Source organism: Canis lupus, chromosome 17 (genome assembly GCF_011100685.1).
Source record: "Canis lupus familiaris isolate Mischka breed German Shepherd chromosome 17, alternate assembly UU_Cfam_GSD_1.0, whole genome shotgun sequence".
Classification (NCBI taxonomy): domain Eukaryota; kingdom Metazoa; phylum Chordata; class Mammalia; order Carnivora; family Canidae; genus Canis; species Canis lupus.
This window is the reverse complement of record NC_049238.1, coordinates 38,280,407-38,400,833: the sequence shown is the minus strand read 5'-3', so window position 1 is coordinate 38,400,833 and position 120,427 is coordinate 38,280,407. Positions and strand designations below refer to the sequence as shown.

The 120,427-nt window shown below is 42.6% G+C and overlaps 2 protein-coding genes and 1 long non-coding RNA gene across 3 annotated transcripts; 2 read left to right on the top strand and 1 right to left on the bottom strand.

Moving 5' to 3' along the window:
* Positions 1-27,021: 27,021 nt before the first annotated feature.
* Positions 27,022-117,278, top strand: LOC111090623. Its single transcript, XR_005372453.1, has 4 exons — positions 27,022-27,197; positions 76,057-76,185; positions 79,999-80,122; positions 116,629-117,278. It is a non-coding gene; the product is annotated as an uncharacterized LOC111090623 (long non-coding RNA).
* FOXI3 (forkhead box I3) lies at positions 80,865-84,863 on the bottom strand. Its single transcript, NM_001135646.1, is given in 2 exon segments — positions 80,865-81,496; positions 84,182-84,863. Coding segments are annotated over 2 exon segments (1,314 nt in total).
* On the top strand, positions 101,851-103,685 carry LOC100856532 (non-POU domain-containing octamer-binding protein-like). The gene is given in 2 exon segments (XM_038561501.1): positions 101,851-103,137; positions 103,140-103,685. Coding segments are annotated over 2 exon segments (1,416 nt in total). The 5' UTR covers positions 101,851-102,047; the 3' UTR covers positions 103,466-103,685.
* Positions 117,279-120,427: the final 3,149 nt, after the last annotated feature.

Here is a 120,427-nt window from a genome sequence, read left to right as displayed (position 1 = left end):
ATGATGGGTTTTAAAAAGTTAAGGAAAGAGTTAGCTACCATGGTCTTCTAGGGGCAGTGCATCTGGCTTGGTTGCTGCTTCCTCCCTCCAGGCCATTCAATATTCATTGGGATATTTAGAATGTGTATCAGTTAGGACGGCAGGTCATAAGGTCCGTGTAACAACTACTCAACTCTGCCTTTCTTTCTTTTTTTTTTTTAATTATTTATTCATGAGAGACATAGAGAGAGAGAGAGGCAGAGACACAAACAGGCTCCATGCAGGGATCCTGACGCAGGACTCAATCCCGGGTCTCTAGGATCATGCCCTGGGCCAAAGGCAGGCGCTAAACCACTGAGCCACCCAGGGATCCCCTCAACTCTGCCTTTCTGGCATGAAAACAATCATTACATGAATCAGTGGCTGTGGCTGTGTTGCAATAAAACTTTATTTACAAACACCATCAGCTCTTAGGCATAGTTTACCAACCCGTGGTGTAAAACAACGAGGCTTTACCTCATGCTTGTGTTCTGTGTTCATTGTGGGCAGTTGAGGGCTCTGCTTCGTATGACCATCATTCTTACTCCACGGCCCAGCTCGATGGAGGAGCCGCCAAATGGAGCATGACTAATCATCCAAGCAGGGGTCAGGAAACTGGCAGCGTATATGGGTTCCAAAAGCTTCCACACCCATGCGAGGCATCTGTTCTGCTCACATTTTATTGCCCAAAGCAAGTCACGAGGTCCCACCTGAATTCAACCAGCAGAGAAGTATAATCTACTCTTACCACGTGCTAAAGGAAAAGAGAACCAAACGTGTGTGAATAGCCATAGTGTTTACCAGAGAACACATAGTTCTAGGTTAAGGAAAATCTCTATCTTGCCTAAGAAAATTCTTGGAACAATTTAGGCAACTTTTGGCTGAAGAAACTGAAAACCAAGGAGGTCTTGATATAGGAAGCAAATTTTGAAAAAAGGCTTGACACCCAAAAAGAATTTGGGTTGTTGGAGATTAGGGAAGGAAGCATTCTCAGTAAGGGAATGTGTAAATGGGATTACGGAGGTAGGAAAGGAGTGGTCCTTCATCTAAAGCAGCAAACAGTTGACTCCCAGTGGAGCAGGGGCCCAAAGCAGGGAATCCTGGAATCTTCCATGGAAAACACAGACTACTTCATATGCATATGCATATGCATAAAAACATCTTCCTAATTAGATGGTGACCTGTTCTAGTCTTTTCCTTCTTTAAGGAAGGAAATAACAACCTTCCGTGATCACTGTGAAATAACAGCCCATGCTGATCACTATCGTTTCTATAAGATGTGTATCACTGTTTCATATGCACGGGACTTTTCCTAGATACACTTCTCCACAGGAAGGAGAAAAGGAAGATACCACCTGGGAGAGGAGATTGGAGCAGGGCTGGAGCTGAGAACCTGGGCTGAGACAGGTTTGTGCACTCATTGGGATCTGGCTGATGTCAATAATCTCTGCTATGCAAATGAGCCAAAAAACGAAGTGTCTTGTCTAGACCAGAAACCAGACCTCAGTGGGAGGTCGCTAAAGGGTGTGGTGCGGCTGGAAACAGAAAAATTCGTTTCATCTGGCCTTGAACAGAACAGGATATTCATCAGACTAGCTCCAGGGAGGCAGGTAACAACACAGAGCCCAGAGGCCTCCTAGATGAGAGGCCAAAAAGTTACTAATAGAGAGTCCAAGACCAAGTGCTCGGAGCCCCTTGTTTCAGGCAAATGAGGGCTGGGAATTAGATCTTTAGCATCAGAAGAAACCTGCACTTGGTAAATCTACTTTTGGTTATGATTTCTACTTCCTTTATTTCCCTTTGAAAATACTTGATGCTTAAGTGGGTCTTGATTGCTACCTGGCAATCATAGCATGCTTCCCTAGTCCATTCATGTTCCCACTCTTCTGGAGGACTACGCTACATCATTCTCTGCGAATCTCCTAGCCTCTGCACCACCTTCCACCTCCCCGAGAGAACAAGGCAAGCAGAAGAGAAGGTCCTAGACTCCTGCCGCCATAGCCATCCAGCTACTGGCAACAGCCAGTGCTCTACCTTCCCACCAGTTGCTGTTCCCTGTCCCAGAAAGCTGATGCCAACTGTGTGGCTGTCCAGGCCCCTCCAGTTGGTCTCTGCCCTCTGCACTTCTCACTTTCTCCAGATTACTCCCCTATCAGTTTACAAGAACAGTTACTGCTCCTGTTTTAAACAACCACAAGGACTATAGACATCTCTTAACTATCATCCCATTTCTTTGTTCCTCTTTGCAGAAAACTGTTCAGAGAATTACCCCTCACATTCCTAAGTCCAATAGTGGAATCTCCATCTGCATCCGATTTGACCTATGAGCAACATATGACCCAGTCTCTGGCTGCCTCCTTCTTGGCTCCCAGGATACCCTGCTTTTTGTTTTCCTCTCATCCCACTGGGTGTTTCTCTGTTGCCTTATCTGCCTCATCTCCTTCCCCTTCTCCACTCCTCACTGTGGGAGGGATTGTTCGTTTTTTATTGCAGCTACAACAAATGATCACGAACATGGTGGCCTAAACAATATAAACTTATTATCTTCTGGTTAAAAAGAGGTCACCTGCCCAGTTCAACAGTCTTAGAGCTATCTTTGAGTCCTCTTTCCTTCCCGCACGACTCAGCCTGTATGTCAGTAAATCTTGTCTCTCCTTTAGAAGTACTGTAGTCCCCCTTAGTCACGGAGGATATGTTCTAACACCCCACACCCCTCTGGGGTGCTGAACCCTCTATATACTATGCTTTTCCATATATATATAATGAAAAAGTTTAATTTATAAAAGATTAGCCATATCTTGGGGCACCTGGGTGGCTCAGTGGTTGAGCATCTGCCTTTGGCTCAAGTCGTGATCCCACGATCCTGGGATCAAGTCCCACATCAGGCTCCCCGCAGGGACCCTGCTTCTTTCTCTGCCTGTGTGTCTGCCTCTCTCTGTGTGTCTCTTATGAATAAATAAGATCTCTAAAGAAAAGAAAAGATAAGCCATATATATCTCCTTTCCACAAGACAAACTCTCTCCCCTTTAAAAAGTACAGAGAATAATGTCCACCATATTTTATCAGGTAGATTTGTGAAAGTCAGACAATCTGTGCCTTATTTATGTCAAATTTTCTTTAAGAAATGAAGTGTCATAAATACAATTGAAACTCTGTGCATTCTTCTTCTTCATTCTTATTCCCTTCTCCTCCTCTTCAGAAGCATCCACTGTCTTAATTTTGTTCATCATTCACATGTGTAGTTCATAATTTTTATTCATATTTTAAAAGTTCCCCCTCCCCCTTGTCTTTCTAATGCTTTGAGATGAAACCTTCAAAGTCCCAAGAGGTCAAGACTTGCCCAAGGTCACACAGCAAGATGAGGCCAAGATAGAACAAGAGCCTGGGACTTCTGATTTAGTTCAGTGTCTTCCTCATGCATTATGGTGTATATTTTCAAAATATATACAAATGAAATATATACCATCTACTATGTTCATGAGAAAATATTAGATTCTTTTAAAAATACATTTATTCATCTAACTTCACAGATGAGGGGCATCTGCGTGGCTCAGTTGGTTAAGCATCTGCCTTAACCTCAGGTCATGATCCTAGGGTCCTAGGATAGGGCCCCGCCTTGGGCTCCCTGCTCATCGAGCAGCCTGCTTCTCCCTCTTTTCCTCTCCCTGCTTGTGTGCACTCCCTCTCTCAAATAAATAAATGCAATCTTAAAACACACACACACACACACACACACACACAAAACATTTAACCTCACAGATAAGAAAACTGAGGCTCAGAGAGAAGTTGCTTTTCCAATGGCACCCAGCCAGCAGGCAGCACAGGTAAAATTGGCACCCAGGACTGCAGGACTTCTAATGCTGCCCTCTAGTGGGGACAGTATGGGAAAGGCACAGGCTGTGAAAGCAGAAACCCCTACATTGCATTCTGATTCCACAACTTGCTAACCAAGTGAACCTAGAGAAGGCAAGTCGATTAAAACCACCATTTAGTGAACTTGTACTAAGCACCAGCAACCTTTAGTAATCATCTAATTTAAACACAATCAGAGAGAAAGATGATTTAATCTGTAGAGGGAAAAACTGAGACTCCAGGAGGTCATACCACTAACAAAAAGCAGAACCAGAAGCTAAATTCAGGATTACCGTCTCCAGAGACCATGCCCTCCCCACCTTTATTCCCTTCCCCTCTTGGTTTACATGATTTTAAAGTTTTATTTTTACTTTTTAATTATCATTTGGTTACAAGCACCTGGCTGTCTCATACAGTGGAATGCGTGACTCTTATCTCAGGGTTGTGAGGTCAAGCCCTATATTGGGTATAGAGATTACTTAAAAATAAAATATTTAAAGTATCATTTGGTAGGACATCACATATCTGATAAAGACTTTTATACAAAATATACAGAGAACCATTAAAACTAAACAATTTAAAAAATGAATACCCCAATTAAAAATGAGCAAGAGATCTGAACAGACACTTCATTAAAGAATATATGCAAGGACACCTAGGTGGCTCAGTTGGCTGAGCAGCTGATTCTTGATTTCAGCTCAGGTCTTGGGGATCTCAGTGTTGGTGAGTTCAGGCTCCATATTGGGCTCCATGCTGGGTGTGGAACCTACTTTAAACAAAGAGTAGGGGAAACACTTGGGCACCTGGTGGCTCAGTTGGTTAAGCATCTGCCTTTGGCTCAGGTCGTGATCCCAGAGTCCTGGGATTGAGCCCTGTATCAGGCTCTCTGCTCAGCAAGGATCCTGCTTCTCCCTCCCCCTCTCCCTGTGCCCTCTCCCCTCCAACTCATGCTCTCTCTCTCTCTTGCATCTCTGCCTCTCTCTCTCTCAAATAAATAAATAAAATCTTTTTTAAAAAATATGTACAGATGGAAAATAAGTATGAGAAAAGATAACATCATTGTCATTAGGGAAACGCAAATTAAAGCAAAAAGGATATGTTATTATATATCTATTAGAGTGTCTAACATCCATTGATCTGAAAACATCAATTTCAGTCAAAGATGCAGAGAAAGAGGAACTTTCATTCCTTTTTGGTAAAAATTCAAAGTGGTGGACTCACTTTGGAAAACATTTTGGCAGTTCCTAAAATGTCAAACATAAACTTACCTTATAAGCAGCAATTCCACTCCTAGATGTATATCCAAGGGAAATGAAAATTATGTTCACACAAAATTTGCACACAAAATGTTCACAGCAGCATCTTTCATAACAGACCAAATGTGGAAGCAACCTAAATGTTCATCAACTGATGAATGGATAAACAAAATATGGTACAGCCATACAGTGGAATATTATTCAGCCCTAAAAAGGAATGAAGTGGTCATTTATGCTATAACCTGGGTGAACTATGGAAGTATTATGCTAAGTGAAAGGAGCCATTTAGTAAAGGCCCCATATTGTATGATTCCATTTATGTGCAATGTTCAAAGAGGCAAATCCATAGAGACAGAAAACATATTAGTGGTTGTCAAGGTTTGGAATGAGGAGAAACTGTGAGTGACCTATTTAGAACTTCTAACCTCCAGAACTGTGAGATAATAAATCTGCGTTGTTTAAAGCACTAAGTTTGTGGCAATTTTTTACAGCAGCAATACGAAACTGACACATTCATATCCTCAGACGATATTTGCCTCCTTGAACTGCAAACTTATGTATTGTTATGCAATATGTACTATAGAAATAGTATGTTATGTAAATCAATAGCCTGAAATTAAGCATCACAACTCCTAAACTACATCTTTCAATTAAAACATGCATATTGGGCAGCCCAGGTGGCTCAACGGTTTGGCACTGCTTTCAGCCCAGGGTGTGATCCTGGAGACCAAAGATCGAGTCCCACGTTGGGCTCCCTGCATGGAACCTGCTTCTCCCTCTGCCTGTGTCTCTGACTCTCTGTGTGTGTGTCTAATGAATAAATAAATAAAAATAAAATAATCTTTTAAAAAACATGCATATTGAGTGCTCCCCAAATTTTGATACTAATCAGCACTCTTGCCAGAGGAAGATGTTGGAAGGACTGTAAGGATCCTGGGGATGCTGATCTATGGCTCCTACCAATCAGGACAGGCTGTGGTGCTACCCCCAAATGTCCAATAGCAAGTTGGAAATCACAAACTGTAGCACTTGGCCTGGATGCATTAGGCTAGCTGATTTTTGGAAGTCTCAATTCAAGAGGGGCCACAGATGTGGACTCCAGGGCGGAGTGTAACAGCTGCTCACTACCCAGGTAGATCAGTGTCGGTGAAGACTCAGCTTCATCCTATGAGTCTGCCCCAGAATGCAGATGGTCGGCAGCATCACCTAGATGCTGCGTGGATTCTCCCTGGAAAAGAGGAAGAGAAAGCCACGTCCCTGCTACCCCACACAAATCTGCCTGATGACTGGGCCCAGTGGGAAAGGGATTTGCCCAGCAGGCTGGGTGGAAGTTGCCCTGCCAAGATAACCCCAGCTCCAATTAAAGCCATTAATGAGAAATGAAGCCAAGGACCAGTTCCCTTGTGAGGCCCCTTTCACCAAAAGTCTGGGCTTTAAGACACAGTAGGTCAGCCTAGAAGCAAATACTCCACGAGACACTTTACTTCTAATCATTCCCCAGTCAAATTCTGGTTGGCCTCTAGAGTGACCTAGAGTGATATAGGTTTGCCTGGAATCAGGTTATTTCCCAGGACAGGAGAACACAGAATCAAAACTGGGAAAATCCGAGGCAAATTAGGATGAGTTGGTTACCTTCCCTTCCAACCTTGATGCTGCGGTTTTGTGCAGCACTCCAGCTGAGAAGACAAAGCACAGATCAGCTGGACTGTTTTCCTGAGCTATTATAACTCATTATGAATCAGCGATTTATCCTTCATTCTCCTAGATGCAAGGCTCTTCCCCTAAATAATTTACTTACTATAACAACAGCTACCATGTATTGAGTGCTTACACCAGGGAATGTGGAAAGCATTCTCTACTATTATTTCTGTTAATCCTTTCCTAATCCTAAGAGACAAGCAATTTTAGTTCTATTTTATAGATGATGAAACTCAGGCAATGAGAGCTTAAATAATTGCTCACGGTCACACTGAAAGTTGGTGGCAGAGCCAGAATAGTGTCAGGTGTCTCTGACTACAGAATGGGCACTTAGAACCATTGTGCCATTTGCTTTAAAGGGACTGGCCCATGGGACCGTCAGCACCTATCTTTGGGAGAGGGAGCTTTTGTCTTGCGGCCATCACAATACTATGTCTATAGGGCAGATGCTTTTCTAATGGTACATATGACCCTAAGCTGCTGTGGCTTCGTTTTTGGAAAAAGGGTCTTCCCTAGCCAGAAGCAAACTTTCTAAGGACTGGAAAAATCAGAGCTAGCGCACGATGCAGTGCCGCACAACAACCTCAGGACTTCCCTTCCGTGATCCCTCACTGTGTGGTTTGAGGTTTGAGGCGATCTGCATGAGGCAACTGCAGATTCACAGCTGCAGCAGCCCTCCTGCTCAAGATCCCCCGCCGGCAGCCCCCGTGGCAGCTCCGGGCACCTCTGCTTGCAGTAAACATGACCTTTGCCTTCTGCCACCAACATGACATTGGCATGTCGCTGCTGATCTGTAAACACAATTGTGTTTTCAATCTTCTGACTGAATTTTGTTCCTGGGATCCTAACAGGCAGCAGGTCTCTGTTTATCTGTAAACAGCAGCCCCATTCCCCAGCAGAGAGGTTAGGATGCTGTTTGTTTTTATTACTTTACAGTAAGAAGAAAAGGTGGTTTGTGACAGGCATCCACACTACCCCTCCCTCTCCTGAGTGTCTGAGAAGATAATCTCTTACAGCATCTTATGAAAGGACACTGAGAATCTGGTGGAAATAATTTAGATAATAACTGCACTGTGCTGTGTGGAACAGCCAACAGTTTCCTGTGTGGAGGAAGGAACTAACGTGAAGAGCTCCCCAGGAAACTCAACCTTAGAACCCACAATCACCAGGTTCTGTTTTTGGAGGTTTTTATCTACTCATTGTGGGCAGCCCTGGGTGCATGTGTGCCTTGAGGAACATGTATATTTCTACCTGTCTACACTGAAGTGTCTTTCGGCAAAACTCCGTTTTCTATTAAAATCGGTAGATTTCTGGACGCCTGGGTGGCTTAGTCAGTTAAGCATCTGCCTTTGGCTCAGGTCATGGTCTCAGGGTCTTGAGATCCAGCCCTTTATGAGCTCCCGGCTCAGTGGGGAGTCTGCTTCTCCCTCTCCCTCTGAGCTCTCTCTGCTTGTGTGAGTCTCTCTCTCCCTCTCTCCTTCTCTCTCTCTCTCTCTCTCTCCCTCTCTCCCTCTTTCTCTCTCTCTCTCTCAAATAAATAAATAAAATCTTTAAAAATAAATAAATAAAAAATAGAATGGGTAGATTCTTTTCTCTCAAAGTTTGTGTTCTCACTAAAAGAATGTGATCTTTTAACAAAATGTAAAAATAAGCTTGGTGAACTGAAGTTTTTAAAGAAAATTTCCGAAGTATTGATTAACCTATAAAAATGTATAGTTATTAAATATAAATTTCAACTTTCATTAACTCTAGCAATTGAATACAAGAGCCACATTGGTAGCTCTTCTACAAAGCTAAGTTATCAGGGACAGTATAATTTAAGAAAATTTGTAAGGTTTCACAGGTGTCTTAAGGTAGAAAAAGTAATGGAAAAGGAAATTAAAGTATTTATTCTGATCAGATGAGAAAATTAAAAAAGAATAGTTACAATTCAAATAGTAAAATACTGGAAGATGAAGAAGGACGTATCACTAATCAAATTACAACAGAACATTCAAAATCAAGTCTGTTAATAGGAATAATTACTCTAGTTAGTTAAAATGAAAACTTGGGTGCTTATTTTTTTCTTCCACTGTTCCAAAGGAAACTGCTTTTTAACTAGGGTTATTAAAATAATTTGATAGGGTTGTCAAAATAGTTCTTTAAATAGAGAGTTATATTTTGTTGAGGCAGAGAAATGGAATGAATAATTTCCTACAGGAGTCAATTACGTTGGAATCTACAAATCTAAACTTAGAAAGTAATAAATATCTAGTTCAATGTGATGGGTTGAGCATATGCATTTAAGCAAAATAACGGGTTGCATAATTTTCAAATAATAAATTTAAAACAGTTCTGGAAAATAAGGCATGATGCCATCAACAGCACAAATATTTTAAGAGATTGGTGAAATTAGAAGATAGATGTGATTAGGTTCATGGAGAAGACATATCTGAGGCAGATACAGTCAAGGATGCTCCTTTGAAAAGTCCCTAAGGAAACTCTAACTCTTCATCTCAAAGTGCAGGGACCAGGTGGGCTATTCAGGTGTGATCACTGGGGTAACTAGTTAAAAATCACCTGTGCAGCCCCCTCTCCTCCCCAGAGCAACCAATGGGAGCATCATCCTCAGGTAAACCCCTGAGAACAGCTCTCCAATGAACTGGAGGATCTGCTATGGGCAGCTCTGAGAGGTGCTATTAGAGCCGGAAGAAGCAGAGCAAAGCCTGGCAACTGCACATCCATGATGGATGAGCAGAAACTGAGAGATATTCAGTTCTTCCCCCCAAATGAAATATACCATAGTGTTCCTCCTGCCATGTAAAGCCTTCATCTTTAAAAATTGTGAGGGCTCCTAGTTGCCTGCCAGCCTGCTGTTCTCCGTGCACGTGCTCTCTAGGCACTGTCTTCAGCCTCCCATTCAAGGATGAGATCTGTTGGGGAAACAGACTTGAATAATGGCAGAGGAATTTGTCATAGCTACAAACACTTAGCAAGAGGCTTTCATTTAGAAATATGGACAACCAAGGATCACCAGAGACTTGTTAGCAGCCAACAGTATGAAAAAGAAAGATCAAGAGGGACAAATAGGACAAGCAATCTTGAAAGGAATGGATGTTGGGCACCTGGATGGCTCAGTTGGTTAAGCATCTGACTTTTAATTTTGGCTCAGGTCATGATCTCAAGGTCATGAGATCAAGCCCCAGATTGGGCTTCAAGCTCAATACAGAGTCTGCTTGTCTCTTTCTCTCTGCTCCTCCCCCTGCTCGTGCTCTCTCTCTCTCTCTCTCTCTCAAATAAATAATTTTTTTTAAAGAAAGGAATAGATGTAAGGAAAGCAATGAAAACAAAAGAAATGAGAAACATTCTTGGAAATTATACTGCAATCACAAACTTCAAAAATAGCAAAAGATCAGAATAATTTCCAGACCAATTATATGATGCTTATGATTCAGACCTTAGATTTAAAAACAAAAGCTAAAAGTAAAGGAAATTAAAAAGATACACCAGACAAATACTAACCTAAAGTTATGGTTACATTAACATCACAATATGATTTAATACAAAGAACATCATTAAGAGTAGACATCATAAAAAAAGAGTAGAGATCATAACTACATAATGATAAAAGGTTCAATTTGCCAAGAATATAAAACAATGTACTTATAAAACCCTTAATGCTCTAAAATACTTATAGTAAATACATACAGTATAAGGAGAAATTAACAAATCCAATATTATATTGGGTGGGAGTTTTCAACATACATCTCTCAGTAAATGGTAAGTCAGGCAGACAAACAAAAATCAGCAAAAATATAGAAGCTTTGAACAACACAATTAACAAGCTTGGATGAAATAACATAAGGAAATCTATACCCAACTATTAGAGAATATACATTCTTCCCAAGCACAAATGGAACATTTATAAAAATGTATCATGTAGTCATCAAGCAAGTCTCAGCAAACGTGAAAGAATAGGCATCATCTAGACCACACTGCTTTTCAAACTAATAGGTACACAAATCACCCAAATAGCTTGTTATAATGGAGTTTGTAATTCTGGTGATGACACCTGAGATTCTGCTTTTTCATTAAGTCCCCAAGTGATGTCTGACGCTGCTGGTCTGCAGAGTATACTTTATGTAGCAAGAATTATAGACAATGTTCTTCAACTACAACTTCTGTCTTATAGTTCCCTAGAAGTGGACCCTAAGATAAAGATAAAGATTCAAGGGCCAGGGGATCCCTGGGTGGCTCAGCAGTTTAGCTCCTGCCTTCAGCTCAGGGCATGATCCTGGAGTCCCAGGATCGAGTCCCACATCAGGCTCCTGGCATGGAGCCTGCTTCTCCCTCTGCCTGTGTCTCTGCCTCTCTCTCTCTCTCTCTGTGTGTGTGTGTGTGTCCTTCATGAATAAATAAATAAAATCTTAAAAAAAAAATTCAAGGGCCAATGGTTTGCTCTATTAGTGAAGGGAACACCAGTTGGGGAGTGAGGCAATGAAACAGGATCAGGAAGACAGTTTAATAAAGGAGTGTTAACAGGCTGACAATCTTTGAGGGCAACTAGAACTTAGGACCCTGTAAGAACTTTGAGAGCCAAAGTCAAACATGTCTCACAGTCATGCTCTGAAGAGGCAAGGGAAGTAAAATATCATACATCCACTTCCATCATTCATTTATTTGTACTGGCTGTTTCCTTATAGGGGCGTATGAAGTATTTTAAAGGAGCTATTATTACTATCCTCAATAAAGTAAGGCAAAATATGTTCATAGCCAATTTGGGAAGAAGTAAAAAAGATGTGTGTGTGTGTGTGTGTGTGTGTGTGTGTGTGTTTCTGTGTATGAACAATCACTATAGATGACTCATCATCGGAAACTATGAGGACCAGAAGAGAGTCTAAAGTACTTAAAGGAAAAAGTACCAAATCAGGATTTTAGATCCAGCAAAAATATCCTTCAAGAATGCAGATAAAATACAGACTTCTTCACCAGTAGACCCTCACTGGAAAAATAGTAAGGAATTTTTTCATGCTGATTGAAAATATTACCAGATTTAAACAAACATCTTTAGAAATGAATAGAGAGCACTGGAAAAGCTACATATCTAGGTAAATTATAGGACTGATTTTTTTTTTTTTTTTTGCTCTCTCTTAATTTCTTTATACACTTGACTGTCAAAAGCAAAAATAACATTTTTGGTGGGATTTATAACTGTTGTGTGTCAATATAGGACATACAATAGCTACAACATAAAAGAAGGAGGTTAAGAGACATATGGTTACAAGGCTTCTATATTTTTCAGGAAGTAAAAAAATCAATAACTATAAGTAGAGGGTTAAAAGATTAAAATGCATATTATAATCTCAGAACAACCACTAAAAGCAGTGCAGAGAAGTATAATTTAAAAGACAAGAAAAAGGGGCACCTGGGTAGCTCAGTAGGTTGTCTGCCTTCGGCTCAGGTCATGATCCTGGGGTCCTGGGATCGAGTCCCACATTGGGCTTCCTGCTCTGCAGGGAGCCTGTTTCTTCCTCTCCTTCTGCCTGCTGCACATCCTGCTTGTGTGCTGTCTGTCTCTGTCAAATAAATAAATAAAATCTTAAAAAAAAAAAGACTATAGAAAAAATAAAATCAGCAAATGCACGGACAGAACAAGCAACACTATCAACCACCTTGACCTAACTGATATCAATAGAATATTGCACCCAACAAGTCAGAACATACATTCTTTTCAAGTGCACATAGTAGGTTCACCAGAATAGACCACACATTGGGTCATATAGCACATCTCAATAAATTTAAAAAATTGAATCATATCAAGTATTTCCTCTGACTACTATGGAATTAAATTAGAAATCAGTAACAATAAAGTAACTAGGAAAAAACCCTACTTGGAGAAGTTAAACAACACACTTAAAAAAGAAAAAACCCACACTCTTGTATCAGGGCTTCTCAATCCTAGGCTGGAAAATTTATTTTTGTGCATGGCTATTCTGTTCTTAGTGGCATCCTTGGATCTACCTACTAGATGCCAGTTATACTCCTCCATTTATAACAACTAAAATGTCTCCAGACATTGCCAAATATTCCCTGGGGTGGGAATTAAATTTTAAAATAAATAAAAAATTCCTAAGGCATCTATGTATAGGCTACTTGCTACTAACTTAGCAAGATTGTACAGTACAATGTGAATATACAAAAATCTCTTGCATTTTTCTATTGTAGCAACTAACACTTAGAAAATGAACCTAACTCCAAATGACACCGTATAAACTGCAATAAAAAAAATACTCAAGAAATAAACTTAATGGAAATGTATTAGATCTTATACTGAAAACTATAGAACTTTGCAAAAGGAAATTAAAGAACACCTAAATCAATGGAGAGATGTATTATGTTTGTAGACTGGAAGATCAATGTTGTCCGGACTGATGTTACCTGAGACACAGGTTAATACACAAAGCCTCAACTTATTTTGGAGATTTTTTTTCAAGCACACATCTTTTCATACATCACCTTTACCCAATCCCTTCATCCATTCACCCTCTTCCACAAATAAACATAAATATATATACGCACACATGAACAGTTGTATGTGCTTGTATATATATCTGTTATATTATATATTAATATTTATTACCTTTAATTGACCGATTGTTTTTTTTTAATTTTTTTAATTGGAGTTCAATTTACCAACATATAGCATAACACCCAGTGCTCATCCCGCCAAGTGCCTCCCTCAGTGCCCATCACCCAGTCACCCCAACCCCCCACACACCTCCCCTTCCACTACCCCTTGTTCATTTCCCAGAGTTAGGTGCCTCTCATGTTTTGTAATTGACTGACTTGGATATAATTTTGCCCTTCCCCTTCACCACCACCTCACTCCTGCCTCTCTCCCTGTCTCCACACTGCTTATCTCTTCGCTGAATGATTACAGGTAATTTAATTGTGCACAGTCATGCATGCACACACACAGCATCCAGGCACTAACACTCCCTTCATAGTTTGCTTCATGATCTGGCCTACCAATTACTGTTTAATATTCAACATACTGATCTATTCTATTTACTTGTTGCTAAGTTAGTAGCAAGTAGCCTATACATAGATGCCTTAGGAATTTTTTATTTATTTTAAATAAATAGATCACATAAGCTACCAAAATTCTATTTCCTTGTTTCACAGATGAGGTCCTTAGGTTCCAAGAGACAGTAGGCTTTGTCCAAATTTACCATTCACTAGTAGGTGCCCTTCCCCAGGTTCCCATAGACTACATTCTGGATTTTCTATTTCTTTACCTGGCCAAGGCTTATCCTCCTCAACTATAGTCCAAAGATTTACTTATTTTCTTCATTAAAATCTATCTTTCCAGGGCATTTGGGTGACTCAGTTGGTTAAGTGGCTGATTTTGGCTCGGGTCATGATCTAGGGTTCTGGGATTGAACCCTGCCTCTGGCTCCTAGGCCAGTGGGGAGTCTGCTTGTCTCTCTGCTCCTCACCCTCACTCATGCTCTCTCTCAAATAAATAAATAAAGTCTTTAAAATATATATCTATCTTTCCTAGCTAATTTTTGTCAAATACCTTGGTGTTAAGAAACCAAAATAAAGGGACGCCTGGGTGGCTCAGCAGTTGAGCATCTGCCTTTGGCTCAGGGCATGATCCTGGAGTCCTGGGATTGAGTCCTACATCAGGCTTCCTGCATGGAACCTGTTTCTCCCTCTGCCTATGTCTCTGCCTCTCTCTCTGTGTCTCTCATGAATAAATAAATAAAATCATAAAAAAAAAAGAAAGAAACCAAAATAGAGTTAATAGCTTAATGAGTAACATGTATATTTCCACTGTGGCTATAATATAAAACCCCATAGTAAGATGGGAGACAGGTTACCAGCCTCACCACAGGTAGTAGATGTCTGGGGACTGTAGGGATGGATGGAAGAGATCCAGGCACTTGGGGACAAGCAGTCCTCCAGTATCAGAAGATCACAAGTTTAGGCCCTTGGAAGTAATTGATGTTGCAAAGTCCCAGGCACAGAAGGTCCCCCTCCTTCTCCTCTCCTCCAGGAAGCTCGTCTTGTAGCCAGACAGCTCTGTTACCCAACACCCAGTCCAGGAGCAGCCAGCCGCCCAGTTTATGCTGTCGGTGATCTCATTAGAATGAGATGAGTCAACATTCACACAAAGACCTTCTGGCCTGCAATCTGAGAACAGGTTTAGGAAGAACAAAGCAAAAGGGAGAAATGTAACCAAGAACTATCTCTTTATTGCTTTTGAGTTGTTTAAGGGGGTTTTAAGGGATTAGGGCTAAAGAACTGTTGACTGTAGGGAGAGGAGCAGGATATTGGTTGAACAGAATAGAGGCCTTTGTGCCGACTATGAGGGGACACACAGAAAAAGAAAATCTCATCAGCCAGGCTGCTTGCATGGGGATAGGACTGCAAGTCAAAGGCGAACAAGAATGCCATGTTTCTAGCCTGGGAGAGATGTCAAGGTAGAGAGGTGTCTTTGGGGTCCCCACTCGTTCTGTGTAGACAACCCAAGACTACCAGATGTCTCCTGGCCCTAGCTTTCAATCTCTAACCACATTCCCAACCCAAACACTGGGAGAAACCTCATCATAAGCACTGGACACCAAAAGGAGCAAAGCTCAGGAGATATAGAAGCAATGTGCCACATAGGTATCTAGAAAGCCCATGAGCCACAAAAAACATCAGAGAGGCATATAAAGTGGACTTGGGGTATAATAGATCTCATCCCATTCTTCTCTTCTTTCTCCTACTCCCCCCTCACGATAGGATTTGCCTGTTTCTATCATTGTGTCAGCCAATGTCCCTCTGGCTTCATCCTCTCCCCTGTCACATTCACATCTGTTTCTCCATTATCCTCCAGAGATGTTCCTCCCCATAGACACCACAGATACAATCCCCATCTCCCTCAAATGGCTTCATAACCAAGAGGGGATTTCCACCAAAGAGAAATTTCCTCACCACCCCTGGTTTTCATCCCACCTGCTACACACCCACAGTCAAAGGCATAAAGAACAGATAAGGGCTCTGGGCAAAGGCATGATTTATTCTCTTCTTTCAAGTGAGCAGCCTCCAAAAGCCCAATAATACTTTCTATTTTTATCCCTCACCAGATGTTACCCTCCCATTCTTCCAGCAACCCTGCCAAATAGAGTTTACCTTGCTTGGGAAAATCCATCTTAACTGCAGAGATGGGGGAGGGGGTGTGATGGTGCAGGGGGTCAGAGGTGGGAATACATATCACCCCTGTCCCTCACTGACCAGCCCCAGGCCTGTTTTTCCTTCAAAATATCTGTATTTGTTTCCTCTTGTTTTCCTTTCAGAACTTTCCTTATTGTTAGAAGTTTGATTTCTCTGATTAGGAAATTGTTGTGCCATGACAAATCCTGCTTTCCTTCTGCCCCATTCATTCAGAGACCTGAATTGAGGCCCTGGCTTTGACACTAGGAAACTGGATGAGCTGGGAATGATGAATCTGACCTCCCTGGGCCTCTTTTTCTCAACCTTCAAATGAAATGTGACAGGAGGTATAAGTCTCTGATTCTAGTTAGAGCTCCACGTGGCTGGCGTCTTGGAGGACAGGAACACTTAAGCCACTTCCAGGAAGCCTTGTGAAGCATGATCTTATCCGGGATGTGCAAAAGAATCATTAATGAAGGGATGCCTGGGTGGCTCAGTGGTTGAGCATCTGCCTTCAGCTCAGGGTGTGATCCTGAGTCCTGGGATCGAGTCCCACATCAGGCTCCCTGCTCAGTGGGGAGCCTGCTTCTCCTTCTGCCTATGTCTCTGCCTCTCTCTCTGTGTCTCTCATGAATAAATAAAATCTTTAAGAAAAAAGAAGAATCACTTATGAAGCTTTTAAATCTTAATTTCACATAAAAAAATCTCTTCAGTATAGGAAATTCTGATACCATAGCTTTAAAGCAGAGCTTGGAGACTATTATTTTCCTTTTTTAAACTTCCCTCATGATTCCTGATTGACTGACAGACCGACCGACATAGATCTCCTTGCTTGTATCTCCCATACAAAGTGTAACGGATGTATCTGGTTATTATCTCATTATTAAGTTCACCTGAACAACCACAATTACCAAGGAGGATAATTCTTGACGGAAAAAAGAAACCCACAGCCTGTCTTCTGCACCCCGATCCTTTGCTAAAAACTTGGGTAAGGTTTCAAATTGCAACAGCCAGAATCAAAACAACCTATAGTCAAACCCAGAGAGGTTAGTTTATCCACTCTGACAGAAGCTTTAATGTCAGAAGTCAGGGGAGCTGAAGCATGACAAAGGACAAAGACAAACAGCTTCTCTGTTTCCTCTGTGTTGCAACTCCCTGGGAATCGATAGAAAGAGACTTGTCAGGTATTGAGAGTCTATAATAAGGTGCTATGGGATGAAGAGAGGTGGGCTGGAGTGGGGGTTGATATCCAAGAGCTATAGCCATCTTAAAGATGACTGCAGGTCAAGGGGGAAATGGGTAGTTGATCGTCAGTTCACTGTGGCTGAGACCACCAGTAACCAGCCTGTGAGATGTTGAGCCTTCGAGTTTCATCTCTGTATCTCCCCCTATTTAGGCTCTACTCCCTATGATGTATCTCTAGGACTTTCACAAATGGCTCAGCCTCAAGAGAAAAGGCAAGGAAGGAGTGACAGGAGAGGGGTCAGAGTGATGGTCAGGGATTCGATTTGGTAAGGCTTTGTAGACTAGGATAAATCATGTTCATTTTATGATGTAGATGTCTGGGAAGATTTACAGGATTTTAAATCTGATTTATGTTTCTAGAAATCAGTCTGGCTACCATATAGAGGATGGTGTATAGGGGATTCACAAGGATGGGTAAGGAATGGAATACCTTCTAAAAGACTACTACAAATGTCCAGGTTAAAGAACATGGTGGCTTGGACCAGTGATAGCAAGGGACATGATGATATGGAAATATTCGACAGATCAAAGTATACTTTGGGGACATCTTTATTTGGACTTGCTGATGGATTAGATGTAGAGAGTTAGGGGAAGAAAGAAATCAAGATCTCTATATTTTTTTAATGTGAAGAATTGCCTGGATGATTGTGTAATTTACTGCAAAGGAGGAAACCCAGGGAGAAATAGGCATGAGTAGGTAATAATAGAGGAGATACCCAGAACGACGACTTCTGTCTTGGCCATGTTAAGATTGAAATACTTACTAAATTGTCAAGTGGAGATATCAAGTAGATAGTAAAATATATGTCTGAAATCCTAGTGAGAGGCCAGGGCAAGAGATATGAATTTGGGAGTCACTGGCATATACGATTGAAAGCCATTCATGACATTATCTAAAATGAGAGATTGGATATAGAAAAGATACAAACTTGGGATTCAGTCCTGGTTTACTTCAATATTTCAAACAAGCCACAAGGTCTACCTCAGTCAAGAAGGAGAGAGAAGAGGCAAATCATTAACATGTACACACACATGCAAGTGAAGAAACACATATGCCTATGGTCTTAATTCTGTAAATGGTCATGAAGATGTAGTTGACATTTATGAACTTTCTTCTCCTACAACCCTTTCTAAGTTTCCTTTTACTTGGCCAAGTGACACAAATGTTCATTCTCAGAAGGTCTGAATCTTCAATGTCCTTACCATTTTTTTTTTTTAAGAATGTATTTATTAATGAGAGACACACAGAGAGGCAGAGACACAGACCCAGGCAGAGGGAGAAGCAGGCTCCATGCAGGGAGCCTGACGTGGGACTCAATCCTTGGTCCCCAGGATCACACCCTGGGCTAAAGGCAGGCGCCCAACTGCTGAGCTACCCAGGTGTCCCAATGTCCTTACCATTTTTGTAGGTTATCGACATTTTCATTGACTTTTACCATTGCAAGTAGAAGTGAAGAGACCTCCCAGGGACTCTTTTAGGTTCCAGATATGTCCTGCATGCCCCTGTGGTGCAGCAGCAACTCCATTCCTTTTTGGTATTGAGATCAATCACCCTCTCTCCACAAAAAATAGTAACACTTTTCCTTTTCTGCTAAGTCTTTGTCATGAGAGGACCAAAATGGCCAGATGGCAGTTTCATTTACTAGTTCAATGGAATTGCTAATGTGTCCTTTGGTGGAAGTGTTTTCCCCACCTTGGGAATTAAGACCTTAAAATCAACAGAGCTCAAAATGGTGGAGATGTGAAGCAAAAATTCTGCAAGTGAGGTATTAGATATAATCGTGAATGCGCCCCCCCCCCCTTATTTCTACCTCCTGATATCCAGACCCAATTTCTATATTAGTCAGGAATCGTACAGATGACAGAAATGGTACCATTATTTAAATGGAGGAAATAGAGTATTTAAAAATGTTACCTAGGTATACATTTGTTAACTAGGGGAATGAAAGAGTAAATCCTGACCCTTAAGACATCATGAGGATAAGAATTACAGGAAGCTTCTATCATTCCCAGGCCTGAAGGAACAGAGGAAAGAGGTTAAAAATATTAATGCCTAGAAATCTAGAAGAAGAGGGGCACTAAGGAGCTGAAACTCAAAATCTTAAGAAGGCATTCTTAACCAGTACTGGTGTCTCTGAGCTCTGAGGAGGGTCTTTGTGAGCCGGAGAACTAGACCCTTCAGAGGGAGCACCAGCCAACTGATGCTGGGGTTTCTGAAGTGAGGCACCATAAAGCTAGTTCTGCAAGTATTAAATACTTTTCATTCTTATCACATATGCAAAGCATTTCTCATAATGCATGACATGTAGCAAATGCAAACTCTTATTACAAGTAGTAAGTATAATAGTTATAGGACGGCAGCAGGTACGTGATGGGTTCCCAATAAATGATTGTTTTTAGCGTTCATATCTGTATCCCTGAACAAGCATAAAACTTCAGACAAAAAGCTCACCAAGATTTATCAAATAGAATATCTGGATGTGCCCACCTGAGGAACCCCAGGCTTAACCACTTTTATCCTTCTTTTGGCCCTTAACTAACATTGTGGTAGGCAGAAGAGGGATCCAGAAAGATGTCTGCATTTTGATCTTTGGGACCTGTAAGTTTGTTACTTTATATGACAAAAAGGACTTTACAGATATGATTAAGTTAAGGATCTTGAGATGGAGAGATTACACTGGATTGTTCAGTTAAGATGCTAATGATCTGAATGTTTGTATCCCTCCAAAATTCATGTGTTGAAACCTAACTCCCCAGAGGAGGGTATTAGGAGTGGGGTCTTTGGGGTGATGAGGTCATAAGGCACAGCCCTTGTGAGTGAGATTAGTCACCTGACAAAAGAGACCTTTTCTGCCATCTGAGGACACAAGGAGAAGTCTTTGACCAGGAAGAGGGCCCTCACCAGAACACAGCCATACTGGTGCCCTGATCTGACCTCTAGCCCCCAGAACTGGGAGAAATAAATTTCTGTTCTTTAGAAGACCCTCAGTCTGTGGTAATTTATTGCAGCAGCCCTAACTAAGACATGGGCCCTTAGAAGTGAAGAATCTTTCCTAGCTGTGGTCAGAGGGAGATGTTATGACAGCAAAACCAGAGAGCTGGCAGGGTGAGAAAGACTCAACCTGCCATTGTTGGCTCTGAAGATGGGGGAGGGGGGCATGAGCCAAGGAATGTAGGCAGCCTCTAGAAGTTGGAAAAGTCAAGGAAATGAATCCTCCTATGGAGCCTCTAGAAGGGAGTTTAGCCTTGCAACATCTTAATCTTACCCAACCAGATCCACATCTGACTTCTGACCTCCAGAACTGTAAGATGATAAATTTGTATCATTATAAGGTACCAAGCTTGTTGTATTACAGCAATAGGAAATGAGTACCAGCACTGTGGTTGCCTTAATCTCTTCCTGGGCTGTCATTTCCTACTCCCAGCAGTGGCCACACAGTCCTCTGATGTCCCTGGGTCCTGAGAATCAATTTTGGAAGGAAGCAAGTTGGTCATTTCTTCCTCATGTCCCTGGCAGTGAGAGAGGGGGTCCTGGCAGGGCCAGCAAACAGACTAAGGCTTCATCACCAGGTCCTGTCCAGACCCTCACAGGAAAGGTGAGGATGTTTTCCACAAACCACAGTGTCTGTGCATCTATTGCCCTTATTCAGCACCACGGTGACAAAATTCTACCTTTATTAAAATCAAACTTCTTGATGTGGCCTATAAGGCCTGTAAAGTCTAGCCTCTCCCATCAACTTTCCTTCATACTGTGCCTCACACCATCACTATCATCTTAGCAAGTCCCTCTTTCTATTTCTCCAGTGGGCCTAGCTATGTCCCACCTCAGGGCCTTTGCACCTGCACTTCCCTCTGTCTGGAACACTTACCTGTTACTTTTTACATGATGGCTATTTCTCGGTCTTTATTTACATTCCAGCTCAAATCTCACCCCTCAGATCCTCCCACCCATCAAAACATTCTCTATCAGGTCAGCCATTAATTTCTTTCACACCATTTATCACAGTTAGAAGCTAATTTTTTGTTTCTGGGTTTCCTCATTTACTTTTCCGTTTACTACATTTATGAGAATGTAAATTCCATGCCATCAGGGACCTTGTCTGGCTTGTTTGCTACTCTATTCCCAATGCCTAGAATAGCACCTGGCAAGTCACTGACATTCAACAAATACTTTGAAAAAGAGGGAATAAGGAAAAGAAAAAATCCTGGTTATGTCCCCATTTCCTGATCTAGTATGAAATCTCGACCCTAATATCATTTAGGGTCTACCCCAAGCCTGTCCTAGTCTATGTCAGAATTGAGTGCCCTGCTCGGTTTCTAGAAGGTGCCTGCTGGAGGTCCTGGCCCTTGACCCAGGCCTGGTCCAATATTTGAGCTGTAGCAGCAGGTCAGGCAAATCCTGACTTAAAAGTTATCCTGCTCTAGTTCTGCCTGTCTCTTAGAATATGACCCTGACTTGAGAGTCTAGAACAAGGAACACTATTATTCATGAACAGAGTCTTGTTTCGACATTTAGGCAGTGGGGTGAGTGTGCTGCAGATTTTGGAGTCAGAGAATTGCAATATGAATCATGCCCGTGCTGCTTTCCTGTGTCTTAGTCAGCTGCCATAACAAAATACCACAGACTGAGTGGCTTAAACAACAGAAATGTATTTTCTCACGATTCTGGAGTGCAGAAGTCCAAAAGTCCAAGATCGAGGTGCCAGCAGGGTTCATTTCTGGTAAAACTTCTTTTCCTGGTTTTCTGATGACCACCTCGCCACCATGTCTTCACATGGCCTCTTCTCTGTGTGCACACAGGGGCAGTGAGACAAGAGTTCTTCTGGTGTCTCTTCCTCTTTTTAAGAGGACACCAGTCTTAACAGATTACGGCCCCATTCTTATGACCTCATTTACCCTTAATTATCTCCCCAAAGCCCCAACTCCAAATACCACCCACTGGGGGTTAGAGCTTCAACATATGAATTTTGGGAGGACACAAGTCAGTCCGTAACGTCTTGTGACTAATCTGTTCTGAGCCTTGGTTTTTTTCTTGCCTATAAATTAGAAATGATATTCTCCTGGTTACTGACAGCATTAAATGAGCTGAAGAAACAAGTGTGTTTCGGTTATCTGATACTGTACAACAAGCCACTTCAAAACGTGGTGACTTAAAATAACATTTTTTTTTAAATAAATTTTTTATTTATTTATGATAGTCACAGAGAGAGAGAGAGGCAGAGACATAGGCAGAGGGAGAAGCAGGCTCCATGCCCCAGGAGCCCGACGTGGGATTCGATCCCTGGTCTCCAGGATCACGCCCTGGGCCAAAGGCAGGCACCAAACCGCTGCGCCACCCAGGGATCCCTAAAATAACATTTTGCTTATGAGTCTGCAGTCTGGGCAGGGCTGGGCAGGGACAGCTCATCTCTGCTTCATTGGCAGTAGTTAGAGTGGCCGAGGGGTGGGAGCTGGAAGGTCCCTCACTTCCCTGGCTGGCACCTGGGCAGGGAAGAGTCAAACATCCAGGGACTGGAACATGTGAGGCTCCATGAGCATCTCTCTTGATATAGACATAGATGATACAGGTAGAGGTACAGGTACAGGTAGATACAGTCGAAATTTCCAGGGGGGGGTCTCTAGATCACTGACTTTCTTAAATATCAGCTCAGGGTTCCCAAGTCCCAAGAGAGGAAGTCAAGTGGAAGCTGTATCACCTCTAATGACTAAGCCTTGGAAATCAGGGATCATCCCTCCTGCCTATCAGATGAGATAGTCACAAGGCCTGCCCTTGTTCAGGGGGAGGAGAAATAGCATCTCCTGATTGGAGAGATACAAGATTCTAGAAGGCATGTGAGACTGAAAACTCAGTTGTGGTCAATTTTAGAAAACTCAGCCTGCCACCGTACTCGAGTATATGACTTGCTTTGGACCCAATTTCCAGATTACAAGCCCTGGCCTTCTGTGAAGCCTCTGCTCCTCGAGAGATCAGCAAAGCCTGGGAGCTGTCCCCTGACCAAGTACCCAACTGGGCCCAGAACACATAGGAAAAGGTTTCTGGTTCTGGAACCAAAGTGATCATTTTGCTGATTTCCTTGCATCCTTGGAGCTCTTGTGGTTTGTCATACTGCTATTCATTCAGAAGCCTTTCAGAGAGAAGAATAATCTAGGATCTCTCTTTCCAGCTGAAATCTCTCATCCATCATATCCCATCCCGGCTGTTTACTACACTTATCAGACTGTAAGTTCTGATAGGGGGGCTGGCGCTGCCACCTTGAGCACTAGGCCAGATGCCCTGGCTGTGCTGGCCTGAGGGCTGGAACTGAGGGCTGGAACAGAGCCTTCTACACACCTAGAGGGAGGTCTATGCCCTCCCCTCCACCCGGGCTGGGGATCCTCTCCTGGTACCCCTCATGATCAACTCCATCGTCACCAGCCAGCTCACCACACCGTGCACAGAGTTCTCTGGCTCAAAGAAATGCTCCTTAACGAGAAGTCTGGTGAGGGTCCATGGCCACTGTCTCCTCTGTCCCTCTTTCCGTCTATCTTCACTGATCCTCCTCATTTGCTCTCTCCTTCTGCACCAGCCCTTGTTCCTGAACATCGTTGTGGCTCCGTCTGTTCCAGCTGCAGAAAGCCCCCCACAGAGGTGAGACACATCCTCCCTGCTCTTGGACACATAGCCCAGGGCCAAAGGGGCCCTCAGACCTCCCTCGTTTTTCCCCTTCTTGGGTTTTTCTTGAACTGCGTGGGGCTCTGTCCCAAAACTCTCGCTCCCCAAGTGCCAGCCTCTCTCCTCTGCTTGCCCTGATCCAAAAGAAAAAACCCAGAAAACTCCCTTTGCCCTCACTCCACAGAGAGGTTCGGCTAAACTTTTCAGATGGATCTTCTCCGTAGGTCTACAGGAAAGCACCAAGCAGGCCTACAGCCTGGACACTGATGTCTCCCTCCAACTTTGGCTACCTCCTGGCTAAAGGCTGGCCTGTCCTGGGTTTGACAGGCCCGTGGCTAGCCCTCAGGCTCTCCCTCTCTGAAGCAGCAGCCGATCCAGGCAGGAGGTGGGGAAAATGTGCAGATGGCGCTGCCATCTTGAGCGCTAGGCCAGGTGCCCTCAGAGCACATCACCTACTTCCCTCTGATCACATTAGAGGACCTTTCACGCGAAGTTTCCAAAATAGGGATTCGTGAGCAGTACTTCTCTGATGAGGTCAAGCATGGCTCTGTTATAAAATAATCCAGACAGAACAAGTCATAAACAGTAAACAAGGCCTAGTGGAGCTCTGCCCCCGGTCAGCTGGAGAACCGGGAAGGGCAGTCAACTGCTCTGGGCTTTGGTTTCCTCATGCATCGGATGTGAGCAAGGCTCAGACTGACAGGATAAAGGGGCCCCCCTGTGCCCTCGGTGATCCATTCCGTGCACGAAAGCCCCTGCGGAAGTGTGTCACCCAACCCCGTAAAGCTTTGTTTCCCTGGGGTCTGGGGTGGGGGAGGGATGGGAGTGGCAGGAAGGGAGGAGAGAGTGGGGGGCGGGGGCGGGCCCAGCGGAAGGCGCTTTGGGGGAGCCCTAGAACGGGGCGGCGTGCCCCGGTCTCTCCCCTGGTGGCCGCTCCACTAGGAGGTCTGGGTGGGGCGCTCCTCCCCGGGGCACAGGCTGCCAAGCGCCCGCCCACCGCCGGCGGCCAAGCCCCCGGGAGACCGCGGAGCTGCAGGAATTCAAAGGAACCTTCCCAGGTACAGGTGTGCGCATTCCTGGCCTGACAGCCGCCTCCTCCGCCCCGGTTCTGGGGCCGTTTGTCCGAAGGCATTATGCAAACTAAAGCCGCCTTGTTTCCCGGGCCTGGCAAGCCCGGCTCCCGCGGGGCCTGGGGGGGCGGGGGGGATCCGAGGGCGCGGGCCGGCGGGGTCCCCAGGGCTGGGCCTTTCTGCAGGGAGGAGGCCCCCCGGTTCTGGCGGAGCGCGGCACTCGCGGCGGCAGGGGAGCCCCGGGCGCCCTCCCCGGCTCCAGCTCGCGGGGCCGCCAGCCTCGCGCCGAGCACCCACGTCTGCGCCCTGCAGCGCCCGGGAGGGTCTCCGCGGGGCCGAAGGAACTGGAATCCAAGCCCCGGGCGGGGTGCCAGGACGTCCGCCGTCGGGCCTCTAGGTGGCACGATTCTTCTCGAGGAGCCGCGACCCCCGCGCCCCCCCCCCCACCCCCGGAGTCCCGCTTCCCCCGCGCCGCCTCGTGGCTCCGGGCTCTGTTTCTCCGGGTCTTCGCGGCGCCCCTGACCCTCCGCATCACGCCGCAAAGGGCAGAAGCGGGGATGCTTGGGCGGATGAGGGCCTCGTTCCCTAGCACCCAGCAGAGCTTTCCCAGCCCGACTCAGCCTAGAGAAGACATGTGTGCCTGCTTGTTTTTTTGTTTTTGTTTTTGTTTGTTTGTTTTTTGAGTGTCCCGAGGGAAAGCAGTTTTATAAGCAGATAATTATAATGCCGTTTGCTATGATTATAATAAAGGCTTGTACAAGGTTTCATAGAAGTTCAGGGAGAGGGATTTTAACTTTTCCAGGGAAGTTGAAAGAAGTTTCGCAGAGAAATTAGGGGTTTTGTTTTTGTTTTTGTTTTTGAGAAATTAGGTCTTGATGAAGAGCAGGCTTTCCGGAAATAGGAATGATGGAAAGTCAGACAATTAAGAGCAAAATCAAAGACCTTGAGGCAGGAGTGTAGAGACCATATTCAGAGAAGAGTCTCACAATTTTCAGATGACGCGGGTGTCTACACCGAAAGCATCGTCTGAAAAACTATTGGGGCTTGTGAGGCTTCAGGAAAGTGGCTTGTCACAAAATATACGGGAGAAAAGTCAGGTCCCCCCCCCCCCTTTTAGTTCTAGTAGTAAGCAATTAGGAAATATAATGGGGGAAAGTCTCCTTTTGGCAACAAGAGCAATAACAAGCAAAAGACCAAGAGGTAAACAAAATAATAAACATGCAGGATGTAGATGAACAGAGCTCCAGCACTTTCTGGAGCACACTTCAAGAACTAGAGACACATGATATTTCTGGATGGAAAGACACGAAATAAGAGGAGGCACTCCCAACATATTACATATGTATCCTCAAAGCAGAGCAAACTGCGTGCTCATTAGAGGAACAATAAAATCACATCCCTATCCCACATCATACTCCAAATAAATTCCAAAAAGATTCTGATATTTCCCCTCCCCACCTTGTAACTTCATATCTTCTTGGCAGAGACCTGGTTGAGCCAGTCCTAGTGTCTAAGCAGGGTCCTCAGCAAAAGGCCGGAACCCCTATGGAGTTGGCCCCTGCATGAGACCATAATAAGGAAAACTTGGAGAATTTTTTTTGCCCTTTTGAAGAACTGAACTGTTACATGCTCAGACATGGAGGCCTAGAGCACGATGGAAGTTACAAACAGCAGTTGACATCTAGCCAGCTTGCAGAGGAGTGAACAGGCATTACAGATTTCTTTCTTTTTTTTTTTTTTCTTAGATTGTATTTATTCATGAGAGACACACACAGAGAGAGAGGCAGAGCCTTAGGCAGAGGGGGAAGCAAGCTCCATGCGGGGAGCCCAATGTGGGACTGGATCCCGGGACTGCGGGATCATGCCCAGGGCTGAAGGCAGGCTGAGCCATCCAGGCGTATAAGATTTCTTATTTATATTTTCTGACCATGTCATGAATTGAATTGTGTCCCCTAAATAAAGATAAGTTGAAGTCCTCACCCCTCCCCCATACTTTAGAGTGTGACTTTATTTGGAACTAGAGTAACTGCAGATGGAATTCCTTAAGCTAAAATGAGATCACAGTGAATTAGGGTGGGTCCCTACTCCAATGTGACTTACATCCTTATAAGAAGATGGCCAGATGGGGACAGAAACCCAAGGAGATGCCTTGTGAGATTGAAGTGATATATCTAATGGACCAAGGGACACCAAGAACAGCTGGCAACACCAGAAGATAGAGAGGTATGTGACAGGTTCTCATCAGAGCCCTTCAAAGGAATCGACCCTGCCAACCATCTAGATGTTGGACTTCCCACCTCCAGAACTCTTTGAGAAGACATTTCTGTTGTTTTAAGGTACTGAGTTTGTGGTATGTTGTTATGGCAGCCCTAGGAAACAAACTCTCTAAAAAGGGAGAAATATTATTCAGGCATCATCGAATAAGTTCTTTCAAAGTCTGCTAACCAACAAGTCTATCATTCTTAATGGAATCGTTCAACTTGTATTTTTAACTCTAAAGACACTGCTGGTGGTAGGGGTGTACAGGCTATTGGCAGACGCGTGAAGAGGGCTGAGCCCTACCTCTCCTCAGCCCCTCGCCCCAACCTGTACCCTGGCTTCCCCTCAGAAGACCAACAGGCAACTTGGCTGGCTTCCCAGGCAGCTGCCCCCCAAGGGGAAGCCACCCAAGCTCCCTTAGTTACTTTGGTGCTGGATTTACCTGACAAGGAAAATGCCTCCCAAACAACATAAGAAAAGGAAGGTGGGACATTTGAGCAAAGAAATCCTAGGGTGTTGACCACCCAGACCAGCCCACTTGCTCTACATAAAGTCACAGGACAACAATTCTTGGAGCATGAATTCGAGCTTGTCCGGAAGCTTATGGATAGTTTAGGTTTTCCAGCCACAATTTCCTGACTGGTACAGTGACACTTCTGCTGTGGAAAAGGAGGGGAAAGTCCTTTGTACATCCTGTAACCTTTATAAAGATAAGGGAGGCCTGGTGGTAAAATATCAGTGAAGAGTTCAGCTGTGGTGGAAATCTATTGCTCCAGCCTAGCCTCTCTGATGAGGCCCTTTGGAATAGGTCTTTCCCTCTGCTTTCCCTCTGCTTCATCCTGAGCCCTCCACCATCCCTCCAGTTTTTCATTCCTTCTGTGCCACAAAGACTTCATGCCAGCTCTTCGTCGATTGGCATACTCCTCCCTGATTCCAAACCCCTGCCTCCCCCACACACCTCCAGGCCTCTTCTTACTCCTCAGTCAGGACTCAGGTTTAACATTTCCGGGAGCAGCTCTCCATCAAACACCCCATTCCTTCTGCTCAGAACTGTAGCTAAGGGATAGTTCAAGTTAGTTATAAAACTTGATTTTTACGTATGAGTTCAGGGTTTCCAGAAGTAAAGTAAATATACTGAAATTCTCCTTTACAAAATAGTTACATATTTTAAAGTGCATGGGCAAGATTGCAAAAAGGAAAAACAAATGCAAAAGGAAAAATCCTAGGAAGAAGCAGTGCAGAGTAATCACCAGTGGAAGCTCTCAGCTGCCCCCAGGCATCTACTCACCCCAAGCATCTAGCTCGAAAACCACACGCAGGAAACTGGCCCAATACTCTCCAGAGCCCAGAGGGAGATCAGAGATCCCCTTTGAAAGCTGGGCCCCAACAAAGGGCCACATTTTAGGGAAAGGAGGAATTAGGGGGAAAAACCTCTGGCACCTGGAATAGGCAGTGTGGAAGAGTCTGTCTTGGCTCTTGGTGAGGGTAAAGGGAGTCTCCCTAGAAAACTGTCAAATGCCTGAGTGTCTATGGGTATGGATTTGTCTTTACATCATTTGCATGGTCAAAAAATTGATTTTTTTTTAAGAGAAGCATTTTAAAATGAGATAGCAAAAAGAAAAAAGAATCAAACCTGAATCCAATTAGGTTTTTAAAGCTCATGTCAAATACAACCAGAAGGTTGCATTCAGCAAATGCTAGACTGTGGGACACTCTACTGGACAAATAGTCCAGTTTTTTCAATGAATGGGTTACAAGAAGAAAAAAAAAAGATGAAAGGAAAACTCATAAGTCAAGAAGTTAATATGCATTATCAGCCAACTACAATGTGAAGACCGTATTTAGATCACATTTCAAATAAATATACAGACAAAAATATGACTTTCATAGTACAACTGGAAATTATACACTGCCTGAATATGGAATATTAAGGAATTACTGTTCAATTTTTTTTACATGTGATATTGGTACAGTGGTTTTGGTCTTTTAAAGTACTTATATAAGAATACCTCAGTGATATGGGGGTACCTGAGTGGCTCAGTGGGTTAAGCATCTGCCTTCAGCTCAGGTTATGATCTCAGGGTCCTGGGATTGAGCCCTGCTTCTGGGGGCTTCTGCTCAGCTCAGCGGGGTGTCTGCTTCTCCCTCTGCTTCCCCCTCTGTCCCTCCCCATTACTCGCACTTTCTCTCTTTCTTAAATAAGTAAAATCTTTTTTAAAAGATAAATACTTATGTATTAGAGATATGTAGTGAAATTTTTATGGATACAATTGTATGATATTGGAATTTACTCATAATGATATGTGAGGGGGATGTGGATGGAGGTTTATCAATGAAACTCGACTGGCCGTGAGTTGACAATTTTCAAAGCTGGGGGATAGAGATACATGGAGTGCTATACTATTCTTCTTACTTTTGTAACTGTTTGAAATTTTCTATTATGAGTTAAAAGATAAAATAAAATGGACCAAACCTGGCTGTGTTTCAAGTTGTCTCCAGAAAATAATGCAAATTCTTTCCGAAGGCATGTACCTCCTTTAGAAAGTCCAGAAGGTTCCTACTGGTAGCCTTCCAACAAATATGAGTTTACAATTGAAATACACGTGACAAAACAAGGTTTTAAGACCAAGAGTCAACAGATAAAGCTGTAGAGCCAACATAAATATATTTAAGATGTTTAAAGATATTAAAGAGATCACGGAAAACATGAAAAAGGATTAAGAAACCATAAAAAAAAAAAAAAAAAAAGAAAGCTGGATAATTCTATCAATAGCAGCTCCTGTTATTGCAGACCAGCCTTCCCACTGAAAAACTATTAGGAAATCTGTCTAAAGGCACCAGAGATCTACCAAGTCAATGGTAGATCAACTATAGACAAAAAAACAAAAAACAAAAAACAAAACCCTAAAATGATAATAGAATTAAAAAAACATAATTATAAACAGGGGCACCTGGGGGCCCAGTCAGTTAAGCGTTGGACTCTTGGTTTCAGCTCAGGTCACGGTCTCAGGGTCCTCTGATCGAGCCCCAATTTGGGCTCCATGCTCAGCCAGGTGTCTACTTTTCCCTCTCTCTCCCCTTCTGCTCCTTCCCTCATGCTCTCTCTCAAATAAATAAAATCTTAAAAAAAATAGCACACACAACCAACATAATTATAAATATAACCAGTTTGTTTCTCTTCTTCCTAACTTTTTTGGGGGAAATTACAAATGTACTTAGAATTAGAAAAAAATCAGGGACGCCTGGGTGGCTCAGCGGTTTAGCGCCTGCCTTCAGCCCAAGACGTGATCTGGAGTCCCAGGTTCAAGTCCCACTATCAGCCTCCCTGTGTGGAGCCTGCTTCTCCCTCTCCCTGTGTCTCTCATGAATAAATATATAAAATCTTAAAAAAAAAAAAAAGAAAAGAATTAGAAAAAAATCATATAGTGAAACCTCATGTATGATCATCCAGCCTCAACAAACTCCAACTTGTGGAATGTCTCTCTGTATCTTTACCTACTTCCTTATCCCCATTGTTTTGAAGCAAAACCCAGACATTATATCAGTCTATTTGCAAATATTCCATTATAAAATGCAATCATATTCAACCATCAAATGAATTACTAAACCAATCACTCTCAAATGTCCATTTCTTTGTCTGTATATCACACCCAGGTAAGACATTCCAAACTTGTCTGTAAAAGTAAAACTTTGTACATATATTTGGAACTATCTCCACAGGTACCAGAAAAAGTTATAAAATGCACCATTACCAATTTATCAGAATAATTTTTAACCTGGTCTCATTAACAAGTTGCCATCAAAACTTACAGATACAAGAGATAGATATAGGTAGATAGATAGCTAGATGGATAGATAGATAACAGGGAGATGCATAGACACAGAAACAGATTTAAAGAATCGACTCGCACAATTGGGATGATTGATGAGCCCCATATCTGTAGGACAGGCTGCTGGGCTTAAGTCCAAATTCTGCACAGCAACAGGGAGGAAGCTCAGGTAGGATTTTCATATTTAAGTCTTGAGAGTTCCATCTTTGAGAAAACTGTCTTTGCTGTTATGGCCAATTGATTGGAGGAAGCCTACCTATCCACACTGTAGAGGGTAATCTGCTTTACACCAAATCTCCTGATTCAAATGCTAATCACATCTAAAAAGATCTTCACAGCAATATTCAGCCTGGTGTTTGACTAAGCAAGTGGGCACCAGAGACTAGCTAAGTTGACACATAAAATTAACTTTCACATCTATAGAAAAATGAACTACCTGGCAGAGAAAAGAATACGTATTTTTAATAAATGTTTGTTATATTTAATAAATATCAAATTTTGGATTCTTTAATGATGTTCTGATCAATTTGGTCTTAATAAGCATTGAAAATGACCACATATTTTACTGTACAGCTTTATTGTTATAGAACATTAGAAAAGTAACACAAATATGTTTGTTGCACAGGTGTATGAAAGTGAACAGTCAGTAAGAGTTTCAAGCAAAACTTAAATTAAGGGGCACCTGAGTAGCTCAGTTAGTTAAGCGGCTGCCTTTGGCTCAGGTCATGATCCTGGGGTCCTGGGATTGAGCCCCATGTCTGGCTTCCTGCTCAGCAGAGAGTCTGCTTCTCCCTCTCCCTCCATCTCTCCCTATGCTTGTGCACTCTCTCTCAAATAAATAAATAAAATCTTAAAAAAAAAAAAAAACACCTCAAGTTTCGGGGAAGAAAAGTGGGATGTAAACTCTACATAAAGAGTTTATGCATTTTTTTAAACAACTAATCAATATGAAAGTCACCGTGAAATGTAGATTACATGGGATAAATTTAAAATAAAGTTAAATGACACAATTGTATTTTTAAGTCGCATGTATGTGTATATATGTATATATATATTCAGAAATCACATTTTCTCAGCTAAACAAATATGTTTAATGTCAACGTAAAAAGTATATAACAGTACACAATTTTTCAAAATTCTTTTATCTAGGGTACATAAGCAAAGAAGTCTGAAAGCCACTCCCTCTAGATACTCTGATTTCAGGACAGCATAGAATCTTGGGAACTCCCTTTTCAAGACATCTGCCTTGAAACAGCTATTCATGTTTTAAAGTTTTTTTCCCCAGGATTTCTTATCACAATGAAGCACAGGATCTACTCAATAGACTCCAGGTTCTCTTCCCTTTCCTGATTCACTGGAATTCCCCTCCTCCTCCCCATGTTCCCTTCAAACCATCCTAAAGCCTAAGGCCCTCTGCCTGGTTAAAGCATGAAACCTCAAAGAATTAGTGGCCCCGTGACTTCAACTCAGAAGAAAATTTTACTGCCATCATCTGAGTCATTTAGTAGAAAAGTATTGGGACCTTGGACCAACCATGTTACTTCCGGAACACTCCAAGTAGTCCCTTATATCTTTGTGTGTGTGTCTGTGTGTGTGTGTCTTTGTGTCTATGAATGACCTAAACCTGAAGATTGGCTTTGACTTCAAGGTGAGTGCCTGAGGCACTGTGTAATCAGAGATCTCCATCAATAGAGCCACTCTGGTTTAATACTCCTCAATGGCTCTCAATAGCATTTACAATAAATGTAATCCCCCAATGGCCCTCTTTCATTCCATCAAGCTTATCTCACTAACCTCAGCTGAGGCCACTCTCCTTCTTCACTAAACCCCATCACCCCATCTTCCTTCCTGAAACATGTCTATCTCTCTTCTGCCCCAGGGCCTTTGCCTTCAAGGGCTCTTAGCCTGGTATGTTCTCCACACTCCTTCAAGAAGTATAGTAGTTGCCTTTTTTCAAGTTTGCTACAATTTAAAAATACCTCAAATTGTAAGAGATCTGCTCATGGACCCATGAAAGATAATTCTAGAAATCTTCCTGAAGGAATGTTTCTATGGTACCTAACAATATATATAAAAGGATATTTATGGTATCAATGTTAAGAGTAAAAGGTTAAGAATTTCAGGATGCTTGGGTGGCTCAGTGGTTGGGTGCCTGCCTTCAGCCCAGGGCGTGATCCTGGAGTCCTGGGATTGAGTCCCACATCGGGCTCCCTGCATGGAGCCTGCTTCTTCCTCTGCCTGTGTCTCTGCCTCTATCTGTGTTTCTCTTGAATAAATAAGTAAAATCTTAAAAAAAATAAAATAAAATAAAAGGTTAAGAATTTCAATGTCCTTTGAGAGAAGAATGGTTAAATTGTGGTACTATGCAGCCGTAGAAAAGAATATAATCTGTAGGTCCTGGCTTGGACAGGGGTCCACTGTATATTGTATGTGAAAAAAGAAAGTCATGCACACTATGGCGCACGTAGGCCCTTTTATACAAGTAAAACAAAGCCACAACACCCATGTGAATATAGAAAAGCAGGCCTCACACCAACTAGGAATGGGAGGATGGAGGAAGGAGGACAAAACTCTTCACGACTCATGCTTATTTTGTGTGCAATTTTTACAGCAACTGTTGCTTATGTAATAACAGTGTGCTAAATCTCTTAAATGTTTAAATAAATTTGAGGAGGAGGGACTATCTACAAATTGGTGTCATGCTAGGGAAACAGTCTTTCAAAGATACCAAAAACTTGAGGCAACTTCCCACACCTCTGAGCAGAGCTGTGAAAAGCCAGGTTACTGCCCTGATGCTGGAACTGGCAGTCAGATGCTTATCATCCAGGCCAGGACCCCATCTTTTGACAGGGGGCTGTTTGACGGTCCAGCTGGCTCACCATCATGGATGTCATGATGGTTAGAAATGCTTCATTTCTTCTTGTGAGGGAGTCCCAGCCAGGGGAAGCTTGCTCCGCCAGTTCTTTGGCAGAAGGGCTGGAAAGGGAGATGGGAGGAAAGAGAAAGCAAGAAAGATAAGAAAACAGAGGTTGAAGAGTAAATGAGCAAGGGGAGTAAAGAAGAGAGGAGAATTAAGGAGGCAGGAGGTGAAGAGAGAAGGGCAGGGGATGGGAGAAAGAAGGGAAGGGGGAGGCGGGGAGGGCTGGGTTGCAGGGAGCAGAGCTGAATGAAAGGAGGAGAGGATGATAGCGAACACTTACTGGATGTTTAGTATGTGCCAGCCATTCAAAGTGCAGTGTGGTTTTGATGTTGTCCTTTTCAATGAGGGTGGTTATATCACCATCTCTGTTTTATCACTCAGGAGATGGAGCCCAAGGCATAGAGATGTAAAGAAACTTTTCCAAGTTCACTTGGCTTGTAAGTTCTTTTATTTTTTTTTAAATTTTTATTCTTAAAGATTTTATTCATTTATTCATGAGAGACACAGAGAGAGAGAGAGAGAGAGAGGCAGAGACACAGGCAGAGGGAGAAACAGGCTCCATGCAGGGTTCCCGGGTGTCCAGGATCAGGCCTGGGGCTGAAGGTAGCACTAAACTGCTGAGCCACCTGGGCTGCCCGGCTTATAAGTTCTGAAGCAAGAATTCAAACCCAGTTTGAGGCCAGAGCATCTGTTCTTATCTCTGGAAACTTAAAGAGAAGAAGAGCGCTTGTGACAAAGGGAGGAAAGAAGGAAAAGGAGAGAGGAAGGAAGACGGAGCAAAAATAAAAACATGGTCTGATGGTGCCTGCTGTTCTAATCTCTACACCTTGTGGAAGGGGAGATCAAGTATACACAATAAGCCATTTCTGTATAGATGACATGTGGGTGTGCTTTGTTTGCCTGCCTCAGCCAGTCTAGATAAACCAAGGTGTCCACAATAGCACAACAAATCATCCCCAAACTCAGTAGCTTCAAACAATTAACATTTGTCATTTAACAGTTTCTGAGAGTTAGGAATCCAGGGGCAGCTAAGATGGGTGGTTGTAGTTCAGAGTCTTTGGTGAGGTTGCAGTCAGGATGACCGCCAGGGCTGTATCATCTGAAGGCTAGACTGGGGCTGGGGGACGTGTTTCTAATTAGCACTGGCTAGAGATCTCAGCTGTTGACTCCCTAGGTCTCTCCATAGGGTCGCTTGAGTGTCCTTCAACATGGCAGCTAGCTTCTAACAGAGGGAGTGACCCAAGAAAGCCAGGTAGAAACCACAATGTCTTTTATGACCTAGCCATCACTTCCACAATATTCTATTGGCTACACAGACCATCCCTGACACAATGTGAGAGGGGACAACAGAAAAGCATGAATATCAGAAAATAAGGATAATTCAGGGCCATCTTAAAGGCTGGTTGCCACATAAAGCAGCAGATTGGTTTCTGATAAGCAGTGTCTTCTCTGGCCATCTACAATAACTTAAAAACTAGTCAAATCTCTCTGGGAGGCTTGTCACCCAGCAACTTCTCTACTAGCTACATAATATGGAGTTACATGTATTTATGAACAAGACTGTCCCTAGAAACATTATTTGTAATAGTCAAAAAATGGTCAATAGCCCAAGTGCAATTCAACAACTGAATACACATATTGTGCGACATTTATATGACACAAGACTCCATAGCAACTGTGGAGTCACATGAAATACCTAAATGATTTTTCCAATGTAGAGCAAAAGAAGCCAGGCTAATATCTAACGTATGAATTCCCATTTACATCCAGCTCAAAAAAAGGGAAAAACTAAACTAGTGCTTAGGAATGCCTATTTAGATAGTGAAACTATAAAAAAAAAAAGCAAGGAAATTATTAGCATAAAAACCAGGGGTGTGGTTACCTTTAGGGGTCAAGGAAAGGATTGTGATCAGGTCAGAGCAGGATGGGGCTTCTGGCAAAGTTCTGTTTCTTTACCTGAGTGCTGATTACAGATGTTTTTTAAATAATACCTCCAGCTGTACATTTATGTTTGATGCACTTTTCTGTATATTTGCCATATTTCACAGTAAAATAACTTTAACCAATGTCTTCGGAATGGTTTTAGTGATAGATTCTGGGTTTAATGCTCTAAGGTCCTGTCTCAGAAAACAAATAATCAGCAATGATTATGGCAATTATTAGTCTAAATATGCACAAAGGGCCCTGTTCCTTTATCAGTGTGGGTTTTACAGTGGGGATTTACAGTAAGCTGAAGAGGTATGGGGGAGCTTATTTCCTTAGATCAGTGACATGTAGTAAACCCTGCCCTACAGTACCCATTGCTACAGGTCTCCCATTTGGACACTGGGAACTCAACCCCTATCATGGTAACTTCTGAACTTCTCCTTCTAAAAACTTGGTCCTGGAGGAATTTCAGTCTGGTTCTACCATCATGGGTTCTTCCCCACCCCCATCCATCTTTGCCTGCTCCCTCCAACCCCTTCCTAGTCTAGCTTTCCTGAATTTCTTTTGTTAAGCTGACAGAAGCCATAATTGAACCCACTGACAAGAGCTGGACTGTGCTTCTCTCTCTCTCTCTCTCTCTCTCTCTTTTTTTTTTTTTTACAATCTACAATGAACCTTCCAAGTTCATTACCGCAAATGGTCTTGGTCAGGACCCAGGGGCTGGTGGCAGAAGCTTATTATCCAGCCCCAGGGACAGTGAGAGCTGGCTGGCGGCCGCAGTCATTCTGAAGCAGTCATGTCCAATTAGAAGGAACATTAGGCACTTTCCTTCTGGAGCCCCATTAACAAATTAGTCCTACCACAAACTGAGAGGGACTGGATGGGACTGAATACCTTTTGACCACGGGATAATTTGATAATTTGGAGAAGAAACAGTGCAGAACACTGCTGTGTGTGTGAGTGTGTGAGTAAGTGCTGGAGGTAGAGGGTAGGCAGGTGGCTAGGGAGGAGGACAGGTCCTGCATTCTTGTCCCACTCAAGAATGAAACTTTTCTAATGCCTGTTATGAGGTTACAATAGTCGGGGAACTGGGAAGAATGGCCACCTTTTCCGAGGTTAATACTTTGCCCCGGGCTGATGCAATGGGCTGGAAGAGCGGTTGCACCTGCCCTCAGCCAGGGCATTGCCTCCTTAAGTATTTTTGCAAGTCTGAGTTCCAGGAAGTTCATGGGAGAGAGAGCTAGGGGAACCTCTGTCTCTTGTACCTGCTGTGGTAAAAAAAAAAAAAGAAAAAAAGAAAAAAATAATCACAACCTTAATTCACTATTTAAGGTTATATTATGTTTTCAAAATATTGGTTATAAATGGCTTGCCCAGTGAAAAGTACTAATTAGACTTCTGAGATCTTTAAAAGTCTGAATCACAAATAAATTTTCTTTTCTTTTCTTTTTTTACAAATAAATTTTCTTTTTTTTTTTTTTTAAATTTTTTTTTTTTAATTTTTATTTATTTATGATAGTCATCAGAGAGAGAGAGAGAGGCAGAGACACAGGCAGAGGGAGAAGCAGGCTCCATGCACCGGGAGCCCGACGTGGGATTCGATCCTGGGTCTCCAGGATCGTGCCCCGGGCCAAAGGCAAACGCCAAACCGCTGCGCCACCCAGGGATCCCTACAAATAAATTTTCATTGCTAAGGAAACAACCACATTCAAATTACCATTACAAATTCCAATTGCCACTTCAGGTTCACTTGTAATAGAGCAAAAGACTGGAGCAAGACCTTCAAAAAAGGAGAGTGGGAAAAGAAACAAAGAGGAAAGGATGTTACAGTAGGTGAGAAAAGTATTCCTGTTTCCCATTCACAGTTGAAGAGCTAAGAATCCAGAAGCAGAGGACCACAGAGAAGACTCATCCTGTCTCTTTCTACGACAGTTTGTTAACCCTGGGATTTTCCACTGGAAAAATTCTTAAAGATTTTCTGCCAACTCCCATTCAATGTAGGACTGACTGCTCTTTTTTATTCACAATAGATCCTATGGATATAAACAAATACTCTGAGGATCTTATGAATACTTCATTCAAAATAATTTTAAAAACCTAAGAGGGAGGCCTGGGTGGCTCAGTGGTTGAGGGTCTACCTTTGGCTCAGGATCATGATCCCGGGGTTCTGGGATAAAACAAGCAACTATTGACAAATCCCCACAGGGAGTCTGCTTCTCCCTCTGCCTGTGTCTCTGCCTCTCTCTCTGTACCTATCATGAATAAATAAAAATATAAAACAAAAACAAAAACCTAGATAAAATGGATAAATTCTACACCTAAAGGCTAAATGCCTTCAATAACATAACTTACCAAAATAGACAAAGGAGAAATTAAAAAAAAATTTAAATAGCTCCGTATCTATTAAATAGACTGAACTTATAATTAAAACCCACAGAGAAATCTCCAGCTCCAGATGACTTCACTGGTGAATTCCATCAAACATTAAAGAGAGAAATAATACCGTTGTACACAAACTCTTTCTGAAAAATAAAGAGGGAAGAAACACTTCTCGACTTGTTTTATGAGTCCAATATAAGCCTGATACTAAAACTTCAGTAGATGTGAAAAAGAATTTGACAAAATTGAACACCTTTCACAATCAAAGCTGTCAGCAAGCTAAGAGAAGGGTGCTTCCTCAACTTGATTAAAGGAACGATAAAACTTATAGTTAATTTCATAGTTCATGACGAAACATTTAACCATCTCTCATTAAGTCTGAGAACAGGGCAAAGATGTCTGCTCTTGCCAATTTTATTCAAAATTGAGTCCCCATTCCAAAGAAATAAAAAGCATAAGGGCTGGAAAGAAAAAAATCCTGAATCTGTCAATATTTACAGACAACTTGATTGTGTACATAAAAAAACTTATGGGAATCTGTGGAACAACTACTAGATCTCATAAGCAAATTTAACAAGATTGCAAAATACAATGTTAATATGCAAAAATTAATTGTATTTCTAGATATTAACAAGTAAAAACTAAAAATTTTAAATATACTATTTACCATAACATCAAAAAACATCAATTATCCGGGATGAAATTTAACAAAAGATGTGTAAGACTTCTACACTGAAAGATCTACAAAATGGAAAGGTATGCTATGTTCATGGATTAGAAGCCTCCCATGTTGCTAATATTTTCGTTCTCCCAGAAAAACTGAACAGAGTCCAGAAACAAACCGGCCTATATTATAACCAATTAATTTTCACCCAAAATGTCCTCAATTCAATGGAGAAAAGAAAGTCTTTTTAACAGTGTTGAAACAACTGAACATATTTGAGGGGAAAATAAATTAATCTCAACCCCAATCTTACTCCATACGTAAAATTAACTTGAAATAAATCATGACCAAACAGAAAAGTCCAAACTTTAAAGCTTCCAGGAGAAAAAAAGAAAAAAGAATCTTGGGATGAGCTAAGATTTCTTGGACAGAACACAAAAAATAATAACTACTAAAGAATAAAGAAGTAAATATGACTTCATTAATATTTTTATTCTTCAAAGACAGTAGAAAAGCAAGCCACAAAGCGGGAGAAAATATTCTCAATGCATATATGTGACAGACATCTTGAATACCAATTTAAAAGAATCCAGGGGTGCCTGAGTGGCTCAGTCAGTTAAATGTCTGACTTTGGCTCAGATCATGATCTCATGGTCCTGGAATCAAGACCTGAGTTGGGCTCCAAACTCAGTGGGAAGTCTGCTTGTCCCTCTAGTTCTCTTCCCACCCCACTCCCTGGTTGTGCTCTCTCTCTCTCTCTCTCTCAAGTAAATAAATAAATAAGATCTTAAAAAAAAATCCATACAACTCAACAACAAGAAAAACAATCCATTTTTTTTAAGTGGTCAAAATCTTGGCCAGAAATTTCACCAAAGAATATATACAAATGGCTAATAAGCACATGAAATTATATCCAATATTATGAGTTACCAAGGAACTGCATATAAAAAAGGCACTCATAATGAAATTTTAGAAGGCTGTTAATTACGAGGTTGAGGAGGATGTGAAACAAAACAACCAAAAGCTCACTCCAAGATAATAGAACAAAATGGTATAAACCTCTTTGAAAACCAGATTGTGACTTTTATAATTTTACCCCTCCTGAATCTAGCAAATTCTATTTCTAGGTAGAAACATATCCACAAAATGACTTTCATATAAATGTTCCTAGTAGCTTTATCCATAATAGCCCAAACCTGAAAACAGTCAAATGTCCATCAATAGGTGAATAGATTAACCAACTGAGGTGTTCCTACACAAGGAAATACTAGTTAGCAACATAAGACAACCAACTATTGGTGCATGCAATAACATGGACAAATCTCACAATTATGCTAAGTGAAAGAAGCCAGACAAAAGGAGTACATACTATGTATTTTTTTTCTTTCTTTCTTTTCTCTTTCTTTCTTTTTTTCTTTCTTTCTCTTTCTTTCTTTCTTTCTTTCTTTCTTTCTTTCTTTCTCTTTCTTCTTTCTTTTCTTTTCTTTTCTTTTCTTTCCTTTTCCTTTTTTCTTTCTTTTCTTTTCCTTTTTTTTAGAGAAGGAGAGAGAGGGGCAGAGTGGGGAAGCACAGAGGGAGAGGGAGAGAGAGAATTTCAAGCATGCTCCACACCCAGCACAAAGACCCACATGGCGCTCAATCTCACAACCCTGAGGTCATGAGCCTGAGCCAAAATCAAGAGTCACTTAACCATCCAGGGGAACCCCTGTGTATTCCTTTTATAGGAAGTTCTAAAATAAGTTCAAAGGGGGCTCAGTCTGTTAAGTGTCTGCCTTCAGCTCAGCTCACGTTGGGCTCCCCACTCAGCAAGGAGCCTGCTTCTCCCTTCCCCCCTGTTCATGCTCTCTTCTTCTCTCTCTCTCTCTCTCTCAAATAAATAAAATCTTTAAAAAAAAAAAGGGGGGGGAGTTCTAAAATAGGCAAAAGTGATGCGTAGTGATAGAAATCAGATCATGGTTAGCTTGAGTGGGCTCGGGCTTCCAATGGGGGATTCTGGGCTCCAGATGGAATGACCTGAAGAGGAGCCTTCAGGAGATGTGACAGGCCAAGGGCAAAATCTTTCATGGGAGGCAACTGGAAAACCAGGTGTGTTTAGCACCCTCCCTGTGGATCATCTCCACATTTAAGAATTCAAGTTTCCTTTCCTCCCTCCTTCCCTTCTTTTCTTCCTTCCCCCTTCTCCCCTTTTCCACTTTCATCCAATTGAAACCTGTGGGAAATGCTGGTATCCCCCTGAGCCGAAACCTTTTAAAAATTTTTTAATCTGATTTCAGAGAGGCATCTGCTGATCCCTCCATTGTCTGTGATGGAGCAGAATCTCAGACCCGTAATTATCTCTTCTCCTGGCAGGCCTTAAGATGAAACAGACAGGAAGACCTGAACGGATTCTTCTCAGATGCCACCTCTTAGCACTGGGCTTTGTGAGCCTGTTATTTGGGGCACTGCAGAAGGCAGGGCCCTATCCCGCCGAGGATCAATGGGAAAATAAGCGGTTGCTCGTGCATAGACTGCGGTCTCCTGCAGTTGTCAGGCCTCCTTGGTAATGGCTATTTATCCCCACTTAATTGCTACCTGGGCTCCCCCTCATTCTGTGCTGGCTGGCACTTCCCACCACTGCCATCCTCGGCAAACTTAGGGCAGCCTGCAGAGGAGCGGCATCCCTGCCCGGCACCCCTTCACAGAGACTCGTGTTGCCCACGGTGACCTCGGCCAGATTGCTTAGGGGTGCCACCTGCACTGATTCTCTCCTGGGTGGTGTCACCTGATTTCCAGTGCCTGGGGACAGCTGTACTAGCGCAGCCCTGGGGTCTGCTCACTTGCCATGCTAAGCGTCCAGGCATTTTCTGGGAAGGCCAGAGGGACAGGGTGGGAAATTCTGACAACAGTCTGAAAAAATATTAGTCCATATTCTCAGAGAGTGCAAGAGCCAGAGAACCTCAGAAAAAGAGAACATCAAGCCCATCTACATCTGGACTTCTTGCTGTGTGAAAGGCTAAATGGATACCTGTCCTTAAAGAGAAGAAGAAACACATTAGCACATAAGCAAAAATCCTACCCAAAATATTATAATCCAAGCCAGATATTACATAATAAGCACATTATATCAAGAACAAATTTGCCCAATGCAAAGTAGTGTGAACTTGGAAAATGAAATACTGTAATTCATAATTTAACTCCATTAAAATAAAAAGCTTGAGATGCCTGGGTGGCTCAGTGGTTGAGCATCTGCCTTCAGCTCAGGGTATGATCCTGGAGTTTCAGGATCAAGTCCCACATCGGGCTCCCTGCATGGAGCCTGCTTCTCCCTCTGCCTATGTCTCTGCCTATCTCTCGGTGTATCTCTCATGAGTAAATAAATAATTTTTTTTATTGGAGTTCAATTTGTCAACATATAGCATAACACCCAGTGCTCATCCCATCAAGTGCCCCCCTCAGTGGCCGTCACCCAATAAAATCTTTTTTAAAAATAAAATTTAGGGGATCCCTGGATGGCTCAGTGCTTTAGCGCCTGCCTTCAGCCCAAGGCATGATCCTGGAGACCCAGGACTGAGTCTGGCATCAGGCTTCCTGCATGGAGCCTGCTTCTCCCTCTGCCCGTGTCTCTGCCTCTCTCTCTCTCTCTCTCTGTCTCATAAATAAATAAATAAAATCTTTAAAAATAAATAAATAAATAAAAATAAAAGATGATATTTTAAAAAGCTGATGATTAAAAAAAAAGGCTTTGTTCACTTGTTAGGGGCTCTCTCAGAGAGCTACATCATCACATAACTTACCATATTACCTTTGGGATTCACTTTGATTCTGCAGGGTTAGGCAAGCAAGCTTCATTTTTGTTCCCATCTACACTGAGTGCCTGGTGTGCCTGGAGCCCAGTGTTGGGGAAGAGGGAGAGATCCTCTGTGGGCTGGCAGGAAAGAGGGTCAGCATTGATCGGTAAGCTCTGCTGGGGCACTGAGGTGGCAGGTAATGGTGCCCACACCTTGTGTCACCCTGGTAAGCTTGCCTGCATTGGAAAGTATAGAACACTTTCCCAAAGTCGTCTTGTGAAAAATCACCTTGTTAGTCTAATCCTTCACACCAGAAAGTAGAGACCAAAACAACAAACTGTAAATCTTCATTGGTTAAGTTGTTTGCTTGTATTCCTGAGTTGATTTAGTCCAATCCAGGAGTAAATGGGGACTCTGTTGCACAGCCATGTACCCAAGCTCCTAAAAAAAGTTTTTCCTCTGTGGATAAGTTGTCTGTTAAAGTTTTACCTCTTACATAAAAATAAAAAATAAAAAAGAAAGAAAGAAAAGAAAAAAAAAAAAAGAAGCCTCAACTGCTCAGAATCCCACTTTAATTCAACAAACATATTTGCCTGCTTACCAAGTAGAGGAGGAACTATGTTAGGTCCTATAAAGAATAAAATTTCAAAAGTCTATGGCATTGTACCAAGACCCTTTGATGGGGAAAGAATATTTTTTTCAACTACGGATGCTAGAACAACTGGATATCCACATGCAAATAAATGAATTTGGACCTTTATCCACACCAGTTACAAAAATTGACTCAAAATAGATCAAGGGCCAAAATATGGGTTAAAACCATAGAACTCTTAGGAGAAAGCATAGATATAAATGCTCATGACCTTGAATTAGACAATGATTTTTTTGCTATGACACCAAAAGCACAAGCAAGAAAAGAAAAAAATAGATAAATTGGACTTTATCAAATTAAAATTTTCTTGTTCTTCAAAGGACACCATCAAGACAACAGAACAGGAGGAAATATTTGCACATTATGTATCTAATAATGGTCTAGTATCCAGAATATATAAAGAACAATGACAGCTCAATAATAAAAGGACAAATTATCTGATTTTTTAAATTTTAAATAAACATTTCTCCAAAGGCAGTATACAAATGGCCTATAAACACATGAAAAGATGCTCAGGGATCCCTGGGTGGCGCAGCGGTTTGGCGCCTGCCTTTGGCCCAGGGCGCGATCCTGGAGACCCGGGATCGAATCCCACGTCGGGCTCCCGGTGCATGGAGCCTGCTTCTCCCTCTGCCTATGTCTCTGCCTCTCTCTCTCTCTCTCTCTGTGACTATCATAAAAAAAAAAAAAAAAAAAAATTTAAAAGATGCTCAATATCATTAGTCATTAGGGAAACACAAACTAAAGCCACAGTGAGATACCACGTCACATCTGCTAGAATGGCTACGATTAAACAGATGGACAATAATAACTGTTGATAGGATGTGGAGAAACTGGAATCCTCATACATTGCTGTTGGGAATGTAAAATAGTTCAGTCACTTTGAAAATGTCTGGCAGTTTCTCAAAAAGTCGAACAGAGTTACTATATAACCCAAGAACTCCCCTCCTTGATACATATCCGAAAGAATTGAAAATGTGTATCTGCACAAAAAGTTGGACATGAATATTCATAGTCAACCCAGGTGTCCATTAGTTGATGAATGGATAAATAATAAGTAGCATATTCAAACAACAGAATAGTATGTAGCTATAAAAAGGAATTTGGTACTGATACATGCTATAACATGAATGAACTTTTAAAAAAAGCTAAGTAAAAGAAGCCAGACAAATAAGACCACATATTGTATGATACCGTTTACACAAAGTGCCCAAAATAGGCAAATCCATCATAACAAAAAATAATAGGTTAGTGGTTGCTGGGCTGGAATGAGCAGAGAAGGATGAAACCTTCATTTCTTAGAAAGGGATAAGGCCTTCTTTCTGGGGTGGTGAAAATGTTCTGGAACTCCATAGTGGTGATGGCTGCCCAGCTTTGTGAATACACTAAAAGCCACTGAATGCACACTTTAAAGGAGTGAATTTTTTTTTAAAGATTTTATTTATTTATTCACGAGAGACATAGAAAGAGAGGCAAAGACACAGGCAGAGGGAGAAGCAGGCTCCCTGCAGGGAGCCCAATGCAGGATTTGATCCCAGGACCCCAGATCACAACCTGAGCCAAAGGCAGATGCTCAACCACTGAGCCACCCAGGTGCCCCTTAAGAGGTGAATTTTATGGTATATGAATTATATATTAACTTTATATAACATATGTTTTAAGTCTAAGACATAGTCTTGAACTCTCAAGTAGCTGACAATCCTTAGTGCTTAAATGTGCCTACTTAACACCATCTAATTATCAATACTGTATGCTTTTATTTTTTGAGGTGGCCACAAATCACATTATTTTTGATACATTAATCAACTCACAACCTAAAAAATAAAAATCAGTCTATGGATACATTGTATTAATTTTTAATTATTAAGAATGGAGCATTTTACAATACATTTTTTTCTAAGCGACAAGGAAGACATTAATCATATCAGTGGGCCTGAAGATATCTCCATTTGATGGTCTTGGAAGTGACTCAGACTTAAATATAACAAAAAATCTCTCAAATGAGGTATCTGGGTGGCTCAGTTCATAAAGCATCTGGTTCTTGATCTCAGGATCCTGAGCTCAGACTCTGTGTTGGACTCCTAGTTGGGCATGGAACTTACTAAAGAAAGAAAAAAGAAAGAAAGAAAGAAGAAAGAAAGAAAGAAAGAAAGAAAGAAAGAAAGAAAGAAAGAAAGAAGAAGAAAGAAAGAAGAAAGAAAGAAAGAAAGAAAGAAAGAAAGAAAGAAAGAAAGAAAGAAAGAAAGAAAAGAAAGAAAGAAAGAAAGAAAAAGAAAGAAAAGGCTCTTCTGTTTTTATTTGTTCATTCATTCCCAAAACTTTATTGATTATTATCATCTGCTGGGCCTTGGGGAGAGATTGAGTTCCCTTAAGGAGTTTCCCCAAGGAGCTCACTGTGTAAGGTAAGAGGAAAGCCTGAGTACAAACCCCTGTGAGCCTGCCCTAGGAAAGCCATCACAAATCTATGGGTAGGCCCAGCTGTGGGCCATCCCATGGGACAATCTTTTGCACACAAAATTTAAGGGACACATAAAATATATTTAGGGGACCCAGAAGCAGCGTGACATTGGATTATGTTTCCTGTTCCACCAGCAGCATTTTCTCCAAGTATGTGTTATTACCCCAAATCAGCAACTGGCAGCACCACCTTGATCTCTGCCATCTGTATTACAAATTTTAAATGAATTGTTAACATATAAAAGTCAGGGGGTTTCAAATGAAAATCACAACGTCTAGCTTCTTTTAAAAACCTGGCGGTAAAAATAAATAAATAAATAAATAAATAAAATAAAAAAATAAATAAAAAAAAAAACCTGGCGGTGCTGGCATACTCTGGAATAGAATTCTCAGGTGGGGTGGCGTAGTGCCCACTCCCACTCACAGGTGCAAAATGGGCAAGGATCTCTCTAACTGGCTGCGATCAATGAGCTGGCTGATGGGCTCAAAGGCCTTATTATACTATTCTCTCTGTTGCTGTTTTTTTTTTTTTAATGTTTAAATGTCTATAATAAAAAGTTAAACAAAAATTGGTGGGTATGCATTCTACAACTGGCTACAGTCCCCACCCTACTCTATTGTCATCAGCAGGACTGTCATCACCACTCACCAGGCTTACGCTACTCTTTTCCTTAGAAGTATTAAAAGGAAGCCGAACTCTCTCACACCTCACTTGTCTGCCTCATCTTCCTCATCTGTGCAAGGACCCTGCTGGCATCTGAGGACTGTCTCTGAAAAAAGCCTTAAGCATAGGGCACAGCCTGGTGGCCAATGGCCAGACTTGGCCCAGAAATGTGTTTTTGTTTCGCCCAGAGAATGGTCCCCAGTAAGAGCTCAGTGTCGTGGATGAGCATCACTGGAGCCAATTCACTCCAGTCCTCACCACCTACATTAGTATCTGGCCCAGTAAATGTTTTTGTTCCACACTTTGCCTCTAAAGATATTTGATTTTTAAAATCTAAGACAGGAGGGACAGCGGTTTCCTTCAGGATTTATGCTGGCATGGAGATTGGCACTGCGAATCTTCAAATCTTGACACCCTGTCTGTCCATTAATCCTTCCTGTTGTGAAGATGACCACCCTTTCCATGTAGTGGCTTTTGTGAAAGTCTTCCTGTCTGGGGGAGTTGAAAACAGCTCTTTAGCTTTCCTAATTTTTTAATTAAATGATTAATTCTGTATTATTAACATAATCTCCATCTCCAACTATGCCTAATTGTCCTTAAATGTTCAACATAAGTGGGTAACTCATATTTTTTTTAAGATTTATTTATTTGAGAGAGAGAGAGAGAGAGAGAGAAAGAAAAACAGTGTGCACAGCAGTGGAAGGGCAGAGGGAGAAGGAGGGAGAGAATCTTAAGGAAGCTTCGCCTTTGGCACAGAGCCTGACATGGGGCTCGATCTCACAAGCCTGAGATCATGACCTGAGCTGAAATCAAGAGTCAGACACTTAACTGACTGAGCCACCCAGGGGGCCCAGAAGCAGGTAATTCATTCTGTGACCAAATATAGTTTACACCCAAAAAAAGCAGGAAGTACATGATTACCTTTTTTTTTTTTTTTTAAGATTTTACTTATTTACCTGAAAGAGAGCACAGAAGGAGAAGAGAAGCAGACTCCCCACCTAGCAGAGACCTCTATGTGGGGCTCCATCCCAGGACCCTCAGACCACAACCTGAACCAAAGGCAGACGCTTAACTGACTGAGCCACCCAGGCACCAGAGTACATGATTACTTTGAAAAATTCACAAGCCTTCTGACAGAGAAAGAAATGCAATCCCAAACAGGTTTAAGACTTTATCTCTATTAAGTAGATTACAAACATTTCAAAGGGTCACATTCTGTGACTATAAGAAAACAGGCACACTTACATATTACTCCTGTAGCTACAAATTGGTTGGATGAGTAACCTGCAAATGTTACAAGAGCTGTGGTCACGTCATTTTATTGGGGAAATAAATTTCCAAGGAAATAACCAAAACCGAAAGGTACAAAACTATTCCCACTAGTGTCATTCTCAAGGTAGAGACACATGTCAACAAACCCTGGCCACAAAAACAAACAATATCCCGAAAACTCTAGCTTCTTAACAAGATAGCAAACTATAAATTCTTCAAATGACAATGATGCCCACTGTGGTCAATAAATAATGAGCCTGTGAGAGAGAAGGGTAAGTGACAAAAACTAAATGAAACGGAGACTAGGTTCACAAGGATTTCATATGAATAAAAAACAAAACATAATCATTGAAAAAGGTCAGAAGTGGGACACCAGGCTGGCTCATCAGTTCAGCATCTGCCTTTGGCTCAGGGCATGATTCTGGGGTCCTGGGATTGAGTCCCACATCAGGGTCCCCACAGGGAGCCTGCTTCTCCCTCTGCCTGTATCTTTGCCTCTCTCTATGTCTCTAATGAATAAATAAACAAAATCTTAAAAAAAAAGAAAAAGAAAAAAGTCAGAAGAGAATAGCAGAGGCTCCAAGGATTTTAAATGGCTTGACGTTCATATGTAGTCCAAAAGAACGATTTCAAAGAGAAAGTTAGAATCTGGTTAGAATTGTAGATGAAAAGGATGTAACACAGTGATAGCGTTGTCATCATGTAGACAAGGGGACGGAAAACAGAATACATGTGGGGAAGAGCAACCCAAAGCATGGAGGTGTGCAGAAGAGTTTGAAGAACACAGCTAGTACCCAAACACCCAGAAGCTAATGGTCACTGTTATTTCTGCAAATGAGGCATCTTAGCTTGTGGATTGAATTTCTCAGGGTGTAAGGTAATGGTTAACTGTTTTCCTCTTTTGCTTTTCATAAATTTGCTAACAGTCTCCAGGAAAGGTGCTGAAGACAAATTTATGAAAGGAAACAGCAAACTTAGCCACTGGTGGGAGAATGCCACAGAGATCTCTCAGAAAACCACAGAGAAGAGGTGACATCTGAAGTGGGCCCTGAAGGATAAGCTGTAATGTGTCAGCAATGGGAAAGGGTGAGTGCAGGAGAGCAAACAGCCTGGGCAAAGGCATGGGAATCTAGTGTTTGACTGGGAAGTGGTCACAGACAGAGAGTGAGTAGGTTTGGAACAACAAGGTTTTATCATAGAAAAATTTGCTAAACACCTACCAACTACTCCCTAAAGTCTCTGACTACTTGCACCCCATAAAGCCAACCAAGGATAAAAACAATATAAACAAATACACCAAAGCTTGAACCATAGCACCCCCTGGCATGTGAAACAACTGCAAATTCTCTTTGATTGTTCTTTGTTTCCATGAGTATGTCTTGTTGGCCCAACCCAGCTATAAACACATTTCTTGGAAAGAGTGAACACTGCCCCAGTAGTTTGTGCAGTGCATAATATACCAACTGTTCCTGCCCATACTGATTATGGTTAGTGTTAAATGTGGAGGTTAAAAAGTTTTCCTGGCTCTGAGATGCTCTTGCTGTAGAGTGTTTGACTGAGTTCTCTGATCAGTCTGCTCCTAAGAAATACAAGGAAACATCCCACTTCTCAGAATGACTTGAAGCTATCCCACCACCTTTTAATAGACTGCTATTGATTATTTAATTTATTAAATAATTTTTTTAACAAGCATTACTTGAGTAATAACCATGGGCCAGGCTCTGTGCCCAAGCAATAGAAAGAATCAAACCAACAACAATGAGAAAGGAAGATGTGATCTTTTCCTTGTGGGGCCTAGAAAATTAAAGTGATAAGAGTCAAATATCTCTCTCCTTTATTTTCTATTTGAAATAATACACAAACCCCCCATAGTCTTTTTAGACTTTTCACTTCAGGCAGTATCTATTCACCACTCTTTCTTATCTACAAAAGGCAGGTAGAGATGTGAATAATCTGTTTCATTAGCAACAGACTACTTACTCAAAAAACAACAAAGCAGGAGATGGAGGCAGTTCATGATCAAATAAACTTGAAAAATGAGTCGAGTCATACTCCATCTTAGAGATTTACCTTCGTGTTCACTAATTAAAGGGTATGTAAAAGAACTTTTCACCTTTAGCTAATTCAGGATTTCCAAAACTTCTCTGGCCATAGAGCCATTTTTTTTTAAGGATTTTATTTATTTATTTGAGAGAGAGAGAGAGAGAGAGAGAAAGCATAAGCAGGGGGAGCGGTAAAGGGAGAGGGAGAGGGAAAAACAGACTCCCCACTGAGCAAGGAGCCCAATGAAGGGGGCTTGATCTCAGGACCCTGGGATCATGACCTGAGCCAAAGGCAGACACTCAGCTGAGTGATCCATCCAGGTGCCCCAGAACCATTTTCTTTATAGATTTTCTAACATTAAATTTAGGGAATAGTTCTCAGAGTTGTGAGGAAGTCAGAGCCATTCTACATTGGAATCACCTAAAGGTACATTATCAAAATTCTGCAGAGAGGCTTTCAAGGGTTTTAGGTAACACTTTAGATCATTAACACTGTATAGGCAATAGTGAGTTAATGGCCAGCAGAACTGGTAACTGGTCACAGACCTGAGCAGTGCTGAGGATGGGCAGTGTCCCTAGGAGATTTTGGGCTGGGTACAATAGGACAGAATTAGGACTCAAGCACCTAAGTACTGTCCTGGTGTCCCTTTGGATTCAGTGTGATCTGAAGGAAGCCACTTCCTTCCAAGAACCATCTGTGAAGCTTGGGGTTTGGAATTAGACTAGGTTTAATTGTGGAAATGTATGAGGACATTTTATTGGTCAGTGGTCAGGGCTCACTACTGACATGGAGTATGTAAGAAGCTGTGAATGCTAGAGGTCTGTGGTGTGCAGAGTATTTTCTTTCTCACCTTGAATTATCCTGCCTACTGCATGATTTTCTGATGTTTTGGACATTCATATAAGAGGTGAAAACCCTACTACCAATTACCTGAGCCAAGAAGTGCACATAAATGGTTTAACATGCACTGAAGTTTCCAGGAATGCAACTACAATGTGAATCAAGAGAAGATTATACTGTATACAGTCAGAAATTTACCAAGAATGTTACCACCATTTTGGAAAATCACACCACCGATGGTAACAGTACTCATAGGTTTTAATTAAATTGCTAATGTTATATGCCTTGCAGCTGTCACATTCATGTTGACTCTATGGTGCAAGCACCCAGTGACCTCATTATATCATCTAGACCAATGCTACTTGACATGCCCTTGTACTTCTTGATAAGGAACATGCATCAGAGCATATTATCAATATCTCACTTCCTTCATCAAGAAAGTCTTGCCATGAAAAAAAATGTCAGCTAAACTAAATAGTGTGCTTAGTGATATAGTTGATTTTCATTTCTGGTATAAGCTTGATGTCAATGAAGATCAGTAACAGTTTATTTCATGGATGGGATATGATCTTTCCATAGTCATATATATGAGTAAACTTTATTATCAATGCATTTTATTTCAGAAAAGGAAAGGGAACGCAACAAATATTGGTTATAAAAAAAGAAAATTCAGTCCAACATATCTGATGATCACTGGGGTCAAATGATTGCCAAGGGCAGCACTGGGCCCTTGCCCAGCACTGGGCTTTTATTTGCCCATAGCACCATCAACTGCCTCACTCAGTTCTCTGAGAACACAACTGAAGGTTTCTCAGTCTTGCATAAAGTGAGTGCTGGTCAACTGCCACTTTGTGACACCCCTTTCAACCAGAGCACAAGCCCTACCTATGTAGAAAGTCTGGAGCACCTGCTAAGGATCTCTGTGGTCTTTTCAGACTTTTAAAAAACTTATTTTTGTGTCTTTCAAGTTTTGCAACTCTGCCTTTGGCCCATCTGAATGGTTGCCCAAGTCACAGAAAGAATTGGCACTGTTCTATTAGGGGAAAAAGTCAATGCGTTCTCTCCTGCAAAACAAGGACAATTACCTCCTTCACTGCTCTATCCCCTAAATGTGTACTAGATGGTTGATGAGAGCAAAATTTCTTTGCTCCAGTCAATGCAGTTCAGTCCCACAGGGGTTAAAGCTGGCTTCTTGTCTCTGCTGGGGAACCAAGCAGGATGGGGCTCCTCCTGTAATGGGCGCAGATGCCGCCATGCTTTGTTGATTACAGTCTCCCACACCAAGGAAGCTTTGACTAGGTTTGACATAATCAGCTCACAGCCTCTGCCTGCACTCTTTCACAAACAGGCCATTTTCACATCTTTTTCATGGAATCCGACAAGCGGAAAAATAATTAATGTTACCTCAGCCCAACAATGACCCTGGCTCTGATTCAAAAAGAAGGCATGTTGCATAAACTGCCCTTTAATTGAGGGTTGGGGGCAGACCCCACATACTCCTGTATCGGTTCTGCCTCCCTGGCCAAGACTGATTAAGCCTTTCCTAAGATTGAGGATCCATGGTCACTGAGTACTACTCAGTTTCAGGTTCAAAGAGTTTCTGTGAAAGCATTCTGTTCATGGTATTTAGCAAGCACAGACTTGTTATGCCTGTCAGAGAATTCCAGAAGGTACTGCTGGTTGTTCCCATTTTATTGATAAAGACAAAGTGACTTGCTCTTTGCGGAAGGTCCAAAATTAGAAACCGCAACTATTTTTCAGTATGTTTCTTTCCTTTGTTTTGAAAAAGAAAATACAAATGTACTTTAGTTATAGAAGTCTACATGGTCATTTACACAGTTGTGAATGGTACAGCCATTCGAGTGGCAAAATGGTGCGGCCCCTTTGGTACCTAATCTGACAGCTCCTCAAATGCTTAGCAATTCCACACCTAGGAATTCTCCTAAGAGAACTGAAAACATATGTCCATAAAAAATCTCATACATGAACGTTCATAGCAGCCTTATCCATAGCAGCTGGAAAGCGGAAACAATCCAAATGTCTCTCAACTGATAAATGGAAAAACAAAAGTGGTATATATAACCATACAATAGAATATTATTTGGTATTAAAAAGGAATGAAATAGATAATGTAATATGAATGAATCTTGAAAACATTATGCGAAGAAGTCAGTCACAGACAACACTTACTACATGACTCCATTGATATGAAATGCCCAGAATGGGCAAATATAGAGAGATAGAAAATAAATAAGTGATTGCTTAGGGCTGGGGAGAATGCGGGGCTTGGGACTAGATAACTAAGGGGTGCAGAGTTTCTTTCTGAGGTGATGAAAATACATTCTAAAATTGTGATGTTGCTTGTGAAACTCTATAAATACACTAAAACGCATTGAATTGCACACTTTTTTCAAAAAGTGTGTACTTTGCTAATCTGATTCCAGAAAAATGATTGTCAAATTGTGGGCCAAGGAACCTGGTGATTCTCAAGATCTTTTCGGGATGTCTATTATATATATTGTGTTTTATTTTCCATGCAATGATTTTTGAAAATAAAGAAGAACCCCCTTTTGCATATACAAATTTTCTTCATAGTAGTGTTAAACTAACAGGCTTCAAGTCCTAAAATAACCAAAAATAATTTTATAGGCAATCTTATTTTCTCTCATGTCAGAATGGCCAGTTTGTGAAAGGTTTCTGGATGGATCTTGCATGTAAATACCATCTAGTTTCTTCTACTCTTATGAACCTAATTGCTTTTTCTACTGACATTGAAGTTGCTCACTGTTTTTTCCCTTCCATATTTTCTTACTTTACAGTAAGGGTGGGTTGGTTGTTTTTGTTTTGTTTTGTTTTTTGTTTTTGTTTTTGTTTTTTTAGCATATTCTGATAAAATCTTTATTAAAGAACTTGAACCATATTCTCCTAGGACAGGATCAAAGGATATTTGAGGTACATTCTATAGTGTCATTCTCCAAAGATCCTCCCTGTCAACACTAAACATTTCCTCCAGGAAAATGTCCAGAATGGATCTTTCTCTTTCTTTCTTTCTTTCTTTCTTTCTTTCTTTCTTTCTTTCTTTCTTTCTTTCTTTCTTTCTTTCTTTCTTTCTTTTTTGATTTTTCTTTATATATTCAGCAACATAGTACCAGTGCAACAGATTGAATGCGGAAGCAGATGTGAGAATCGAGCTATTTTTTATCAAGCCATGAAAAAGATTTTCAAACACATAGAAAGAAAAAAAAACTATACGGTCACTGTAGAAAATTTGGAAAAATCCGGAAAAGGAGAAGACAGACAATAAATATCTTTAGTGATCTGACCAACTGCAGATTACTGCTGTTAGCATTTTGGCACATTTCCATTTGGTCTTTTCTCTGACACTTCGAGTTCAGAAGTCTTTTTTCTGATACTTTGAGTTCTAAGTCTTGTGAAGTGGTGAAGCTCTAGAAAACAGAGTGAGCCTCTTTCCCTCCATTGTCCTTGGTTCTCTCCAAAGTAAAGTGGCTAATACCCACCTTGCCAGGGGTTGGGTGACAGGAAATCCTGAGTATACTCCGTCAAAGCCATTTTACTTACTGATTACAAAAGTAGTATGTGGTCAATATAAAAAAAATACCATGTGTGTTTGTTTGCGTGTGTGTGTGTGTGTGTGTATGCTTGCACACATGCACATGTCTGTGTATCATGAATATATAAAGCAGAAAACAATGAGCTGGGATACTGGGTCAAGGTGGCAGATGAGAACACAAGTCTTAAAGTCTCTAACACAAGTCCCTTAAAACAACAGAAAAATTACTTAAATAGAGAATAAACTTATCATAGCAAATGAGAAGAGATGTCACTAGCAGACTGGCAATCATGACAAATTCCAAGAAGACAGAATAAAGAAAGGAAACAGATGAATAAGAACAAATAAATGAGAGACTCCAAACATACTCACACAAAACTGCAAGTGAGGAAAAACAAATTCACAGATATACCAAACTCCAGGTCAAATAGTGAAGATTCACAATCTCATTTTTGCGATGCCTAGATCCAAAAGCTCTCAAAACAGAAAGTGTTTTTTTTTTTTTCTCCTAAGTTTGGTACAAACTCGTTTGTAGCAAAACCTGACCAGAAATGAAATGAAGCTATTATTAGACTTTATCCATCTCGTTTTGTGTGAATATTCATTTATTTCTTTGCAAAAAAAATATTAATGTACCTGATTATAGGGTACTGTACCAGATACTGCTAGGAGTGTTATGAAATATTCAGTAAGTACAATGAACTACGTTTTTGAAATCCAAAAAATTCAGAATTCCAAAACATGACTGGGATCCTAGGGATCTGAATAAACAGTGTGAATTTGTTTCTGTATCAGAAGAGGTCCTAGGGAGAAAGTAAGAATTGGTTTCCTATCAACAGGAGAATAAGTAAGTTGGAGTATATTCCAGTACAAGTAAAGACATACAGATTGGAAAGGAAGAAATAAACTGTCTTTATTTTCAGAGAACATGACTGTCTAGAAAATTCCAAAGAATCTAAAAAAAAAAAAAAAACCCACAAAACATTAAAATAAAAACCACCAAAATTGTGTAGAATTCGTGAGTTTAGCAAATCCTCAGGATTTAAAGGCAACACTTGAAAAGCAATCATGCTAACAGTGCTATCAGTGAACAATGGGAAACAAATTAAAGCACAATAATGTAGCCAATTTATATGCTAAAAACCACAAAATGCTGAAAAAGTAAAAAAACAAAACAAACAAAAAAACCCTGAATTGATGGAGACACACACTGTGCTCATTAATTGAAAGACCCAACGTAGTAAAAATGGCAATTAATCTATTGAAGTCCCAGCAAGATTCTTTGTAGATATAAGCAAACTAATACTGAAATTTATATGGAAAGACAAAGAAACTAGAATACCCAAAATAATTTTGAAAAAGATTAAAGTGGACGAATCACACTACCTGCTTTTGAGACTTATTTATACAGCTACAGTAATTAAGACAATACAGTGTTGGCAGAAGAATAGACGCTTAGGTCATAGAACAGAGTATAGTCTAGAAATAGACAATATTTTGTGAACTGATTTTTGACAAAGGTGCAAAAGCAAGTAAATGGAGGAAGGATAATCTCTGTAGCAAATGGTGTTGAAAATACTGGATATTCATAGAACCTTGACCTAAATCTCAAAACTTAGACAAAAATTAGCTCAAAATAGATCGTAGACCTAAATGCCAAACTTAAAACCATACGACTTTTAGAAGAAAACAGGAGAACATCTTCATTCTCTGGGGTCAGGTGAAGAGTTTCAAGACATGTCTCTATGACTCTGTTTATACAATATTCTTGAAGTGATAGAATGGCAGTGATGGAAAAGACTATGGTTGCTAGAGTTGTAGCAATATCCTGGTCATGCTGATGGCTACTATAATCTAAATCCACACAGAATAAAATTTCATATAACTGTTTATGCACACACAAGAGAATGCATATAAAATTGGTGAGATCTAAATAAGGTCTGTATCTGGGTTTATTTTATTTTATTTTATTTTTTTAATTTTTATTTATTTGTGATAGTCACAGAGAGAGAGAGAGAGAGAATGAGGCAGAGACACAGGCAGAGGGAGAAGCAGGCTCCATGCACCGGGAGCCCGATGTGGGATTCGATCCCGGGTCTCCAGGATCGCGCCCTGGGCCAAAGGCAGGCGCCAAACCGCTGCGCCACCCAGGGATCCCTGGGTTTATTTTATAATACTAAATTTAACTTGCAGGCTTTGATGATAAACATCACTTATGTAAAATATTATCCCTGGGGGAAGCTAAGTCAATGGTACACTGGAGCTCTCTCCACCTTCATCGAAATCTGAAGAAGCCTTTTAAATTTTAAATTTTAATATAAAGTTATTAAAAGAAAAGGAATGAAATGATCATTGAAAAACTTCAGAAAGTTATTAACTAAGGAGAGATGCAAGAAAATGGAATAGATAAGAAATATAAAAATAAAATTAATAAATAAAGAAATATAAAATAGATGTAGGTTACTAGTTATTTTGTAGTTCTGGGTTCACAGGTGTATTTGTGGCTATTTGTTGTCTTGCAATGCTTTCTACAGATGTAGGTATGGGTATGGGTATAAGTATTGATAGACATTGATAGAGATACTGATAGATGTAGATGTAGATGTGAAAACAGGGGGACACCTGGATGGCTAAGCGGTTGAATGTCTGTCTTTGGCTCAGGGCGTGATCCCGGGGTTCTGGGATCGAGTCCCACATCAGGCTCCCTGTGAGGGGCCTGCTTCTCCCTCTGCCTATGTCTCTGCCTCTCTGTCTCTCATGAATAAATAAATAAAATCTTTATTTAAAAAAAAAGAGATATGAAAACAAGGAGAGGCAGAGATCTTACACATAAACTTCCCTGTCCATCAAGACAATATTTTAAGAGTTGATGAAGAAAAAGAATTTAAATAGAAAGTTCTAAAAGTTTATACAATAGGAACCCAGTCAGATTTAAAGAAAAAAAAAGAGCTCTGTTTATATATTCACATGTATGTGTTTAAATGCACAAGAAAAAGCAGAGAATATAGATCCAAAGATTACCAAAGACTCTGGTGACAGAAATGGTATGGTACATAGGGTAAGGGGAAGTACAGGAGCAGAGAAAATGGAGATTTTCCCCTTTTCCTCTTTATATTTTGTATTTATATTTTGTCCCCAAGAAAAGTGGGTTTCATCATACCACTACCATCATCATGTGTTCTTTCTGAAGTAGACACTGTTTCCACATATGCATGTGCCTTCCTGCCCACAATGCTTCTGCTAAAACCATTGCCTATGGAGTTATAGAGCGCCTTGTTCACCTGTATTCACACATTACTACTTCTGACCAAGGGATTTTTTATTTTATAGCAAATGAGGACAGCAATGGGCTTATGAACATAGAATTCACTTATCATGTTCCCAATTGTTCAAAGAAAGCTTCATAGAATAATTGATGGCCTTTTGAGGACTCAGTTGTGTCATCAACTGGGAGAGCTAGGGCAACGTGTGCTCTAAATCAGTGATTCCCCATGCTGCTGTTCTCCCACTCTCAGGATTCACAGGCTGAGGGCACCTGGGTGGCTCAATGGTTGAGCATCTGCCTTCAGCTCAGGTCATGATCCCAGGGTCATGGGATAGAGTCCAGCATCAGGCTCCCCTCAGGGAGCCTACTTCTCCCTTTGCCTATGTCTCTGCCTCTCTCTCTGTGTCTCTCATGAACAAATAATTAAAATTAAAAAAAAAAAAAAAAAAGGATTCACAGGCTCAGGGTATCCAGGAGTGGAAATGGCAGGGGCTCCTCTCACTATGATCCCTCATGAGCCATAGGCAGCATTCTCCTCCCCACCTCCATGACTTTGAGCTCCGCTGGTCCAGAGGTCTTAGTCCTCAAGGAGGAGTTCCACAGGAGACACAAAAGTGGAAGTTGGGACTGCCACCTGGCCATGGCAGCTCTTCACTCCAGTGATCAACAAGCGAAGAGGTCACTGTACTGTTTGGGGTGACTGATCCTGACTCTCAGGAGAAAATCAGGCTGCATCTACACAGTGGAGGTCAGGAGGAGTATGTGTGGAATGTGGGGGCTTCCCTGGGGCTGTGATAAAATTCAATGGAAAATGACAGCAGCCCAGATCAGGCAGGACTGCTATTGGACGAGGCCCTTCAGAGAGAATGGATCAGGTCACCCAAGCAGGCAAGGAACCTGGACCAGCCAAGATGCCCAGCAAGGGCAGAAGGAATATGTCATGAGCAGTGGATAAACTGGCCCACAACCTGGCAAAAGACTAAAAGCAGCTGAACTAGCTGCTGGCCCCAATGCTACCAAGTTTTTCTGGCCACGGAGAAAAATAAAATCCACTAGCACAGTGGTTCTCAAATTCTGGTGTGGATCTGAATCACTGGGCGAAGCTTTTTAGAAATGCTCGGTCTAGAGTCCTCCACTAGGTTTCCTGCTCAAAACCCTCGAGATGTGGTCAGGACATCTCATATTTAGTTCTCAAGACAATTCTAATACACAATCACGGCCAAGACCATTGTATTGGGAGGCAGGTACTTGGGGAACATTCATGCATGGCCACTTTGTTCCTCAGTTGTCCAATATAATTATTCATTTTATATTCCAAATGAGTGACACCCTTGGACCATAGCTCCAGAGATGATAGGATGTACGACGCTCCAAAGTCCTTCTTTAGTGTAAAAATCCTTACAATAAAGGCTGTCTCCTTAAAAACAAAAAACAAAAAACAAAAAACAAAGTCTTGAAACTCAGAATCTTCCCAAGTCAGTTCTTGGGTATTTTGCTTCAATTCATTAAATGGAAAAATTTTAAAATTAAATAGAAATACTACCCCTAGTAAAGGTACTTTTTTATCTTGATTATGATAGTCAAGCCTTAAATAGACATTAAATTGTCTTCTGATCTGGAGACTCCATGAGACAATAAGAAATCTCTGCTGTGGATGTGCAGATTGAGATGTGATTAAGAAGGATGCAATCAGCCCTCGTGGCCCAGCGGTTTAGGGCCGCCTTCAGCCCAGGGTGTGATCCTGGAGACCCGGGATCAAGTCCCACATAGGGCACCCTGCATGGAGCCTGCTTTTCCCTCTGCCTGTGTCTGCCTCTCTCTGTGTGTCTGTCATGAACAAATAAATAAAATTAAATTTAAAAAAAGAAGGATGCATGAGGAGATCTATTCTTTGTGCTCAATTGCTAGCTCCAAGAATCCTGATGCCACGACTTTGTATCCTATCAAGGCCCGGAAGGACGAGACCTCATTCCCCGAAGCAAGAGGCTGAGTTTCTCTCATGAAAGGTGGAATCATTTCTAGCACCCGTAGCTGCTGAAAAGGTCCTGTCCCTTTGTTCAAATATACCATTACTCCTAAAGTCAGTGGGCTGTTTTATTCACGTCATTCTTCAAATAGTGGTAATAAATTTGTGATATTCATGATCAACTCCTTGCTGACCACTGATGGCCTTTTAAAGATGCAAGTTTTGTTAGGGCTGCTTTCCAGGGGGTTCAGTCTTCACTTGCCTAAGACTCTCCACTGTGTCTTCCCATCTCTGGAAATATTCCACCATTTAATCAAAAGAACTTATACTATTCCCTAGGGCCTGACTCCACCATCCAAGGTGACTGGCCACTTGGCTGATAAGTCAACCCTATATATGTGGTTGTAAGTGGTAAATCAATAGCAACGATATAATATACAAAGCACAAAGCTTCCTATGACATTAGCACCCCGTGATGTGGGTGGAATTGTCTCTATTTTAAAGATGAGGAAATTGAAACCAAACACCCACAAAATTCAAAAGCAGAAAAGACAGGGTTAGAACCAAGGACTTCCTGCTCCTTCGTTCACTCATCCGAGTGTCCCCGGTAAGATGCTCATCTCTAGCTCAAACTCCCCCAGGACCACCACCACCACATGCCTCATATCAGATGTCTCTGGAAAATACAGTCTTTTCTGTTTTGTTTTATTAACTAAAGTCCATACTTTATTCAGATTTTTTATTTTTTTCAGTTTTTACCTAATACTGTTTTAAGGAAAATACAATCTTAAGTCATTGTTTGCCTAATTTGGCTAATGATAAGAATTTATCTGTAGACCCTATTAAAAATACAGCCTCTGGGGCACCTGGGTGGCTCAGTCAGTTAAGCATCTGACTTCAGCTCAAGTTATGATCCCAGGGATTTGAGCCCTGAGTCAGGCTCCCTGCTCAGTGGGGAGTCTACTTCTACCTCTCCCTTTGTCCCTCCCCCTGCTTGTGATTTCTTTCTCTCTCTCTCTCAAAAAAATATCACCTTAAAAAAAAAAAAAAAATACAGCCTCTGAAATCCCAGCCCAGACCACTGAATTTGACTCTTTAGCACAGAGGTCAGGAAAGCTGCATTTTTAATCGGGCATCCCCATTTGTGAATGATCATCATACTCAGAGAGATTTCTACCAGCTTGAGAGTTAGGTGAAGTAAAATTATTGGGGGTGGTGGTGAGGGTCTTTAGTTAAAAAACCCCATCCCATACAATTCTCCAGGGAACACTCTGGAAGTCAACAGGGGAAATAAGAGCATGGGGTGCATGTCTCCCACCCTGAAGCTTGATCTTGGCTAAAGTTCCATAAATAACTAAATAACTATCTTTTCTTTGAATAAGAATTGTAGAGTCATGCCACTTGACTCTTTGTCACTTTGCATCCTGACTCCTCAACTTCTAAACTTTGTGAGCTTGGACAGGTTACCTAACCTCTCTGGGCCCCAGCTTTCTCATCTATAAAACAGGGGTATTATTCGTAACTACCACCTAAAGATGTTGTCAGAAGGAAATAATGTGAGACTTAAAATAGTGTTCAAAAAAAAAAAAAATAGTGTTCAGTACATAGTAAGTCTTCCACAATTATTATATGTTATTATGTTGTTAGAAAATAATATCAAGCGGTAATAATACTACTACTAAAACTCAAGTTTACATAATGCTTATAGCACAAAAGGACTTTCACCTATTCATTTTTTTAACCTACCATATATTAACTTCTTTTTTTTTTAATTTTTTTTTTTTTTTATTTATGATAGTCACAGAGAGAGAGAGAGTGAGAGGCAGAGACACAGGCAGAGGGAGAAGCAGGCTCCATGCACTGGGAGCCCGACGTGGGACTCAATCCCGGGTCTCCAGGATCGCGCCCTGGGCCAAAGGCAGGCGCTAAACAGCTGCGCCACCCAGGGATCCCCATATATTAACTTCTAAAATATGTCTGACATTATGTCAAATGCTTTACATATAATTTAAAAATTTTTATTTTGAGGTAATTTAGATCCACAGAAAGCTGTAAAAACAGCATAGAGGGGCCCATGTAGGCTTACCACAGCTTCCCCCAATAAAATCATACGTACACGGACATAATACAATATTTTTTTCAAGATGAAATTTCCCAGGTGTAGAAACTGAAGCTAGGTCATGCAACTTGCCTAAGGACAGACAAACTCAAGGTCTCCAATGAAAGAATACTACCCCTAATTTTTGCAGGGTGGGAGTGAAGGACAGAGAACAGACCTTCAGAAGATAGGGATTTCTCCTTTTGAAGAGGATTGAGCACTCTCACTGACAAAATATTTCACCTCTTTGGACATGGCTACATATTTTATCCCATTTAATTCCTGAAAACAGCCCTATGAGGTAGCAGGGCAGACAATGTATCATTCCAACTTCACATATGAGAAAAGTGGCTTTTAAAAATTTTGTCAAAAAAATTTTTTTTTTGTCTAGGGGCACCTGGGTGGCTCCGTGGTTGAGGGCCTGCCTTCAGTTCAGGTCATGATCCTGGGTCCTGGGATTGGGTCCCAAATCAGGGTCCCTGCGGGGAGCCTGCTTCTCCCTCTGCCTGTGTCTCTGCCTCTTCCGCTGTGGTCTCTCATGAATAAGTGAATAAAATCTTTAAACAAAAGCTAAACAATTTGTCTATAGTCACGGGGCTGCCTCAGATACAGTTGCCCTAAAAAGTGTCCAGAAAAATGGTTACATAAACAGGTACTGAGTCTACAGTTTCATTCTGTATCCTCCATTCTACTGGGAAAGAAACAAGCTAGGAGTTGTCATGTACCAACCGGCAGTTTGGGAGGAGAGCAGAGGGCTGATGTGCTGGATATGCGGAGACCCTTCTCCATTTCCTCCTAAACTCCTCTCAAATGCTAGCAAGCAACCTTGTAATGAGACACAGACACGTGAACTCATGCTTTCAGCCTAGAAGGCATAGCACAGGGATAGCAGGAAAGAGAAATTGCACCGGCCTTTTAGCTGCCCAAACACCTCCAAAGAAGCCTTTATGCTGGAAAGCATAAAAGTGAATTTGGCTCCCTCTTAAAAACCCATGGACCAAATTGGATTTACTCTTTGAGTGCAGGAAACTTTACCAAGATTATGGAAACAGAAAAGAATTCGAGATTAACACATACTGTACATTTCAGTACAGGTGGCAGGACAATTAGAAATCTAGTTAAGCTATAGAAAATCTCCATAAATCTGGGAGGGATTTAGGTCTTGGTGTGCTTTGGTGTAACCCATCATCAGATGCATGTTGTACTCGGTCTTCGTGCATCCAGACTCCCCAGGTGCGGGGAAGATGATGTAAAGGGGAAGAATAAAGAAGTGATTTTTCTCTGATCCACCTTTTGTGTGGGGCAAACAATTAGGTGGCACTGGTGCTTATGAGGGGGACTGAGTGAGTCCCTGAATGCTGCCTGGTATCTCTGTTTTACAAGTTTTGCATGTTCCTTTTAAAAATAATCAGAGCAGTCTCACAGAATTACAAAACAGCTAAGGGAAAAGGAGAAAAAAGCTCAAAAACAAAGACTACCCTTATCCTACCTGCTTTGGCCACCTTATTAGCATATTCTGCAAAATAAAATAATAATAATAATAATAATAATAATAATAATATATTTTTAACCAACCAAAAATTAAGCAAAGTCTCCCTACCTGTAAAAACTATTCTGTTTCAATGATGCCAAATCAAGGGCTCTATTTTGTCTGTGATCTCAACCAATAGCACATTTTTCCTGGAAAGTGCCAGGGAGTAAACATTTCAGGCGGGAAGGGTGACATGGTCTGTGGCCACGGGTCAGCTCTGCGGGGAGAGCCTCCACAGCTGCTGTGGATAATGTGCAAATGAATGAGAGAGGCAGTATTCCAATAACACTTTCCTTACGCTGAAATTTGGATTTCATATAATTTGCATGTGTCACAAATGAGTGGTCTTCTGATTTTTTCTGACATTTAAAAGTGTAAAAACCATTCACGTTCTCAGGCTGCACAAAAACCATTATCACGTGGGATTTGGTCAAATGGACGTAGTCTGCTAACACTTGATCTAGACCTACTCCACCTGTCAAATCTCTACTGAAGAGATCTGTATGAGGCTGAGGAAGATAGAGGTAATCCAGGTCTGGGTACAGCTTTGATTCCCAGTTTGCTGGGGCCCCAATCTTTTCTTCCAGATCTTCTGACCTCCTGTGCCATCCATTGAGCTTGAACTCTCCTGATAGGATTCCTCTTCCACTCAATGATTACTGCCCCAACCATGAGTAAAACATAACCAAACACACACTTAAGGGTATCTTATAAAGCAACTTTAACCGCCAGACCTTGAAATGGCTTCTCAACAAGGGGTCTCTCTAGAAGCATAGTTCTTCTACACTGGGCATTGCATTTTACACAGGGTGGGGATATTTGCTCAGAAAACAGGCTTAGAGAGGCTAGGTCAGGCTGAAAGAGGTCCTTTCTCTAACCAAGAGAATCGAGGGAAAGAAAGCCCCCTGCCTTCTTTATCAGGGATTTCTGTTGGGTGGAATGAAAGACAGCCTTAGGGTACTTTGGGAATTAGATTTTTATCTGCTTGAGCAGTTTCCCAAATGAGAGGCCAGAAAACATACCTTGAATGTCAGAGAATGGAGTTTCCTGCGGGGAGAGTTTTGCAAATCTTTTGAAATTCCAACCAAGCCCTGGAGATTCAGCCCTGTGCCTTACACCAGGAACAGTCCCAGCCTTGGGGAGTCTGGGCTAGTAGCAGACTTCCCTGTACCCTCAAGGTCAAACCTGGGACAGGAAGAGAGAGTCCCTCTTGGTTTGCCTGGGTGTGGAGCCAACCAGTGAGAGGGAGGCTCTGGATAGGGAGCCAATGAAAAAAACAAAAACAAAAACTTCCAAGAGACTGCCAGTCCAAAGAGGGGCAAATACAAAGGCAGGGCCCAGAAAGCACTGACAATAGGGCCTCCCATTGACCAATGAAACTACAAATAAACCAGGAGTTGCTTCCAGAGTAACAAGTCCAAATTCCTATGTGTTAGGGTGGAACTCCTGGCCACATTTCTTCCCCATCTGCTGGCTAGGACTCTAGTGCCTCTGGTCTAGAGAGAAAGAGGATGGAGCAGGGAGAAGGAAGGTCAATTAGGGTGAACTGAAGTGGAGGTGGGGGGTGGGAGGGTGTAGGAATCAAGGAGCCTTCCAACAAAGCTGTTCTATCCAGGCTCTGGTATTGGCCTGACCAGCCCCCGAGCCTTTCTCTGCATGATTTTGCCAGAAGTTAGGGGGTTGTGTTTGGTAGGGTGATTGGGTGCTGTCTCATTGCTCCATTAGTAGAAAATGTTTAAAGCCTCAAAAGCAAGCCACACTGTGCAATCCTTTCTCTACGCAAAGGTCTGGCAGGCAATCAGGAGTAGGAGTTCATTGTTCTGACAGGAACCAATTACCCACAGTTAGCAGAGGGCAGGCGGATGCCCAGAGGGAGAAGGGTCCTCTCTCCCTTGAAGACGAAAGAATCTGAACTCAAGAGCAGATTTTAGCAGGGTTCCTAAAGTTGTCAGGAAGCAAAGATGAGGCCCCGCGAGACAGTAAATAAATATGATTTACATTTTGCAAAACATGAAACTCAGACCCCGAGTCAAAGCAGCGGGATTGAAGTAGAATCAATTAACAGAGGGAGAGAAAGAAAAGCAGTCATGGCCCTTTCGGTACAACGTAAACGTGAATCAGAACAAAATCGCAAAGAAGAAAAAAAATTAAAGAAGGTGGCAGGAATTCAATTGAACCTGTGTGAAAATGAATGCAGGTGTGAAAAGCTCATCCATGAAAGCGCAAGGTTTTCAGAAGGCCTCTGATACAAAACTCCACTGTATGCTGTGGGAAAGAATCATAACTTCAGGAAAAGCTAACTTCCAAAGGTTATAGTGTAGAAGGCAGGTCAACAGACACCATGAAATGCTACTGAGAAAAGACAAGGTTCTATGTGAGTATCAGATGACATTTGTGTACATCTTAGAGTGCCTTTCAAAATAATTTCCTAGAAGTGGAATTTCTGGGTCAAATATAAGTGTCATTTAAGTTGTGATATGGACATCGCCATTGGAATTTCCCACTAGTAGAACTAATTTATGTTGGCACTGACGATGGATGTGAATACACATCACCAATGTTGAAAATTATTGATCTTTTTCCATTTGTTAATTTGAATAAAAAACACACCAGTATTTGTTTTCATCTACATGTCCCTGATGCTAACGAGGCTGAGTATTTTTATGTTTATGGTGACATCTTCTATTTCTTCTGTGAATTGCTTGCTCTGTAGTTGTTTTGTATGGATTCATTGCTAAAATATAATATATGAAAGGTACTTATCTTTCCTAGGCAGATATTTCTTTTTTTTTTTTTTTCTAGGCAGATATTTCTAAGATTAGAAAATATCCTCCTATATCTTTTTGTAATAATTTTAGACTTTTGTATTTGTTTTTATGATTTTTTTTTCTGTTTAACTCCTCTGGACTTTATTTATGGTATACATAAGAGTTTAAATTTATGTTTTCTTTATGGAATCCAATTGTTCTGTTTTGAATGTTTTTCCTTTTCCTACTGGCTTGAAATGTCACTTTGATGATTTTAAATTCTAATGTGTGGATGGGTCCCTTGGTGGAATCTCCAAACTGTCTTCTTGATCCATTTGTAGGTTCCTGCACTGATACCTGCTGTTTTAAGTGGAGTTTGTAAATGTTATGTCTTAATAGTTGGTAAGGGGCCAGAGGAAATACATGTATCTTCTTTTTCCAAAATTGTCTCATATATTTTTTTTGAAAATTTTTTGTGTTTATTAACCATTTATATTTCTTCCGTGATGGTCTATTTTTGTTTATCCTTCATTTTTCTTTAAGATTTTATTTATTTATTCATGAGAGACACAGAGAGAGAGGCAGAGACATAGGCAGAGAGAGAAGAAGGCTCCATGCAGGAAGCCCAATGTGGGACTCGATCCCAGGACTCCAGGATCATGCCCTGGGCGGAAGGCAGGTGCTCAACCCCTGAGCCACTCAGGCGTCCCTAATATTGCCTCATATATTTCCTACTCCAGATAAGTATTGGAATTCATTGCTTGAATTACAAAATTCTTTTGGGTTTTCAATTGGCATAAAATTAAATTTATTAATTGTCGGGGGGGGCGGCAGTGATATCTTTATATAGTGAGTTTTCCTATTTAAGAATGTAGTATTTTTTGTATGTGACATTCAGTAAGATTTTATGGATTTTAATAAAAATATTTATGTATAATGTGGAGCCTACCTTTTCCTTGTCAAATTATTCCTAGGAATCTTATAGATTTTATTGTTACTGAGAATTGGACTCTTCATTTTTTTTTTTTTTTTTAAGATTTTAGTTATTTATTCATGACAGACACAGAGAGACTGAGGCTCAGTCTCGGGACGCCCAGGATCACTTTCTGAGCCTGCTAGTAACCTATTTAAGACCTTATTGAGAACTATAGGGGTGCCTGAGTGGCTCAGTTTGTTAAGCAATCTGCCTTTGGCTCAGGTCATGATCCCAGGGTCCTGGGACTGAGCCCCAAGTCAGGGCTCCCTGCTCAGTGGGGAGCCTGTTTCTCCCTCTCCTCTGCCTGCTGCTCTGTCTGCTTGTGCTCTCTCTCTCTCTGTCAAATAAATTAAAAATAAATAAATAAAAGGAGACTACTGTGAGATCTTTTTTTGCTTGTAAGCTCACAAGTTAGCTTGCCATAAGATCAAACAAGCTGACAGAATACATGAGACTCCTGGGTCAAAGACAAAGGGCTTTTCTTTTTTTTTTAATTTATTTATTCATGAGAGACACAGAAAAAGAGGCAGAGACACAGGCAGAGGGAGAAGCAGACTCCTCGAGCGGAGCCCGATGCAGGACTCGATCCCAGGACCCCAGGATCATGACCTGAGCTGAAGGCAGATGCTCAATCACTGAGCCACCAGGCGTCCCAAACACATATCCCACAGAGACAACACAGATGGATGCTATACACACAATCAGTTTGCTTCACAGCCAATAAACTCTGGCCTTTAGGAACCGGAATCTTTTATAAAGAGAAGTAAGCATAACTACTGCAGGGAGACATTATTTTCATCATACTTGACAGTGAGCTCTGTATTCCAGATGAAGATTCTATCATTATTTTCCAAGGCTGTTCACTATACAAACATTTTTGAAAATATAGTCTGGAACAAAAGAGTAGTTAGTACTTCCATTTGCAAGACATATAGAAACACAAGAGTCCCAGAGTCTTTCTCCCAGAGAGATTTTATCTGCATTGGCATATATTTGTAGGTGAAATTTGCATACAGTTTTCTTTTGGAGCTATCCAGTTTAAGAGGTATGGGGATCTTGCTGGCCTCATAGGATGAATTAATAAGTTTTCACATTTGTACATGTTTAAAAGTAACATGGGGATGATACAGTTTTTGAAACAGTGCTAGCGCTTACACATAAATCTGTCTTGGCCTGGTGCCTTTCCCTAATGCAGATTTTTGGCTACATTAAAATTTCTTCTATGGTTATTGTCTGTTCAGGGCTTCTACCTCTTTTGTGTCAGTTTTATTAATTGATCTATTCCTAGAAATTTTTCCATTTCATTTTAATTTAAGTATTTACTGCAATACAGCATTCACTATGCAGGAATCTACTCTTTTACATTGATCTTTGGGAAAAATTTTAAAAATTTTAAAAATTTAAAAATTTAAAAAATAAATTTTTATATATTTTCTGGGCAGAACATAATTTTAAATCTGGCTTAATTTACTGATAAAGATACAGTTATCAGAGAATTTTCATTCAGTGTGTTAGCTTGCACAGATGACTGAGGCTGTGATAACTTACTAGGTAGACTTGTGTAAACCTGGATCAATTCTAACCCACACTAATATTGAAATATCAGAAATATTTGGCACAAGAAAGATGCAAGGCTGATTATACTTTTCATGTTCACATTTGTTTTCCAGTTAGGCAAGTATAAAAAGTAAAGGGCTTGGATAATAGGAATATATTATTATAAATTTAATCTGATAATTAATAACAATATTCTAGGTATCTCTACTAGAGAAAATCAAAATAGCCCTTGATATCTGATATGGATATGGATATGGAAGTATTTATTGGACAATATTTTTCTTCATTCACTAAATAGAAAGTTAGAAATGATTTGCTTTCATCTGGCAGAGATAGCTACAGACCTCAACAATCTGCCTAGAGTTATATGCTCATTCTCTAAATGCATGCCACAGGTTTTATGAGCTACTAACTTTACCACTTTACTGTCTCACAGGACATCATGCTAGTATTCTCCATTAATGAGATAACAATAATGAAAAGCAAGAAGTAGCTATTCATACCTGCTTTTATAGGATATGGGAGAAAGCAAAATAATAAATCTTCAAAAATATATGGGGCTGCTACCTAGTGAAGTTTCTGTAGGATGTAATCTGCAGCGTGACAAAATATCCACACCAAAGTGACAAATTTGAGTAATCTGCACCTTCTATCACTAAAAAAGAAGCCCAGTGCTTGATGGATCAACATACGGCTTAACCCTGCTCCAAGGGTGAATCTACAACCTGATATCTTGAGTGGAGTTCAGAGGAAGAGAAAGCTTTCTAGTTTACCCAAAGTGGATCATGAATAGCTCTACTTCCCTGTAACAATATATATGCATGTTGCTTGTGGTGTCCAAAGCAGATTAGAGTGTGTTATGGGGGGCAGCCTGGGTGGCTCAGTGGTTGAGTGACTGCCTTCAGCCCAGGGCCTGATCCTGGAGACCCGGGATTGAGTCCCATGTCGGGCTCCCTGCATGGAGCCTGCTTCTCCCTCTGCCTGTGTCTCTGCCTCTCTCTCTCTCTCTCTCTCTCTCTCTCTCTCTCTCTCTCTGTGTCTCTCATGAATAAATAAATAAAATCTTAAAAAAAAAAAAAAGAATGTGTTATGGGGTCTATGGCAAGCTGTTGCAGGAGGATCATTGAAGTCACTAAAATTTTACAACAAAAGTGTATTCCACTTGGTATATATCTTTACTTGTAAGATGTAGCTCCTATCCTATGGCTGAAAGTTGGTAGACTCTTAATACCCAACCATGGAGTATCAGTTGATGATGGGACCTGAGCTACCCATCATGGATTGAGTACTATCAGTTCTAACTAATGAAGTATTAGACTTGCCCAGAAACAACTCTTCATGTTGCAAAGAAAGACACACAGCGAGGGTGCAACAGGGCCTAGTGAAGTGGGCTTCTTGTAGAGGCATAAGAAGCCACTTGGGTGGAAGTACATACCCTATGTGAGCAACATGGCCCCAAGGGAAGTTGATTGAGGATTAAAAAAAAAAAAAAAAAAAAAAAAAACCTTAGGCCTGATTTACAGATGGCTATGCACAATACTACAGCATCAACCAGAAGTGTCTGATTTCATCCTTACACCTCCACACAGAAGTGGCCCTGAAAGATGGTAGAGAAAGGAAATTATCCCAGAGGATAAAACTTCAAGAAATAGATTTCATGGTCAGCTTTGCCTGAAGATGAGAAGGTCTGAGAGGAGAACCTTATTCTTTTCTTTTTAATTTTTTAAAAGACTATTTATTTATTTATTTATTTATTTATTTATTTATTTATTTATTTATTTGAGAGAAGGAGAGAGAGAGCCTGAGGGTGAGGGTGAGGAGTGAAATGGTGGGAGGGAGGGGGAGAGAGAGAATCTCAAGCAGATACCCACTAAACACAGAGTGAGGAGCCCAACAGAGGGTTTGATCTCAAGACCCTTAGATCAAGACCTGAGCTCAAATGAAGAGTCAGGCACTCAAATGACTGATCCATCCAGGGGCTCTGACCTTATTGATTCTTGATAACTGACTATATGAACAGAGGGCATAGTAGGATCAGTCCTAATGGCTTCCAAGCAGATTTTGGTAGCAATGCAGTAAGTGTTGGGGCTGAAGAGGGCACAAATTAGAATCATTGTCCTTAAAGAGCACTTTTACTATGTTCTAAGGACCACAATTGTTTAGATTTACCTAAATGTTAATCACTTTCTTTGCTCACCATCATTTCTTACATTTCTTCACAGAAGTTTTCTTTTCTGCTGAAGTATATCATAGAGATGTTCTTTCAGTGAAGGTCTTTTGGCCATACACTCCCTCAGTCTTTGTTTCTATAAAATGCTTCCTTTTGCCCTTGTCCTTGAATGATAGTAGGTTTTCAGGACAAAGATATCTAAGTTGACATTTGTTTGTCTCAACCCTTTAAGGATGGTATTCCGTATCTTTTGACTTCTGTATCAGATGTCTGAGTAAGTGTCCCTCCTCTAGGGAGCATCTCTGCTTAAACCATCTTCCCAGGGAGGCCTTCTCTGACAACTCCATATAAAGTGGAAACATTCTCACATGCACTAACTCCTTCTTCTGTTTTACCTGTCTCCATGGCCAGTATCAAGAGTATAGACAAGTTCAGTCTCCAGATTCACACAGAAACCAACCAGGGCTTTTCCTAGAGCACAACTGCAGTGCTCTAGGCTGTGCCCTGTGGGGACCTATCCATGGTACCTACAACCATCTGTACTTACAGGACACATTTATTCACAGACCCGCAAGTCCTTCTTAAAATTTTGGAGGCCAAATGTGTTTTGTAAACCTTCATTTTTCAAATTTTATAAAGGAATAGGGTGCATATACTGTATATCAAAAAACACCATAGTGGTTCTGGGACAGCATCGGCAATCCTATCTGTTAATATTTCTGCTCTCAAATATGTGGCTATTCTTACCATTGTGTTTCCAGCCCAGAGCATGGGGTCTGACACAAAGTAGCTGTTAAGTGTTTATTAAATGATTAAATTAAATCTTTCACCCACATTCTGACTCCTCCCGGATTTACATAGCCAACTTGGCCCTGCCCCCTAAACTCAATGTAAGAGTTCCAGTTTCTGCTAGAAAGTTCCTCTTGGGTGACACACACTCAGTCCCTCCTCTTCTGGAATGTCCTAATCTGGTAAACCCCTCACCCCAACAGTCATCTTGGAGTCTTCCTTCTCCCTCAACCACCACTCTCAGGAAATCACAAAGCCTCCCCTTCTATTTCCTAAATGTCTCTGAGACCTCCCACTGTTTTCTTCCCTGTACTCCCTGCCCTACTTCACATTCCCATCACCTCTTGCTTGTTTTTCTACAGTAGCATCTAGAAGGGTCTCTCTTAGGAGATCTTGTCCTTCCGGGTGATTCTCCAAAAGATCTCTACTTGAAAAACAAACATCATTCTTTTTTTTTTTTTTAACTCTCTCTTTCTCTGACTCTCTCTCAAATAAATAGATGAAATCTTATTTTTCTTTATCTAGAGACAGAGCATGAGCAGGGGGGAAGAGGCAGAGGGAGAAGGAGAAGCAGACTCCCTGTTGAGCAAGGGGGTCCAACGTGGGGCTGTATCCCAGGATCTTGAGATCATGAGCGGGAGGCAGACACTCAACTGACTGAGCCACCCAGGTGCCCCTACAAACATCATTCTTAAAATGAAATTTGATTCATTCCTATCTGTTCTGCCCAATTTTATTCTACGGATGGGCTTTATCAGACGATAGATTCATCTTGTACCTCCTCCACTGCCCTTCCTGTCTGAAGCTGCTGAGTAACTCCTTGCCTCCAAGTGCAGCTTCTCTCAGTTCCCTATGGGAGTCATGGCCTCTCACTGCCAGGTCCCCACTCTGCTTCTACTCCTGACACCTGTTTCCTCCCTCTCTGTTCTCTTCATCTCAGCAACTCCTATTCAGGTCAGGGTCAGGGCCTCTCCCAGAGATTCTCAGGGCACCTCACACTTCTCTGATCAAGGCACTTGTCACCCCATGGTTCTCCCTTCTTTGGTTCTTCTCCTCCACTAGAATGTAGGTGCCACCCTTACAGGGACCTTGACTTCAGCCATGTCTCCCAGGAGGTACAGGAAGAGGTTAGTAAAAATCGCTGAGCAGAGGAAGGGGCACTAAATACAGAAGCATCAGAATGAACTATGATGCTGACCTCTGGAGGAAACTCAGCACATAAGATGCTGGAAAGGAGGTTTATATGCCACACAAGTGCCGACCACGCTATGACTTCATCAATGGCAATAATCCTATAAGGGTAGTAACATATGTTCTCAATAATTTCTGACCCAAGAAATAGATACAGCAGGACATGGGCACATATCCTGAGCAAGGGAAGTTACTGGGGTTCTGTGGTAGACATTACTGTTGTGTGTGGCAGTCATTGCAGTTAATCCCATTGAAGGAAGTTTCTATAAAGTCTTTGCTGAAGTAGCAATTCTTTGGCTTTTACCACTAGTCTACAAGGAGGTATGCAAGGTGACAGTGGCTACGGGTGTTTTCCCCTTTCCCAAACCTACTAAAGGGGGAGAACTTGAAAGTCTGCTGGCTGAAAGGAGAGCTGGGGCCAGCTGATGCCTTCTGATCAAAGACTGCAGGTGTTTGGTTGAGACTCCTTTCCAGGAGAAGGCAAGGGAGGTAGGAACACAGGGAGGGGTGAGTGATTTGTGGGGAAATGGAGATGGCTGGGCTCTAAATCCAGGCTGAACATAGCAAAAATTCTTGGGGTTCTGCCCATGTAAACCTGAAGGAGAAAGACAACTTTTTCCTTTTTATGTGCTGTGTGATGCCACGGTCAGCAAGTGAGGTATATCTTAAGTCTTAGGAGAGTAGATGCTCTATGCCTTGGTTTCCCCAAATGGGAAGGAGGAACGATTACTTTTCTTTTCTTTTCTTTTTTTTTTTAAGATTTTATTTATTTATTCATGAGAAACATACAGAGAGAGGCAGAGACACAGGCAGAGAGAGAAGCAGGCTCCCTGCAGGGAGCTTGATGTGGGACTCAACCCTGGGACAGTCCTGGCACTCTAGGATACCACTGAGCCATCCAGGCATCCCATGATGTGCTTTTCTCACAAGATCAATAAGACAATCATTTCAGGGTCACCTGGGTTGCTCAGTGGTTGAGCATCTGCCTTTGGCTCAGGTTGTAATCCTAGGGTCCTGGGATTGCAGGTAAACTGGTGTGAGGTCATAGCCTAGAAAGCATTTTTTTAACTTTTTTTTTTTTTAGATTTTTAAAATTTATTTATTCTTGAGAAACACACACAGAGAGAGAGAGAGGCAGAGGGAGAAGCAGGCTCCATGCAGGGAGCCCAACGTGGGACTTGATCCTGGGTTCCCAGGATCAGGCCCTGGACTAAAGGCAGTGCTAAACCACTGAGCCACCTGGGCTGCCCACATTCTTTTTTTTTTTTTTTTTAAGATGTTTTTTATTTATCTATTTAACAGAGAGAGAGAGAAAGAGAGAGAAAACACAAGCGGGGGGAGTGGCAGGCAGAGGGAGAGGGAGAAGCAGGCTCCCTGCTGGATCCCAGGACCCCAGGATCATAACCTGAGCCCAAGGCAGACCCTTAACCTACTGAGCCACCCAGGTGCCCCAGAAACAATTGTGAGAGCCAGCACTTCTTGTTCCCGGTTTGGATGTGGGCTGTGAGGCACACCGAGGAAGCAGGAGAATTGGTTGGCATTCAGTACATTTATGCACTGACTGACCCACAAACTGGAGTCCATGAGACGTGCTTTTCCCTTCCCTGCGAGATGTCCTCAGCTCCCGGCGGCCGGCTGCTTGCCAGGCTTCGTACTGTTTTTACCTTTCTGGAACATGAAGCTAACTAATACTATTCACCCTCCAAGGCTGCTGGGCAAACAAGTGGATGATACTGCCATCAGACTTTCTGAGGAGAGACAAGGGGAGGCTCTGGGAGTGGATGCTAAGGCCCCTCTCGAGGCGCGCGTGGGGCAAGCACACAGGTGCAATACCAGGTAGATAGGTTAGCTCTCTCAGCAGCCCCGGGAAGCTTTTGTCCGTTTTGCCGAGGAGAAGATAGAGGCGCTGGGCGTTTGTGTGTCTGGCCACAGTCACAGCGCTGTGAGCTGGCCCAGGTGCGGAGAGCCGGCGGCGGCCAGTTAGGGAATGGGGAATGGGGCCCCTTGGCATCATCCTCGGAGATGAGAAGGGAAGGCGATCCTCTTGCCTGGAAACGCCCCCCTTCCTGGTCCCAGCGTGGAGCGGGAGGATCCCTGAGGCTGTGCTTTGCTTAATGCATTCCAGGAAGGTAAACTGGGGAGATAAAAAACCCACCACACTGGTAGTCTAAGGCCTCCTTTGAAGTGCAGGCTGAGAAGCCCTCTCCTGCTCGCTCCGCCTCCCTGGGGGTTGGGGCTGACAGCTGGTGACTTGCGACTCACTGGGAGAGAGCTGCCTCCAGCCAGGCCCCCAGGCCTGCGGCCCTACGTAAAGAGGGGGCCTTTAGGCCTAGTTCCTTCTGAAGCACCTCCGTTTTGAAGAACAGCCTGGTCCTCATCTTCTAGCTTAAGCCTCAGAACGGGGAAGGAGTGCACGAGCGCTACAGACTCTCAGGCGGGACTGGGGGAACTGGCTGCTGCTCTTCCAGAAGGCTAACCCACGCCATCTCCCTCACCGGAGGCTGGCAGCCAGGTGGGAGCACGCAGGCCGACCCTGTGCACACCGGTGCTAGCCCTCCATCTGACATGCTTGCTAACGGTCTGCGTGGGCGTGAGTCCTCTTAGTATCAGCAGTGCCCAGCACAGGGCCTGGTACCCAAAGGGATTTGCCGAGTCCAAGGTTCCAAACCAGCGTCTCCAACATCTGGCTTTCCGCCGCAGCTTCAGGGCTCCAGATCCAGGCGTCTGACCTGGCTGCTGGCGGATCCTGCAAAGGAAGACGGGTCAAGGAAAAGCAGCTTTCCTTCCCACTGCTTACCATCCTGTGTCTGGGAAAAGGGAACCCCAGTTGCGAAAATCAACCTCAGGGAGCATACTAAGGAAACCCCTCAAGGGAACATCACTGAGGAGGGCAGGAGCCTGGCTTCTAAGCCCCCCAATCTGCAAGCCACAAGTGTGGCCTTGGGCCAGTCACTTCACCTCTCTGTGCCTGTCCTTTCTCACCTTCAAAATGGAGAGACAGGAGTAGTATAAGGGCAGGTAGGTTCTGACTCCAGATGACTGGATTTTGAATCTCAGTTCCACCACTTATCTGCAGCAGTCACTTAGACTTTTGACCATGGCCCAGTTATACAAACTCTGCGTGCCTCAATACTCCCATTGGTGAAATGGAAAATGACAGCATCCACTTGGGGCACCTGGCTGACTCAGTCGGGAGAGCATGTGATTTTTGATCTCGGGGTCGTGAGTTCAAGCCCCACATGCGGGATAGAGTTAACTAAAAAATAAACCAACAAAACAACAGTGCCTATTTCATAGAGTTGTGTATATGTTGTATATTGGTATTTTATATTTAATATATATCTGCATATATTTTAGGACAATGACCGGCACCTAGTAAGTGAGTTATTATTATTGTAATGTTTGCCTTTTTTAAAAATAATAAAGGCCCGCTCTCTAGGCCTCCCGGAGTTTTGGTGGGATCCCCTGACATCTTGAATAAAAAAGCCTGGAGGAATTTGGTAGGTAGCTGGTCTTTTTGACCTTTTTTTTGTTTTCAAATCTGACAGGAAATTCCTTCCTTCAGCGGTGTCCTCCACCCAGCTCTGCACCCCAGCTGACTGCTTTCCATGACAAAAGGCAAGGCCTCCGTGGTGACCGGTTCTTGGCCCCCAGAAACCAGCAAATCCCTGCCTCAGGTAAACCACTGGCAGTTTCTTCTTCATTAAAAACCTTGAGGTTGAGGGGCACCTGGGTGGCTAGGTGGTTGAGCACCTGCCTTTGGCTCAGGCCGTGATCCCAGAGTCTTGGGATCAACTCCCACATCGGGCTCTCCACAGGGAGCCTGCTTCTCCATCTGCCTATGTCTCTGCCTCTCTCTGTGTGTCTCTCATGAATAAAAAAATTTAAAAAGGGATCCCTGGGTGGCGCAGCGGTTTGGCGCCTGCCTTTGGCCCAGGGCGCGATCCTGGAGACCCGGGATCGAATCCCACGTCGGGCTCCCGGTGCATGGAGCCTGCTTCTCCCTCTGCCTATGTCTCTGCCTCTCTCTCTCTCTCTCTGTGTGTGTGACTATCATAAAAAAAATAAATAAATAAAAATCTTGAGGTTTTGCTACTACAGCAGCTAAAGAAACAAAAACCAGTTAGATGCTGCACACTTAGCCTCTTTCCAAGTTCTGGGCAGTCTCAGGGAGGAAGAGAAGCAGGGTTTCAGTGACATTTCTCAGGGCCAGAGCTTGACTCAGTTTGCCCTGGGACTGGACGGCACCCTGAGGAGCTGGAGCTGTTGGGGTGCAAAGGCACACAGTTCTTGAAGTCCAGGTGCCCCCTTTCCTAGTAAATTGAAGAATGGGATAAAAGCGGGGGGGGGCACCTGGGTAGTTCAGTTGGTTAAGCGTCCAGCTCTTGATCTCAGCTCAGGTCTTGATCTCAGGGTCCTGAGTTCAATGCCGCCTTGGGCTCCACGCAGAGTGTGGAGCCTAATTTAAAAAAAAAAAAAGGAAAATGGGATAAAGATTCTCAAAGTACCAAAAAAGGAAACCTGGATCTGGTTTATTAGTTTTAAAAACTCTTCTTGGGATCCCTGGGTGGCGCAGCGGTTTAGCGCCTGCCTTTGGCCCAGGGCACAATCCTGGAGACCCGGGATTGAATCCCATATCGGGCTCCCGGTGCATGGAGCCTGCTTCTCCCTCTGCCTATGTCTCTGCCTCTCTCTCTCTCTCTCTCTGTGACTATCATAAATAAAAATAAAAAAAATTAAAAATAAATAAATAAATAAAATAAAAACTCTTCTTTGCCCCTATCTTATTCTGGAAGGTACAATAGATTCCCAAAGGCTTGGAAGGCAGTCACTTTGTTATACATGTTATAAATGTTATAACATGTTATAAATGTTATGTTATACATGTTATAAATGGCCTCGGCCTAGGCTGCAACTCCTCATGAGCCCCTGGCCCCCAGCCCCTCTAGAGAATGAAGAGCACTCATCTACATGCCACGGGAGCACATCTTTCCCTCTGCCCTGTCCCGAACAACGGAAAGTGAAATCTAGCTCAGATCCAGAATTTCTGACCTGGTTCCCAGGCAGAAAGTGTCACAGATGCAGGAAATTGGTGCCAGTTGGAGGGCTGGTTGCAGACTTTGACCTGGAAACATCACAGACACAGGCAAGCTTCGTTGCCCCTCTGTCTCCGTCCCATGCTCAGCAGGAGGCAGTTCCCTGATGGGAGACTTCCTCATGGCATTGCTTCTTCAGACCTGGGAGTAGAGACTGAGCCAACCTGCTGCCCCTTGCAGTTGTTCAGCAGGAGATTGAAGATTCTCCTCTTCACCTTTCTCTCATAAATGTCCTTGTTCTGGCATCTCGTACCAACCACTCAGAGCTAGATACTTCCAAACACGTCACTCATGTTCTTTTTACAGGTCTTTCTTTCCAGGAAATCCTCATGTCTGCCTACACTCCCCCACCCCTTTGCACCACCATGCCAACCCCCCCCCCCAAAAAAAAAAACCCAGGTAGTGTATTATTGGTCAAAGTTATTCCAGCCTCAATCTCAATAGAAACAGATGCCAAGAAAAAAGGTACCATAAGAATATATAATTAGCAACTAAAATATTGAAGGAATCTACCTCCAATGTGATAGGGCAAACTAGTGGATCTTGGTTCTGAGAAATGCCTCATTGGCCAGGCTACTCCTGCTCATGATGGATTTTCTTGAGAAAAGGCCTCTCATAGGACAAACTGTCCCATATCGGAAACCCAGGGACCAAGTCCATCAGGGCTCAACAGCTGCCCTAGCACTTGGGACTTAGTGTGGGGGAATGAGGGAACAGGTTTCATTGGCAAATTATCAGTCTAGATCAGTGGTTCTCAATCGGGGGGGGGGGGGGGGGGGGGGGGGGCGGGAATTTTGCCCCACCCCATCCTATTCAAGGACATTTGCCAATGTCTGAAGATAACCTTTGGTTGTCCGATGTGGCCAGGGCCAGGAGAGGGAGTGCTTCTAGGATCTAACAGGTAGAGACCAGGGATGCTAAATATTACCCAGCCTCAAATATCACATGCTGAGGCTGGGAAACCCTAGCCTAGAAACCTCAATTTTCAGGTTTTTTTCTAGAAGCTCAGTTAAAGTTTATTTCCTTGGTAGTAATGGGCTGCTTGTGGCCCCTGTGAGGGCTACTGCACCTGAGAAATACTGCCAGCTGGTGAGACCTTCCAGCACCATTCTGTTCTGGAACAGAAACTGTCTGGTGCACTTAGTTTGATCTAAGAACTGTAACTGCTAAAAATCATTAAAATGCTCGTAGGCCTATAGACCGTCCCCAAAGAGTAACTGTTTGGTTCCAGCCTTTCAGATGTGGGCAGGTGTGACAAATCCAGGAAAAACCATTTGCTTTCACTCTCATCAAAGTCCCCCCATGGTAGCTTCAGTGTCAGGCCCCTTACATCTCTATTCCTTTAGGAAAGAAGCTAAAAACAGAAATGCCTAAAAGTGGCCAGAAATCATCCCACTTAAGAGTTTATTTCATGTAATTCTCAGCATGCAGTGTACTTTCTTGGCAAAAAAAATTTTTTTGTCCCAGTTTACATTATAAATTAATTTACAAATATAGAATTGCATTAGAAACAATATTCAAAGTCCATAGGATTTTTCACATAGAAAAATATCCATAGAAACTGGCTTCTGTACATACAATCTAGGGGTAGGTAGTCTCTTTGGCTGTCTTTCTCTGTAATATTTTAAAAAGTAATGGTGATGTTATGTATACCTCAATAAACTGTTTAAAAATAATTTTCTGTATTGTATACTTCAAAATAAAAATTTAAGAGTAATGCTGTGAGTCTCAAAAAATAATACACAGGGAGAGGTTAAAATTTTCTTACAATGTACTTGTGTTCCTTTTTCTAAAAAAATTAAATCCCCAAACCAGCAATGTTCCTGTCAAAGACCCAACAACATGGTAGAGGCAATTCAGGACATTATCTTCATCTTAATGGCAGCTGTTCCAATAAAATCCACACTTATCTGTTTCAATTAGCACCTCTTAGATAAGTTCAAACAGTGGCTGAGTATCTGCCATGGACCAGAGACACTAGGCTGGGCATTGGGAGGGTGACCACAAACACTATTCAAATGAAGATACCTCTTGAGAAGTAAAAGGGAGTGCTAAAAATAAATTATATTAAAAATTTTAACTGGTTTATTAGGAAGCCATAAAAATTCCACTTAAAAACTATTTTTAATAAATTCTAGTATCTTGCTTAAAAATGGAAAAATTAGGACACATGCTAAAAGGCCTGGGATATTAAGTTAACTAGGACCATGGTCACCCCCCCTCCCCCCCCAACCTCAAGCATATAGCATCAGAAGGCAGGGGTGATGTCTGTCTTTGCTGCTCAGGGCAACATCTCAAGTGATACTAATTTCAACCAGAATCTTTGGTTAAATGAGATACGAGTTCACTCTTATCCCCAATATGCTAACGGATAATGGCACCTTTGTTTTTCAGAACTAGAACAAACCTTCCAGCACCCGCCCTGGAGCCAGAGTGCCTGGACCAGATCCTGGCTCTGCAACTATCTGCGTGACCACCTTGGGGGAGTTACCATCTTGGAGTCACACAGCCCTCACAAGTGAGTAGTAATCATACCTATCTCCCAAGGTTGTTGTGAGGGTTAAATGATCTAATATGCTTCTGAGCGCCGGGAACAGTGCTCGGCAGCAAGGGCTCGCTTGGGCAGTTTTGTCGCTATTAGGATCTACCACGGTCCAGACGCAGAGCCTAGGTAGAGGCGATGCGTGAGCTGGATATAGCTCAGAGGATTTGTGGGATGTCCTAGTGCAGGATTTTAAAACTTTAATTAGTGGCAAATAATGCAAATGGAGGTTTCCTAGAAGAATCCAGATTATGTGACTCCTAGAAAAATCAGGATGCTGCCAGACAGGAAATAACTGCCCACACAGCAGCCTTTAGCTGGTCAGTCTCGACTCACTCCCTACCTGCTTCAGTTGCCAACTGCTACCTTTTCCTACCGTTTTGTGTTCTTCATCCTTTTGTGTTCTAGCTGGCCCCTGGACACATCTGTGCTCATAACCCTGCTATACAGTGATGAACAAAACAGACATGGTCCCTGCCCTCGCGGGGCTCACAGGTACTGTCCTAAACAGAGTTGAGGCGGTTTTCTCTCCACGAAGGCCCTCATCCAGAGAATCCTGGAAAAGCTTGCCGGGCTGGAGGAAGAGTCAGCAGCTACCATTCCCCGGGGACTGCCGAGGAATGCAGTATCCCACACTTCCTACCCCAACCTACAGCCTCGGCAATCCGCATTTCACAAGAGCTCAGGTGTGCATATTCAAGTCGGAGGGCCGGTTGTCCTAGACCTCAGAGCCCTCCCGGGGGTAGATGAGGCTGTTGACCATGCTGAAGTTGTAGAAGGGGCTGCCGAAGGGGCTGCTCTGACCCCCACTGGTGCTGGCAGGGAAGGGGCTGTAGTAGGAGGACCTCTGGCCGCTGCCGCTGCTGGCACCGTTACTGAGCTGCAAGGTGTCCGGCGGGGCTTCGGAGGAGATGCAGCTGGCCGGGAAGGCGCCGCTGGAGGACAACGGGGTGCCCTGGATCCCTAGGTGGCGGCTGCCCGGGCCGGCCCGCTGGGCGCCTCCACTGCTGCTGACACTCAGGGTGCTCAGGCTGCTGAAGAAGGTGTTGAGGCAAGGGGCGGAGGAGAGCAGGGATCCTCCTGGGGAGGAGGCAGTACTTTTGGTGCCCTCGGGAGGCTCTGGGGACTGGGGCGGCCTTAGCAAAGCCGAGGGGCTGTCTCCTTCGGGCTTCCCGCCCACTCCAGACCCCAGTCCTGAGGAGAGCCCCTCTTCTGACTTGGTGGTCCCTGCAGCCACCGTGGAGGTGGAGGCGCTGCTGGCCTCTGAGCGGCGCTTTCGCTTCCGACGGAAGTTCCCATTGTCAAACATTTTCTCACAGTTTGGATCCAGGGTCCAGTAATTCCCCTTCCCTACCGAGAGGAGAAAAGAAACACAAGTTAGAGAGTGACCTAGTGCATGCCCATGTACTCGGCTTCAGTTCTGGAAGGAGGAGCACAGACTCTCCCATTTAAATGCGGACAAAGATGGTCCACCCACTCTACTGTTTAAATTTATCCTTGTGGGGAGATTTTCTTCTTCACCTTCAAGGAGAAATCTGGAACAACTGGCAGTGTCTGCTACCTGAATCTTAAGACCTGATTCTAGGCCCAAAACACCCCTTCCCCCTCCGGACCTGTATTGCATGCCCTTGCAAAATCCTGGTGCTGCTTAAATGTGAGCCTACATTTCTTTATCAAAGTAGGCTCAAGAATAATACCCATTTCATAGACTGATTGCGAGGGTTAAATGAGGTCTCCCAACAGTAGCTGGCACACAGTAAACAGTGAAAAATCACTATCTGTTATTATTTGTTGAAAGGGCACAATATTTGCCCCTAAAAAATGAAAACAAAACCAGCACTCCACTGGAAAAGGCAACCTCAAATACCCAATCACTTGTCTTGCCACACAAAAATTACAAAAGTTACCGGTGAGCCAACTGTTTTAGCAATACCTTGGATAAAACATTGTTCAGGGGGCAGGAAGATCCTGGAGTCTCCATCCCTTCCTCACCTTGAGCAGGAGAGGCCTTGCATCTCTTGCCTGCTTTTCCTCTACCAGCAGATTTCAAATCAGAGCCTTATTTAATGTCTGCGGCCAGTCTTCCGCTTAAAAAATTTCCCTCACTATTTAGCACAATTAAAGTAAAAAAGATCTATCATCTTGGAGGATTTTTCTCTCAATAGCTTTTCTCACTTCCAGTAAATAGAATCTTTGGCGTGTGGAAGCACTGGTAAACCCTTATACCATGTAGAGCGCTTTATACGGACGATGACTTCAGTTGCTCCTACAGCTCCGTGGAGACAGGCAGTTATTAGTGCCTTCATTTTTCAGGCAGGAAAACTGAGGGCAGATTGGCTAGTAACCTGCAGTACTCCCAGTTAGCAATGGTCAAACCAGGATTTAAGTAGGCTGGCTCTAGATTCAGAATTCGAACCTAACCACTGTGTTAGGTTGCCTACACAAACTAGCACACATTCCTCCAAACCCATTATCTTCATTAACACATCTTTTGCAGATAGTTGCAGAAAAAAACCTTATTCTTACAACTACCATCTAAATGATAGTACTTAGGGACACCTGGGTGGCTCAGGTCTGCCTTCGGGCTCAGGGCGTGATCCTGGGATCCAGGAGCGAGTCCCGCATCGGGCTGCCTGCGAGGAGTCTGCTTCTCCCTCTGCCTGTGTCTCTGTCCCTCTCTGTCTCTCGTGAATAAATAAATAAATCTTTAAAAAAATAAAAATAAACGATAGTACTTGCACCTATAAGAACAATTATATTGTGCCCCTTAGTACCACATGCTTTGACATGACACTAACTAAAGATATCAACTTTTTAGAAAGTCCAAAAGAATACATATGACAATTAACTTGATAATCTCAGGTGATTTCGCGGTCAAATGGGGAAGCTGCATCTTCTAGAACTGTATGCCCTGTCCAACACAGTAACCACTTGCCACACATGGCTGCTGGGCACTTAAAAAGTGGGTAGCCCAAAATGTGGACTCAAACACACGTAGGATTCCGAAGACTTAATACCCTCCCCCCCCCAAAAAAAAGAGTAAAGTATCTCAGTAATGATTTTTATATTTGCTATGTATTGAAACAATATTTGGGGTTACTTAAAAAAATATCAAAAGCAATTTCATCTGTTTCTTTTTACCTTTTTAAAATGTGGCTACTAGAAAACTTAGTCTCCCACGTGATTTACATTGTAATTCTTTTGGAAAGCACCACCCTAGGCCAGGGGCAGAACATTCGGAGCATTTACACAAAATCCTGGATATCTCTGTAGTGTGCAACTGAAACCTTTCATTTCTCTTTCCCCCATCACACCGCTGTCCCTACCACCCCGGTCGCTAGCTCCTTTTGAAAACCTCTCGTAGAATCTTGTCTCTCTCCTTTTTGAGCGCCCCCCTCCGCCTCCCCCGCCCCCTCGCGCTTCTCAGCGGAGGAAAACCACTCACAATACTGCGCTGTAACCCAGCCTCCTCACCTGCGGGCTTGGAGCAGAACTCCGCAAGCTGGCGGTTCATTTTTACATTCTAACACAGTAAAGGCACCAAAACACCACGATTTGCGGGACCCAGCTAAAGCTCTCGGGTTCCCCTGGAGGGGTCTCACGAGGCCGGTGTCACTCCCTGCTCTCAAAGCTCTCTCAAGGTGGGCACTTGTTGCACGGAGGGCCCGGGCGGGCTTTGGGAGGCGGCTGCGGGCAGAAGTGCACCGGGGCCAGCGCCTGCACGGCCTGCAGCTGCTCGGCCTCTCTCCGCCTCTGGCGTGAAATGCGATGCGATGCGATTCTCAGCTCACCGGAATCCCTTCCGAGTCGCCCCTTATCTGGGAGCCACGCGCGTCCTTACTCCTGACCCACCTCCCTAGCATCAGCGCGGGGCGCTCACCGCCCGGGGGGTGGGTGGGGGGTCTGTGGGTGTCAGGGGCGAGCTCCACCCTCTGCACTGCCCGGCTCCGAGGATCCCTTTGTCCTCGGGCTCCTGTGGCCGCCCCCGCCCCCGCCCCCGCCCCCGGCCGGGAAGCACCTGCCCGGCGCCCTCACCTGGGTCGTCCTCGTCGCGGGGCACCTTCTTGAAGCAGTCGTTGAGCGACAGGTTGTGGCGGATGGAGTTCTGCCAGCCGGCCTTGCTGCGCTGGTAGAAGGGGAAGCTGTCGGCCACGAACTGGTAGATGTGGCTGAGCGTGAGCTTGCGCTCGGGCGCGCTCTGGATGGCCATGGCGATGAGCGCCGAGTACGAGTAGGGCGGCCGCACCATCTTCATCAGGTCCTCGCGGCTGGCCATCGACAGCCAGCCCAGCTCCCCGGGCGCGGCGGGCCCCGCGGGCGAGGCGGGCGCGGCGGGCGCGGGCTGCGCGAAGGCCCGTTGCGCGCAGCCGAAGGTGCCTGCGGCGGGCGGCGGCTGCAGGAAGGGCCCGGCCGCGCCCCCGGGGGGCGGCGGCGGCGGCGGCGGGGCGCCCAGGTACGCGGCGGCGGCGGCGGCGGCGGCGGCGGGCGGGCCGCCCACTCCCACGCCCACGCCCACGCCCACGCCCGGCCCGTTGAGCCACAGGTAGGGGTTGGCGGCGGCGGCGGGCGGCGCGGCGTAGTCGGCCAGCGCGTAGGGCGCCCTGGAGGCCGGGGGGGCGCCGGGGGCGGCGGCGGCGGCGGCGGCGGCGGCGGCGGCGGGCGGGGGCAGGCCGGGCTGCGAGTACACGCCGAAGTTGTCGCCGCAGTACAGGGCCATGTCGGCGGCCGGCGGCGGGCGCGGCGGGTGCGGCGGGTGCGGCGCGGCGGCGGCGAGCGGCGAGCGGGGCTGGTGTCGCCGCTCGGGCGAGAGCATCCCTTTGGGGGCCCACCCGCGGCCCCGCCTCGGCGACCGGTGCTCGGCGGGGGGGTCGGCGGAGGCGCGCGGGACGCCTGCGAGGCGGCTTCTTATAACCGTCGGCGGCGCGGCTCCTCCCGGGCCGGCCCGGGGCTGGGCGGCGGCCCCGCGGGCCCCGGCTCTCCACGCCCCCGCCCCGCCCCGCCCCACCCCACCTGCCCGCGCATCCCCGCCCCGCCCCGCCCCGCCCCGCCCCGGAGCCCCTCCTCGGCGGGCGCGGGAGCCGGGGAGCCCGGGGCTCGGGGGCTCGGGGGTGCGGAGCGGGGAGCCCGGCGCAGGCCGGCGGCGCCTCCCGGGTGAAGGCGACGAGCGCCTCATTCCCAGCCGAAGCGTTCAAAGCCCAAGAACGAAATAAAACAACGAATATTGCGACCGAGACAAGAGAACCCGAACCGTACAACTGTTTTCTAAGAAGCCCCCGAGATGAGCCTGGGCGGCCGCTCAGACCACCTGCCCCCCCCGCCCCCCCCCCCCCGGGGGTTTCTACCTCCTGCACCTTAGGTGGTTGCAGCTCACTGGATTCACGGCCGGTCTCACCTGTTCGGCTTCGGGCCGAAAGCACTAGACGAGACGAACATCTCTTGGGGGTATACGGTAGATCTTACTAAGGGGCGTCCTTGGAGGGTCCCCTTCTGCTGGGGCTTCTGTGATGGGAGGGACCGAAGTCGTTTCTTTTCTTTTCCTTTTTTTTTTTTTTTTTTAATTTTCAAACCGAGTCTCTCAACGCGTAACTGTGTGTTCGTTCACAATCGGGACGTATTTGTTCAACGTTAAGTCCGGTTTGCGCAGTCCTTCGGTGTGATTTGTTTTCTTCAAAAACAGAAGGGTGTGTGTTTTCAGAGACATTTAAATAAGTGGGTTCGGAATTAGCATTTTAAAGCCAACTGTAATTTAAACTGTGCCAGAAGCGCTCATTTACAAAAATGGTCTCAACGAATTACGGCGTAGGGCTTGCTTTCGACTTCTGTGAATTTTGAAATGCGGTTCCTGCCCGGAAAACAAAAAAAAAACAAAAACAAAAAAAAGCGAAACAAGTAAAATACTGTGGCGACCCCACGTGCCCCACTATCATTATTTGTTCGCTCCCAACAAAAAGAAAATTTGTTTCTTTTACAATGAAAATTATTCCTAAATACTGTTCTTAATAGGTGACAAGTCTGAGATTGTCACTTACGGGAGAGGGGAGCGAGGAAAGCGCTTTTCTGTTTGCCAATTGTAGACGGACAGTTCAGAATATTTAATAATTCAGCAATCCACTCCCCTGCACTCCGCATTGAAATTCATGATATAAAGTTAGTTTTGTGCTTTGCAGAAAGCTGTCATCTTCTGTTATCTCATAACTTAAAAAGTGACATCCAAAGATATTTAACTAGTAAATCGTGGTACCTAAAATGCAAACCGCAGTTAAAAATGCAACTATTTTTCTCATGTTTTCTGGAACCGGAAAAGAATTATTCTCACCTCAAAATTTAGCGCACTGTTTCTTTCAATCCCTTGGCAAATGCCGTAGGGTGGATTAGTGTTTGCTTAACCGTATTTTGATTTAAGGATGTAAATTTTTCTTAATGTAAATAAGCGCAGTGTTGTGAGTTTTGGGCTTTTTTTTTTTTTTTTTTTTTCTATCGTTCCCAGTCTCAAACAAAGTTATTGTTACTTCTCTTGGGATGTTAATAAAGTTGACAACTATAACCCAGGACATTTGAAAGCAATTTTTAAATAAGTTATAGTGCCTCCAATTTCATGTTTGTTCTTAAGTTTAAAGACCTAAACAAAAAAGAGAAAGTCCAAAAGAAAAGCTAGGAAGGAGATGGCAATACATTAGAGAATATTTGAAGCCATCTCCCCTTTCGTAACTGGATGTCCTTATGCCTGTCGTACCTTCCCTTATTTTTCAACAAATTGTTTATGTTTACATACTTTGCGGTTTTGCAGGGTTGTTGTTGTTTGTCTAGTTCTTAACCCAATAGGTCCAAATTATTCTGAGTAAGAGGCCATGATTGCAGATTATCCTTTCTTGCTTTGATGAAACCTTCTGCCTACTAGTGATATTTTGTTCCTTAACTATGCGTTATCTTTGCGGACTTAAGTTCTACTTAAAAATGACAGAGCCATCTAGTGGCTCCTTGCTCTGTTACAGCATACATCTGGCAGGGATCTGTAAGGTGGACACCCCCTCTAGGGGTTTGAAAGTTTTTTCAATCACATCTTAATTAGATAAGCTTAAAACTATTATTGGTCATGGCCTGGGTTTTTTTTTTTTTTTCATGTCAAAGTTAAAATAATTTTTTAATCCCTATTTAAAAAAAAATCTTAAGCAGATGCCCACTGGATCAGGAACCTGGTGTGAGCTCCATCCCACTCACTACCCATGAGATCATGACCTGAGCCCAAGGCAGATAGTTAACCGACTGAGCCACCTAAGCGCCCCAAACCTAAAGATTCTGAAGATACCACAGAAGTTCTATGTACTTAATGGAGAAAAATAAGAGAGAAAGGTTAAGTAATTTAACTGTGGCCTTCCAACTTGTAAATGTGCATCCAGGATTCAAACCCAGGCAGTCTGGCTGGAGAGCCTCTGCTAATCGCCCTCAGCTGTAACTACCTCCTGTATTATATTTTCCCCAGTGCCTGACATTAGGACATGCTCAATTATGGTTTGTTGCTTGAATAAATTAAAAAGTTAAAAAGCGTTAGATGGTATAACCTCTATCCCATTAAATGATGCGACCTCTTACCCTCACTCTTTACATGGTCTCTCTCACCAAAAGTGACCACCAGTTTCTTACGCTGTCCTCCAGAAAATGTTTTGAGGTATTTACCAGTACAACTCTATATGCATTTAAAAATGTACAATAATGGGGGATCCCTGGATGGCTCAGCGGTTTACTGCCTGCCTTTGGCCCAGGGCGTGGTTCTGGAGTCCCGGGATCCAGTCCTGGGATCGAGTCCCACATTGGGCTTCCTGCATGGAGCCTGCTTCTTCCTCTGCCTCTCTCTCTCTCTCTCTCTCACTCTCTCTCTCTCTCTGTCTCTCATGAATGAATAAATAAAATTTTTTAAAAAAAATGCACAAGAATGGAATCCATGTTATTCCCATGGCTCTGTACCTTATATTTACATTAATATATTTTGAAGAACTTTCCAGAACAACCCATACGTCCCTATGTCTATGACATTTTGTTCATCTGGGGCTCCCTTTCATTGGATATTCGGTGGGGACCCCCCAGTATGGCTCTGTGGGTGGTTTATAGCCAGTGACTAATATATTGGTGCCCCTCCATACCTGTTAGGTAATGTTTTTTTTTTTAATTTTTATTTATTTATGATAGTCACAGAGAGAGAGAGAGAGAGAGAGAGAGAGAGAGGGGCAGAGACACAGGCAGAGGGAGAAGCAGGCTCCAAGCACCGGGAGCCCGATGTGGGATTCGATCCCGGGTCTCCAGGATCGCGCCCTGGGCCAAAGGCAGGCGCCAAACCGCTGCGCCACCCAGGGATCCCTGTTAGGTAATGTTTTGAATTTAACCTATTTTTGATGGATCTCTGGATTATTTCCTTTTATTTTATTTTTTTTTAAGTAAGCTCCACATCCAATGTGGGGCTTGAACTCATGACCCCAAAATCAAGAGTCATATGCTCTACTGGGACTGAGCCAGCCAGGCACCTCAGGATTATTACCCTTCAAAAAATATATATGGCCTAATTTACTCGTGATAGTAAATTCCTCCCTGGGATTTGCTGGGTCAGAGAATATGTACCTTTAAATGTTCGATTCTGACAAATTGCTCTGCCAGAAGGTACTCCAGTTTATACCACTGGCAGGTTCACCTATTTCCTTTCACCTTTGCTAACGCTGGATTTGTTCAGCTCTTGTTATTTTTGCTAATCTTAACAGCACAGAGGCATATCTTGAAAGTGTTTGGGTTTGTTTTCCCTTACGAATGAATTTAAGTACCTGGTCACTTTAATATCTTTTTTATTTCTTTTTTATTTAATTTTTTTATTTTTTATTTTATTTATTTTATTTCTTTTTTCTGTTGTGATCTCTCTCCCATGTTTCTATTTGTGTGTCTTTAAAAAAAAAAAAAAAAAGGATGTGTCTGAGCTCCTTGCAATTAAGAACATTAACCTTTTAACTCCAAGGTGTTGCAAATCATGATTTTTTTTTTTTTTTGTTAAAACTGTCTCTTCTCTTGGTGTCTGCCATAACACACCATCCTGGTTTTCTTTCTTTCTCTTCTGCTTCTACCAAAAAAGACATCTGTTTCTCATCTCATTCTTTTAATCTTGTTTTTTGTTCCCTCAAGTTCCTAACCTTGGCCCTCTTCTTTTCCTCTATATATTCTTCATGGGTTGTCACATCTAATCCATGGCTTTAATCACTAGGGTGGACATGACTTGTGATAGTTGTTATTGCCTGTTTAGCAACTCTATAAAGAAACACCCCTCCATTACTCCCAGGTCTTGAGGTTTGCATGGCATGGGTCAACAGGCTGGAGACTTAGATGTGGCCCTTGCCACAAGACGTTACTTGCCCCTACACAAGTGATTTGTTTGAGATGGGTGAATAATTTGAGATAGGTCATTTAAGACTTTTCTCAGAACTTCTACTGGGATTATTGAAAGAAGCTCCTTTTCTCACATGGATTGCTTCCTGTATAGAGGTTGTAATCCTGAAATGGCCATCTTTGGTACCATAAGGGAGAGCCTGCCTGAGAATACACGTGACACCAAGTAAAGCTGAGTGACACAAATGAAGACACATCCTGGGTCCAAGGTTTGAATCCCTCTATCTGGGATCCTCCTTTATCCCCTTGGTTTCATTAGCCAACACGTTTCCGTTTTTGATTCAGTAGGTTAGGGTGGTGTTAGAGGCTGAATTGTGTTCCCCCCAAATTAATATGCTGATGTCCTAACCTCTGGTACCTCAGATTGTGACGATTCGGAGGTAAGTCTTTTTTTAAAGATTTAATTAATTAATTAATTAATTCATTCATTCATTCATTAGAGACACAGAGAGTGAGAGAGAGAGGCAAACATAGGCAGAGGGAGAAGGAGGCTCCATGCAGGAAGCCTAATGTGGGACTCGATCCTGGGACTCGGGGATCACGCCCTGATCCAAAGGCAGATGCTCAACTGCTGATTCACCCTGGTGTCCCTGGAGATAGGCCTTTAAAGACGTAATTAAGGTGGGCCTTCATCTGATATGTTTGATGTCTTATAGAAGATGAGAGTTTAGGACCGAGACGTATACACAGAAGGAAGACCATGTGAAGACACACTGGAAGAAAATGGCCATCTGTAAGTCAAGAAGAGAGGCCCTCAGAAGAAACTCAATCCTGCTGATACCTTCATCTTAGGCTTCTAACCTCCAGAACTATGAGGAAATAAATTTCTGGTATTTAAGCCATTCAGTCTGCAGTACTTTGTTTTGGCAGCCCTAGCACTAAAACAGGTGAATTTTTATCCCTTTCAAAAGTAAGTGCTGGTAACTTGCTAATTTCTCACATGAGCTCCTGGCCCAGTGATCAATTCCTACTGGATCCTTGCTCTTCGTTTTTTTTATAAGTCACTTCAAATCCAACATGTCTAAGCAGGTCATCCCAATCCTCCTAAAACCTACTTCTTTCTTCTGTATTCCATTTCTCTGTGAAGTCCTATCCCTCAATTGACCTGTTACCAAAGCCAGAAACCAGAGGTTCTTCTGCCTCATTGACCAAGTCATGCCATGGTTGCTCTTTACTCTCTCTGACCTACTGGCAATACTGAGGGTTAAACCCCATTATCCCTCTCCTAGAGTATTGCAGTTGGCTCCTAACTAACCTCCTTATCTCCTTTTATCACTTTCCAATCCTCCCTCCACACCACCCTCCTACTGATTTTTAAAATGGCAAATCCAATCCTGACACTCCCCTGCTTTCAACTCTGCTTTTAGGATAAAGTCCAAACTCCATAGCATGGCATACATGATCCTAAGGGAGGTAGCTCATGTTAGCCAGCCTGTCTCCCTTGTCTCCCCTCCGTGCTTGCTCTGATCTCTCTTCTAAAGTTCAGTGGTCCCCCAAATCCAGTCATTCTGATATCTCTTCATGATTCTCTGTATCGCCTGTGCCCTCTTCCTTAACATTTTCTCTTAATTGATTTAACTTTTAAAATTAAATTCCATTAGGGAAGTTGAGTGGGGGATGGGCAAAATAGGCAATGGGAATTAAGGAGTGCTCTTGTCCTGCTGAGCACCAGGTGATGTATGGAATTGAATCACTATATTGTACAACTGAAACTAATATAACACTGTATGTTAAGTGTACTGGAATACAAATAAAAATTAATTAAATTCCATCATTTGAAAAGGCAACCATATGGCACTACTGTAGATATTATACTCTAATTTTAAAACATTGAGAATCTCTGTTGTATATGGAAGGTAAACAATTTAAATGGATCATTAATACTACTGACAAAACTGGTCCCTTAAATAATGGTGATAAATTTTAAGAAAATTTTAAATAAAAACATAGACAGTGTAGGGGCACCTGGCTGGTTCAGTCAGAAGAACATGAGACTCTCGATCTTGGGGTAGTGATTTCGAGTCCCACGTTAGGTGTAGAGATTACTAAAAAAGATAGATAAACTTAAAAAAACAAATAATGTAATACAAGTAAGAGTAAACTCAATTTCATTAACAAACCCAAATCTGAAAATAAATTCCTCAATAAGAATATCACTGCTTATAATCAGTTCAGTAACAAAGTATCAGTTTGATGATGCTTATTTTAAAATTAAGATTAAGTTTTACATTAAGAAAAAAAATTCTGTTTTTCAAACTTTAAAATTTTTTTTATTATTATTTTTAAGGATTTTTATTTTTATTTTATTTATTTTTATTTAAAGATTTTTATTTTATTTTTATGCAGGGAGCCTGATGGGGGACTCAATCCCTGGTCTCTAGGATCACACCCTGGGCTGAAATGTGGCGCTAAACCAATGAGCCACCCTGGCTGCCCATGTCCTTTTTTTAACCAACATAAAGAATTGCAACTTATATGTATTTACATGGGAATGGAAAAGGTATTAAATTGCTCCATTTGATAGATTTGGCTTTTATTTTAAAATGTTTGATTCAGGAAGGCATCTGATGTAATCCTTAGGATCTGTTGTAAATTTGTCAAGATATTATCCAAGATAATATTCAAAAAGGAGCAGAGAAAGGATTTCTTATGCCCTAACTGCTGTTGCTGGACAATGTTTATGAAATTTTTTTTATCAACCCTATCCATATATTTTTTTCATGTCCTGCAAAATACTTTAAGGAAGTATTTCAGATGAGTTTATAACTAGATTTATTTATAAGTTCAAGAAATGTATATTGAGCATGACAGACCCTGTCCCTGGTCCAGACATAGTAAACTACGAGTCCCTGCACCCACGTGGCTTCAGACAGTGAAAAGTTCCCACTCGGTATGACCCAGAAAACCAAAGGACCCAGAGGACCCAGGGTACAGGCTTACAACCCACAAGGTCACCTTATCTTGCCTTGGAATACTGAAATGAACATGTTTTTTAAGGATAAATTAGGCTTTCAAATGAGCAAAACTCGTTTATCTACAAGATATGCTAATTTGTAACCCCTCACCCAACCATGCATGTGATGTCTACAAAGATAGAAGTTTTCTCCCAGGAGTACTTAATTCTTCTCCTATCTTAAAAAGACAGCTGTGGAGCATCATTATGTAACAGTAGTCACTGCCCAACACTTTACAAAGTTGAAATGGTTGAGAATTCAGTGACCTATGTTTAACCTAATTAATTTTAGAGACGCCTAGGTGGCTCAGTGGTTGAGTGTCTGCCTTCGGCCCAGCACGTGATCCTGGAGCCCCGGGATCAAGGCCCACATCGGGCTCCCTACGTGGAGCCTGGTTCTTCCTCTGCCTGTGTGTCTCTGCCTCTCTCTCTGTCTGTGTCTCATGAATAAATAAATAAAATCTTTAAAAATAATAATTTTAACTGCCTCCTGGGATATCCTGCCTATCATCTGTGATCGAGACTTCTCCAATGCACACAACAATGGATAATCGGAGCTATCCAGCTTGAATGAAAGGAGTCCACTCTCCTATTGAACCAGCATGGCCCTAGAGCCCTCCCAATGCCCAATGCATTGCTTCTAAGCCTGTCTTGGTTTGCTGTGAATGAATCAGTAAGCTTATTTTTATTTTATTTTATTTATTTTTTGAATCAGTAAGTTTAAAAACCAGTTCTCGTCTTCACATGTATGAATTGACAGGTCAAGATGTAACCATGGTCTTGATTCAACCTGTGTCTGACAAACACACAAAGATTAGCTGATTTTACAGTATTAGTGGCTTTATCAGTTTGCTAGACTCCATTATACATAAAATCTTTGTATAGGCATCAGATATATTTTACTAACTTATGGTACCTTTTCTTTCCAACCTCCAACTGAACTCAGATTTATTCTTCTAATTCTATTTCCCAGACTTTCTGTCCTCAGGCCCTTTGCTTTGTTTCTACTTTTTGAAATTGGTAATTGCCTTTCATATTATAAGCACTCTATAGATGGTTTTTTTTTAAAGACTTTATTTATTCATGAGAGACACAGAGAGAAGGCAGAGACATAGGCAGAGGGAGAAGCAGGCTCCTCACAGAGAGCCCGATTTGGGACTCGATCTCGGAACTTCGGTATCACACCCTGCGCTGAAGGCAGATGCTCAACTGCTGAGCCACACAAGCATCCCTATAGATGGTTTTGATGATGAATATGGCGATGGTGGGGATGATACGATGATGATGATGACACTGTTATGATAACCTTGACCCTATGGCTGCTCCCTGGCTCTAGATCTTCTTGGGTTGACCCCACCCAGTCAGGGCTGAGATTGGAGAGCCTGGACTGACCTAATTTTCCAACCAGTGCTTCTAAGTCCTATGTCAGAGTCACCCAGAGAGTTTATTAAAATGCAGATTCCTTGGCTCTGCCCTCATGGAGTCTGAATCCCTAGGGTGGGGTAACTGCAGGCCATATACTTTTTAATCTCCATTCCCAATAATCTTGACATTTGTGTTTGGGAGAATAATTACCCATTCAAAACTTTAAAAATGAGGGAAAATGCTGCTTTTGTAGGTACCTATAAATAATAAAGCACTGATTCACAAGTCAGAGAGATCAGTGAGTGGTATCAGAATGAAAGTCTTACTCTGATAACAGGACTCCTGCCCTTGTCTCCTCTGGAGAGGACACAGAATGCCAGAACTGGCAGGTAGGTGTGTGCCTATAGCATCCCTCAGAAGTGGAGAGGCAGTGGGAGACAGTTGAGAGCCAGGCTAAGGAGCAAAGAGTATACAAGCTATGGAAGAATTAAGGGGCACTTCATATGAACATGTTAATATAAATTTTGGGGAAAAAAAACCCCAGGTGGTTTGAGGGGGAAAAGGAAATCTTATCCTGAATGGAGAGTTGGGAGATGAAAATGGAGTGAACTTGAATTCAGAAAGCACACGTCTTTGTGGGGTACTAGTTAGATCTGCTCTTCTAAAGCAGAGTCTCTAATGAACCTCTGACAGAGGGCCTCAGAAGCATTTTTGGCAATGGAGCAAAATGTTTCAGTACTCTGGTTTCTGTGGTCAGAGAGATCTGGGCTCCAGTCTCAGCTTTGTTGTGTATTAAGCTTATGGAATATATAAAAGCTACTTGAATCTTTGAATCTTAATTTTTCTCCTGTATGAAATATAGACAGCAGTACATAAATTGTTTGAAGGATTAAATGTGACAATGTGTGTAAAGCACTAAACATTCCATAAATGATAGTTTTTATTTTATGAATGTCTATCTTTTATTTTCTGAATGGATAAATCCAGGAATGAAATGTACTGCCTTTGATCATGGATGACATATGAATCAGAAACACCAGGTAAAGATAAATGGACACTTTCCTGCTTAAAAAAAAAAAAAAACAATTAAAATATGAGATTTCCCCCTGTAGAGCATTGTTTGGACAAATCTTTTTTTCTTTTCTTTTTTTTTTTTTTTTTAAGATTTTATCTATCCATTTATGAGAGAGGCAGAGGGAGATGCAGGCTCCATGTGGGACTCGGTGCGGTACTCGATCCCGGGACCCCAGGATCATACCCCGGGCCAAAAGCAGGCGGTAAACCACTGAGTCACCCAGGGATCCCCTGTTTGCACCAATCTTATTTTGTGAGAGCATTTGGCAAAATAGTGGCAAATGAGACATTAGACATTTCAGTATGTAACATATGAAACTTTTTAATTTGGCAAAAGATTAATGAAGCACCAGTGATATGCCAGACCTTGGACCAAGCAAAAGAGAAAACAAGAAAAGAGAGTTTCCGTCCTCAAGGTATGGAAAAGTTAAAAAAGGGAAGTAGTTAGGCTGGAAGTAGCTTCTGTGTGAGTTGTAACAATCTTGTCTTTTAAGATATAGTAATTTTCGGGCAGCCCAGCTGGCTCAGCGGTTTAGTGCCTGCCTTTGGCCCGGGACGTGATACTGGAGTCCTGGGATCGAGTCCCACATCAGGCTCCCTGCATGCAGCCTGCTTCTCTCTTTGCCTCTCTTTCTCTTTTCTCTTTTCTCTTTCTCTCTCTCTCTCTGTGTCTCGTGTCTCTCATACATAAAATCTTTTAAAAATATATAAAACAATTTGATGTTGAGTTCTGAGATGAGTCATTGATATTCAATAACAATGACCCTGATTCCCTGCTCATTGGGGAGTCTGCTACACCTGCTTCTGCCCCTCCCCGCCACTTGTGCGTGCACCCTTTCTCTCAAATAAATAAAATCTTAAAAATAAAATAATTAAAAAAAACAATGACCTTGAGTCTTCAACAAAAGATTAAATTATGTAGTCTCTGTTAAGAGGCAAGGGGAATGAATGGTTTATATGGAATAATTCTAAGTATTCATGTTAACGTTGTTGTTGTTGCTTAAAGGCAATAATTTCGAGCACCTGGTGGTTGTTGGTTAAGTGTCAGTCTTTGGCTCAGGTCATTATCCTGGGGTCCTAGGATAGAGTCCTGCACTAGGCTCCCTGCTCAGCGGGAACCTGCCTGTTCTCTCCCTTTGCCCCTCCCCTAGCTTGTGCTCTCTCTCTCTCTCATTCTTTCTCAGTCAAATAAGTAAATAAAATGTTTTCTTAAGAAGGCAATAATTTCAAAAGTTTGCATCTTATCTCCTACTAGCCAAGATAAGTTAGTTGGTAACTAAAATTAAAATAAATATGAAAACCTCAAAGAAAGCCAGTCTGTAGTGACAAGGCAGTGGCTTGTACAAATGTTGTATATGTCCAGGATCAGCAGGCTAATTATTCCCACAACTGAAGTTATCCTAGATCAGAAACGGTGAGTATGTAAAGCATCATGGGGGGGTGGGGGATTCAGTGATTAGTTCTGACACTCCGGGTCAGAAGGAGCCTCATGCTAATTAACAGGCCCATCAGCAGTGTGAGAGATTCTTTCCTCACACCCTTATTCAAGATTCAATATAGACATGCCTGGGTGGCTTGGCCTTTTAGCGCCTGCCTTTAGCTCAGGGCCTGATCCTGGAGACCTGGGATTGAGTCCCACATCAGGCTCCCTGCATGCAGCCTGCTTCTCCCTCTGCCTGTGTCTCTGCCTTTCTCTCTCTCTCTCTGTTTTTCATGAATGAATAAATAAAATCTTAAAAAAATTTCAATATAACCAAAGTTTACTAATGTCATAGGTGAAAAGTATCTCCTTTATTGTTTTCACATCTATTTCTTTAATTAGGAATAATTTTGTCTGTCTTTTCATATGTGTGTTCTTTTTTTGTGGACAATGTTCTTTGCACAATTTGTGGGACTATTTGACTTTTGGTACCCATCTATTAGAATCTTTGCATTAACCCTCTCCTAGACAAATTACAAACGTCGTTTTCCCATTTTGTCATCCAGTGTTTAATTTGGTTGGTGATGTTTGCCAACCAACATTTTTTTTTCTTTTTGCCAACCAACATTTTTATTTGATCAGATTTATCTTTTCAAGTATGACTTTGATTTTGACTTTTGTTTTGGTTGGCATTATAAAGATAAAATAATTGGGTAAGAGAACCACTCCCGTGTTCATAAGGGGACAGGCTAACTTAGAGCTCCCAGTACAAGATCACATTTGCCTTCTAACCCCGGGGAACAGTCCTGATGTGGGATGTGGCTCTGCAGCCCAGGCTCCCTGGTGACCGGCTTTGGCGGTTAGAATAGAATATGGGAAGGGGTGGAAAGGAACCAGAAACCAAATGATTTCCCTTAAAGGCAGTGACATTCATTTCCACTTAAATCCCATTGGAACGTAGTCAGGTGGACACACCTGGCTTCCAAGGAAGCTGGAAAATGGAGTCTCAAGCTGGGTGGCCTGTGCCCTGCCAAAACAAGGGGTATGATGGGCAGGAGCATGGCCTTTGTACTAGAAGGAGAGAGTGCCAGGGTATAAGTGGCTGTCAGAGGCACACCTCCACAAACCCTATGGCCTCCTTTTTGAAATTCCTCTTCCCCTGAACTTACTCCTGGATAACTTTTGCCCAGCAAAGAATTTCAGTTTTTGTAAATGCAATTTTTTTTCCATTTTATTCCAAGCTCTTTTTGTTGGGGATAATTATAACAAGTAACTTAGAGTTAAGAAAAGAAAAGAGAAATAATACTCCTTGCCTCCTGAGGGTCTTGGCAAATTCTCCTTCCTGGGTCTGGACCACTTTGCAGTTTCTTTCAGCCAGTTAATTGCTACCTGTTCTTCAGATGCCAGCTCACAGCCCCATCCCTTCTCTCCCTCACCAAATAGATGAGGGTTTCTTTATAAATGTCTCAAATTACTTTTTGTTCATAGTGCTTTCACAGCTGGTAACTAGGATGTGGTGGTGTGAATGGTTGACATCACCCCTGGTGGCACTGGACAGTGGCTGTCCAGAGGGCAGGGGCTTACCTCCCAGGACAGAGCCTAGCACTAGGCACCTAAGCACGTCAGAGTGGGGGAGCTAAGCCTGGGGAAGGGGCAGGTGGAGCCAGGACAGGCCTGACGATGTTAGAAGCTGTCTCTCGAGAGAGCTGGGAAGGTGAAAGCCCCTGCAGGGCAGACAGGTGTGGGCCAGAAATACTTGCTCAACTCTGGTGCCAGGGTTTTGGCTGCTGACCCTTTAGAAGAGGCACCCATACTCAAGAGCTGATGGTTGAATTAATGAAATGTTATGTGTTGGGATTTTTCTACCGTTTCTGTCAAATAAAATTGCATGTTCTCAACTTTATTCATTCTTCAGGAATGAAGCTAAATCCCCTGTCAGACACTTACTTAGACAATTGGCATTTTGATCTAAAAGTGATACTGACACTTAAGGAAAATCTGTATCAGGAGCAGTGGTGAAACAAAAGTAATGAGCATTTCATCCTTTCCTATTGTCGGTATACTTTTGGACATGAAGATTGACACTTGACAAGTGTCCTAATCAGTAACGCAGATCGCGTAATTGATCATTAAATTAAACTGCAGAACTCATATTTCATTTGGACAGGTGTAGGGCTACATTTTCTATACTGGATTCATCTACCTCCCTTTTTTGTAATCTGGGTGCTCAAAGTTTCTACCTCTTTTGTAGGAATGGTAAGTCAACTATAAGCAAAGATAAGAGAAAAAAACCACTTGGAAAGCATACAAAAAAGGCAGCTGAGAGGCATCTGGTTAGCTCAGTTGGTTAAGCGTCTGCCTTTGGTCATGATCCCAGGGTCCTGATATCTAGCCCTACATCAGGCTCCTTGCTCAATGGGGAGCCTGCTTCTCCCTCTGCCTCCTGCCACTCCCCTTGTCAAATAAATAAATAAAATCTGAAAGAAAGAAAGAAAGAAAGAAAGAAAGAAAGAAAGAAAGAAAGAAAGAAAAGAAAGAAAAGAAAGAAAAGAAAAGAGAAGAAAAGAAAAGAAAAAAGGAAAGAAAAGGAAAGAAAGAAAAGCATTTGACATTGAGTCACTTATACGATGGAATATGAGGGTAACAGCAGCCTGATTCATCCGAGGACACTTTCATCTTCTTTATGCAGTTTAAAGTGTCTGACAGTGTTTGAATTGCAGCTGCTTTAAAATAGGCAGTGTCCCTCCTCCCAAGCATGTGAAAATGCATCTCAGTGTCACTTGATTTTCAGGAGTCCTGTGACAAACGAGTTAGATCTGAAAAAGAGAAGTAATCTCAAGTTTAAAGAAGCGATGGGGGCAGAGCAGGAACACCAAGGCTAGAGGCACCAGCCTCAGATGATTGCTACATGAGAGCTCTCTTTCCATTGGCAGCACTATGCATCCGAGGCTTGGCTGGACCCGTGCCTCTAGACTTGAAGGAAGGGGAGCTGAAGTCTCCACTATGCTCCTTACAAAGCACAGAAGTACCTGGCCCGAGCCCAACACCTTTGTCAGGTGCGCCTTCTCTATTGTTCCCCAAATGGCGAGGGATTAAGATGAGGGGGTTGGAGTGGCAATTTTTTTATGACTCTTCCTAAGCCAGAAGAGACACTTTTCTTAGAGAGCTGTGGGAAGGAATGCAGACTACTGAGTGCTTTGGGAAGCTTGTTTCCAAACACCTGGAGTGTGTGTGTAATCCATACTTTAAAACAGCTGACTTCTGCTTCCTCAAAGCCACCTCCCCGCCCCTCCCTTCCCATTCACACTGCTCTTCCTGTAGCCTCCCAAGCCTTGTTCTTCGAATTTTAGGAATAAAAGGGGCCCCATCGCTCACAGCTACAAGTGGGATGCAGTCTCCTTTATCTCTGCGAACCGGAAGCTCCTGCCAGCCTCCATCCCAACCAGGCAAGGGGAAGAATTGGATTTTCAAAATGATGTGTGCCTAGCCTCTCAGAGTGGCCAGGTCCACAGTTGAGGCTGCTTATGTAAATATGGGCCTCAGGCTTCTGGGAAGTTAGAACCCCTCTGGGCTTGGTATGATTATTCATCAGCACCTTTGGGCCCTCAGAGAAAGGCCATATTGAAATAGGGAGAACAGAAGCTGACTTCTCGAACAGCACCTGGCCATGCTTTATTGGTCGACTTACTCCCTCAGAAGCCCCAAGAGCCAGGATAGAGATTATCATGTTACACAAGCATCATTTAAAATTTCTAAATTTCAGGAATATTCCCCTCTCAATTTGGAGTTGTGGGCTAGGCACTCAAATTAATCTCTGTACGGCTGACTTCTCTGTAAGCCCTAAGACATCATAGCTGCCAACAGGGATGCTCTGAGATTTAAACCTAAAAAGGTTTCAAACTTCTCAGAAACAAAACTGGTTCTGTAAGTAGCATGTAAAGGATTAGAGTCAATCTTGCTTCAGAGAGAAGGAAATGAAGTAAGACAACACCCTACTGGTCACCTTTCCTCTGTCCACAGGGTGCAGAAAAGCCCAGTGCCTGGGGCCTTGTGTTATGTGGCTCATGCAGTTCTTGTGCGGTGCCCAGGCAGCAGGCTCGGGTGATCACCTGGTGGGATCCCTTCTCTCCATGACTGTCACATGGACAGGGCACAGGTCCTGGCTGCTGTGTCCCCTGCTCCACCATGGGGCCTCGCACATGGACCGCTTGCTTAGTAAATGCTTGCTGGCGTGCTTTGTTATTAATTGGTGAGAGGGTCTGACAATGCTGTACCTCCACAAGTGTGTTCATTTAGCTGCCTAAAAATCTACTTCTGTGAAAGGTAAGGTGTATTTATTCCTAATCTCAAGCTTATCCTTGAAGGAGTCTATAATTGATGATGGCACTGAAGGTTGCAGTTTGCTTTTTTATTCAGCCATTTTTACCCACAAAATATGCATCATGGCTTATTGGATGATGGCCTCTCCTGTGGCAGATCACAGGCTCTCTGTAAGAAATAGGCATGTTCAGGTGTGTGGAGTATTGGCATAGTCTCAACCATCTCCACACTCTTGATCCTCCCCTAGAAATCCTGTGTCTTTGTACTATAAAGATTTTATATAAATGGGGAAAATTGAAACCATTTTCTGCTCAGATCATTCCAGGTTTGCATTTAAAACAGATTTCTAAATTCAATAAAATAAATCGGCTGTGCTCAGTTAACTCACTACTTTGTAATATATTCCACTGCATAAATAAGATTAATCCTAGATAATACATTTTATTTTTTTTAAATTTTTATTTATTTATGATAGTCACAGAGAGAGAGAGAGAGAGGCAGAGACATAGGCAGAGGGAGAAGCAGGCTCCATGGACTGGGAGCCCGACGTGGGATTCGATCCCGGGTCTCCAGGATCACGCCCTGGGCCAAAGGCAGGCGCTAAACCGCTGTGCCACCCAGGGATCCTGATAATACATTTTAAAATGCATGAGAGAGGGGCACTTGGGTGGCTCAGGCTCAGTTTGTTAAGCACCTGACTCTTGATTTCAGCTCAGGTCATGATCTCAGGGTGGTGAGATGGAGCCATGTATCTGGCTCAGTGCTCAGGGCTCAGCACAGAATCTGCTTGAGATTCTCTCTCCCTTTCCCTCTGTTCTTGCTCCCGCCCAACCTTCCCCCGCCCCCCTCATACATGTACACTCTCTCTCTCTCTCAAATAAATAAATAAATAAATAAATAAATAAATAAAATCAATCTTTAATTTAAAAAATGCCTAGGAAGAAACAATTGAAGTCTAAATAATTCAGGGCTTTGCCATGGTTTATGTTTGAAGCCCTGAGATCCTAGGAACTAGATGCAATAGTGTTACAGAATTCAAATATAATTATTAATTGAATTGGAAAAATGACTACTTAGAGAAAATGTCATTGCTAAAAAAAAAAAAAATAACATCCAATCCAGTGTTTCTCCCTTACCAAGCAGATATATTGAGAGTGTGGCTGACCCTTGAATAACATGGGTTTGACTGTGCAGGCCCACCATGCATGAGGATTTTCCCCAGGAAATACATTTACTCTATCTTATGATTTCTGTAAGAACATTTTCTTCTCTCTTTTTCTCGGGACGGTAGAGGCCGTGTAGCGTCACCATTACTCTGAGGAGAGAACAGTCGGTAGCGGAGTGCAAAAATGCAGAGCAATAAAACCTTTAACTTGGAGAAGCAAAACCATACTCCAAGGAAGCATCATCAGCATCACCACCAGCAGCACCACCAGCAGCACCAGCAGCAGCCACCACCACCACCAATACCTGCAAATGGGCAACAAGCCAGCAGCCAAAATGAAGGTTTGACTATTGACCTGAAGAATTTTAGGAAACCAGGAGAGAAGACCTTCACCCAACATAGGTGGCTCTTTGTGGGCAATTTTCCTCCTGTTATCACTGAAGAGATGAGGAAACTATTTGAGAAATATGAGAAAGCAGGTGAAGTCTTCATTCATAAGGATAAGGGCTTTGGCTTTATCTGCTTGGAAACACGAACCTTAGCAGAGATTGCCAAAGTAGAATTGGACAACATGCCACTTCGTGGAAAGCAGCTGCATGTGCACTTTGCCTGCCATAGTGCATCCCTTACAGTCCGAAACCTTCCTCAGTATGTTTCCAATGAACTGCTGGAGGAAGCCTTTTCTGCATTTGGCCAGGTGGAGAGGGCTGTAGACATCGTGGATGATCGAGGAAGGCCCTCAGGAAAAGGCATTGTTGAATTCTCAGGGAAGCCAGCTGCTCGGAAAGCTCTGGACAGGTGCATTGAAGGCTCCTTCCTGCTAACCACATTTCCTCGGCCTGTGACTGTGGAGCCCATGGACCAGTTGGATGATGAAGAGGGACTTCCAGAGAAACTGGTTATAAAGAATCAGCAATTTCACAAGAAGCGAGAGCAGCCACCCAGATTTGCACAGCCTGGCTCCTTGGAGTATGAGGAGTATGAGGATGCCATGCACTGGAAGGCACTGATTGAGATGGACAAGCGGCAGCAGGACCAAGTGAACGGCAACATCAAGGAAGCTTGTGAGAAGCTGGAGATGGAGATGGAGGCTGCTCGCCACGAGCACCAGGTCATGCTAATGAGACAGGATTTGATGAGGTGTCAAGAAGAACTTAGGAGGATGGAAGAGCTGCACAACCAAGAAGTGCAAAAATGAAAGCAACTGGAACTCAGGCAAGAGGAGGAGCGCAGGTGTCGAGAGGAAGAGATGTGGCGGCAACAAGAAGAAATGATGCGCGACAGCAGGAAGGATTCAAGGGAACATTCCCTGATGTGAGAGAACAGGAGATACGAATGGGCCAGATGGCTATGGGAGGTGCTGTGGGCATAAACAATAGAGGTGCCATGCCCCCTACTCCAGTGCCAGCTGGTACCCCAGCTCCTCCAGGACCTGCCACTATGATGCCAGATGGAACCTTGGGATTGACCCCACCAACAACTGAATGCTTTGGCCAGGCTGCTACAATGGAAGGAATTGGGGCAATTGGTGGAACCCATCCTGCATTCAACCATTCAGCTCCTGGAGCTGAAGTTACTCCAAACAAACGTTGCCAATACTAATAAAAATTTCAATGTCTAGTTTCTCAAAAACCCTTAAAAGCAGGACCCTTTTTGGACTAGTCAGAATTCTTCCCTGGAAAAGTGTTGGGATTCCTCCCAATAGTTAGGTCTTCCTTGCCTGTACTACTCTGAGGGAGTTTACTAGAGGCTGAAGGCAAGGGAGGGGTGATATTTAACAAATCAGTTCTGTGTGGTATATCGTTTAACTAATTGATTCTGTGTGGTGCATTCCTGAAGTCTCATGTGATTGTTGAGGGTCTTGGGGGGGGGGGTGTGGAACCATGACAAAATGGATCCAGTTAGAGCCCCCATTAATTTTGATCATTCCATTCTTGTCCATCCTGTTCTTTTTGCTTTCTCATTCTTATATCCTCCAACCCCATAGACACTGCCACATACACCACAAAAACAAACATCCCTTAATGACCTTAGCCCCATTCCATTCACTCACAGGTAGGAATTCAGGCAAATGTCCACAGAGGTCGCAGACAACATACATATGATTCTGTTGTATCCCATATATTACCCCTTTGTGTCCTAAGGAAGACCTTTCTCTTAGAGATTTTCATTTTAGTGTATCTTTTAAAAATCTTGTGTTGGGTAGCCCTAGTGGCTCAATGGTTTGGTGCCGCCTTCACCCCAGGGCCTGATCCTGGAGACCCAGGATCGAGTCTCACGTTGGGCTCCCTGCATGGAGCCTGCTTCTCCCTCTGCCTGTCTCTCTCTCTCTCTCTCTCTCTCTCTCATGAATAAATAAGTAAAATATATTTTTTTAATTTTTTATTTTATTTTATTTATTTATGATAGGCACACAGTGAGAGAGAAGAGAGGCAGAGACATAGGCAGAGGGAGAAGCAGGCTCCATGCACCGGGAGCCCGACGTGGGATTCGATCCCGGTCTCCAGGATCGTGCCCTGGGCCAAAGGCAGGCGCTAAACCGCTGTGCCACCCAGGGATCCCCTAAGTAAAATATTTTTAAAAAGAAAAAAAAAACCATAAAAAAATCTTGTGTTAAGTTGCCTCTATCTTTTTCTCTTTTTCTGGGTAAGGACAACCCAGGAATGGCCCTTTTATGTCTATGATGCTGTTCACAGCTTTTGATAGGCCTAGTACAATCTTGGGAACAGGGTTGCTGTATGCTGAAGGTCAGACAGTAGCTCTTAGCCTTGCCTATCTTAGGTAGTTATGCTGTGCATTTTTTTAAATTGGTGTACCATGTTTGATTTGTCCCTGATACCTTTGGAGTTTTTCTGAGAAATGGAGCAGTAATGCAGCATCAACTTATTAAAATATGTTTTAAGCCTTAAAAAAAAAAAGAACATTTTCTTCTCTGTAGCTTACTTTATTGTAAGAATATGGTATATGATACATATAACCTACAAAATATGTGTTAATTGACACTTTATGTTATTGGTAAGGTTAATAGTAGACTGTTAGCATTTAACAATAGGCTATTAATAGTTAAATTTTGGGGGAGTCAGAAATTATTTATGGATTTTAACTGTGCAGAGCAGTCAGCACCCCACATTATTCAAGGGTCATCTGTATATCTCAACTGACCCAGTATCTCCAGATTACAGAGAAATTCAGGGAGGAGTTATAGGTAATCACCAATTCATTATTAAGGCAAAGCCTAAGCAATGGTCCTGCTCTAACATGGTCCTGCTGCCTCTGCCTGGGCAGCTCTAACTGCACAGAGGAGGAGGTGGAGAGAGGGAAGCAAGCCAACTTGCTCTATTTGGGCAGCAGCCCTTCTTTAGAGATGTCTGAAGAAACAACCAACTTAGTGAAGCACCATCTCTAAATCGTAAGTGGAAAAAAAAAAAAAGCAAACTGAGTAAATGAACAGTGTTAGACTAGCTAAGGTATGATGTTCTCCAAGAGTCCACCTCTGCAGAAAAATGCAAAAGAAAACTCAAAAAGTAATGCAGAAACAGTTGTGAAATCAGTCATCCTCCAATAGAAATGTTCATCTCTTAAAAATTATGATAGGATGGGGCGCCTAGTTGGCTCAGTTAGTTAAGTGTCTGACTCTTGATTTCATCTCCAGTCTTGATCTCAGAGTTGTGAGTTTGAGCCATGTTGGGTGTGGAACCTACTTTAAAAAAAATGCCAATGAGAAAAAAAATGCAGCTGAGAAATCTCTTATAGGGGACACAGGAGCACTTTCTCTCTGAACAGGATGTGTGGCCAATATTTGAATTTAATATTTTTATGGGCTGTGTTAGTGGACTGGGAGCAGACTTGGGCTTGATGTAGGATGTCTTTTATAGGGAAAATGCACTAATATAGTATACCTTGTGTTAATAAAGACAATAATGAAAAAGTAAATAAAACTTACAGTCCTACAAGCAAATCTGAAACATGGAGAAATGTAATCGGCAATTCTGGACTAATCACATCTCAAGAGCAAGCAATGGAGAATACTAAAACACAGTTTATTTGCTGCTTTTTTTCTTCCTTGTGGGAGTTTGTGTCAAATGGTGTCGTGGATTCCCTTGAAATGACAATAGTATCTGCATATCAGTGGTCAAACCCACCTCCACGCAGTACAAGCTAAAACGTGGCCTGACTCTATAGCAGGGGGCTCTAGCTGGATGAAGTGGGAGCAGTTTCATTAATTTCCAAAAAGTGAAGATGCAGAATCTCTGTACAGATGGTTACAGGGACTCTGGGGATGAATGCCCTCCTCTGTTATCATAAAGCTCTGTTTGGGAAAGCTTGAGTCCACTGGTTAGCATAATCATAATATCAACAGTATCCACTGCCGTCCCTGTTGCTGCTGCAAGCATGTACATGGGTTTTTACAGAAGAGGAAAATTTTACTATCCCATTCAGACTTCCAAACAACCATTGATGATTGACGACCATTTTATTTTATTTTAATTTTTTAAAGATTTTATTTCAGAGAAAGAGGGCACTCACAAGTAGTGGGAGGAGCAGAGGGAGAAGCAGACTCTGCTGAGCAGGGAGCCCAATGCAGGGTTCTATCCCAGGACCCTGAGATCATGACCTGAGCTGAAGGCAAATGCTTAATTGACTGAGCTACCCAGGCGCCCCAACTGATAACCATTTTTTTTTTAAGATTTTAATTATTCATGAAAGACACAGAGAGAGAGTGAGGCTGAGACACAGGCAAAGGGAGAAGCAGGGTCCATGCAGGGAGCCTGACGTGGGACTCAATCCCAGGTCTCCAGGATCACGCCCTGGGCTAAGGCGGCGCTAAACCACTGAGCCACCCGGACTGCCCCTGATAACCATTTTAATATGAAAACATACACACATACCAGTTTAACAGAAAGGTTAGAAAATGAAGTGGAAAGAATTTTCCAGAAACCAGAACAAAAATACAAAATGAAAAATAGGAGAGGATAAGGAAATTAGTGTAGTAAGAAAGAAAGTCTAACGTCCAACAATATGAATTCCAAAAATTTTCAAGAAAATGGAAGGAAAGTATAAAGAAATAATACAAGAAGCCATCCCAGTTTTAAAGCCTCAGGATCCATTGAGTGGCCAGGACATTGGATGATAATAAATGACCCAGCAGGGCATACCATCACAGAAATTTAGCATCAGGAATAGAAAGAATATTCTGAAAGATGTTAGAGTAAAAGTTAGAAGTCACACAGGATTGCATCAGATTGCAGTAGTAATAACTGGTCAATGGGGGCGGGGGGAGATCCATAGAAGTGTCTTCAAAATTCAGAGGGATAACCAAAAAAGGAGAAACAAGCCCAGGACCCATTAACTGATGAACAGATAAATATAAGTGGCATAGCGATACAAGGGAACCTTGCTTGGCAGTAAAAAGGGATGAAACAGTGAGGTGCTACCTACAACATGGATGAGCCTTGCAAGCATGATGCTCAGGAGCCAGTTATAATAGACCACATATTATAGGATTCCATTTATAGGGAGGGAATGGGAAGTGACTGCTAATGGATATGCAGTTTCTTTGGGGGAAATAAAAATGCTTTGCTCTCAATTCTCAGGGCTATTCACTGTTCCAGTTTGATCATTTGATTATTATACTCATTTGACCATTATAACTTTGTTGTTTTGCATGCTAAGATCTCTTGAAGAATCATCAGACTAAATGCAAGTGTCTTTTGGAATGGCCACACTTTATTGTTAAAGTGTTAAAACATCAGTTATCGGTTATTCCCTTGTTAGAGTTTAGCTGCCTGGTAGCATGTGAGAACCTCCCATGCCCAAACTTACCAGTCAGGGATGCTTGTACCTACTTACCTGTCCTGCAAAGCCCAATGATGAGTGGTGGGAAAGAGTCTTTTCAAGTGGCTGAGAAATGAGGCGGTAGGGAAAACACTCAGCTCTCCTTGCAGGGGAGGCAACAAAGAGGACAATATTTCTTTTATCTACACTTGCAAAGACCTTTGATTCATTTATCTACCTGTTGTTTTGCTTACTACCACCTGGATGCAGGTACCGTGCCAGAGGCAGGAATATAGAGATGGATAAGCTATCAACTGCTCCTGAGGAGTTCTCCATATCTTGAGAAAAGTAGCAGGATGCTTGAAACACAAGCAGGACCTTGTATTTTGGTCCTCATATTTTTGCCAAATTTGGTCTATTCCAGTAAGAGCTTATCACCCTTCCTCAACTCTTACCCACTTGGTGTCATTAATTGAAAATTAAGGCAACTTCTCGTTTCATAGTAAAAATACATGGCACGGAAGGATTAGATGGTGTGACGCTGTGGCCCTCTGTCTGGGATGACACATCCTGGCTAAGTCTGCATCAGTCAACAAATATTTATCAAGTTGTTTCTATGGGCCACGTTCTTGGAACAAGACAGACGAGGTCCCTTCACTTTGGCTGGAGGAGGAAGGAAGTGAAGTAGGGACTACTTTGGACAGAAAGAGCAAGGACAGGTGTCTCTCAAGGATGAGAATGAGACACCCAGGCTATGAACAAGTATTTTCCACCACACTGCACTGGGGGCACGCATGATCAGTCTTGCTCCACGGAGGAGGAGGAAATAGACTTTCACCCCCACTTTCTCCTGCTCCACCCCAGTCATTTTCTGTCTCCCACTCCCATGTCCCTCAGATGTGAAACAGCAGAGGACCATGAAGTCAGATTGGAGAGGGAATGAGATCCAAGGTGAGTGTTAAAGGACAAGGAGGAAGTAGAGGTGGAAGAGAGGAAAAGGATAGGTCTGGAAGCAGGGGTCTCTTTGCTTCTCTGCTGTTCTCTGGTCATTTGCCTGAAGCGCTACACCTCTCCAAAGAATGGAGACTTATTCTTGTCCCAAGAGAAGGCTTGCATAAAACATTTTACTGATTTCTGAGCATTTGAGAAGTGTGTGGGAATCTCCCCCACCCAAGCTCACCAGCCAAGAATGCTCGTATCTCCTTACCTATCCTTCAGAGGCCAATGGCAGGTGGTGGAAACTAGTCTTTTCAGGTGGCCGGGGAGGCAGGAGGGGGAAACACACACCTCTCTCCGCACAGGAGGTAACAGATAGGATGGGCTCCCATGTTGTGCCTGCAAACATTAACGCACATTCATAAAAAGCTGGGCTTTCACAAAGCATGAGGCCCTCAGTCTGTCATCAACCAGGCTGGGAAACTGGGATCCCACCTGAGCCATCCTTCTTCTTCAGGACACTTCACCAACCTGGCCTCTGAGAACCATAAATAAAGATCACTACGAATGGCTTTTCTGTCTGACCCTTTAACCTGAAATAAAAATAAAGCTTGGAGAATGTAATCCTGACTCAAGTCTCCTTCATGGGCTGCTCCTTCCCTTACCTGTTGACAGGTGCCTGCCAGACCTCACAGTTACCTTTGATTTAGCTGTAATGGCATCTCCACACTTAGCCAAGGTCTGCCCTGTAATCCTTTCCAAAGCTTAAGTCAATTTATATGGTAACCTGAGAGCCATTTCTTGCTTCCAAATGATGTCACTGTCTGTTAACACATACTGGAATGATCACCAAACTCATGCTTAGGGCAATGGAACAGATCACTCTCGAAGCCAGAGCTGGGTTAAAACAAATATTTGACAAATTTTCAAAATAAAAAAGAAGCTCTGTTCCCATATGCCTTTTTTGATAAACTCCTGTGGTATTGCAATACTTCTTTTCAGAGAGCCGAGAGTAGTTCTTCTGAATCAAATTCTGCACCTGAGAAGTTGACGTGTATTTATGGAGGTAAAGGTGGCAGATTTGAAACCGAGTCAGAGAATCACAGACATAATGACTAAAACCTCCAGGTGAATTTGAAACCACATATTTTTCTCCATTTGAACTCCGAAGTGAGTTTGCATTAATAAAAGCCCCAGCATTTGTTTGTTTGACCACAGTTCCTGGGACAAACGGGTTTTAAATTTCTTTGTTCCCAATTTATTTGGGGTCCTAGAGTGAACAGGGTAGTAGTTTCTTTGTGCTAAATGGTATCTACTAACCATTTTGTTATAGGACAAATGGACTATATTGATTAAGTGGTGGACAGAGATCTGTGTTCGTGATGATGTGTTCACATTGTGCTTTCTTTTAAATGTATGAAAATGATTAACCTAAAGAGTCTTTGGCTTTAAATGTTATGAATACATCTAACTCCAAAATATCAATGTTCTCCTTCCCTACTGTATTGTTTTCCTATTGCTGCTATAGTAAGTTACTACACACTTAGTGTTTAAAGGAATACAAACGAATTCTCTTATAGTGTTGGGAGTCAGAAATCTGAAATCAAGGCGTTCCGAGGGCTATGTTTCTTCCAGAGTTTGCAGGGAAGAATCCGTTTTCTTGCCTTCCCCATCTCCTAGTGGTCCCCTGCTTTCCTAGGCTTGTGGTCCCTTCCCTGTGTCTAAAGCACACCATTCCAACCTCTGCTTCTGTCCTTGCTGCTATTTCTGACTCCGATCTTTCAGCCTCCCTCTTACAAGCACCCTTGTGATTCCTTTGGGCCCACCCAAATAATCCAGGATAATCTCCCATCTCAAGATCCTTAACTTAATCACACCTGCAAAGCCCCCTTTACCATGTAAAGTAGCATATTCCCAAATCCCAGGGATTAGAACACCAGGCGTCTTTGAAGGGACGTTATCCAGCCTACCACATCCACTTTCACAAGTATTTCCAAACCAGGGAGCTGGAAGGCAGACTTCCAGAAGCATAGCTGAGATGCAGATGAAGAGCTGTTTACACACCCGGAGCACGCCCCTGGCTGCGGCTCACTCCAGGAGACAGCTGTTCTGCCTGCCCTCGGTCCGAAGCCTTCTCCCCAGCAGATCACGGCAGCTCTGCCCCTTGCTGCGGGGTGGCCAAAAGGGTACTGGACCTGATGGGGCTTTAAGCAAGACCGTTGAGCTCCTGAGGGCGGTTTCCTCATGTATAAAAGGGAAATAACTACACTGGTCACAGCCTCAAGGGGTGAATGAGGCCGGTGCTAAAAGTGCTTCATTAGCTGGAAAGATTTTGTAAGCACGGACTCCAGCAGGACTCATTTTAAGGTCGTGAGAGGAAGAAGAGACTTGATATCTAGCGTTCCAAACCCTCATGACAGATATGACATCTGGGGCTCATGTGCCATCGTCGGTCACAGAGCTCATGACTGGTTCCGTGTTCTTTCCATTGCAACCCAATACAGTGGTGATGTGTTCCACTCAGTACACCGTGAGCCCCTCACCAGGTTTCTCTCCCCAGGTGGGTCTTGAGGCCCCCTCCACCGTTCCTGCTAACTAGACTTCTGCCCCCACCCCTTGCAGTGTTGATAAAGTGAAACTAAGAGCCACACGTGGTAGCACCTGGATTCTCTCGAGTCTGTACCTCTCTTCTGTTTCTTACACCTGATGTTCATTTAGTCCTCTCTTTTCCATCTACTCTGTTTAAAACCCTTACTAACCCTTACTGATTCTTGTTTTTCACCATATTCTAGGTTTTTTTTTTTTTTTAAGATTTTATTTATTTATTTGAGAGAGAGAGAGAGAGCACACAGAGGGAGAGAGAGAGAGAGAAGCAGACTCCACACTGAGCAGGGAGCCCGACTTAGGGCTCAGTCCCAGGACCCTGAGATTAGGACCTGAGCCAAAGGCAGATGTTTAACTGACCGAGCTACTCAGCACCCCACTATCTTCTAGTTTCTTAAGGTAGAAGCCAAGATTGTTGATTCAGGTAGGTTGCTTGATGGAATATATGATACTTGGTTAAATTTTAATTTCAGATAGTCTTTTAGTATAAGCATATCTCAAACATTTCATGGGGCATTGTCTACACTAAATAAAATTTCATTGTTTATCTAAAATTCAGATTCAGCTGAGTGTTCTGTATTTTTAATAACAAACTATAGAAGTGATTCCTGAAAGTCTCATCTTTATCCTGTATTTTTATTTGCTAAGTCTGGCAACCCTTTCTTAAGACCTTTCTTCATTTCTTTCTTTTTTTTTTAATTTTTAAAAAAGATTTTACTTATTTGAGAGGAGAGAAAGAGATAGCACAATTGAGGTAAGGGGCAGAGGGAGAGGGAGAAGCAAACTGCCGGCTAAGCAAGAGAGCTCAATGCAGGGTTCCACCCCAGGACCAAGCAGACGCCCAACCAACTGAGCCACCCAGGCATTCGAGGAGATTTTTCTTCATTTGTAATATAAGTATTTAATGTTATAAATTTCTCTCTAAGCTTTATCTGCATCACACAAATTTTGATGTTATTTTTCCATTTAGCTTAATATCTTTTTAAATATCCCTTTTTATCTCTTCTTGAGTTATTTAAAACTATGTTATTTAGTTTTCAAATATTTGGAGATTTACCAGACACATTTGATTTCTATTTTAATTCCATTGTGACCAGAGTACATGTTTTGCTTGATTTTATTCCTTTTAAATTTGTTGAGACTTGCTTATGGCCCAGAACATAGTCCACCATGGTAAATGTTCCATGTGAATTTGAAAAGAATGTATATTTTGCCATTGTTGGTTGGAGTGTTCTAAAATGTCAATTCAGTCAAGTTGACCAAGTCTTCTTACTGATTTTCAGTCTACTTATTCTGTCAAATATGGATAGAGGCATATTGAAATCTCCAACTTTAACTGCAGTTCATCTATTTCTCCTTGTAGTTCTATCAGTTTTGTTTCTATGTTGCTGAAGCTCTGATATGAGATGTTAAATCTTTAGGATTGTCCCATCTTCTTGATGAGTTGATCATATCATCATTATAACATGACTTTCTTTTCTTTGGAATCTGAAATCTTCATTGTCTGATGTTTTTTTTTTTTTTTTTTTTTTTTTTCATTGTCTGATGTTAATATAACCATACCAACCTTTCCTTTTTCTTTTTTTAAAGATTTGATTTATTTTAGAGAGAAAGAGAAAAGAAAGAGAGAGCAGGGGGAGGGGCAGAGAAAAAGGCAGAGAATCTTTTTTTTTTTTTTTTTTTTAAGATTTTATTTATTCATGAGAGAGAGAGGCAGAGACAGAGGCAGAGGGAGAAGCAGGCTCCATTCAGGGAGCCCAACATGGGACTCAATCCCAGGTCTCCAGGATCACGTCCTGGGCTGAAGGCGGCGCTAAACTGCTGAGCCACCTGGGCTGCCCAAAGACAGAGAATCTTAAGCAGACTCTGCACTGAGTGTGGAACCCAACGTGGGGCTCAGTATCACGAACTCTGAGATCATGACCTGAGCCCAAACCAAGAGTTGGACACTTAACCGACTGAGCCACCTAGGCACTCCCCATTTTCCTTTTCTTTTTAAAGATTTTATTTATTTATTCCTGAGAGACAGAGAGAGAGAGAGGCAGAGACACAGGCAGAGGGAAAAGCAGGCTCCATGCAGGGAGCCCCACGTGGGACTCAATCCCGGGTCTCCAGGATCACTGGGCCAAAGGCGGCACTAAACTGCAGAGCCACCCGGGCTGCCCCCATTTTCTTTTTAGTGTTAGCATGGTATATATTTTTCCATAATTTAATTTATTGTATATTTATATTTAAAGCATGTTTCTTTTAAGCAACATCTAGTTGCTTTTTATTCAATCTGATAGTCTCTGACTTTTCATTGTGATGTTTGGACAGTTTTCCTGTATTTTCATGTCAGATATTTAAAGTAGCTCTTTTGCCTGAAAGAAGGAATACCAATATCAAAAGAATATCAAGATCAAGATCAAAAGGTCTGGCCTTAAGTGCTATAAAAAAAAAATAAAATCTTTTCAAGAGTCACATTTCATTCTTGATGTATTTATCTACTTGCATTTGTTCTTAAACTTAAATCAGTACAAAACCCACCATGTTTTAATATTTAGGTTTATGGGCCCCTCTCCCAAAGAGTCTGATTTAAGTCTCAGTCTGGTCCTGGAGCCTGTGCTTCATGACACAAACTGCGCCTCTCTCTGCCATCACTGTGGTAACACCATGGCAGGAAGTTCTCAAATCACAGTTGGAGGAACACTAGGAAAGCAGCCAGGTTCACTAGAAATACCATCATCTGTTTTTCTTTTCTTTTTTGAGGTTATCAAAAGTAGTGAATAATTATACTGAGGTTTGCCTTTCCATTCTCAGCTGTGGGACAACATGAGCCAATTTCCTTTTAATTCAAGCCAATTTCCATTGACATAAATTGAGCTCTCTGGGGAAGCAAATTTATTCTTCAGGGCTAGGTCTCCATCCTTTAGCAGAATCTTTGTTACCAAGAAATGAAAGAGAAGAAGAAAACTACTCAAATGAAATCTGAATTTAATGAGGACAAAAGGTTTTAATGATTTATTTAATTGCAACAATAACAGCATACGTATATAATAGGAAAGTATCTTGCATTTGCCAGTCATCTATTTTGAAACCTTTTCTTGTTATTGTTGTTGTGGTTGGTGGTGGTGTTAGAGATTTTTTTGCTCATGCTGATTTTTTCCCTCTGGAGTGTTTCTTCCCAACTACCCCCTATCATGGCCCAGCTGAATCTTGCCCATTCTTCAGGGCCAGCCCAAATAAGTTCCTTTCTACGGTTCTGCTTCTCAGATTTACTATAAAGCTAGAGTTGTTTATGCAAGTTGGTCATTTGGTAAATTGATTTTCAGCCCCTTGGTCTGCTGGACCCATAACATTAGAACAAATCAGCTTTGGAAGCCAGATATCAAATGAGGAGAAGAAATTACAACCTGGCCCCATAAATTGGAGGAAAAAAGTATTGGTTCCCTGGATGCTGGGATGGATGGGAAGTCCCACCTGCCAGAACAGGTGCTGAGAAGAAGCAGCAGGTATGAGGAGAAAGTACCACTAATGCAGAGCACTAAAGATTAAAAGAATTTTTTTTTCCTGTGCTAGTAAACATGAATGTAAATAAATTCAGTACACTTTTATTTAAAATTCTAGCAGCAAAACATCATTTAACCTCTCCCATACCAGGAAGTCTCTGATGTAGCCTCAGCCAAATTGGCACAGAAGTCAGGCGCATAAGCAGACCACGCAGTGAAAATCTGAGGCAACCCAGAGGAGGCTTCTGGGGAAAGTGACATAGGAACTGGGTAGTCTCAAAAGGAAGAATGAGCATTTCTGATGGGTTTTTTTGTGGGGATGGCTGGAAGTGCAGTTGAGGTTGCAAAGATGGGAGATTGGGTTGGGACCAGACCAAGAAGGACCTTAGATGTCAGAAGTTTGAAAGTCGTAAAAAGCCAGAATCTTGCAGGTTGACATTGGAACCTCATCAGCTCATCTGGGGCCTAAGGGGAACGATACAGAGACACAGATGTGATATCTTGCAGTGTATGGCAATTAAATCTGCATTTGATTTGTGTTGTTGATTTAATGCTTGTTGAAGTTTCTAGGCCGTCTCACCAATGATGGGCAGTGATCTGTGCACAGACTGAGCAGTGTAAGAAGATAGATCACCACGAGAAGGGGCTCTGTTTATCCACAAACACCTTGACAACTTGCCATGATGGAAAAGGAGACAGGCAAAATGGCAGGTGGATTAGGCAGTGGTCAAATTGGCAATGCTTCCCTTCCCTCTCTCAACTTTGTTCTTTTCCTGGCCATGGTTTTGCAGCCTGTGATGGCTTAGTAGTCTATGCCCCTGACCCCAGTGCAGAGATCTTTTCAAATTATTGCTTTCAGCACGTGTTCATGTGCTAATGAATATGATCTAGGCGGTTTCAAAGCTAGGCAGGAAGAGAAATGGGGATATCCAAGTTTCCAAACTGCAGCCGTAAGATCTCTACCTCCCTAGTGGCATCACCTCAGCTGCCATCTAAAACTATACCTCAGTCCTTTTTCATCCTCACGTGACTCCTATGTCTCACCAATAATATAGCCGCTCAATGGTCAATAGCAAAGGACTTCTCCTGGTGGTTGTTTGAATCTATACCTAATATTGGGATACTTCTCATGAAAGTATAAAATAAGACTATGGAAGAGAATACTAGACAGAATGGATGGTTGTTTTTTTTTTTAAGATTTAAAAGATTTATTTATTCATGAGAGACAGAGAGAGAGGCAGAGACATAGGCAGAGGGAGAAGCAGGCTCCATGCACTGGGAGCCCGACGTGGGATTCGATCCTGGGTCTCCAGGATCACGCCCTGGGCCAAAGGCAGGTGCCAAACCGCTGCGCCACCCAGGGATCCCCCACTTTTTACTTTTTAAATGAGAGAGACACGCTTAGCCTGATGTCACCCAACTTCTGGATAGGTCAGTAGAAACACTTTGATATCCAGAAACCTTAAGACAAAAATGAATTTGGGCCGTTATTTCCTTTGCCAACATTGAGCCCCTCTTCTGTGGTCTGCATGGTAGTAGGCATGAGGTAAGTTAAAAATTACTGAATTCTCCAGGTGGCTAGATGTGAAAAACAAAAATATGTTCATTAGTCAAAGCTGCTAGTTGACAGGATTTGAGTGATGACAGGGACAATGACCAAATCTGGAAGATAAATGGAAACCATGGAGAGAAAATGAATTTTTTTTTTCAGTTAAAATAAATAACAACCTACTATGTGGTTAATGCTCAAAGATATAACAGGATTACATGCTGTAAGGACAGGACTGAATTGCCCCTTCAGGTAAACTTCCTTCAGTTTCTGGATAAAGTGAGTGGCAGAAGGATGTCCCAGGGGGGCAGCAAACTGCCTTCAGAGGAACCCTGCTACTTCTCATGAAGTGGGCACAGTGTGGAGACAACACACAGCCCATAATAAGTCATCAACTTTACCTCTCCCTACAGGTACCCTGGACATGAATAACACTCCTCACATCTAATGATGACAACTGAAGTCCAGAGAGGTCCAGGAATGCCTGTGAGCCCACAGCCCAGAAAAGGTTGAAGCCAGTATCCAATCTATTGTTTCTGCTCTTGAAAACAAGAAATGCCTCATCTCTGAATAAAGGGCTTGCTCTGTTGGCAAGGCAGGAGGATATACCAATCACCCTATCAGGTTCCCCAAAAAAACCCTTTATCTACAAATCAAAGAGCAGTATCTCCATGTCTTACTCAACTAGATCTACAATGAGTAGCTAATCAGTGTCACCTTCAAATCACAATGGCAAATATTTTATTTCATGGTTGTGCAAAATAAGAAACAGAAGCCTGGAGTTCTGGAGAGCCAGTGTTTTTGTCTACAGGCTACTGCTTCTGAATAATACTAGTGATACCTCTGCTCATTTCCAGGATATCTGATTTATAAAATTAGGACGAAAGTACTTTGGGTTTAGCCAAATTAGGGAGGGTGGGGAAAAGATTCCTGGAATAGCATCTCTGGTTCCACAGTGGTTTATCTCTACTCTGGTTAATCACTTTGAAATTAATGGGGCCTCAGGGCCTTGTGGTTGGGGAATGGCATGAAAATGCACAGAGAGAATTTCACATTTTACTGCACTGCCAATGAACGATATGAAGTCATAAGAGGGAAACAAACCAAAAAAAAAAAAAAAGAGATAAACTTTAGAACTAGAAAAATCATTGGTGATCTTCATGAGCCTTTCCCTCAGCCCCCCAAGTCAGATAAAAAGCCCTCTTTTGGGATCCCTGGGTGGCGCAGCAGTTTAGCGCCTGCCTTTGGCCCAGGGCGCGATCCTGGAGACCTGGGATCGAATCCCACGTCGGGCTCCCGGTGCATAGAGCCTGCTTCTCCCTCTGCCTGTGTCTCTGCCCCCTTCTCTCTCTCTCTCTCCGGTGCATGGAGCCTGCTTCTCCCTCTGCCTATGTCTCTGCCTCTCTCTCTTTCTCTCTCTCTCTCTCTGTGACTATCATAAATAATAATAATTTTTAAAAAGCCCTCTTTTGCATCACTGTACTTAGCTGTAGGATCTTCAGTTTGTGGTAATATTCATGGAGTGAGGGACAAAGGGGTGGGCCATAATTGAAGGGTTAAACAAAATGCCATTCCTTTTCATTGGTATCATGGTGATGATTATTTTCAATAGTACAGAGACACTGCATTTAGATTCTGGTAACAAAAGATTGAACCACACTGAAAAGAAAACAGAAGAGCCTCCAAAAAACTCACAGCCTGCTTCAGAGCCCCCAGATTTTATGATGTTTCAGAGACCCCTGACTTCATTTTGAGCTTCTTAAAGTCTTGAGAGAAGCAACTGACCATCCCAGGGCAGGTTCATTAAGGAATTCAGAGGGTAGATTTTCAGGAGAGAGGAAGTGAGACGGTATGTCTGGGGAAAAGCAAACAATTCACATTTGAAGGTGGACTGAAATTTCTCTCTTGCCCTACCCCTCCTCTCCCATGACCCTTAAGATCCTTGATGCACCTTCGCTGAAGTACAGATCAAAGGGACAGGGTGCCTCTTGACACAAACTGAAACCATCCAGTTGTTTAATTATCTCTTGATGCAAAAGGCCAGGTCTTACTCTGCTGGTCCGTCAGTGTGGTCAGGTTGCTGGTTAGTACCATGGTATTTACTTTCTGGAAGAGGTTCATGTTACCTAACAGCACAAAAGTGGGCCAATAACAGAAAATCTTGGACTTAATTATCCATTTTGGAATGATTGAACTAATGACTCATTTTGTAACCAACATAATATCTTTTAAGCATACGAAATGTAGGCATTACACTCAATTTAGAATTTCATGCTAGAGAACCTGAATAGACATTTTTCTAAAGACAGGCAGATAGATGGCCAACAGACACATGAAAAAAATGTTCAACATTTCATCGTCAAGGAAAAGCACATTAAAAACACGATGAGGGGTGCCTGGGTGGCTCAGGAGGCTAAGCACCTGCCTTCGGCTCAGGTCATGATCCTGGGGTCCCAGTATCAAGCTCCAAGCAGGGCTCTCTGCTCGGCAGGGAACCTGCTTCTCCCTCTCCGCTGCCTATTGCTCCCTCTGCTTGTGTTCTCTTGTTCGCTTGCTCTCTCTCAAATAAATAAATAAATGAAATCTTTAAAAATAAAATAATAAAATCACAATGAGATATCAGAATGGCTAAAATAAAAAACACAATAAATAACAAGTGTTGGCAAGAAAGTGGAGAAAAAGGAACTCTTGTGTACTGTTGTTAAGAATGCAAATTGGTGCAGCTACTGTGGAAAATAGTGTGGACGTCCCTCAAAAAATTAAAAATAAAATTATCATATGATCCAGTAATTCCACTACCAGGTATTTACCCAAAGAAAATGAAAACAGTAATTTGGAAAGGTATATGCTCTCCAAGATTTATTATAGCATTATTTACAATAGCCAGGATAGTCAAGATAGGACCAAGTGTCCATCCATAGATAAGTGGATAAAGAAGATATGGTACAATGGAATATTATGCAGTCATAAAAAGAATGAAATCTTGCCCTTTGCAACAACAGGGGTATAATGCTAAGTGAAAGAAGTCAGAGAAAAACAAATACCATATGATATCACTCATATGTGGAATTTAAAAAACAAATGAACAGCAAAGAAAAAAAAAAAGAGACAAACAAAAAACCAGACTCAAATACAGAGAACAAACTGATGTTTGCCAGAGGGGAGGGTGGGCTGAAATAGATAAAAGGGATTAAGAGTACACTTATAGTGATGAGCACTGAGAAATGTATAGAATTGTTGAATCCTTCTATTGTGCACCTGAAACTAATATTACACTATGTTAATTATACTTGAATTTTAAAAATTTACTGAGACACACCAAAAAAATAGAATTTGATGCTAACTGTATGCTTAGGCTTAAAAAAAGGTCTATAATTAAATTGTCAAATTCCTTACTTACTCTGACATCAAACTAAAATATTCTCTGCTAGTTCTGCTTGAGCATCAATCTGCTTTCTCTGTCTCAGCTTCGAGTTTTAGGAACATGAGTTTCAGTAACGGCAGCTCTGTTTAAGGATAAAGTCACAACATTTCTGCTTGTAAGGGCAGGAGGATACTTTATAAATAGCAGTCCAAGTCCAAACTGAGGCCGAAGAGGCAATGTAATAGCCGAAAAAGAGTGGACTTTTAAGCCAACAAATGGGTTACTTTCCAGCTTTGTGATCTTGGGTTTCAGTTTCCTTATCTGTAAAACTGGTGTTCTGATAGATTACAGGATTGTTATGAGGATTAGTGATAATATTCATGGGGTAGGAAGTACACGATCACTTTCTAAATGACCTTGGGTAAAGATTATAACAATGGCATATTAAAGTTGTATCATATTATACCATATTATGGTTTACCCATTAGTACGCTAATTATAAAATGCAACTCCAGTAAATTTAGGAATTATAAGAGTTGTGCTTTCAAGTCAAATTTTGACCTACCGATTAGATATTTTGTTGGAAGTGACGCGTGTATGAAGCACTTTTAAATTCAAAGTCCCCTGCAAACAGTAACCAGAAGAAATGACTATATTGTTAACCATTTGTATTTCTCTTGGAAAAACAGGTGGACAGCTTTTGTAATAAAAGTATAACCTATCCCAACTGCCCCCTCCAATGGACCTGGTTTTTAGACTCTGGAACTGTAGCAATACTGAAGGAGCACTGCAGGACATCTACAAACCAGTTCAAAGGCAGGTTCAGATTGAAAATTAAAGGTCTTCAC